This window comes from Rhopilema esculentum, chromosome 8, assembly GCF_057945365.1.
Source record: "Rhopilema esculentum isolate cy_ngs chromosome 8, ASM5794536v1, whole genome shotgun sequence".
Taxonomy (NCBI): Eukaryota; Metazoa; Cnidaria; class Scyphozoa; order Rhizostomeae; family Rhizostomatidae; genus Rhopilema; species Rhopilema esculentum.
The window spans coordinates 1,908,593-2,012,690 of NC_142822.1; the positions used below are offsets into that span (position 1 = coordinate 1,908,593).

Consider the following 104,098-nt stretch of genomic DNA (forward strand, 5'->3'; position numbering starts at 1 on the left):
TATCTTAATCTACTGAAATTGTTGTATTTTCTTTCGGATGTGTTAACTTATTTGAAACTCAATAGTTTAGCTTAATATAGAAATGTTTTCTTTTGTTGTAACTTTGCCCTAAAGAAGTTATCTTTACAATGATTAAATAAAAAACATACAGAACTTCTAATGTACAAAATAAATTCAAAGTATTGGGATGAGTAGCAAAGAACCTTTGTTATTGAGTTTCCTTACCAAAAAAATTACCGCACACAGAGAATAGATCATAACAATTTATTCAGGGCACTAAGCGGTGACAGCATTATCTAAACTAAGTGAGTTGTAAATTTTAGCAATAAAATATCAAATCACATAAACGATCACTAAGTTAGAAAATTCTTCAAGCAGGGTTTTCCTGTTGCGTGGATATAATTGGCAATGCAGAAACAAATGAATATTTTAAGGGTTCGACTTCTCCGTTGCACCTACACATGGGGCTATAGCAAGCGAAGTTGTATTGAAATATATGATCGTTGAGATCACTAAATCTAACCCAAAATTTAGAGTTTCAACTGTTTTTCATAATTTGCTGATAAAGGTAGTAAATTTGCAATAATCCTAAGTTTTTATGGTTTCAAGTTGAAATGTTTTTCAAAATTATAGTATGGGTTTTGCTCCATTGTTGTCCCATCCAAGGCTCTGCCACAGTTGTTTCATACCATTGATATCTAGATTATGAACCCTGCCTACTTTTTCAAGTTAGAGTGATTCAGCACAAACTCCTTTTGCAAATACATTTACTCACACTTAACTAATTTCTTTGTTAACGATTTATTACCTTTACCCATAAATTTACTAACTACTAACCAAATCTGTGCGAAATAATTGTTTTTTTAGATTTTTTTAGATTTTGTATAGATTTTTTAGATTTAATAGGTTTTGTAGAATATTGTTATAGACAGATAGATACCCAAGCATTTTTGTGGATACTTACAACCAAATTTCTGAAAAACGACTACGCATATCTGGACAACTTTCCATTGTGAAACCTATTCAAAGGCGATGCCGTATTTCTTCTATCAAAGTGTCCCAATACTTTTTCGAAACGTGACTGTATAGAAAATTTTACAGAGGGTTAGGGAATGGTCCAGAAACAGATGTACTTGCTTTAAGCAGGCAGTAGAATTGTGTAGGTTTGTTTATTAAGCATGTATGAATAGAAATTGATTTTTGGGATTCTTCAGCAAATAAACCAAAGAACCTGCCCTTGCTTCAAAATCTGTCCTTGCTTCAGCAACTTCTCTTTTGGATCAATTGCAGTGTTCCGTTATGGAAATTGCATTATGGGAGTTAGAATGTATCCCAAGATGCATTTCGGCCATCCGGTCAATAACCATTCCGTTGTTGCTTTGATTGAAGTTTCGTGCTTACTTCGAAAAAGTGGAGATTTTGAAGGATAGTTTATTGGTTGATTTTACAAATTAGAGTTATTAAACACGCTATGAATCATTGCTGACTTTTTATATTTTTCAAAGGTAATCAATTTACGTGTTGGAATTCGTGACCTGGTTTCTGGTGAAGGTTAGGAAGGGTTGCAGTCAACATGGCAGCGGTTGAAGGTCCAGAAGAAGGAGAGTTAGAAACACCTCAAGACGAACTTAACGAAAGTGAGTTGATTAAACCTGAGTTTTGGACTGATTCAGATTCAATTTACCTTTTCTACGAAAAAGGGTTTTCGGTAAGAATGAGTTATTCTGTTCGATGAAGAGGGTTTGAATTTGCGCTCGCCATTCGTGCCAGCTGCGTGGCCTCATCATGGAATCTGCATCCTTCCTTCGTCATGTTTGGAAGATAGATAATTGCAGATTCAAGCAGATTAAAGTGGATTGTATTTGGAATTCAGGGAAGGACACTTTATTTTGTTTTGAACTGACGGGAATACATTCCCAAACACGTGGTATTGACCGTCAAGCAACAAAGCAGACGGTGTTACAAGCAATGTTATTTCTGGCCTAAATTCTAGGTAGCTGCCGCGGATGGTGTTTCGTTGTCTTACTGGTTCCGTGAACTGTCATTCGTTATATTTTACAGCAAATATGAACTAATGAACAATAAATCCACATTGATGCACCGCCACATAATGTTTATTTTCAGAACCAAGAAGGGTGAAATTCCTAATGACAACGAACTTCAAAATGTCATTATTATGGTCAAATATTAACGTTAGTAATTTTAAGAGGTTCTAGCAGTAGCTGAAATGTTGATTTTAACTGTGTTTTTATTTCTATAATGCTATTTTCAGCAAAAGTTATATTTAATAAGAAATATATTTTTATACTTTATGTAAGGTAGGGTTTGTCAAAAGACAAAGAGATATAATTTGTAATTTAAGACAGTAAACTAAGACACCATGACTTCCATTTAAAAAATAAATTAATGAATATTCTTAAAATCTTCACAATACTTAAAATATGCTTGAAAAACATGGCCAAACTATTTTCATGGCACAAAGTATGGTAATGTGTAGCAAATTCCATTGAAATTTTGGTTTTTTGCTCTTATTGTTAGCCTTATTTTAGGTTTTTTCAAGTAGCATTTGGTTGATTATCAGCAAGGTGTTAATATTGCATTGCAAAACCTGTGAAAATCTCAGGGCACATCTTAAATTCTTGCAATGAATTTAAACATTGATAACACAGTTTATTCAAGACAAGTATTGTATGCACTATGATGAATGCTGTATATATTTAACTATGCAGCCAAGTCTAAACTACTGGTAAATAAGCTGGCAAAATACAGGGCTCAGTTTTTGATTTTATATAGTCAGGAGCCAAACAAAAGTGTCAAGCAGTAAGTTTTCAAAAAAATATTCTGGTAAAATAGTGCCAAGTGTTAAAAACCTAAAATATATATAGTATAAACATTCAAAATTTAACCACATTTTGTGGCATATCTCTCTAAAATAACTTTACATGAACACACACATTCGAGTTAGCAGCTCTTCTTCAGTTTTATGTTGTTGCAGTAGCCTAGCTTTTACAGGCAATTTTTTTGTCAACAAGATTGTTTGAACCAGATTGGGGCTACAGGTTCCACTCAAATAAGTCTCAAATATAAGAGCCTAAAGTTCACCAACGTCAACCTCTCTTTCATTGCCTGTTATAAACATCCACTTCCAGTAACAGCTACCAAAAACTTCAAGGATATCAATTAACCAGCACCATCAAACAATCAAGCCTTCAATTTTTTGTACTGTTCTATAGGCATGACAGCGAAACTTGTTCAGAGACTACAATCCACTGGTTTTTATTCCCCTTCTTGCAGTAGCCCTTCAGGTCCACTCTTGAATTTGATGGCATTGAGTAAGGGTTATTGTTCAGTAGTTAGATGCAATGTTGTTCATAAGCGCGGGAATCATTGGTTTTGTGAGTGGAGACATGAAACATCGGTCATGTATCAATGTTAAAGATGCCAACCATGTTTTGTTTTTTTGATTGCCTCCCCAATGGATAAGAGTTTTTTCTTAAGATTGAGCTGTTTGTTTGAAAATGCTGGCTGTCATGGACACTAAAGACCTATTTCCACTTCATTCGAAATTCGCTATTTGTATGCTATTTGTGAATTGCCAACACATGGGAATTCCATACACAGTCAAACCTTTTCCCAAGAATTCCTATTGTTAAGTCAGCCAATGAAATTCAGTTGTTAATACAGAGGAGAAAGTATAGAAGATAGATGGAGTATAGAAAAAAAACTGGTGTGACCTCTTAATAAAAAGGACAATAAGGAAAATCTGCAAACATAATCAGAAGAACCAGCTTGGGGTGATTTGTTTCCATGCTGACTCCTGTATATTGTTCAAACAAACATTCTCAAAAAGCTTTCATCACTTCAGGAGTTGATTCAACATTCATAGTCATTTTTGCTTGTCGCTGTGATTAAATATAAATCCTATGACAGCTCTTTGTTTTTTTGTTTGAATATGCTGGGTTCTAATTGGCTAATTTTTATCCACGACTTTGTTTGCATGGTAACATTGGGGAAAAATATAACATTGGAAACAGGTTAAAATTGAATCATATTGTGAATGTTTGCATGCGACTTGCAAATATCGCCTGCAAATTTGAAAAAAAGATTGCATGCGAATGGCAATTGATGTAGAAGTAAGCCTTAGTAACTTGCCTCAGTAATGGGCTGAACCTGCTTGATGTATACTTTATTTCAACTTTATTTACACCCTTGCTATTGCCAAATGAATAGAAAATGTTAATTCATGAAAAGACAACATATTTTCCTAACTATAAATACACACCTTTCATATACCATAATCCCACTATAATTTAGATATAAAAAACAATATTGTTTTACTTATGTTTTCTTGTTTTAAATTGAAAAAGAACATGACAAATTAACTGAATGATGCAAAGTAAAAGCCATTCTAGTGTTAAGATAATACAAAAATTTGATGGTGCTTTTAATTTTTTTAAATAGAAACTCTTACAATAACAGTTAGTGTTTTCATTATGTTTTACTGTGGTAAAATTGCCCTGATTATACACCTTTACTGGTCAACCAAAAGATGTTGAGAAATGATTTTGTATCGGTGTATCTAGGGCTGATCACATTAAGTAACCACATACTGATTTTAAAACAGGTTCCATCAACTATCAGTTCTTAACAATTGCTGACAAGAGCCCACCAAACCATGGTGTTCCATGGCTATATTTAGATGAAGGCCTATTCACCATTCAATGCCTGCACATTATGACCCATTGAAATCCTTTCATATGGTAAATCTGCTCACATATTTCGTGGTACAAACGTCTTGTAATGCAACTTTCTCTGCAACTCACTTCTGTCTCTTCTTTCCTCTGATTTGCCACCCCCTACCTTGTTCCTATTAACCTATTTACTTCTTCCTTTTTACCTTTCAAATCACTTCAACTTTGTTTTCTTTTCATGTCTATTCTTGCATTTTTCAAATTTTTCCATACTTCCTGTCTATTCCATAATTCATTTCAATTTGTACCCCCACCCCCCCCCCCCCACCTTACTATCACCCTTCCTATTCCCATCAAGACAAAGCTCGTAACCTCTTCCTATTAAAGACAACAGGGCAATCAATCATCATCCTTCTTTTAATCATTGAACATTCCAGCATGATATTTTTTTATAAAGTGTTCTCTCCAAGAAAATAATGCATTTGATTTCTCATCAAAATCTGTTTACAAACTTATTGTCTTTGAAACTGTTGCAAATAAATTTTATGAAGACAATAATATTGTATTTGCATATAACCGAAGAAATGATCAAGTCACTAGATTCTTCCTAAAATCTCATTCCCCTCTCCCAGCATTTCAAAACATAAGAATTATTTGCTAGAAATTATTTTATTTGCTAATGCATTAAGTGTATGATAATGTCTTTCAGTTGCGGTTTCCGAAGCTATAAGTCTATAAATATTTACCAACATGACACACAGTTATTGTTATGTTAGCTGAGGTCTAGGTGAAATGGCGCACTAGTCGAATTTTTCTTCACATGCCACAGTTATGTAAAGGTTGGGCACAGTTTAATGACCACCCATCTTTCCACCATATATTTTGACAATAACTATTTAAACTGTTGCTGCACAATGTACTCTTTTCAATTTCCAATTTATTTTATGGCTCTGGTTTGAGCTTGATAAGTGGGTACAGCTTAAGGCTCACCAACCATATACAGATAAGGCTCCAGGCGTCTATATCTAGAAGCAATGATAACAAATGAATGCGTGTTTGTCCTTTGCGAGCTTCATTATGGTTTATTGACTGGTCCTATTGAAGCCTCTAGGCATCCATAACTCTATGAATTCATGTGAATCGCATTGAGCACTGAGGAAGTTTGAAGCAGACAACAGAATAGTCAGGAGCTATGAATGCAGTGTGACCTAAGCTTTGCACGAGCAAATAGAATTTCCTTACAGAATTCTTTTAGTACCTGAAGCAAATAGAATTTCCTTACAGAATTCTTTTAGTACCTGAAGCAAATAGAATTTCCTTACAGAATTCTTTTAGTACCTGAAGCAAATAGAATTTCCTTACAGAATTCTTTTAGTACCTGAAGCAAATAGAATTTCCTTACAGAATTCTTTTAGTACCTGAAGCAAATAGAATTTCCTTACAGAATTCTTTTAGTACCTGAAGACAAGTATACAGCACGTCAAAATAGTTACAAACTTTTTGTGTTGTCAAAAATGGGTTTTACACCTGCCCACCATGTAAAACACAGAACACAAAGAGAACACAAAGCATCTTTTAATTTTCTGAAACATTTTTTCTCATATCCATACACAGAACATATTGAAGATTTTATTGCTCAAATAACTGCCTTAACATTATACAGGTTTTTTTCTGAATTATGAAGTGTGAGAAGAAAGAACCGCAGGATAGGCTGTCCGCCGGATTCTGTGAATCTTGCAATGAGATTTTAAAATGAAAGATATACAGGAACAAAGCAATACGACGACGAGAATCCAATGTCACAAAATAAATTTTCAAAATAAATTAAATTAAATTTATTTTGAAAATTTATTTCGTGACGTTGGATTCTCGTCGTCGTATCGCTTTGTTCCTGTATATCTTTCATTTTTTCTGAATTACCTTTTTCTGAATCCATAATTTTGTTGCATCGAAAGGAAGCTGTTTTCGTTCGAAAATAGTTTATGTCATCATAAAGAACTTATGCCTTTCTTGCCCTCAGCAAGTTTAACATCCTTTTCTGATTTGCCCACTTTTAGTTCAAACATATTGCCTCTGGACAGGATAGGGTAGAAAGCATGACAATTAATCTTTAATTATTTCGTTATTAGAGTTAGAAATTACTACAAGCAACAGCAAAATACAATATTCAGCGCCGCCCGTAGTAGAAATAGACATGACGTCATCGGGCTTTGGCTACGAACGGCACTTAACAAGTTTTTTCAACAATCTTGAATTACAGCCCCCCCCCCCATAATGGTCAAACGGTAGTATGTTTCCTTTATAACAGTGTACTGTATGAGAAGGAATACAATGGCGCCCCCCCTCCCCAATATGAATTTCGTTCCGACGCCACTGAATTATAATTGAAAGCACTGTATGTACCATGGCACCTTCCTGTTATGAGAGTGGTGTGTCTTGATTGTCCTTCTGACAAAGAAAATCATTATTATTTTTTCAGTTCTTAGCTTGTCTCTTGTCACGCTTTTCTTTCTCCGGTGTCTCTGTCACAACTCGATTCTTATATCTTTCTGTTTCGGTGTGTCTGTTCATTGAATAAACGAGGCAAGTTAGAAAGCAAATATGACACACGAGCGACAAACGTCCTAATTCGTAGCTTTTAGAAATGATATGATGGTAGAGGAGATGACGTCTTGTGGGCTCTCTTATTTGCTCTGTACTTTTTATCTCCCTTTAATGAGCTATTATTTTTACACTGATGTGTTAGGGTAAACATTATTGCTACAAAGTGTCTTTCAGTTAGTCTTTTCCGGTAGTGTGATGGTTGGTTTGTTGATGACCTGAAACAAATTGGCAGACCTTGAGAATTCGGGGTAATAAATCTAGCAATAAGATACAAATCGAATGTCTCGCTTTATTATGCGATAATGTGCATTTTGAAATGCAGGGCCAGGCTTAGCGTTTTACTAGCGCAAATCAATCGCTACGACTGGGCAAAAAGAGAAGTGAGTTAATAAAAATGGTGGGCATTTTGAAGCAGATATGGAATAGTTGTGACATAGTCATGGAACGGCATGTTAGTTTTTAAAACAAACTTATTGAATCTTAAATACACAACTTGCTTCACTCTTAATTTCATGTCAATGAATGATAAATTGCATTTGTCTTTGTTATGAAGCGAGTCTCGGATTTTCAAAGCCCCTGTCCCTTATTATTCCAATTCTCCAAGAAACGTCGAAATGTGTATATTCTTATGACCATTAACCAATGCACGACGGCTGTACTGCAGGTGACTTGATTGAATCTTGTTGAAGAATGATACTTGCTCCACCCTTTCAGTTAGCTTCAGTAACTGTCCCTTTCTTTTCAGTTTCCACTTTCTCTTTTGCTGTTCTTCAGAGCCTTTCTCGTCTTTCAAATTTGGAAAGTTATTACCAGGTCCTTTTTAGATAACAGGCAGTGGCAAAACGATGCTTTGGAAGGAGTAGGGTCACGTGATTATAAAATCCCATTTTTAAAAGCAACCAATATAATGCTATAAAACAACATACAGTGCCTTTCAGATTCATCACATTTTAGCGAGATTTTTCTATTACCCCCAACAGACTGATCTGTCATGGGTTTTCAAGTTATTTTTCAATATGAATAAGTCTTTTTGTGGTGAACTTAACCAACCAATTTGCTAATGAAAAGCCCATCGCGATCGGGTCGGTTTAAGGGTCGTGCAAAGATCAAATCATTAAAATTACGTTCAATTGTTACCAATAGTTTTCTCAGTGTGTTAACCATTTTATTGAGAATACTGTAGTGAAAAACCCGTCTCCGGTAACGGATTCCTAGAAATAACGAAACCTTTACTACAACGGAGAATATGTTGTAGTAGAGGTTTTATAAAATGTTGATTCAACGCTTCATAAAAAACTATAGAGAGTTTTTCAAGGATAGTCAGATGGCACCACATGACATCGAGTCAGACATCTGTTTTGTTTTGGATACTCTTATAAACAGTTGAAAAAGCCACCCGTAATATTACTTGGCACCCATTGGCACAGAAATGGGGCTATTAATGCAACAAATTGATGCTAACAGAACGGGTGGCCCGGATTAGTTAGAGAAATTTTAGTTACTGTGAAAGATGGTCGTGTCTAAACTCAAATAGATTGACTGATAAATAAGTCTATTATTGTCTGCCAGGTCGTTACTGAAACGTGATTCGTCAGTGATGTTTTCCTGGCGACTTTAAGCGACTAATGCTGAATATTTGAATAAACACTTTTATCACCTGACCTTAAAGTGTATCATCTCACATCTATATTTAAAATGTTTTTCAGAGTTTTGCTTGACAAGCCAATTGTCAGTCTGCATGTGTAAAGCTATTCTAAATTTTCTGATAAAACTTTCAGATTAGAATAGCTGAGGAAAGATTTATTTAGATATTTTAAACAAAAGTGTTTTGAAAATCTAAATATTTAACATATAAAGATCTATTTACTGAAAGAATTTTCTTTCTGTGAAGGGAATGCCAATCACTGACAGTAAGAAAGCTTTCTTGAAAGACATACTGTAAGTTTACCCCGTTGGACCAAAATTAGTGTCCGTAATCGGAAGATGTCTGTTTTCTACTGGTTTTTTATACAGGACTTTGGTAAAAAGAAACTTACTTTGGGAAAACTTATTTGTCCGTTAATTTGTAGGTTTCCCTTTTTGAGTAGTTTCAATGAAGTTTTGACAGTAAATAGCTACATCACAGCTCACAATCGTTTACTGCGAAAATAAGAATCATTCCATGAACACTCAAATCTAGTAAAAAAGCGCTTCCCACCCAGTTTCTTCAAACAGAGTCAAATACGCTTCAAAGCCGGCATCGAAAACACTATGCTAAAGACACTTTCTGTTTCGATTCTAGGAGTTTTAAATTGTCCTTTCATCAGTAATGACCGAAAGCTGATAAAGAATCTCAGCCGTAAATCTGATTAGCAACTATGCAATACAAGTTTTTTTTCAACTTCTAATAGCTGTACACTGCAAAAATCACGATTACTTTTTTACCAATAAACTTACCAATTACTAATTAGATATCCGTTTACTGCGGTCTCGCTGTATTTACCAACCTTCAGAATGAAGGTTAAATAGTATACGGATATTCTTTTGCTCGGAGATTTGCTATTAGGCCTGACAGTTTCCCTTCATGTTCGTTTGATTGCTACATTCATTCAAAAACGTACGCGTAAGATGTACACTAGCCATATTTAAATCAATGTCTTCAGGCTATGTTAAGCAGCTTCATTTATGATATGGCAATTCATTTATTCAAACCGACTCGATTCTAATGCACAGTACTCAACACACAGGTGCTGCCGAAGTCAATGTTCTCAACGACATCCTTGGCGATTCTATTGGGCATGACGAATTCCAAGAAGAGCTTGAAAACACGGAAGTTAAGGAGCCAGAAGGTATTCTACAAATATTGTTGACTTTAATGTGGTATTGCTTTATTTCGCTTAATAGCATTGTTTTTATCTATGATATTTAAACGATTGCATTACCATGTTCAATGTTTGGGTATGTTTGCTTTTGTTTTCATCATGTTTTGAGATTAAAGAAACTGTTTTGTTTGAGTAAATATCTATGATAGTTGTTGAAACTTACCTTTTTTGAAAGTGAGAGTATTGACGAAAAGTCTAGTGCTATAACAGTCTAATCTAGTCTGTTGAAAGAAGATGCCCAACTGACCAACTTGCGGGATGGAATAACTTAGGTTTATATGCTTAGCTTGTATACTGCTGGGTGCAATACCTTTAACGTTTTACTGCAACAAACTTCTTACTGCAAAGTAATGTGCTGCAATGATCATTCAGGTTAATTACTTCCACAGCTGCTCCTGTAGAGGAACCTAAGGCAAAACCAACACCTAGAACAACCAGAAGGAAAGGCAAAAAGCCGGCTTCTGGAAAGAAGAAAACCCCCACGAAGCAACCTAAGAAAACTGTGGCAGCAAAACCCACCGAGCAGAAGGAAACAGCATCTCCTGCTGTCAAGGCAAACGAAACCAAAGTTGCTGACCAGAGTAACGCTGCCACCAGTGCTAATGCAAAAGAAGTTAGTGAGGTCACAAAATCAGAGGTTTCTGCTGCAAGTGACCCCAAAGATGAAAAGGCTGGAGATGCTGCGCCAGTTAGTTCAGAATCGAAAACTGCTGTTAAGAGCTCTAAAACGACAGTCGTGAAAAAGAAACAGGAGAACAGCAAGAAGGAGGACAAAAATGCACCAAAAGCTATCGAAGAAAAGAAACCCAGCTCAACAACCAAAAAGGTTGTAAAAAAGCCAAGTTCCGGTGTACAGAAGGACGGAAAGGAAGCGAAAGCTGATGCGAAGAAAATCGAAAAAGTTGAATCAGAGGTGAAGAAGGATTTGAAAAAAGAAGCTGAAAAACCTGCTGAGAAACCAGCCGAAAAGCCCGTCGAAAAACCGAAGGATGAGAAACCTCAAAAGTCTGAAGGCCCGTCGAGCTCCTCTACGACGAAAGTCGCCCCAGCAGTGAAGAAAGTTCCAAAGGAAGTTAAAAGTGACAAAAATGAGAAGACGAAGGAATCAAGCGAACACGATGCTTCTAGCAGAAAGAGGAAGGAGATTAAAGAGAAAGTACCAAAGCAAGAAGGAGAGCCAAGCAGCAAAAGGCCAAAAGACAAGGACACCAAATCGAAGGATTCCAAACATAAGGAGAAAGTCGACGGAAAGGTTAGTTGGGGAAGACAAAATAATTTCGATCATTTTGCTTCGCGGATTATTGCGATGAAAACTAGATTTCGTTTCTTTGTTGTGCTCTCTTTTGTATTCAAAACTTTTGTTCCTTGATGGTTTGCTGTCCCTACGCTTGACTTGTGTTCCCATGTATACAAAATTTGACATGCACCTTAATATTCATCCACGAATGATTTTGTTATTAGAGCAATATCCTTTAAGAATGAATTAGTTTTTTTTAATGTTTAGTCTTGTGATATTACTTTTTGGGTTGTGCCCTTGTAGATGAAAATGGCTCATTTATTTTGTCCCTTTTCAGAGCATAGAGAAAAAAGAGAAACCAAGGGCCGAAAAATCAACAAAGAAAGATGAAAAGAAGGATAAAAGTCAAGTTAAAGAGAAATCAAAAGAAGGTATTTAATGCGAAGTTACTGCTACTGCAACATATCATAGGATGACGTTAATGTGTTTTGGTGACGTCACTATTAAGAAATTAATAAGCAGCGGATTGATTATTGCAACAAATCTATCTATTTTGTTCGGATTTTACGCATTTTATTGAAATAATAGTTTTATGTCGCCGACTTGCTCAGATTTGTTTAGCCGATGTTTTTCTCTGAAGTGGCTCTTCATATAGCTGCTCTGTGTACACTTAAGAAAGAACAAAAATCACAGCCTTCATTTGATTTCTACGTAAAAATGAATTGTTTTGCAAGGGTAAATGCATCCATTAGTGTGATAAAATGTCTAATGACAGGTGTATTTTTCTAGATGGAAAGGGAGAAGAGAAAGAGTACAATTTACAGGACAACAAGGATGACATGCAAGTGATCGATGACGTCGGGGCTAGTGATGGAAGCGTCCATCATGGTGACGATGACGTCATATCTCGACATTCGGGCTCAGACTTCGAAGACATGAGCTCATTTTCGGGATCATTTTCCAGATCGAGGTCCCCTCTATACCTTGGCTCAAGAAGCAGATCTGGTTCGGCAGGGTCATCTGGTAGGCCATTTCTTTTTGTTGTATTTATCCGGTCCATCATCAATATGTTACGAAATTTATTATTGCGGACTTTTTTATTTTATTTTGTGCAGACGGATATTTGTTTGTAGAACCCTTAACGGATTATCAAGGTGGAAAATTTTCATTATTTTAGCTTAAAGTCTTAAATTACATGTAATGAGCTATAGCACAATAAATGTATTTCGGGGTTTTTTCTGTGAAAATGTTTTGGGAATTTTCTTCTGCCAGCCTAAAATCAATTTTCTTTGATTTGACGTAGACTCGTTTGAAAGACTTGAAAAAGCGCAAAAAGAGAAGAGAAGAAAGCGAAAGCAATCGAGTGACCAGGAAGGTATGCATCCCTTCTGCAGCTTTTTAAACCCTTTTTTAAACCCTTTCCAAAATTGTGTTTCTAAATTGTGACGAAATTGCCATGGCAGCATACTGCGTTGATTATTGTAAAAGTCAGAAGTTCCTGTCTTCTTGATCTGAAATGTTACTGTAAAAAAATGTCAGTGATACTAAAAGGTCCAAGTCACAATGCAGTCTTTAATCAGCTGCCGGTTTATTGATCAAGTTAACAATACCTATCCATTGTTATACACGCTGTATAAAAACTCGCCGAGAAGGGGGGGGGGGGGTAAGGGGCAAATTACGCCAGAGCCTCGAAGTCTAGGGGGCTTTGTAAAGTAATGAATTCCGTTTTGAAATGAAATTTATTAAAAGTAGCAAAATTTATGAATGAAAACAGCTTGACGTTTTAATCCAATGAATGAATTTAAGCTAATGTGTAGGGGGTGTGGTCGCAAAAAATTTTCTGCTCACCTCGCTCGCAGGGTGTCTCGTTTTCATGTTATGCCCCAGGGCCACCCTTCCGGCGGCCCTGATTATAGAACTGCTTTCAGGCCTGCAATTGAAAATTGGTCATTTTTGTTTTTATTTCTGTTTCTTTCTACTTCATTTTACCAAAGCACTTCGAATTATGGGAGAAATATCTTTGGTATTATACGTGGCTTATGAGTGTGCACATTGAAAAACTATACCGGCTTGAAATGGCCTGTTACACGCAACTCTTCCTTCACTCTGTATAAACTCTGGTTAATCCTATACAATAAATATTGGCAAGGTTATTATTTACGTATCAAATCCTAAAATTTTTCTATTAATGGAGAAAAAAGATTTGTATTCTACAAAGCCTTTCTGTTCGGTTTAGGTTTCTAGAATATATTGATTATCTAGATTCTCATGTGGGTATTTTTTGTTTAGATGAAGTTGGAGGCGTCAAAAGCAAGATCTCGCGAACTTTATCAGAAAGCAACCAAAAGGCCTTGGAAGACTTTCTGAAAGGATCAAGATATTTCATCATCAAAAGTAATAACCATGAAAACGTCTCGCTTTCAAAGGCCAAGGTAAAATTTTATAGCAGCTAGCTTTTCTACTTCTTTAAATAACCTTTTTATTAAAATGATTAATAACACTTAATTAAGCAAGGGTCACATGGCCTGATAGTGCAGCTTTTTCCCGTTTGTCCCAAGCTTGTTTGATTTATTTTAATTAGCTTACTAACATGTATCTTGTAATTAAAAGCTTTTATGTCAACAAATTGAATTGAATTGATTAGAATTGAATTGAATTGCTCTGTTTGATCGAACAAATTACTGTGATCTGTTCCGTCATATCAATGCCTTAGATTGGATATCGTACGTGAAATTAAGCTATCTTTGTTCCCGACTATTTGCCATCAAAATTTACTTTATGCATAGTTCCTTTCTAATTAAAATATATTTCTCATTTTATGAGGTGCATAAGGAACTTTCCTTTAGAATTTCCACCTTATAAGGTCAAGATGTCTCACGTACTTTTCCAATTCTAATAAATTTACTATTTTGTTCACTATCAAATTAAACTGTAACCTGTTCCTTTGGTCATCACGCTTTTGTGTTGTGTTTTAGGGAGTGTGGTCAACTCCGCCAGCTAACGAACGAAAGCTGAATGATGCATATCGAGTAAGTTCGTTTGTGTGGGTCATTTATGCTTTTTTATTGTGTGTTTGTTTGTTTGTTTGTCTGGTTCTTGACTGTAAACCCAAACTCATACTCCATTGACTTCAAATCTCTCTTTTTACAATTCGAGTGTCAAATAACATGTGACTATGTTCCCTGTCTCATACATATTCAAACTGGCACTTCAAATTTCTCTCGAAAAGGAGTCAGCAGAATATTTATTGACAGAAATTTGTTTCATTAAAGAAAAACACACAAAAATGGTTTTATGCAAACTCTACTAACAGCAATAGAAGACTGATCATTCTTTTGAAAAATATCAAAACACAAATCAATGCTATAACGAAAATTTTTCTGATCGTGTATGTGTTTTTTTTAAATTATGGTTTATAAATGTCCTGAGTTACCTAAGTATAATTTGTCTTACAACCCACGGGATCTCTTAAAATCCTTGGCCCAAAAAGCCAGTGACCGAAAACATGAAGATTTTTCTGTTTAATGTTATACTTGTAGACCCAATCACAACAGCTTCCTAGCTGAAATCAGCATTCCCTCTTCATATCACTGCAAATACATTTTCGTTTCTTTCCTAGCATGCGACAAACGTAATTTTGATATTCTCAGTGAAAGAAAGCGGCAGATTTCAGGGATTTTGTAGATTAGCCTCTGACTCGCGAAGAGACGGCCCTCATGTGCCTTGGGTTTTGCCTCCTGGTTTTGACCGTAGAATCCTCACTGGAGTATTCAAAGTCGATTGGCTAAATAGGTAAGAGGGAAATTTCTTACTGTATGAGTAAGTTCACATTGAGGTTCACCGTTTAAAGACACTATGTCCCCATTTCAATGGGCATTTAAATTCTCATTGGTTGGATAACACAATAGACTATTGTACTTTTACCAATTGGCAGCGTAGGACTAATTCTCAACATCCTCTCAATAATAAACGTACGTATAGCCTATTGTGAACCCAGAACGGTTGACAGTCGGAACCTACTGCCTTCAAATTTACAGATAGTTTGCATTCGAGATGGAGTAATAATAGGCAAAATACAGTTTGTTGTTGAGGATGTGGATTGTTGGGAAAAGTTTTTGCAAGGCTTTTTGACAACGGTAATGCTACTCCAAGGGTTGTTCCTTGATCTTGAAAGATTTGGCATATTTCGCTATCTTATGTTGTTTTCTAGGCATGAGTGCCTCTTCGCTAACTGCACCCATTTGCGAAATCCTTGGAACGAGAACAAGGAAATCAAGATATGCAGAGATGGCCAGGTAACTGAATTTCCTATTCATGCACCATATTCTTTAGAATCCGCCTTTAGAATTATTGTCGCCTTTCGAATATCTATATCACTGATATTATAAAGAATTTGAAAGCTACAAGGTTAATACTGTGATCGCGTGCATCCTTTGGAGTTAAATAAACCGTCGAAGTTGACAGAAAATCGAGGAAAACGTCATTCTGCGAAACTATTTTGGAACACTTTTCCGGCAAGCAACCCCATTTTTCGTTTTTTATATGCTCATGCATGATAGGCTAAGATTCGTTCTGTTTGGTTATTGAATTTGCCATCTTCCTTTCTTATCATAACGATGAACCACATGGTGCACACCATGGACCACGGAGCATGTTACAGTTTGAGTGGGCTAAAACGTTTTTTTTAGAGGAGCTAAATAAGCTAAACACCCAGAGCAGGGCAATTTTTTCCGTTGCTTTAAGTACATTTTTGGAAATTATTAGGAGGGGGGCTTAAGCCCCCGTAGAACCCCCGCTTCCGCGGTCCGTGAATTTCTGTTTTCAGTTTTTGTTGTTATTCCTTGGGTTTGCCTTTTTGCAGGAAGTCGAACCAAGTGTCGGAGAAGCCCTTTGCCGTCTGTTCCCTCCAGATGTCAATGTGGACTTGGCAAGGATACATAAACGACGCAAAGAAGAGAAAAAAAGCAGCTCTTCAAGGTAAAGATGTCAGCTATAAATTTGGTCAGTTAGGTAGACGAATAAGCAAGCAAATATTTGTGTCAGTTACAGAGTTACACTAGGGCAGTTGATTGTCTTGCCTTTCAAATGTCCTTGTGGTTAGCGAGTATTACGTCAAAGCAGAAATCAGAATTCTTTGCAGCAAAGCAGACACAAGGGTTTTTAGTTTGATAGTATTGTTGAGCGAAAGTCATTTCTGGCCATACATTGTCAATCAGGACTGGTGCATTCGACACGGAAAACTTGACAACTGCATTAACAAATATCATATTTAAATAGTATAAATCTATATCCCCTACATGTTCAAAACTCAAGTCGTCTCCTATGCTTTGGAAATGGCAGATCGCTCCAAGGAGATCAGAGATACGAGCCCATCATGTCCCTTGTGGCATGAACGTAGTACCAGATGCTCTTTCAGTGATCACCCTTTTTAAATCTTTTTGTCAACTTTCGAACGCTCTACTCGCTTCCCGCTTTCCAGACTCTTACAACCTGTCTTATTTCAAGACTAAAATGAACAAACTTGATATCCCCCCCCCTCCCTTATTAACCCTTCCCTGTTTCCCTTGATAGGGCTTCGCTTTTTAGGGCTCCCGGGCATTTCTATAACATTATCGACTAAAAAAGAGGAGACATGAAACCCTGTTCGTTCTAATTCGTATAAGTTGTGGCCCAATAAGTATATATAAGTAGCAGGTGGTCGAATATATTTGCTTGAATAGCTTCCTCTTCAGTCTTGCGTTTGAGGCTTCCTCCTAACTAGAATGTATTGATTTGTTTTTAAGCTCGAATCAGGTACTTGCCAGGTCTATTGTTTATACAAAGATAGGTATGTCTCAAATTGATTCGGTAGTCTAGCCAAAAAGTTTCACTTGTTTGTAGCGTTGTCGAGTTGTGCTCCAGAGGCATTTTGTTTGCTTTTTCAAGGGGCCCAAGTATCCCTGGTTGCTACACGTATTCAGTTCTTTATTCGATTATTAGTGTTTAATGCGTCCCCTTCCTCCTCGTGAGCTGTAAGTGCTCTATTGTATACCGTCTGCTGTCAGTACTAATGGTCTGTACTGGATCAAGATTCTTCTTAAGTGTAAACAGGGTTGACGCTAGCTGTTGTGCTCAAAGGAGGGGGGGGGGGTGTCCGGGTCCAAGTTTATTCTTTCGAAGGGAGTTGTTCCAAGCATGGAGCCTTCCGGGAACCACGTCGGGCCCAGGAAAGGATTCATGCTTGGACCCCTTCCTTACCAACGCAGTAAACTGAAAAATGTTTTTATAATGGATCATGATGACAAAGAAGTTTCTTTATCTACTTTTGATTTATAAGTGTAATAAATGTATTGAGAAGAGATACTCACGGGCTTGCGGGCCCTGGGGCAATCGCCCCTTGCACCCCTTTCGGTGGGCCTGGTCAGACCCCCAGTAGCTACGCCCGTGAGTGTAGGTAGGTAGCTTGGTGACAGGACATTTTGTTTGTTTGTCCTGTGATGATTTCGTGAGTGTATTTGTTACTTCATTTCTGTTTCCGTTTTAGGACTTACAAGCAGCTCAGCGTACAATGTTTTATTGAACTTTTATATTACACAAATGAGAACTTTTATCGCAGTCATAAGTCTTTGATTACCCTATTCAATGCATTTAACAGATCAGCTTACAAGCAGTATAAAGAACTGAACATTTTCAGGGTTTCACTGTTTTCACAGTTAAAGCCTTTTCCAGGTTTTATCGAACTGTGATTCGCAGGATTTTTGCGGTCAATCAACACTGTTATGCGGGGTTTTCAACTGATTGTTGGTTTAAGCAGTGCTGCTTCAGTCCATGGGACGGGACTGCACTTACCAGACCATCTGACTTCGACTTTCCGAAATTTGCCTACGAACAACACGTGTATTAAACGAGAAACTGCTGTGATTCCTCTAAGGAGATTCGAATCAGTGAATTCCCTTCCAATCAGCCACATTTAGCCCTAGGGATCCATCCTGCTACGTTTACCAATCAGAGGCAAGCCCCAAATGAGTCATTTAGCGAAGGTAAACAAGAAAGCAAATACATAAAGTATTGTACCAAGGAAAGGCTGTAACATATGAAAGGGAGGCTTGAAAATGCGTCTTCGTAGTAGTCACAAGCTTGGCATTCACCTGAAAAAAACATTTCCCACACGGTTAAGTTTACAAAAATCACTCTACATGCATGGGGTTCACCACATCTTTCAAGTACACAGTGTGACCAGACAAGCAATGTCTTTCGATTTCAAGTTGGAGCAGAAAGTGTCGAAGATTGATGTTCTTAAAGTATCAAAATTTGTCAGTAAATTGAAATCGTCACAAGGAGATAGACTGGCCATATTTGTATCACCACCTTACTTTATCAGGTTGCTGCAACAAATATTGTCATCGACAGGGCTGCCTTTATTCTGGTGATATTCCTTTTCAATATTTCTTGCCATTTTCATTACAACTACGAGGCAGTGCGTTGTTCGATTTACTTTATTTCCAATCATCTTTGGGTTGAGTGTATGATCGTGAGGTAACAGGCACTTAACCTTTCTTTCTACAGCAACGTTCATTTCCCTGTCCTCGTCTTAATTTATTTTGTATTCATCTTGATAACCGTTTGTATTCATATTTTTAGTATCTGTTTACTAAAGATATTTTTTTCGGTGCACAAGCAACTCAAAAGGGTTCCAAACCTTTTTAAGACAAAAGCTTCATCAGTCATTGGTTGCAGTTAGCGAACGTTATCATCTGCTTGAAATAGCACGTGTTTTAGTGCAGCCTCTGCACAGAAGTAGAAATTTCAAGAACGTTAGCGTTATCTCTAAACAGTAACTGGTAACGAGGCAAATACCCTTATATGCAGCTATTAATGATGCTTTCCCCGTTGTTGCTTTCCCATTTTTGCCTCCCGTTAATATTTAGTTTCTAGTCATAGAAATACTTGTTGTATCCTCGGTGTAAATCGCTAATTTTTCTTATGCAAGCCGCAACCCTGCTGCATCCATGTTGTTTTTAATAGAGAAAATATCATATTATATAGAATATTCGTATATAGTTTACGGATCCTACCTCTCCCCATTAGGTAGTTGTTTAGCAGGACTGCATTACCTAAGGGTAGTTTTGTCTTCATTATATAAGTTATCTATATTGAAAATGGCTTTGAAAAAAGCAAACATTATACAATATACTAAAAGCTTTTTCGTCTGACACTCCTCAGAGCATAAAACGTCTGACACGCCTATCTTGTTTTATGCTCTGAGGAGTGTCAGACGAAAAAGCTTTTAGTATATTGTATAATGTTTGCTTTTTTCAAAGCCATTTTCAAATTCTGTACCGCAAAAAATTGTTCACATTATCCATGTTGGTGATATATCTCATTGCAAAGAGTCCATTCGTGATATCATTGAAGAGTTGAAGCTGGTAAAGTTCCGCGTAAAGATATTTTAACCTATACCCATATTAATTCAATGTTTTTATGTATGTTATAATGGCTGATAGCATTGCATGCACCTATCAAGACTGAGCTAAGGAGCTTTTTCAATCAAGCTTCAGCTGAAACGCTCACTGAACCCCTCCCCCCAATGTACCCCTCCCCCAATGTACCCCTCCCCCAATGTACCCCTCCCCCAATGTACCCCTCCCCCAATGTACCCCCTCTCCCCATGTACCCCTGCCCCCAATGTACCCCCCCCCAATGTACAGAAATACTTATTCATTTGATTGTCATATCTCAAGTTATCTATAGAGTAATAAGCTTGCTAGGGATATGACTTTTTATAGGACACCTTCTTCGTACCTCATATATCTGTTGTTGTGGAAGTCTTCAGTTTTCATTTTAAGGCAGAAATGATACTTGTTAACTGATCTATGGCTTTTCATATTGTATGAATGCCCCACCCACTTGCAGACGCTTTACCCAAATTCTTTTCCACCAGAGCCGTACTAACTGCCTTACCTTGGAAGCACAACAATTCATGGACGCCATGCATCTGGGCTGTTCTTAATAACCATTTCTTTGCAGGTCACGATCACGCAATGAAGACACAAGACACCGCGAGCGGCCTGGCCCGTCATACCATAGAAGACGTCGGGATTCTTCTGGTAAGAGCTCAATATAGGAATCAATTATGCTATCAGTTTTATGTTGCTTCTTCTATGCAAAGACGTTCAGGAATGTTCAGTATTGACAAGGATTTTAGGTGGTGTTACTTGATTGAACGAGTAACTGCTTCGAATTGGAGATTTGCATGCCTTATTGTTGTTATCAGAAGGATTTACTGTAGATTTTTGTTCATACATAAATTCTAATCTGAAGATAGCACAAAAGGCCGAAACATAAAATACTACACGTACTTTTTGTACATAACACACTAAGTACTCTCCACCCGACACTCCTCAGTTTATGTCCAGATGCGGATCGAATATAATGCGAGGTAAGGCATGTGATTGGTTTCTTGTTTTTGACCAATCGCCTACCTCTCCCCTATCTGTCGCCTACCTCGCGCCTACCTCGCGCCTACCTCTCGCCTAACTCGCGTCTACCTCGCGCCTACCTTGCGCTTGAAGTTGAAGAGTCAAGGAGAGAAAACGACTATTTTGTTTAAAATAAATAGCAAAGCAACGCCCAAGAACAAACGACAACAAACATTTCCACTGGAGTCCGTCGAACAGTTTGGTACTGTTGCCTTTCATTATTTACAAACTTAATGTTTATCCTATGAAATTTTTTATTGTTGAATTGATTTGTTGTATTATTTTATTTGGTTTAGGACATCGCCATAGAAGACACTACGGAGACGATTTCGAAAGAGAAGGGTACGTTGCAGCTATTTACCAACTTATTAAACGGTTTCTTTGAATTTTGAATTTTTTCTTTTTCTTTTATTATTATTGTTAGTTTCAAATCATACGTTTTTGTATCACAATTGATGGGCTCATCACAACTCTGATTGTCATTTAACTTTCTAATTTCCAGTCGCTCAAAGTATGGGGTTAAAAAGGAGACATTACTTCACGGCAGTTATGCTGATTATATAAGAGAATTCGAAAAATCAAGGCAAATGAGGGTAAGTAAAATTTTTAGTGGATAAATGGCATCTATTTTGAAAATATCGCATAATACATCGACTCACTACGAAATAATCTCATTTGTCCAAAGTTTCTAGATTCGACCAGTTTACCGTTGTAATGTTTTGTCTTGTTTAGTGGCCTTTGGTCAGCCATAAGTGATATCTACTCTCTGGTAGTTTTGCGTATTTTCTAGTTGAGTCTACGGGGATAATTTTTGAAATCACAGTCAGCGTAAACATTTGTTTATTTGTCCGTGCTGCTTCTAATACTCAGCAAGATTTTTATATAAACATGCTAGTCCCCTACTTAATACTCCATTGACCTTTATATTCAACCTAAGCAAGCTTGGTTGAAGTCTGCAATCCTTCAATAGACGCCTTGCTTTGCCTGTTTCCACCCTGTTGGATGCATGTACAATTATTCCTTTCCCTCTTCTCCCCCAAATATAAGTGGAGCATTTTTCTAAGAATTTTTCTAAATGTTCTTGATATTATCTAGCAAATATCATCTTGGTCTTCCGCTTCTCTACTTTCTTTCGTTCAGGCAAAATATCTTATACGTAGGCCCGAATAACGCCTGTTATGAAACACTGAAAATAATGATTGTCAAGGCAGACTTAAAAGTTCAAGAGATCTGCTCTTCCCTATTATTCTTTGCTACGCAGTGCTGCGTTTTTTCCCGTAACAGTAAATATTGAATGCAAGACTGAATGTACTTTATTCATCACATTTCCTATTAACACACTAATCGCGAAATCTTGTTTCTATCTCTAGCCATTTGGTGCCTCTGCTGCCATGGCACCGTATGCGCAACAACCACATCGCTATCATCGATCGGTAAGTATTATGACGTCATTCATCCCCAGTGCCCTACAACCCCTCCTGTCATCGGCTTGCGATGTCACTGATCAGTTCGTGAGTAGAATAAACTTGTCTTTTGAATACCACCTGGTGTTAATAGGTTTGTTAAGAAGATCATTTGATATGCAGCTGACAGTGAAACAGTAAACAGGGCTGCCCGGAGCTACGTTAAGCCGAAAAACCAGCTTTAGTTTTGATGTATCATTTTTAGTCATGTCATCTACAGTGGTTTTCAAAAGTCAAGCTTGATAATTAGATCGTCAGGAAAAGGCGCCCATTTTCATTTCAAATTATTTGATTTCACAGTATATCAAACCCCTTCTTGTCATAATGAGGAAAATTTGTCGTGATTTTGGGATCTGGTTATCCATTATTCATTATTCGAGCTCCGATAATTTGCCAATTTCTTGAGTTATTAGGGATAGACATCGACATCGAATTTGTGTTCCAAGCTTCCTTGGAAAAGGGATTATCTGTCTTCCTATTTTTATTACGGTTGCCAACTTTGACAGGCAACCCTATGTGCATAAAATATGACTCTTTGTTAGTCTTTGATTACCCTATTCAATTCTGGGAATATTTTTACAAATATTCTATACTTAAGAGGAAAAAGAAAAGGAAATTGCTATTTTTTTAAAGTTTATTTACAAATAATGTTGGAATCTACGAAAATAAGATTGTCGTACTGTTAAATGTTACGTGTCACACTTTTAACATATAATTTGGTTTGATGCCCTTCGCAATAGTAATCCAACTTTTATATTTTAAGGTTGACCCAACCACTGCCGCTGCGGAGGCATTTTTACAGAGAGGATACACAGGCAGATCTTCATACAGATCGCGAAAATGACTTTGGATATCGTGAAAATAACTTAAGTTGTATAAATAACCAAAAAGACATTTCATACATTCTTTTAGTTGACGAAGTAAGATTTTGTTATTTTTAGTCAGCAATTTTTATTGCCCTGATGACCTATGTATATCTATAGAAATTGTTCTCAGTAAGATGTGATTTTTGGAAGCGTTTTTCTTTGTCTCTGCATATGTTGATAAGCTACATGCTCGTGTTTGAGTGAAAATTAGTCAACGACATTAAAGGGTTTGCGGTCACTGATTGATTAAAACAGGGAACCTATCTTCATCCCAAGTCACTTTCGATTCTTCACCCTAATAAAAGTTTTCGCCTACCCTTGTTTAATTTTTGTACCCGATGTTTTTAATTTTGGAGAGTGCCGGGCTAAAAGTCCTTTATTATTCATTATTATTCGTCGCTTCCATTTTTCCGCGCTTTTTTTAAGTTTGGCAATGCCAGACACATATTTTAAAAGATGTCGGTCTGAACCCATTATCTTTTTGCATTCCTGTTAGGCCTATTTACAAAAATAGCCGTTGCATATATAATAACTTGTAAGAGCAATTATTTCCGAGTTGTTTATTGATATTCGATGCTTTCCATATCACCAATACAAAATACCTCCTTAGATATTTTCAATTTTTAAATTTGTTCTGTCGATAGCTGTATGATTTTAAGTTCTTCGTAAGTTCAAACTGAACTCTTGGGTTTGTAACTTGATTAAATATTCTACTCATTGGTTTGATGAAAATATTATCATTTTCGGCATTTTTAATGTGGAGTTTCTTAAAATTAGCCCAGAAGCTATTATTTCAAAGGAAAGCATAATGAATTGGCGTCAAATTGTCTAAAGGATTTTTCTGTCCCAATAAATCACTGTGAAAGGACATAGACAGTCTTTTCCCGCCCTTTACAAACCTGATGACGTGAGCAGGCTTAGTTAAGTGGAAATCTGGCATTAAAAAGAATTTGTGAATAGACGATAGCAACGACTCGTAGGCTATTTGCTTACATTTCTGCAACTTTTGACATTTTTAAAAATGTAGCGACTCCGTTACATTTGACATCTTACTGTAAGTGAAATAACTCGGTATTGAACTTTGACGTAAACAGTCCTAGGCTGTTCATCACACTTTGTTCCTTGCTTAGACATCAACGTCACTGTGTTACGTTGATATCGACAGAAGACACTCAAAGTATTTTCAATTCTACAACTACCTTTCCACATTAATCCTTAAACATAAAGTTTAGCGCAGCTCAATGGATTTGCCTTTTAAAAAAGCCCCAAGTTATCCAAGCGTATTAATCTCAGGAATAAATGGCTGGTAGGTTTGACACCTTGCTGCTCTCAGGTCGTTCGTGCGCGGAAAAGGTTACTTGCATTTGACAGGAAAACATATTTTGTTAAAATGAAGTGGAAGGCCTTCAGAAAATTATGTTGCTGGATTTCTTGAAATCATATAGGTTTTTTATATTTGCTAAGCTCGTAAACAGATAGCTGGTTTGTCAAAGCATTTCTGTCGAATATATAAGTGTCAAAGCAATGTTCGGATAATATATTTAATGTGGTATCCTACGTCATGGTCTTAGAGCAGATTCAAGGTACATTTTACTGAATAATTTATCGGATGAAAAGCTAGTTTGTGAGCCAATTTAGAACATTCTGTCAGGAATTTATAACGATTTCAAATAATATTTGCTCAGTCACGCAGGATAGGTCTGCGCTTTATGTCGCAACACACCAAGTACTGAATTTACGAAAGTAGAAATCACCGTGGATTAATCTGCTATTCCCGAAGGCAGCTGAGATCTTCTGAAAAGAACAATGGCGGTCGACACATAACGCTCTGCGACAGTGAAAAGGTGTCATTAAAGACAGCAAAACGTGAGACCGGATGATATCAACTAAAGATATAAGATATAATCAAGTGGAGGGGAGAGCTCAAATTAGAGGAAAATGTAGATAAAATGTTGGAATGAAACGTTCCCGTAAACGCAAGATGGACCACCTTGATGATGCTCTATTGCGAATTCGTGCTTCGAATGCGTGCTTTGCGTGTTCGGTCGCACAAAGACTGCAGGTATTTGCGTGTTCTTTTTTGTAAACTTTATAACCTAATTCAATCTTGTTTCAAAACAAAAATATATTTCGGTGACCATAATTCTAAACTTTGTTGCGATTAGATTTAAATCGATCCTCATTTATGTAATCTACTGGTCAATAACCCACAAGTTGAGAAAGTATTTTCAATCTTTGCTAAAGGCGATTTTTGTCGTCATTTGAAGCGTTTGTTAGGTAGCAGTGCACTTTTGAACACTACAACGCTTTATAAATGTCTTGGTTTTGGCTTGCCACATCGTTGCCATTTGAATATAGAGATCGAGCAATTTAATTTTTCTTCATGAAACTATACTCGAGTGGACCAGCGTCATGTATGATTTTATGCGTTTTCTTCGCAATTTTATGCGAAACAAATTGTTAACAAGATCATTCAGGCCACACATCAATTAGTTTCTTGAAACATCTGGCTCAAAAATGGAGACAGCTAGACATTCTGAAAACTTTTTAAGGTATATAGGTCAAGCTTCATTCTTGCTTGCACGCAGACAATCGGGGAATTTCCAATGCAGGCCTTGTGTCTGCTTCATTTGCGAACCAATGAACGCTCTTATGCTCACATTGTATCAGCATGTGGGGATTCGGGACTGGAAAAGTTGCTTTACATTTTCCATATACATGAGCACAATGTAATTTTAAAGAGCAGTCAACTGTCTTTCGTGCTTGAAACATTCTCAGTTTGAGGCCCCCAAGGTATAACCATTAACAAGCAAAGAGGGTATTCCACAAACCTCGCATTCATTTGGGCTGACATATCATTGAGGCCCCTTGAACTCGTAATTCACATTACTGATGCAAGCTTCCAAGTAACATAACATACACAATTTTTTTGCCGGGGGCCTCTTATAGATTATAGGCTTTTTGTTTTTGAACTTATTGTAACTTTAGTCCGTTACGCCACTTTGCGGAAAGGTATCTACCAATAAGATGATTAGTTCAAGGCCTAAACTGGAATACATTTCTGCCTGATATATTATCATTCCAAACATGCAACACAGAGTAGGCAAAACTTTCAAGAAGGGAACGAGAAAGGGGAACATTTTGCTCCATAGGGGCTAAATTACTTGAGCTTGAGGTTGAGAGGACAGTACGGATGGACTTTCGGTGGGGTCAAGGGATAAAGCCCCCAAGCTATCATGATTTTGAGCAATCTGCGTGCAAGATATGCCCAAGTAAAAGGGGCACCTTTAGTTGAAAGCTGTTTATTTTGCATCCAAAGATCCCCAAACGTATGCCACTGTGTTCCTTTTGATCATCAATCTAGTCTATAACAGTATTAAGTTCATCTACTTGCAAACAGCCACCACAACTACCTGCATGATCATCATCATAATAAGCACCCTTGCTTTCGTGCGTTCTAAAAAGTCAAAGTTGATTCTAATTTTATGTATTTGTAAGATTTGTTTTATAGATATTCAACTTTGTATAATTAAAAGGATATCTTGTGACGTTTAAATGAATTGTCAAGTTGGTTCACTTGGCCGCACTAAAATACTAGATTTGTTGTGTTGCTAAAATACAGTTCATTTGCCGATATTGTTTGGACTGATATAATGACGTCATCTCATTCGAAGGTGGCAAACAAGCCAAGTTCAAAATGGCTACTGTTAGCGCCCGTAGATTGTCTTTGTTGTATTGACGCAAAAGATGAAATACAACAATTAACATATTACTAATTACTGAGAACAACGTCTTTGTGTCAATTAAAGGCAAGATTACTCGAGAAGTCAATGTGGTTATTATGGGCTAGAATTCTGTGGCGTGGGTAAAGCATGTTCACGTGGAAAGCACATTTACCACGTTGCATTTTCACTGCCAGGTTTTCCACTGCCAGGTTGTCATAATATTTATCAATTTACAAAGAAAGCTGTAGGGCTTCGTCCCACCTTACGGATACTATTTGATTTACTATTCTGGGGTTTCTGAAGGGAAGCGCACCAAAATGGAAACTCGCGGCCCACCTCTTTAGGACATTTGTTATGTTCTGATTGAAAAGAATCCCAATACATTTTTTATAAGAACCAGTAAATTGAAATTCAGGCTGGCTGTTCTAAATGTTTTCAAAATTCCGAGGCTAGATTGTTCTTAATTTGTTCTTAGATTGTTAAGACGCAAGTAGCGCAATTATTATTAGCTATTGCTCACTATGGCCGGACTGGAAAATTTATCGCGCGCCCACAATATATTGCCCACGCACTCAAATTTTCCATCCGCGCACTTTTGCATTTGGCCGCGCAAAGTCCCTATTTGAAAACATTTCACAATTAATAACAGCACAAATTTCTTAAAAGTGCGTGATTTCAGGTCCGTGAACTTGCCCGCGCAAGAAACAAAGTTTTCAGTCGGGCCTATGGAAGTGTTCAGGCCACGAAGTGTATGGAAGTGAGTGAGATATTTTCTCATTGCCGAAAAGTTTTAAAACGTTTTTGAGATAAAAGCAAGATTAAATTTTACAGTAGCTCAGTCTCAGCCTGTTCTTATTTTGTTCCCAACATTTTACTAATTTTGACCAAGAGTGGATGTGTTCTCATAATAGCTAAGAACAACTCAAGAGCATGCCTATTCCTAGATGGAAAATTAAAAGAAAGTGCGATTTATTTTTGGAATTTTTTTCTCCTTTTATAAGGGAGAGATTTTGTCAGCTAATCGACCGAGCTACTTGAAATGGTATTGAAATCTTTGTTTTGCCTAAGAAAAATTATAGTTTGTAAATGTGGAAGTATCAGTGTTGAAAAATGAACAACATGAAAAACACAAAATTGTGCAAAAAATGAGAACATCGAACCTCTATTGGTTCGGAAAAAAATGAGTATCAAGTAGGCCAAAAACTTCTTTTCAATAACGATCTAATTTACACTTTAGGTCGATCTCAAATTAACGGGAGCACTGTCTTAATTTTCGAAGAAACTTGCAAATAGCTTCTAACATTTGTTTCGTATAACAAACACGTATTTCTAAAGTTTTATCTTGACAAGTACGAAGTCAATGATTTGTCTTGCTTATCTGCAAAGCAAAACAAGCTTTTTGTAAGCATAACAAAATGCTTAATATTGACATATCTCTGCTGCAACTAAGATGTTTATTCTAACAGATGCACTTTAAATAGAATTATTAATCTGTTGATGCGCTTCAAATGAATTATTAAACTATTGTGAATAGACCCAACAAGCAGGCACGCCGCTCTAGGGGGTGTGTGGAGTGTGACATCCCCCTTTAAAAAATTCCCATGCAAAAACGAGAAATTTTTTTGCCATCTAGGGGTGCTTAGTGGACAAATTTCCAAACTTGTCGACAAATAAAGGATGGCTCACCCACTTTGTCGGTATTTGGGACTTGGACCCCCTGCTCACAATAGCTAGTCTTTTTGCGCAACTGGCAAGCATTACGGTAGCTTTTTTCACAGGGGGACGGTATTGAAAATGCCTGTTGCGCAAAAGCCAGCAGTGGAATAAAAAGTTTCCAGCCTCTTCCTGATAAACCATTTTGTCGATATTTAAAAGAATTTCAGGCTCCAAATGCAAAGAAGTGGTGTAGGTTCAAACAAGTTTTCGAGAAAAAAAGATATCAAAGGAGAAGATGAAGAGCAAAACAAACTAGTTTCTAGATACTGAAAAAATTTCAGAGAGATTCCCTAGATTAATATCATTTTTACTGTTATGTTCTTGTTTTTAACATTGTAATGCTTTTTTGGATAAACTTTTTGTGTTCACTGGTAGTTGCTCCAATTTTACTTTATCACTACAAAATATCTTGTCTTAGTTTCATCGCTGCACAAAATTTGAGTTTATTACTGCACATTTACGATTTATCACTGCACAAATTGGCTGTCACTGCACGTCAAAATAAACCCTGTTCCAGGACCCCCTAAAACCGCCACTGTCTACAATCAGTAATGTTTTGGGGGAGGGGTTGCGGTGTTGGTCGGTTTTACAGGAAGAACTATTTTTCATCAAAATCACTTAACATGAAACCTTGCGTTGCAAGAAATTTTGGGAGGGGTAGTAGAAGCACCCGGTTGATCATTTTAACGATTATCCTGCTCCTTTGTTTCTAAAGCTGCTTCTAAAGCAACCTGCCACAGAGTCTATTTTTGCAACCGTATTTGAAAGCAGCTGCTTGTCCGATTAACTTATCTCATGAGTGCAATGTCATCTGTCCGATAAGCTGGTTGGATGCATTCATTCAAAATCCTACAAGTTGAAGCAAACAGATATATGTATGGAAGTAGGATCAGTTGTGGCGTACACAGTTTAGCACACCCTGGTGGTTCCATAACCAAGGATCCGCGATCAAAAATGACCCTTAGATGAGCTCTTTAACTGAAGCAGGAAGCATTACTCCCTCTAGTCAACCTGAAAATCAACCATTCTTGCATTTTGCTATTCAGTTTAGTACGCTTTACGTCACTGGATTGACCCGTAGATAAAGGTCCCTTTTCAGTTTTATTCGTTCAGGGCCTCGAGTGCCTTTGTCACACCTATAGGGAACTAAGATGGTTTATTTAACGGCCGTTCTCTTCTTTTATAAATTTCCAACACTGCTGCTTCTTCCTTCATCGTACTTCTAATTGGCTTCTTCCAAATGTTTTCTTGTTTTCAACGTTGCATGAATTTTTCTCGTGTTTATTTATTTCCCCATTTCAAACCTGTTTATGCTGTTTCTACAATAAGCTTAGCAAAAGAAAGATTCGTTTCATACCAGATAGGCCTTCTGTTTACACGATGAGGACCCGCTCCGATTTTGCGAAGTGAAGTCACTTCGCTACGAAAGTGGTATGAAACCAATCTGATATGTATAAGATTGGGTAGAGTGCTCGTGTAAACGCTCGAATCCTGTATCAACTTGCTCCGCAACCTCAGTTACAATCCCTGTGGCCTCAACCCCACGTTTGGCGCGTTTTTTCAACAAATTGTGGTTTCATTATTAAGAAAATAAGATGGATGCTGATAAAGAGAAATTTTTCTTTACCACAGTGATTGGTCTTGCACACATTTTTCAGATAAGTAGCCACCTCGTGGATCTTTTTTCAAGATATTCCTTATCTTTAAGAAGACTTCACACTCCCCCATTCTTTCCCCTCGAATTGAGAAGTCGCTGCATGCGATCTCACGGTCTCTAGCAACAGCTAAATTTCTTGCTCAGTCCAGGAAAAATTTCTTTCTTGACTTTCTTCCCTGCTCCCGCCATTTTTCTGCTTCAGTGACTCACATAAATGCTCACGTGGAAGGTAAATTTTTGGCGCGACTCAAATACCAACGCAGTGGCCCCGAAACAAAAGACTGCACCCCGCAGTGCAGAGTAACAACTGTCGTATCTGGTATAAAACCAAACCCATACGGTGCAGCGAATCCGATATGAAATGAATCCGGTATCGTGTAAACGGGGTATGACTAGTCTCATTCCACCTATGTATATAAGAAGTAGTCTTAATCTTCAACTGATAATCAACCATGTTCCCCTTCGATATCTTGCAGCAGTGAGCTGCGTCGCAGCTGATTGCCAACCAGTTGTTACGACGCAGCTCATTGTATAGGCCTGTATAATGGTATTCAAAAACGAAAAGTGGGCTTTTCGGAATTAAAATGGGCACATAATTTGATCAGAAAGTCCTGAAGAATTATTTTTTGCGGGGGTGGGGCAACATGTTTCATCTGCAGCTCCAACTCTTCAACATTTTTTTACATCAATTCTTGTTGTTATAATGTCAAATGTGTGCTTGCTTCTCACATACTTGACTTGCTATAAGTCTAGTTTTTAACACTCTTTGCGAGCACCACCCTTACTTATTTCGTGGCACTACTACACCTTTTTATTCGTCCTCAAACGCGGTTATTTTACAATTATTATGATATTTGTGTACATTTTGGTGGCTACAGCAGAAAAATGTTTTTCCCTAAATTCAGCTGTCGCGACCACTAATCTAGTAACCAGGCATCAAGACCCCTGGGAGACGTGCGCGAGTCAAGTTTGTTGCTTCAATTCAACTCAATGGAGAACGTCATGAAAACAAATCCGATTTGAAGACTGAAACAAGTCCTTGGTTATTCGAAGGATATGGCTCGGGATTGAAATAAAGACCTTAGTTAACATCAATTTTATGGATCTTCGAAGAAAAGATGATTGGTAAAAGCAAGCAGATAGTATGCTTCAAATCAAGACAAATATCGGCGGTCCGCTGGCTGCTGTTCACCGTTTAAAGTCAATAGAGGAATCCACGGGCCTCTCTCAGCAGCTTTAATTAATATTTGAAGGTAAAGGACAGATTGATGCGAAGGCAGCTGTTTGGCAGGCCTTTACTGTTTTCATACCTAAGATATACACACCAGTAATCGAAGCACAACTGGTAATTTCACAGCTTCATTTTGTTATGTTGTTTCTTTAAAAGACATCGAAATTGTAAAATTCGTTTTCCTGCTGTGCTGGCTATCCTGTCTGCTGAGACAAGTAGAATCAAACGAGTTGTATTCACTTGAAGAATTTGTTTTCAACATTCGAATCAAATAGATAACGTCCATACTTTCCTCTTGTGGCCATAAAAGATTTTAAGCCCATGTTGTCATACAGAATGGAATCAATTCTACGACTGGATAGACTTTAGGCCATCCTGCATAGAGTGAAATTGCGGAAAATATTCGTGAAAAATGGCATCCCCATCTTTTCCATTTAAACTGGAAAAACCAAAAATCGATCCAAATGCAATACCAGGTAGAAAAGACTTGCTTGAATTCTTTCACCGCAAAAGTTTATCAAAGTTTATTGAAGTTTTTCCGAAGACCGTCAACTTCGACTATTTCAAAACAATGGGAGAAGAAGACTTTGTTGAGTATGGAATAACTAAGGAAGAGGACATACAAATATTGCTTGATGCTGTTAAGCAGGCGCAAGACGAGGAAGATAATGAGCAAGAAGCGGTGAGTTCAGAAATGATTTGCAAATTTTGGTACAAAATTTTATACAAAGAAGTTTTTGTTACCTAGATGTATTAGGTGTAAGAGTTTGAGAGGCTTTGTATGTTTTTAAAGACAAAGTGTGTTTTATATAAGAAAGTTGATCATAAATTCATTGTTTTGGAAGAACAAATTAGTTTTATGCACATAGATGAGCCATTTAGTCATGGGGCTTGGCAGAAAACTTCGAAAAACAACTGAAAGTAACAAATTTCTGCCACCGATTGTACCATTATAGGTCTTTTAAGCTTTGAATATGAAGCTTTAAAACTCATTTTGATGGAAACAAAAAGTTAGCATATTATATTTTCCTTCTTCTTAATCATGCTCAATGTTTTATTTTTCAATATTGTTATAGGCAATTAGGGTAGCAAGACATCCTCTATAGATATTTTCTTATCTTTTCTTTATCTTATCCTTTCCTTATCTTCTTTTATTGGTGGGAATTTTCATGTCATGTTGGCCAGCTGTTTCAGCTTAATAATTCCAGCCCTAGGCTGGGTGATGGTTAGCTATCTCAGGCTCTTTAGCTACTGCCTATAATATAGCTCCTGACCCATGTGTAATTGTTTATTCGCCATTTTCAAACTGCATACCATGCTTGCTGGTAGTTAAATGGAAAGCTAAGCAGCTCAACCTCATTGCTACCATTATTTGGAGCCAATTTGGATCAACTGGCCACCTCACACCTTAGATACCCAGACAAAAACGTGGTTTCTTGCATAAAAAAGTTCATTTTGAAAATTTGTGGTATGAAAATCAAGCACATTTAGAAATTTGTTAATAATGTAAAATGTTATTAACCTTTTTTTATTATTATTATTAAATGCATGGCCAAAATGCAAAATTGCATGGATGGAAGATTTGAGTACAGAGGCAATTCGTTGCAGGCACATGACAAAATTTCCAATCTGCACAGATAATGAAAGCACATGCTGTATGTGGTCCAAAATCATATAATATTTTCCAACCTGGGCTGGATACAACTTCTAGCCATCTAGAAATTTTGCAATAGAGTCTCTTCAAAGGGACCTGGAATGTGGCACATACTATCAACTTTATCACCATGTTCAAATCTATAGGTGTCATCAAGTATTGGTTACAGTCAAATTTGTTGTATTTTATGACATTTTGACATTTGGGTATTGTTTAATGTTCATGTATTTTGTGCAACATCCAAAAGCTGGTTTTCATCACAATTTAGCCATGTCATTAAAAATGATCAATAAGGAATGTTCAATTTTTTGAATCCACGGGTGATGTATGAGAAGTTCTAGTTTTTGACCCAATTTTTACCCTTTTGTCAAGTGAAAGGACTAACATCTATGAAGATGGTTAGGAAGGAACAGTTATTTATGGAGGTCTTCTGCATTCTGCATGAAGTTATCATGTTGGAAGCTGATGGTTCATACATGATTACACGTAAAGTTATTTCATACACAAAGTTTTAGGAGAATCAAAGAATAGGTAGACAAAGTTTTTATGTTCTAGCAATGGCAGACAAAAAAGTGCAGGTATTAGTAGTAGCCGAAGATCTTGTTGGCAAAACCACAAGAAAATTGTTTTCTAATGAAATTAAACTCTTATCTTAGAAAAACGGCAAAGATTTATGGAAATTCTGCCATTTTTTCCATTGAGAATGGCTTTCTGTGTTCATTATCATAATCCATGTCATTTCTTGGATTGTACCACATGCTTCCCAGATACTTTTTCTCATAAATGCAAAAAGTCTATTGTTGAATTGTTCCTGTTTTATGTAAATAATTCAATTTTTTAAGTAATTCATTGTAAATAGTCTTTAGCGCTTTTTAATCACAATAAAGGCTCTCACCTGTCTGGATTTTAAACCACTCAAGAGTGGTATAAACGTGGAAAAACCAGCCATTTCCCCTGTCAATTTACTAGTACTAAGTTGTGAACAATGCAAAAACTGTACTTTTCAAGTTTTGAAATAAGAGTGGCTGATGTTATATTGACTTGTCAAGTCTAGATGTAAAGGGGAAAAGTTGTCAATCAATTGGTTATAAACGTTTTACTCAAATAACTCAAGACGTCAAAACAGTCTTTTGAGCTGGTTTTCTGTACTCCTTGGTTTGTGAGAAGAAGTAAATGTAAGTTTATTTCATTTTGGTTATACAATTCTGAATTTTGATAAATTGGATCCAGTTGTTCTGTAAAGGCTCATACAATTCAGAAATTATCAGAGGCACTGTATGTCCCATCTGTAGCTTCGTGTTAGAAATTGATAAAGTTATCTCATAATAGTTTTTTTGAGGCAGTGGTGCTAACTTTTTGGGACTTGATGTCTTGTCCTTTTTACAATATTATTGTTAGAAATCAGCTTTGGTGATAATGTCTTTTAGGGGAATAGGTATCGACATGGTTTCAAATATTATGAAACAACTATTGATGGTAATTTTGAGCGAATGTGCTTTTTGTGCCACAAATTGAACATTTCACTGAGTAGCATTCAGTATGTTTAGCCTTTTTGCTCAGTTCTGCTTTGCGTTGCTTAGTGGCAAGTGTCTGAACAGATAGAAAAATTTGACTGAGCAAATCTTTATTTAACCCAGAACAAGATAATTTTTTCAGAGATCTATGGAGCACTAAGCATCATTCAGCAAGCGCTGAACAGCACTCAGCAGAATGGAGCAAAGTTTTTGTGGTTTGGTAAATTAATCCAGGATGTTGGGTGCTGTCCAATGCAAAGTTTTTTGCCAAGGCTTTGTTGTTGCTGCCAAGCTATTTGATTGCTAGACACTTTTAACTTTCATTTCATTGATTCAACTTCTGTCAGCTTCAGCTTAATTACCAAAATGTGTCACTGTTACACCAAATACCTTTTTTAACATGTGCCATCTTAAAAAACAAAAGTTTTTTTAAGGTTTGTGTGTGTACTGTTATTTGCTTTTGCAAAAATTAGACTTTTAAGTTTAACAGCTTTCGCCGTTGCTTAATCTGCTAAAAAGTATGTAGGCAATGTTTACAGGTTGATCGCCCCTGTTTCCATTGCAATTACATGCAGGTACAATGAACTCAAGGCAAGGCAATGCTGTTGCTTTTGTTCTGTCCCAAGTATGATGTCAGTGGTTTTTATATTGAAAAGCAAGAGGAAAGTCATAATGTATTCAATGCCAATTCTTCATTTTTTCATCAATAAATCATCTTTTTAATCAATTGTTCAACAGCCATTTCTTTGCACCAAAGCCTTCTCGATTGACCTTTGCTAATTAAGTCTGTCAAACATCTAGTCTCTTAAGAAGTCATCATTCGGCTGTTGGGAGGGTTTTTTGGCTCTTCCTTTAAAGCCAATACCATCCACATCATAGCTTGTTCATTCATTAATCAATTCTTAACTCCTTGCATATATTTATACCAATAAAGTGTGCAGTACTTCAAAAGTAATTCAAGAGAGGATGTTTTCAACCACTGCTACAGACTTGCCTTTTACACGTTCAATCTTAATCACAACGGGCTTGCTATTGAATCGACATTTTTAACCTATCGGCCAAGAGATAATGATGTGCTAGGATGCTTTTCTCAAACAAGTGGTTATCGCTTGAGTTTATTTGTATAGTTGAGATTCCTTTAAATATTGGCATTTGTTATTCATTCATTTATTTATTTATTTATTTATTTATTTATATATTTATTTATTTATTTATTTATTTATTTATTTATTTATTTATTTATTTATTTATTTATTTATTTATTTATTTATTTATTTATTTATTTAGTATACCATCCAGACATTATTATTTATTAAGTACGAGGATGGCTCTTTGGGTAGAGTCGCGGACTGTAGATCTTAGAGTCTGGGGTTCAAGTTTCTGACATGACGAAAATTTTACTTAAGGCGGGTTTCCACTTTATTCGCTCTGGTCGCGCGACAGAGCGAATGCACATCGGGGCATGCGCAAATTTAACTTCCTCATTCGCTGCGAATGCGTGACCATTCGCTGAGTAGTTCAACTCAGTTCGCCGATTCGCTGACTTGTTGATTCGATTTCGCCAAGTCGCGCGACCAGAGCGAATCAAGTGGAAACCGGCCTTTAGATTGAGGAATGTCGATCTGATTGAATTTTACATCAAGAGGAAGGACAAGGGCGCTGCTCTTTAGACATTGTTTCCTGGTTGCCCCAAAACTATCTTCGGAAGCTAGGTAGTAGTTTTAAGGTAGTAACAGCTAGAAAAATCTAGAGCTTGAAATTGGACGAGAAAGACCACTTGTCAATAAATCACATTTCGCTTATGCGAATTAAGCGATGTTGGTTGGCTAAAATATACTAAAATGCGTGCGGTACAATATAATGCTATAATAACGATCAATGTAAGTAAATTGTACCAGGAAAATTTTTTTTAAATAAATAACGACGTTCCGAGCGTAACGGGCTAACACTTGATAACGGTCTATTCTCGAAACATCGTTATTTATTTAAAAAAAACTTTTCCTGGTACAATTTACTTCCATCTTTTAACTGTTTGTCCAGAGCTGTTTCCGAGGTCAATTTTCAAAAGAATTGAGATCTGAAAATGATTAATCAATTAACAGGAAGTCTAATTAAGATCTATGCAGGTAGAAGTTGCTTACAGTGATAATAGTGTGGCTTGAAGTGAGAAGACGGGTTCCATTCGCAAGAGTTTGGTTGCATTTTAAGCCTTGTTATTGTTGCAATACTTGCAATGCAGGTGGTTTTGTCATATTTATTGCGGCAAAATCCAGTATAACACTTGACCGGATTGCATATTAAAGCAATAAATGTGCCAAATATTTATTACGGCGTGGAAAATCAATGCAAGAGGAGAGACTGGAGATTGTGTTTTTCTACTCTTGCGGCCAACCATAGTTCTTCTTCTTTGAGTAATAGCCTTGATGAATATTGCGAAAAGGAAGCGGCTCTGCCAGGCGAAGTTTCATTGCTACTGCACTTCCTTCCCAGTATGTATTCGTCTGCAGATTTCGTGAGTATATATCTTTCCATAGTAAGTTGATTGGCTTTCCGATTAGGTAAACGAAGCGCACATGAGTAAACACGTCTTGGCTTTTAGGCCCAATTTACTTGATTACTGTTACCGTGCAGATAATCGCACGCCTATTTCATTGTATAGGGCCCATGAATAATTCTCGATAGTTTCATCACGCAAAGGTTATTTGAAAAAGAATTCTAGCTTGCTATCATTGAAGTAGTTTGTCATTTATTAGGTGCTACAGGGCTCACTGTGAAAATCTTTGAATCTCCTTCATGTGTCGGCTTTTGAAGTAACGTTGCTTCCGCTTCGGTTGATATTACGCAATTGTTTATTCGATAACATCCACGTCATCTCATTTCATAATCCAAAGATGCTTATTTCAAGCCAAGCTACGTAATGTATGGTATCTACTTTTATATGCTTTTAAAGCGCCTTCTTGGCTTAATATAAGCTCTGTATTTCTATCAAGCAGAATATTTTGTTTCTTGTAATCTCTTGATAGGAATGCGATCGGTTTATACCTGTATATCCAATGCGCTAAAAAGTGATAAGGCTTATCAAAGTGATCAGTCTCTCTCCTGCCTGTTTGCTATAAATGTCAGAAAATGTTTAAAATTTCTTGCTAGATTTCAGACTTAAATGAGAAGCATTGTGATTTAGAAAATATGTCTGTTGTCACTTTATTTTTAGCGGTGATAAGCGTAATGCATAACTAGCAGTGTAATCGATATCGCTTGTTTCCTAGCAACCTACTTACAGAAAATTTACTTCTTTGATATAGGTTTTTTCGAACAACTTTTCAAATCAGAAAACCCAGTCTGCGAAATTTGATCAGCTTGAAAATAGCTATTGTACATGAAAGCAAACAGGTTGTGTTAAAGGTTTTTATGTTTTGCAAATTTACTTTGTTGGCAGGCTTTTGAGTTACCGTACTCATCCATTATTAAAAGAAGACTGTAACGGGTTTCCATTGATTAAAAAACTTTAATATAGTGTTAGCTACGTTAACATTTACTTATTTCGTGAAGATTTCTTCGATTCTTCCTCCAGCAACAAACTTTCCCTAACGTTGATATCATGTCTTCAGCAAGAGAACACATTTTGATCTGTTGATGGGTAGGTAGACCTGACTGGCAAGTTCTGAAATAGACCTTGGCTGGACAAATTTTTGTTCAAGTGGAGCGTTTAAAAAACCGTGACCAATGTACAGAAATATATAGAATGACGATTACTGTTTATCGGTCTGTCTAAGTGAAAGATGCTGTACAGTCCTAAGTTCTAAGTTGCTATTGCGTGGTTCATTCTTAACACGATTATAGCGATCGTCAGGCAATGAAATATTTCTTTCTCTCTCCTTCAACTCAACCCTCCAAAGGAAAGATCACCAACTGATTAAAGAGCACAATTAACAAAGCTTGAAACAGGCTCATTCACGGTCTATTTCTGCGAGGAATTTTAATGCAAAAGCGCTAAAACACTTTTGGAAGTGTCAAGACTTAAACGAACTCGTAAGCCATCATCAAAAATATTTTCTCAGTATTTGTAAATATAACCTGATAATAGGATCTTGTTATCGTTCACTGCTCGTATACTGCAACCAGATCTTGCTTTTAATTATAGTCCACACCCTTACATCTATCGTACCTTCGCTGCCTGGACAGGGTGCATGAAATCCTCGCTCCGACAGTGATAATTTTTTAACACTTGAAAGCAGACTGCAACCAATAGCAAATGAAAAGCGGATAAATAGAGCCTCTTAATAGAAAATACGGATTTTTTTATTATGATCATTATTGGTTTTTTGAGATAAAAATATGCAAAGAAGATCGAGCGAATTCTACCCAAGCTTAATTTGGTAATTGAAAGTGATAAAATTTCAGCTTTGACTTTGAGCTTTGAATCAAAATTTCTCTATTACATAATCCTGAAATTTAAACCTTCATAATATTGAAGTAGAGGAAATATTGACGGCACCTGTCCAATTTGTTTTCAACAGCCTGCTTGCTTAAATATTTGAAGATTCGTCAAGAGTAGGTCATTTATCTATCTGCTACATCAGAAAATCAATTGAATCGGTTTTCATGTTTCACTTTAGACAAACGTGATTCTTGACTTTATTTCTTGAATCAGGTGAATTTCTTAAATGTTATAAAAATTATGCTTTCTATTTTACTTTCTTACTACTCCGTGCTACTGTATAATCATACATTGATACTGCTTCAACTTTCATGCTGCCATAAGTCTGCTAGACACAGTAAGAGTAAATGTCTGCCAAAAGCACTTGGAACACCAAACAATTTGCTTTTTATTTCCATCCTTTTCATTTTTATCCCAGAAACTACTACTTCCGTTCCTTTCCTCCAAGAGCAACGTTTAAAGTCTAGACAAATATCATACTTGTCACAAGAAAAATCGTACCCCCTTCGTTTTATAGTATTCCAACGCTGATCCGGGGGAATGGCTGAATTTGTCCTTGAAAATGGACTTAACTATTTCAAGAGTATAGACAGTAAATTTTAGTAAATGAAATGTAAAACACTTGCAAGCTTGACAATACTGCTTTTAAATTGCTCTAAGCTACGATTCTTGTCGTGTATCGTTAAAACAAAGTCTTCAGTTTATAATTTTTTTTCTATATCTTCTACACACTGAAGTAGAAATATTCGTGTAACTTTGTAATTTTGTTTTAAAGGCAATCTGTCACGACGTTGAATGATTATAAGAACAAAGGGATTTTTTATTGTTTCCAGTCCCCCTTTAATTTATCGCATTGTAAAAAATGTGGCGGAGCGCTGGAATTGTGTTTAGGCTATTGTTCCAGCTATTGTTCTCGTTAACCAATCCACAACGAGACAGATTGCCTTTAAACATGCGTTTATTAAGACAGTGCACTCACTGATCTGTGGTTTTGTCAGTATGGTCGCATCAGAGTTTGCTTTTGTATTGTCGCTGAGAATCTAGGCAGAACGATTATCTCTCATCTGTTTTTTTCAAAATTGAAATATTGACCTGGAAAAAAGGAAGTTTTTCTCTTTTGCGATTTACTGTAAAATGAATTCACCGATAATCAGCTTATCAATTCTTTTTTACTTCTTGTTTTAAGGATTTTCGGTTTTCGTTACGTTCTCTCGTCTTAAGCTTTTTTTGTTATTAATTACGTCTGAACTTTATTCCTTTTTGTTGCTTCTATCGCGATGCCTTGATTATTGACATCAATTTGCAAGAGAAAAGCAAAAGGTAGAAACTGTAAGTGACGATAAACGATTTCTGCTTACAAAATAAAGATCAGCATTTGATAACTGAAATTTCAAGTCAATCTTTGCTCGAATGCTGGATTTAAAATTAAAATCCAAAGCCCAACATGTTAAAAATTGGCCCTAGCAAGAGATCATGTTTGCGCTTCGTAAAATTGGAATTGCCTGGCAATCGAATTGGACTATTTTCACTTTCTTACTTTTTCTAAACCTAATATGTAGCTCTTTGTAGTGGTTTCTTCAACCTGTTTGCTTGACGTGTTTTCATGGAAAGATGAACGCTTCTTGGAACTAACTCATCAATTAATGTGTTAGGGTTGTTCGGTTCTAGAAGAGGATGTTGTTTCAGTTGGCGGTCATCTGTTATATTGTACCAAAAGTTAGGACCGAAAATATGTTTTTAACAGCAATAATCCTCTTATCGATAAAGGAAGAGACAAGAGCTTTGTCATGTTGTCTAGGGCATCGAGCGTTTCAACGCCTGTATCTTTGACTTTTTCGTCCTGTGCGTTGTCCTCGTTTATTCTACTCGTCGCCAGCTTTGCAAAATAACAACTTCGCATTACCCTGGTCAATGTTATTACACCCATGACTTCTGCAAAATATCACCTGTTAGGTTTAATGGCCTGATAAAAAGATTGTTTCATCGAAAGATCTTCCTTTCTAAGGACATGTTTTCGTTTTCTTGACGAAAGATTTTCAGCTGCATTCGAAATATTTTGATTATTGAAACAGCAATTGGAAGCAATTTATTGCATTGTCATTAAGACTGGGAAATTGACAGAAGCAAGTTCATCTACATCGAAAATAGATGAGATCGCTTAGCTTGCGTAACTTCTACGCCAATGTTCTCTATATGTAGATGATATAATAACCCGCGCATAAAATACTCATATATAAATTTTCTCAGGCAAAAACCGGCGATCGCCTGCCCTAAATATGAAGTTTTCTAACGTTTTTGGGTTTTAACGCAAGCTATGTCATTATGCAACAAAATTTCGGCTGCGATAAAGGATTACTGTCGCATGAATTCTCAATTAGATCAAGCATATGCAAATTCGTTCTTCCCGCGTGGCATTGTCAAAATACAGGATTCAGATTTGTGTGTCGACACAGGATGTTATCATGCAGGTCTATGTTCAGCCTTGACTTGCAGCTCATTTAGCTGAAGGAGACTCGCGTAAGTTTTTGTCGCTGCATTCGTTACAATACGATACTGAAGCTCGAATTGAATCAGTTGGTCATGTCTGGTGAAGGGCGTCTTTGCTATCCGATTCAATCCTAAAGACTGGTCACGAATCCGTGAAAGGTCCATTTGAACAGGTCTGTTTTCTCGCTAATCTAGATGTCTGTTTTCTAACTGGAAGCCAATTCGCTACAGAAACGCTAGGAGGAAACGTTGAAAGCTGTCTTCCTCGTTGATTGCATCCACCACTACTTTTCATAACAGGATATCGCAGGAAATTAAGCCTTGATAAAATATAAAATTCATTTATTGATTAAGAGTTTATACCCTGTTTTTGTTATGCTATAAATATGACTCGCATATATGCTATAAATTAAGCAAATTTCATATATTTTTTCCAGGAATGGAATGATATCTCTTAAACAACTGTTTATACCTTTTGTTTTTCCAGCCAGTACAAACGCTATTTCGTCTTCCTTGTTGTCAAAAAGTCTATGATTGTTTTTAAGTAACCTTAAATCTTGACGATTACCTAATCAATTATTTTTTAAATCTGGTTTTTATTTACAGAATATCATTAAACATGTCAGTTAGTAATGGTAGCGAGTATGCTTTTTTGAAGTACTCCTATTCTTCGTCGTGTCAGATAATTATTTATTTAAACTTTCTCCAGGTCCATTACGGTCATCTAGTTCCTGCTGCCTTGTTTTCTTAGAGCTTCCTATGCAGCTCTGCGCTTATGCCCTTTTTGTGCCCTTCTAGAGCAGCGTCTGTATTGTTTTAATGGCGTTGCCAAACTTCATAATAATTTCGTTAGCACGTTCAATATATATGTCATTAGTCGATATCAACAGACATGTGTTTGACATTGGTTTATATTTTAGTATCAAACAGTTTTCTATAAAAGCTTTATCGTGTATCAGCAGTCTCCTTGACTGCTTTTCGCGCCTCGTGTTTAGTATGTGATACTTTTCAAGGCTAGTTTGTTTTTTTACTCGTTTATTTGCTATGCCGTTTTAGCTTCAGTGTTTAATATGCGCTGTTTCTCCTGCAGTTTGACTTTGAAGAAACGAAAACGACGTTCACCCCTACGAGCGTCAAGGGCAAGTTGGAGAAGATCGAACAACCTGAATGCTCATTCACCCCAATTAAGGCTGAAGAGTCGACAACAAACCTGGTTCGAATGCGGAATCATCCATCGCTCGGCAACTCAGACCCTTCGATTTCGTCCTCGTGTGTAAGTCTGTTTTCTTCAACCTTCAAATGTACAGCTGATGAGTATTCACTTCTCAATAGCTGCCGCATATATTTGATTTAAGTAACCCGTTTTTCGCGTGTTCTTAGCTTACAAATTTTGTTCTAGTCCATCAAAAGCAGGGATGTCAAACATACGGGTCGCAGGCCCCTCCTACCAAAATTATTGCAATTTTTTATTTGTCATACTCTATCATTATTAGGCAAGGTGATTTAATCTAAAAGCAGACATTTTCTATTATGACGCTGAACAAGTCAAAGCTTACAGACCAACATTTACATAACATTGTTCGCATGTAAACTACCTGTTTAATGTGTCATGAAACATTTCTTATTGATAATTTTTTTCTTACAACAGTCTGAGTAACTTTTCTGATAATTTTTCATATCATTCATTTACTGTTCACTACAAAATTTGCCGATAAGTTACGTACTTATCCAACTTGCCAGCCTGTCGTCCAGCCCAGAAATTTTATTCGAAGACAACCCTGCTTAAAAGCAATGGCTAAGATTTTTCGAATTGCCATATGGGAATGTACTTTAGGCATATACAGAGCATAAAGAATAAGTTCAAATCGAGCTGTTTTGGATAAAAGGCGACGCTAAAACAGAACAAGCGTATAGATAGATTTCATGACGCGAACATGTTGGTTCTGTCTTTTGACGCCCACATGCACTACGTAAGTGTTGTTCCATTTTTAGAGCAACTCAGCCAACTTACGCACAACTTACGGTAGTTTTGTGGGAAAAGTTGTTATTTTGCTGCTGTATTGAGCAAGAGAAGCAGTTAATTTAGTGTTATTAATAAGAGCGCACTTATAAGAATACCGGCTAAGTATAAATAGAACGAGAAGTACGGGTAACGAACAAGCCGCGATTATAGTCCATGCTTTTAGCAAATTTCAATAAACACCAACCTACAATTGTACTGATAATAGCTTTTTTTGATACTTTCACTGTAAGAACAATTTACCGTATCATTTAAAGCCCAGTTTCCACGATTCACTTTTTCCATGCCTCTGTCACATAAGTCATGGCTCGGGGAACATGTTCTATCCTCATGCGTTATCGCAAAGATGACCCCCGTATTTATCCAATTAAATCGTCGTTACGCGTCACGTGTTTCGGCCTTGGAAGAAGCATGCGCAACATGCTTTTGGTGGCGATGGAATAGGGAACTTTCTACCTTAATTAAATTAGACGCGAGGAAGCAGTGCTTTGATGGTATACAATCATGTCAGTATCATTAAAAGGACTAAACACAAAGAAAAAACTCACATCGATAATATTCGTTTGTTCAACTTTGTTGTTATTCTTTTAATTTGGAACACTACTTTTTATATAAGGAAGCAATCTTTTTCTTTCTTTATTTCTGAATCCTTCATATCACACATATCCATCGTTCCTCATTCTTCATACCAAACTTCTTATCCTTTCTTCCACCTTTTCTCTTCCTTCATTCCACCTTTCGTTATCCTTCTTTCTACTTTTCTCATCCTTTCTTCCTCGTTTTCTCAGCCGCTCGTAATTTTCATTCTTCTCCCTTCACCCATTTTTCATTCTTTATCCATCGATAACATCCAACAATTAATAATAGTTGCGTTAGGAGCGCAATTTTCTCTTTTTGTTACAGCCTTATATTCCGTGTGAATTTAAGAACTTGAGTTGCTGCATTCTCAGTTGCTTGGGAAAAAGGCCAAATGTTCACGCTGCTATTGCTGGTAGCAAACAATTACAGAAAAACAAAGCATGTCAGTTAATCACCAAAGCCATTAAACTCAGCATTTCACCTGGCTTTCTAATGTTTTTAAAGTTTTTGTACTTTAAGTTCAAAGGCTTAATAGATTGTCAATCTTTGTCTCTGCTGATTCAAATTGAACTAGCAAATATCTGTGTATGAAACGCTGCACAACTAGCCTCCTGAAATTCACATTATAATTTTATTGTATTTTGTTGCTATCTGTAATTTCATTAATCTTTCCAACCGCTTTTGACCAGTTATTTTATTTTTGCCATTGGATACTTCCTGGGCAGTATTGTATTGCATCTACATTGGAAAATATCTTCCAGGAAACCGTGTTGCTCTCATAGTTTTCCTAGAAGAATTTGTTTTGCCTTGGAAATCTACTGTCTCTTGTCCCCTGTCTGACTCAAGACCTAATAGGTCTTTGTTGATCAGGATCCCTGCAAGCTTTCAGTTACTTGCTGAATATATACTTCCAACTTTTCTATACTCCCTGTCATGTCAACATTTGAGGTTTGAGATTTTAGAAAAAAATATATTTGGGGTCTGTGAATTACAGGTTAAGAGAAATTCATTATTTGGGGTCTGAGAAGTGAAAAGGAAGTTGTGAAAGGAAACCAAATTTTAGGGAGAATCCTTAAACAAAAGGAATCCTTTAATTTAAATCTTCTCTCTTGGTTATTTATTGTTAAGGGTATTGAAATGAGATTGAAAATCTTGTGATAATCAAGAAAATTTTACAAAAATGGTAGTCCAAAATATGTAGCATTGTTCAGGGTCTCAAAATTTTGAGACTCAATATTTGGGGTTCTTCAAAATTTTAACTCAATATTTGGGGGTCAACAAAAAATTGCTGACATAGACCCCCCCGTATAGAAAAGTAGTGAGCACCCACCTGGGCCTCTGTCGTTAATCTTTGTTGAGCTTAAACGCCTCTAAAGCTTGTAAGAATTGCCATTCTCCACGCTCAATCAGATCTTTATCATCTGCTCTAGTTTGAAGGCTCGTTGTGTGAGAAAGAGCTGCCAGTTTTCATGGGAGACATCCTTTGAGTTAAAGTTGGTCAAATGAACTCACCTTTCTCATTAAGATGAATTATATTTCCAAATGGACCTATGTTCCTTATTCATTTAAAAAACTGAGCTAGACGTATAAAGAATGACTTCTAGTATTGTGCATTTCAATTTGCTCTTTTCCAAGTCTGACACCCGAATACAAAACATTTAAGTAGATTTTGAGTTCACTCTTGATACACCTTGACCATGAATTGAAAAAAAGGGGGTTTGGGTATGTGCTAAAAGTAAAATATACCCCCCCCCCGAAGACATTTATATAGCCCACATTTTCCCTGTTATACCTATTTTCCAGTTGTAATGCCGACCAACTAGTGATTTTTTCGACGAAGTAACCAAACAGTGGTAAGGTTGAGCTGCTTACCCCCTGTATTCCTTGGCGCTATTTGTTTTGACACCCTGGATACCTTTGGATATTTGCAGTACTTTTGAGGACTCTACACATTTTCAAGAACTTTTTACTCATATTGTTGACAGTCAGTCAGTACAGTGCCAAAACTTCCCTTAAACATATACGCTAATTTTCAAACGTGAATGTGCTCGAATATTGCTTTGCTCTGAAAGAGGACCGACTCTCTCACGTCCCAGGTTGACGTGAAACGTCGTTGTATTCAGCGCCGAATGCGGTAGTGCTCGTACCACCATTAAGGGAATGCAAAACAGTACAAATGAAGCCGTAAGTAGTTTGGAATAAAAAAGTCTACCATATCAGGGCAAGTTTGTCCTTCTTGCTTTTATATCAGTTGACACCTGCCGTGCATCTCGCAAGCACCTAGTTGTGACGTTATCCCATGAATAACCCCCCCCCCCTACTTAATTAGACGGATGTTAAAAACTTTCCGCCATTTCCAATATAACAATGACATTTACTTCTATCAGCTTTGTTTGCTACCAATTATTGATGTCCTTTTACATTTATAATCCTTGTTAGAACATTAATTTGATGTTTTACTTTTTACAGGGAGATGTCGCTAGAAAGTTCAGGTGAACATCTTTTAAAACTTTTGTAATTTTAACAGACAATCCTTTCTCATCTTCTCTAAGTTGTCTGCTTCTTCTTCGCCAAGTCAAGTAAACTTGGCTTGTCCGGTTTTGAAGCTGTTGAAATTTTCACCCTCAACATTATCTTTTTAGGAAATATTACCCTAAAACATTTATTAGAGTAATCTGACATTCTTTCTTCAACTACACGTGTCTTATCAAAGTTGGTGATTTCATTAATATATTTATGCATTTATTAAATATTTAACGGAATTGGGTAAATCCCTGCATATTTTACAAACTATAGTTTACAAATCGTATAAGATATTTCCGAACGATAGGATCTTTGCCTTGCTGAGCAAATTTTTACGAGATATGTTTGAGAGTGTTTTGTACAATTGATGTAATGAGAGGTTGTGTGTTGATATAGGTCCATACATTAGCCATAATCTGCTCTTTCTATGGATCATAGCACGTGCGGAATAACGTCCAGAAGGCCTCGCAGCTTGGCACCGCATTCACCATCGCCTCCAAGACCTTCGTCGCCAGGATTGAATATCGGTGAGTCATTTTGTTGTGTAGTCGTTTCATTCAAAGGCTTCTCGGGAATCACGACTTTGATTAAATACTATGCCTTGTAACATGCTTCTGTCTTATATAGAGTTCATGTTATAAGGCTAAAAATTCCTTTGATTCGTCTGGTTTTCTGGGGCTAACTCAAGAACCTGCAGCTGATGAACGACCAAGAGTCGGGATCATTTTCTGTTTTGTTAATAATGCTGTTAACGTTGCATATTCGCGTTGCAATTTAACTGCGGTTTTTGCAGCCTGCCTAACGTTTTCTTTGTAAAGACAAAACTTTTTAATGTTGCCTCTCTATAGGCTGTATTCTATAGATAGACCGGTTTTAGCAAAAACCAATTCGGCTAAAAATCAGCTTTGCTAAGGGCCATTTAAGGGAGCGGCCAGTTTAGGGAGCGGCCCGTTTAGGGAGCGGCCAGTTTAGGGAGCGGCCAGTTTTGCTAAGGGTAGGCCAGTTTGGGTGAAGGCCAGTTCTGGTATAGGCCACTTTTGGGGAAGGCCAGTTTGGGTAATGACCAGTTTGAGTAAAGGCAAGTTTGGGTAATAGCCAGTTTGGGTAAAGGCCAGTTTGGGTAAAGGCCAGTTTGGTTAAAGGCCAGTTTGGGTAAAGGTCAATTTGGGTAAGGGCCAATTTGAGTAAAGGCCAGTTTGGGTAAAGGCAAGTTTGGGTGATAGCCAGTTTGGTTAAAGGCCAGTTTGAGTAAAGGCCAGTTTGGGTAAGGGCCAGTTTGAGTAAAGGCCAGTTTGAGTGAAGGCCAATTCTGGTATAGGCCAGTTTTTGGGAAGGCCAGTTTGGGTAAAGGTCAATTTGGGTAAAGGCAAGTTTGGGTAAAGGCCAGTTTGGGTAAAGGCCAATTTGGGTAAGGGCCAGTTTGGGTAAAGGCCAGTTTGAGTAAGGGCCAATTTGGGTAAGGGCCAGTTTGGGTAAAGGCCAATTCGGGTAAAGGTCAATTTGGGTAAAGGCCAGTTTGGGTAAAGGTCAGTTTGGGTAAAGGTCAATTTGGGTAAAGGCAAGTTTGGGTAAAGGCCAGTTTGGGTAAAGGTCAATTTGGGTAAAGGCCAGTTTGGGTAAAGGCCAGTTTGAGTAAGGGCCAATTTGGGTAAGGGCCAGTTTGGGTAAAGGCCAATTTGGGCAAAGGCCAGTTTGGGTAAGGCCAGTTTGAGTAAAGGCCAGTTTGAGTAAGGGCCAGTTTGGGTAAAGGCCAGTTTGGGTAAAGGCCAGTTTGGGTAAAGGCCAGTTTGGGTAAGGGCCAGTTTGAGTAAAGTCCAGTTTGGGTAAAGGCCAATTTGAGTGAAGGCCAGTTTGGGTAAGGGCCAGTTTGGGTAAAGGCCAGTTTGGGTAAAGGCCAATTTGGGTAAAGGCCAGTTTGGGTAAAGGTCAGTTTGGGTAAAGGCCAGTTTGAGTAAAGGCCAGTTTGGGTAAGGGCCAGTTTGGGTAAAGGCCAGTTTGGGTAAAGGCCAGTTTGGGTAAGGCCAATTTGAGTAAAGGCCAGTTTGGGTAAGGGCCAGTTTGGGTAAAGGCCAGTTTGGGTAAGGGCCAGTTTGAGTAAAGGCCAGTTTGGGTAAAGGCCAATTTGAGTAAAGGCCAGTTTGGGTAAGGGCCAGTTTGGGTAAAGGCCAGTTTGGGTAAAGGCCAATTTTGGTAAAGGCCAGTTTGGGTAAAGGTAAGTTTGGGTAAGGGCCAGTTTGAGTAAAGGCCAGTTTGGGTAAGGGCCAGTTTGGGTAAAGCCCAGTTTGGGTAAAGGCCAATTTGGGTAAAGGCCAATTTGGGTAAAGGCAAGTTTGGGTAAAGGCCAGTTTGGGTAAGGGCCAATTTGGGTAAGGGCCAGTTTGGGTAAAGGCCAATTTGGGTAAAGGCCAATTTTTGTAAAGGCCAGTTTGGGTAAGGGCCAATTTGAGGAAAGGTCAGTTTGGGTAAGGGCCAGTTTGGGTAAAGGCAAGTTTGGGTAAAGGCCAGTTTGGGTAAGGGCCAATTTGGGTAAGGGCCAGTTTGAGTAAAGGCCAGTTTGGGTAAATGCCAGTTTGGGTAAAGGCCAGTTTGGGTAAGGGCCTATTTGAGTCAAGGCCAGTTTGCGTAAGGGCCAGTTTGGGTAAAGGCCAGTTTGGGTAAGGGCCAGTTTGGGTAAGGATCAGTTTGGGTAAAGGTCAGTTTGTGGTGAGGCCAGTTTGGGTTATGCATATCTTTGTTGTTAAAAACCACTTGTGCTAAAGAACAGTTTCAAGCTGAATGCTATCAACAGGCAACTGCTCTTTGACGTTACTTGATGACCGCATTGAAAATTAAACTCGGATTTGCAACTAGGATCCGTCCTGTTCTATACACCAGAAGCGTATACAGCTCTGTCTATACAGAATCGTGCACTTTGACAGACCGGTGAATAATAATTTTCAAAAGCTAGTATAATTAGAACACTAGTTTGGCTGATAATATTTTTAAAGAATGTTGTTTTCAGTTTGAAATGAAATGACTGATTCTTTTGGTCGTTGACGACAAAGGGCCATTCGTGCTATGTGCGGCAAACTATGTTCAAAATCTTTAAGGTATTTTCACACTGGCTGTCAGCGGCCGGCTAAAATCTCCCCGCTTACGCTCCACAAGCTTGCGCATTGTCCACTGTCATTGCACAATTGTATTCACACAGACACATTATCGACTAGCGACGGATTAACCGAACATTTTCTCAAAAAACATCATTGCTTGTATTGTCGATAAAAGTGGTGATGAAGATAGTTTTTCAGGGCTGGTCAATATCGAATTAGAGTTATCTGAAGTTAAAATTTGGCCACAGCTGTTAACACAGGCCCTTAAATGTCTGTCAGATATCACACAGTATAGTTCAAAATCTACCCATCTCCCTTTTATTTGAAATTTCTGCGCATGTGGCTCTTGTCACAATCTCGGAATCATATTTTAAAAGTTGTTTCGTTGTAAAAACACATTTCTTAGTTGTTTTTGAGAAAAACGACTGCATTTAGACCTTAATTGAACGAGATTTTCACCTTGATAAAAAATTAATCGAAGCTGCATGCAAGGAAAAATTCAAACCATCTCGTGTATGGCTTTTGTTGTTCAAAAAGTTGAAATAATGTAAATATTATATGAGTAAAAGAAAGCATACCCGGCCAAAATGCTTGTTTTGCGCAGTTTAAGCAGTGAACGGTTAGCAGCTGCTCGTAGCAACGATGTTTTTGTAGCATTTTTTTCCAAAACATTTCAGCACTTCGAAAATAGCAGATAGGAGAGTTCGACTTTTTGAAACGAATTAGATTTTCATATCAACGATTACATGAATACTTTACTGCAAACATACGTGTTGTGGTTTCGGAAAGATAAAACCCAATAGTTTCCAAATGTCTTTACCATAATTCTTTGTCCAGATTTATCCCAAACAACAATCATCTGAAATCAGACCAAGAATTCCCCCCCCCTGGAATGTTGCTAAAAAGCCTGCCAAATGTACTTGGAACACCCATCAATTTACGTTTTGTTAAACATCCAGCAATTTGGGTAGTTTGTTTTTCTATTTATACTACTTCTGTCCCCTCCCCCCTGAATAATGTTGATAGTTAAGAAAAATGTCATGCGAATGCTGGAAAAAACGTGCTCCCTGCTCTTATTTGGTTTTTTAGCAAACCAACATTGTTCCAAAGGGAGGGGGCGGCTTAAGTCGTTTTTGAAAACTGACGTATAACGCACTGCTTTTTGGCTCCATTAATAGTTAATTTTGTCGAGATTACTCTGAAGTCCTTTCTTCTATATCGCCTAAAGCACTGTATGTTTTGCAAAACGTTTCGTTATTCATATGATATTCAGCGTTCTTGCTTTAATTCTAAATCACGAAGCTATCATTTAAGACATAATCCTCACCTGTTTTTTTGTTTTTACCGCATGCTATCAAGAAAACAACCAGATTTTCCATTTTTTTCTGTCTCGTGTTGTTTTAAATCCTTTCCTCGTGTTTACTTTCCGTAGATTATCTCAATGATAAAACATTTAAATGGGTGTTGGCCTCTAGCTATGTTGCATACTCACAAATCAAAACTGCAAGTCATAACATTTCGTTTGCACCTGCTTTGCAGATAGTTCTGACGACTTCCCATCCCAGCTTTCACCATGTAGCACTTTCCAGAACCCGATGCTGTTTCCATTTGGAAGAAGGTAATCGATGTAATATCTTTATTAGCACAATCTTAATAAAGACTAGAACCGCTGCCTTGTGTATAAGTAAGGAAAACTGCTAACCAATGAGAAGTATTAAGTCTTGAAAATAGGTTTTTTTGGAATTCTTAAACATTGTAGAATACTTCTAGGCGTGCAAAATCAGTAACTCTGTTCCAGATTGGCTGAGGTATGGCCATCTGTGTTATGGCCATTGAAAAACCGTAAGTTTGCCATGACATTGTTACTGAATTTTGGCCCGTAGATTTTAAAGGCAAGACCAAATGAAAGTGTTTTGAAATGATTCCATTTCACCTGTTTTTTCATACATAGGATTGTTTTTCATTGTCCTTCAGATTGAGTGACCAAATGAAGATTTCTAATTATAGATTATTACGTCATCTCTATCTAATACTATTGCGAAATTTTCATTGTTTTTAGAATGTTGAAAAAAATGAGCAAATTTCTCCCCTTGAACAAACTTATAGGTTTAAGCTAAGTCCATTGTAGGTGGTTTTTCTTGGTGAGCCACCTTAAATTGCATTATTATTCTGGCAGCGGCTCAGAGTAACTCTGTCCTAGACGCATCATCATCTAAAACAACAAATAACAGTCCTAACCAACGTAAATATTGAGCCACGCTTCGATGTGCGACCGTTGAGACGAAGATATGCTTAAATCTGCAAAGGCAGAACAGTTTAATTGAAAGTCAACTTGACTAAATTGCCGCTAACTTACTATCTTTATCAGCAAAATGGCCACTAGGTTACGGCTTTGGCTATTCTTTATTGGAAAATGCTTGATCACCTCTTTCTTGTTGGTTGCCCAGTTTGTAACTAATGCCCTTCGACTCCTGGGAGCATCAAAAACATCGAATCCCGCGTTCTTTCTACACAGGTAGCTAGTTCGCAAGTCACCTTCCTCTGTCACAAACGGTGCCAATATTGAGAGGTACCAAAAACTGGCCAACCAGAGATAGAGATTTAATTCATGCATTGCTCTTCTCAAACCTTTAGGTTTTCTGTATCGGATATCCTATGCAGTGCTGGCAAGAAAAATTCAACCTGTCGATCTTCTTAATCAATCGATTTTCAATTATACTGATTTATCTTTGCAGTCTGCAAGCTGGAAGGAGATGGTCTGTTGCATCCCTGAACTCATCAGGGTACAGCACAAATACTCCAGGCTCGTCTGGCATGTCGGTAGGTGCTAACTTTAGTTAAAAAGCTTGTTATTTCTAAATATGTATAATCTTTTGCTCGGTATGCTGCTTGTGGAGCCACCAAGCATTCCAATGTTACTGGAAATGCTGAAGTACTTGTAGTGAATGTTCTTTTAAAGGTAATGGAAGCTCTGGTCAAAGGATACAACTCTGTAGCCGGCAAATTTCTTTTGATTGCTAAGAAGTATACGGGGTTATTTTTTATGCGGTTTAACGACTAAATTTTAGACAAGTGTCAATTTGCTTGCACAATCGACTTTCACTAAGTCGGAATGATTTGCAATTCCCGTTAGATTTCCTTATCTTATTCAAGTCAAAAGTCGTACCCAGGATTGGTCAAATATTGCCAAGTCGGATCAGTTCCTTAACCTCTTGAACGCCCAACTTAACAGGATTTAACTGTACAACCAAATATTGATCCATTACTAATCATATCACACCAGTTGTTATTTGAAGCTTTCGACTGCTAGACCAAGTCTGTTTTTAGACTATCCCACTCATCATCTGATAGAACCATCTAACGTTATGTTCATTAATTTCTTTCTAATTGCCTTGTTTCGATAAAACTTTCACGGCTGGTCAGATAGATTCTTAAATGTTTGTAAAGTCTTACTAAAACTTGTTTACATCTTTCCACCTTTTATATTTTCATCTTTTTTATAGTCAAGGACATCGTCGCAAGAAAAAATTGTAAGTTTATTTTAACCAATGTTATCTTGGCAATGAAAACTTCCCTAGTGTTCTAATTTTTTGGTGTTTGAAATATTACAGTGCAAAGTGGAAAGCTGGTAAAATAGTATTTCAAATCTGATTTTAAGGTTGGGTTGTTGGATCATAAATGAATAAATGAATTAATAAGTTAATCAATTAATCATTTTAAGAAAAAAAGGAAAAACTTATTAAAAACAGATTTATGACTGAGTAAAAAGTGATGATTACCTAAGAATGTGAATTACCAAGAAATTAATTTCTATTTTCCTTTTACAGTTACATGAATTGCTTACCTTGAATTAGGAAATCAAATATATTTTAAAATAAAATCAATCGCATCCAAGCTATCAATGACACTTTAAGAAAATTTTATCAAAATAGCTATTTAGTTCTTCAGAATACGATCGAAATGTTCAGGATAATTTTGATGTTTTAAAATTAAAAGATTCAGGCACTGTAGCGAAAAGACCTCAAATATTTCAATGTGTTAATAAATATGTTTCCATTCCATTCAATACTTTGGTGATGATTCTTGCAGGACGTTTATATGACTGTAATTAGGATGTTTTACAACTTATTATTCTTCATTCACTTCTCTTAATTTTTCGTTATTCTTTTTAAGGGGGCACACGAAGATATTTGGTTTTCTCATCAGTTTAGGTTCGTTTTCTTTCTTTCTTTTCAATTTTCTATTTGTGAAGCCAGCTTTAATAGATCGAATATCAGCATTTCTAAAACGTTATTTTAGTTTATGTATAGAATTGCAGGAATAGTTTTTAAGCACTTTAAATTTACATAGCATTTTCAAGCACAAATGCTGTAAACATCTTATGTTTATTGAACGTTCTTTTTTTCATTTACAAAGCAGCCTATAGCAAAGGTTTAAGTAATAATTGAAGTATATGGCAGTTTATGTTTTTTATCATTGTTGTCTGTTTAACGCGGCTGCTATACGAATTAAATCAGACCTACTATCTTTGCCAAAAGTCTTGGTACACCAAGCTCAAAATTTTGCATAACTTCAGTAGCATCCCCCTCTCCCCCTTGAAGCAATGTTGAATAACAACAGTTTCAAACATTGAAATTCGTCCAATGTCACTTTATCAGCTAGGGTAAGTAATAGGATTTTCAACCAACGTTGTTTTTGCGGGGATATTTCTGTATCTTACGGGTGGAAACCTTTATTTCTTCTAAATCTTTCATTGGTCGCAGGGTGTTCCAAGAACTTTTGTCAAGGATTGTAGCTCACGTAGAAAGTCTGCGACGGAGAAAAATTGTAATTTCAGAGACGAGCGGTGCACGAATCTTTGTTTTCCTCGTTATAAACTTTTTCCAATTTTCAAAGTTTGAAATAAAACCTAGATCGTCTATTGTCAGGTGATTACAGCAGGCATCCCCTTAATGGATTAGAGCCTTAAAGTGGCCGGTTTTGGATGCAGTTGATCTGGGAATCTGCAAAAGTTGTGATTTAGATATATATACTTACTGTAATTATATCTTTTATTACGCGATAACCTTTCTATTTTTGTTAATAGCCACGACAGCACACTTAGTGATATAGACGACGAGTTTCATCATGGCAGACCGCGGTCGCCAAGACCTGCTGGTTTTAAACTCAGATCACGGAGTTTGAGGTAAATGCACAGCAATACACTATATTCAGAAATTAAATACGCTATGATTTCGTCTGATACTATATATATTGTTGCCAACATTATTCATAGGGGCTTTGATGGTGTAGAGTGCGAAGTTGTTATTGGGGTTCTATTGACGCAATAATGTCTTTGTCATTGTTGGCAGGTTATTATAAATTGCGGTTTATGTTTCTCATATGGAGCTTTCATTGTTGAGATAAACCCCTATGCACGTTTCCGATCATATGCATGTTAAGTCGAAGCTCTACCCCCTTCTTGCCTTATAAAAGTTGGAGCGGTTGCTTTTTTGTATCAGAGATGCCAAGGTTGAGCAGGGGGTAGGGGGTATAAAATCTCAACACTGTCTTTTTTGGGTGGTAGCTTTATTACTTAGTTTAGTACAGAGCAATGTTTCTAGTTCTGTACTGTTTTGGGATACCTTGAAGATTTATAGTTTCCCTAAGTTTAACGATGAATGATTTACTTTTACCAATAGCCCGACCAGAGGGGAAGATGATATTTCTGCACTAACAAATCTTTACAACGAAAGATTTCCAAAAGCAAAACTACAGATGGAAGAAAGGCTTCAAGTACGTTAATTTTGTCCTTATTTTTTCATTCGCTTTTATCACTAATTTCAGCAATTTTCTTCAAGATCATTTTTCAACTTCTGTTGGAATTTTGACTTTATAAATCGGCAGAGTATCGCTGACTGACCAAGGATTACCATTAGATTATGAGACAGGGGGAAACTACTTTCTTTTTGAACACCCAGCCTTTCTACCGAACTTTTGCTTTTACGCCATTTCCGTTTTCAATTTTTTCCTCCCCCCTTTCAAGAGCTCACGTTTGTATCTTGTGGCAAGAGCAATGGAGCATTTTCTATGGAGCAGCAATGGAGCAATGGAGCTAAGCCCTGGGGAAACCCCTGATTATCATTTTTTTGTAGGGAAGGGCGGATTGCCACTTATGTGATAGTCTAGTGTAAGGCAGATAATAAATTCGACAAGCACTTTTTCAAAGTCTTAGATAAATTTTTTTCTTTCTCCTTCAGAAAATTAATGGCCCAAAACCAATTACAACGGGTTCAGGTCACTGGAATACGTTTTGCCTAACATTTTACCTTGAAGGAGAGAACGTGCCACACACTAAACAGAAAATGGCATTCTAAATTCAGTTGGTGAAAACTTATTGAACAAGAGTTCCAATAAAAACTACGATTCTTTGTGATAAAGTTATGGTGGATGAACTTTGTGTTTTTTTGTGGCAACAAAAACAGTTGTTTAGCAGAAGCAACAGAGTTCCAATCACTGCCAAAAACTTAAACAGTAGCATCACTTTGCAAGGTCGATTTTAGCAATGCCCCCTTCATTTGGTGCATTGAATATAAGCCCTAGGGAATAATTACAAAGTTGGAGTGGCATAGATAGGAAGGAGAAGAGCGTGTTCCAAAAAATGTGGGACACATTCCACTGCTGCTTGATTCGACAACCCTGCTTCTCCCTTTTCCTATTTTATTAGCTTTCTGCATGACAAAGTATTTAGGTAATATAATTTGGATAATATAAAGTAATACATGTTTTACAGGACTTCATCGACAGCTACTCTACAGAGGAGATCAACATCAACTACCCTGACCCTGCTTTGAATTTTGTTGGACATCAGGTAATTAAGTTGAAGCTATGGTGCTATGAAAAACGAGATGATATTTCATGCAAATTAAAGAGAATGTTTAGTCGTGGGTGCTGTAAATTATCTCTAAGTTCTATCGCTGAATCTATTGCGAGAATGAATCTGAAAACTTATCCTTTGATAATTAGCCAGTTTAAGTAAAACCCTTGTTTCTTGTTTAACCGCATTTATCTTATTTTATTGCACTTCTTCTTGAAATGAAAGTCTGCTTCCCAGATTGAATCTTGACTATTCCCTCAATTTTTCCCGAAAGATAACAGAGTTCCTTTTTTGTTAGATTGTTGGAATTGCGAAAGAAATTCTGCGGAAATCACAAGATCCAGAAGCAAACTTTACAAGCGATTACTTTTATGGCGTTTCTGATGCAATGGAAAGACTTATTCACGAGGTTACTGATCTTACAGAATTTGCCTTTTTACCTATGATGCTTTCTGTCCTGAATGAAAGAACAATGTTGAAATACAATTTCATGATCCATCGAAGGACATAAACAGAAAGTTACCAAACTAAGTCATACACATTAGATCTTTTTGCACAAATGCCTTTTTTGTCAAAATATTTCATGCAAATGAAAATATGATATGCATTCGCCACAAATATAGTCAAATCTTAATGCTTTCAACAACAGTTTTTTTACCATACTTTTTGCCAAAAATGCAAAAAATTTACGAATGAATCACCAGTTATTCGGTTTAAGCCCTCACTTTTTTAGATCCCCACTTTTCACAACGCTCCGCGGAGCCTTTTTATAGCCTTTCATAAAAATCAGAACTTTGTTACATATTTTTCATCTTTTTTGCTCCGTTTTAAGCATCATTTTAGGCAGCACTTTCGGCATCATTGTAGCATCATTGGCATCATTTCTGACAACATTTATGAATCCTTTCTTCACCATTTTAGGCATCACTTTTGGTATCATTTTTGGCATCATTTTTGGCATCATTATATGCATCATTTTAGGCATCATTTTTGGCATTGTTCCTCAGCATCATTGTATTTGCCTTTCAGGCCACAAGCAAAACCAGCCACACTTTAGACCCAGTTCAAATGATGGTGCAAAAACTAGAATGGATAATTTCCAGACCTGCGAGGCTCTTGGAGTGTCTGGTAAGCAGTTACTTCCAAAATATTCTCTTTAATCAATATTCCTGTCAGTGGCGGCCTGGCCCTTTTCGCCTAGGGGGGCCAGCATCAAAATGGCGCCCTCCATGATTAACACTATTGTCTTTTTCCTGAAAATATTGGCAGTCAAGGGGCGGTGCCAAGAAATTCAAAGTGGGGGAGGGGGCTCGAGTTAATAGCTTTATTTGACTAAAAGACCAACATTGGGAAGGGTCGGCGAGAGGTTGTCGGAGGCCCTTGGTATAACTCTGGATAGAGGCTTCCTTGCGAGCGCAGCGAGCTGAAAATATTTGTCATCACACCCTTTAGATAAGCTTAAAATACATTTCAAAATATTTCTTGCAGTCATTTCCTTGAAATCTTTTTAAAATTCTGCTATTTTTAAGACATGCTTTTATTGCGTTTGATTAATTCCAGTCTTAAAATGGATTTCATTACTTTGTAATAGGGAAAAGAATCTATCCTATCTTTGTATCGTCGAGACAATTCGGTCCTTCCATGAGAAATGAAGCAAAGAGACAAAATCTACTGACCCCCACATGAGCACAGGGACGCAAATAAAATAATTTTTCATGGGGGTATCAGGACAAGTTGGACCGACTCACGTACAAAATTGACTGTCTCTTAGAAGCTAATCCAAGCAGATAAATTAAATAAACATGTGTCAAGAACATGCTTGGGGAACTTTCAAAAGACCCTACGATGTGGTAGAATGGGGGTTTTGTTCTCTTTGGTTGTGTTCATTTGGCACCTTGGAGGAGAATCCAAAGCGCCAGATAAAACATTTAACTTTTGTTTTGCTAAACTTGTAATTTGGGGCAGCTAAACAAGTGTAGGGGTAACAAATTAGGGGAGTGTAGGGGTAACAAATAATGGAAAGAGTCAGCCCTAGCCAATAAGTGGAGGATTCCAGTTACTAAAAAGGCTAGAAAATGCGTTTCTAACATATCTTTGTCATTTGATACAAAATGAAGTAAATATTCCATCGAACTTTAAAGAAATATTATTAAAGGCCAAACAAAACGCAACCGTTAAGAAAATTAGGCCCGACCCAACTTTCTTGTCAAATCAATGTATGCCTCTTGAAAAAGAAGCCTGAAGTATCTACGTGTTAGAAACATGAAGTCAATGTTTTGAGTTAAAAGTCATCTGTTTAATTTATCCTTTATGAAAAAACCTAATAAGAGCTCGTTTCATTATGTTTTAGCTTTGAATGCACTTTTTAGCGTTATTTCTTATTATCTTGTGCACTTGAAACGGTACGTTCGTGGAAGTGACTTGAGATATATAACATGTGGACCAATCTAGGATGAAGCAATTAAACAACCAAATTGTCTGTTAATAAGGTCTCTGAAGGCCAGCAGAGCCAAAGAGACTCATCGAAAATCAAAATTTTCCCTGGAAGGGGGACATGAGTGCGGACACCCTGAACACAGACTGTCCCCCGACACTCTAAACACAGTCTGTGTGTACTATAAGTGCTCTGTTCTCCACACAAAAGAATTTAACTGTTAGTTTCCTGACAATCCTCTAAAAAATTGATTTATTTTTTCGCCCCTGCGAACATTACAAATGTTTTGTCTGGATAATACAGTACTGAAGGGGCACAAAGACGTGCCCTTGAAGTGAGACTGTTCTAGGGGGTATGGCGGCGTGCGCCCCAAAAAAGTTTTGAATTTTATGGCGTCTTCTTTGTCTCTGCTGACCTCCTAGAGACCTAATAATCAGACAAGTCGGTCGTATCAAACTTTTTTCGAGTTTTCGGCGCCCTATACAAGCTTTGGCGCCCCTATAAAAAAGTCAGCTGGGAGGGCCCTGGCCCCCCGCCCCCCCCTGCCAGGCCGCCACTGATTCCTATCTTTGTGATGGCTTTAATTATAGATTTCAAAAATCGATTGTGTACGTCTTATGCTAAGACCTAGATTACAGTATTAAAGAACCTTTTTTGTACAAAAAGTCTGAGAATTGACATGTGTTTACCTCAAACAGGGATTTAATCCTGGCGAATTCATGAACAGCTTAGAAATGGAGGAGCAGGTTATCACGGAAAAGCATTTACCCATTGACATGGAAGCGTACATAAAGTTCAAACTAGGGGTTCAGCAGCCGATTGAATCAGTACCAGAAGAAGGAATCGATGGTATAGGCGGCTCTGCAGAGCAGGTATTAGAACTAATCTTTGTCAATAAATAATATTTTACCAGCTCAATTTCTCTATGCTTAAGGCAGTAATTAATTTCATCTTGGCATTGTGTTCATCTGGATTGTTTTTGAAGTCATTGTATGCCCCTAGAGTATTTCATCTTCTATGATTCCTTATTATTTCCCACTTGTAGCTTTCCATTTCTCTCTTTAAAAAGTAGTTTTCCGATTGCCGAGTAGAGCAGTTGCAGGTCTTGACACTGATTTGCGAGCGATAATGCTGGCACCGAGTTTTAAAACTCTGAATCCGATATCACATTTGGTACAAGGCATATAGATCGGGATTTGCCATTTTTTTATATTTAGAAAATTTTGCAAATCTGCATAAGAATTATGAATATTGGTTGCAGGCTCCAGCTGCTCCAAAGGAAGCTGAAGCTAAACCAACGGAGAATGATTTTGAGTATTGCAAGCTGATTAGCAATGGTGCTTATGGGTGAGTCATATTGCTGTCAATCATTAACCTGTCAATCATTGTGTAGTCATATTGCTGTCAATCATTAACCTGTCAATCATTGTGTAGTCATATTGCTGTCAATCATTAACCTGTCAATCATTGTGTAGTTTTTGTCAAGAACGAGTCAAGTCTTTTACTTGATGGCCAAAAAAGTCAAGTCAACGAAAGGTTTATCGACCAAACTGATTCATAATCGCAATAATCTTATTATTTTCATGATCTGTCAAGCTCGTCCCTGCTCAATGGCCTGTCTATTTTGGAAATACATGCTGTATATACTAGATCTACAAATAGATCTTAGAACGTCGATTTTAGTCATCATTTAATGTAGACCATTGCTGTTTGTTTAATGAAATCTAAGGCTTTTATTATAATCATCAAGATAATGTTGTCAAGGGTGCATAAGAATAAATGGAAACACAGATTCATGATTGTGTGTTTACCTTCCTTGTTGTATTTTTACGAATTTATCGAAGTAACATATTGAATTTATCTATTGAAACAGAACAGTTTGTGACTTCCTGTAGAAGGGTGAATTTTTTATACCTCTGTTTTGATATGAGTTGCAGGTACAAGCTTAATATTGATTTAATTGCCAATGAGGTGTTTATTTTGAATTTTCCAGGTCCGTTTTCCTGGTACGACACAAAACCAACAGGGAAAGGTTCGCTTTAAAGAAGATGAACAAACATCATTTAATGCATAAAAATCAGGTAACTTGTTTGCATCTCAAATATTGTTTTTGAACATGACTTAAAATAGTCTTAGATTTTTATTTCTATGCTGTTTTTTTTTCTTAAAAATTGGTTTTGAATAGTTTGTGTTTACCTTTTAGAAAATTTTTTGTTTTGATTCTTAATAAACAAAAATATAAAAATACAAATTAAGTCATTAATTTCGAAAAAGACGTGGCGATGGTCTTGTTTTAGTGTTAAGAATCGAAGTTTAAATTTCAACCGTGTAATTGCTAATCATTTTTCTTCGATATTTTCATTTGCTAAAGGTACAACAAGTTTTCAATGAAAGGGACATTATGACCTTTGCTGAGAACCCATTTGTAGTTACACTCGTCTGCACATTTGAAACAAGGGTGAGTAAAACTATAAGAAATGCTTTTGTTTCAAATATTCATTTATGTGCCATGGTTTACAATTTCTTTCCGCCCTTATAAATTTGCGTTTGGAGGAGAATGCTGATGATCCTCAAAAAATGTTAGACGAAAATTTAGTGCGTTGATTTCTTAAAGGATATGAAAAGAATTATCTTTGCTAACGATATTTGTGTCAAAATTGGAATATTTTGCTATTATTGCTAATCAAGATTCTAGGATCGATTGAAGTATGCAAGGAAGTGCTTAAACTTCTTTCAAAAGGACTCTCTCTATCCATATTTCTCTCTATTCACACCTTTTTTGTTTGAACAGAAACACCTTTGTTTTCTCATGGAGTATGTCGAAGGGGGTGATTGTGCTTCGCTGCTCAAAAACATGGGTCCTCTTCCACTGGATATGGCCAGGTAACTCAATTTCCTACGTAACTCTTTTGTATATCTTATGTGCGTTTACTTACTCAACTTCCATTCTTCATTATAATGTTTACAGATTGTAGCCTAGTTACAATTTTTTGATAGATTTTCATTTTGCATATTGAGTCAAAGGGGGGTGATGAATGGGTCCTTAACCATTGCTCTATACTCCTATGTCTAATAACAAAGTAGTTCCTAAGGATTTATTTTGATATGACAAGATCACAGCATTGTTGTAATTTTAGTTTGACTGTGATTGCCTGAGCCCAAAATTTTTGGCGTTCCCGATCGCCAATAGGTGCTTCGTTACATCAGAGTTTTGTTCCGGTTTATTTAGCGCAGTCCTCTATAAATGTCAAAAGAGGTCGGCTGTAATTTCTTATCTTTCTTCATATTGGACAATACAGCTCCAAAGTGTGACGTCACCAAAAACCTATTTTTTGAATTTTTGAATTTTAACCACATAACCTAAAAGATCACCATGAAATACTTCGAAATATGCAAAATTAGTCAAATATGTCCAAAATCAGTTGAGATGTTGCCAATGAAAGATTTGAAGTTTGCTAACGAATCCCTGTCATCTTCGCTCTGTTCATAAAGTTATGAACATAGACCAAAATACAAAGGTTTGACGAGGAAAGAACCGATGCACTTATGGCCACATCTCAGCCAATTCGTAGCACATTTGACTGATGTTGCGTAGTTAGAGGTATCTCATGATGCTCTTTCAGGTTACCAAATTAAAAAATTCTAAAAATAGATTTTGTAACGTCATCTTTTTAGAACTCTATTATTTTTTCTTACTGACCTGCTCATCTTACTAGGCTATATTTTGCTGAGACAGTTTTAGCTGTAGAGTACATACACAATTATGGAATTATCCACAGAGACCTGAAACCCGACAAGTGAGTCCTTGTCCTTCATCTATCTCATATTTTGACGTGTACAATGGTATCATAATCGTGTGATCTTTAGATGTTCTTTATGGGTAAAGGCAAACTTTCGCTACGTAATAGCGTGGACTTAAAAACCAGGAAAATGAGCAAGGTGAAAAAAGTATTGTTGAAATATTTTTTAAAGAAACCTTTTAGCTCTTCCTTTAAGGACTGCAGATGGTCGATGACTGATAAACCATACCCGGTCCTAGCTTTTGATATAGGACTCCCGAATAGATTCTATCTAAAACAAGAGATCAATCCAACTATTTTTCTTTGGCAGGACAAACTTTTGTTAGATGTTAAATTCCTTATCTGCAAAGCCTTTCTACAAAGCCCAAAGCCACGTGCACACCTTTTATTTCCAATTGGCCAGGCCCCCTTGTCCCCCTTACCCCTCTTTACTACCTCTTTTTTATTGACTTGCTGTTTACAATACTGTTTACTCCTTCGATCTCTTTGTTCAAGGCCAGCTGAGCATGCAGAAAATCTGTGATCTCCAAGGATATGTCAAAGCATTTATTGTTTGTGTTGTTTGGGACTAGTGAATATCAAATTAGTTGCTTCTTTAAACTTTCAGCTTGCTTATAACTGCGATTGGTCATATTAAGCTCACGGACTTTGGCCTGTCAAAAATTGGATTAATGAAACGTAAGTTTGTTTTCGTTATTCCCTAAAAGATAGTCGTCACCAAGTCCCATTATCAGTATCTCTCTTCTTATCGACTCTGTTTGCGAAAAAATGACAGAGGCTTCAAAATTATTTATTTTTTTTTCATTTTTTTCCATTGCAAAATCATTGACAATCAAGAAAAAGTGAGACTGCATCTGCTATAGGTGATCATGTTCACGCCATTAGTTTCCCAGTATGCTTAAAAATCTTAAGAATCTTAAAAGTTCTCTCGGGTATTTCAAATTTAGAAAATCAGCGCTGAAGAAGATGGTTGTAGAATTTGCATTTTGTGAATCGTATGAGACCAGAACTGTAAAAAAATTGAAACTATGGCGGTGCAACCTGTCAGTTTGGGAACAAACGGGTGCGCAGTAGGTACTGCCATTGTTATAACAAATATAGAGGTGTTTCCCAAGGTGCAAAAATATTTTTAAGGCTACTGCTGTTTGTAAGAATTTCACTGGATGGGATGACTTTGACAAAATGAAAAGTTGCTTATATATGTAAATCATGAACTGCCAAATCCTACACTTACAAACCTGGACTGAATTTGTCCCAAAGTTGACGACAGTCTACTGTTTAGGGAGTGAACCCCACTTGTTCGGCGGTCCTAATGGTCTTATTTTTTGAACATTTTAATCTGTAAAGATTTTATCTAATCGCGCGTATCAGTATTGTAGCGAACATGGTCTATTGTTTGTTATAGTCTTACTTCATCACGTTTGTTATCAGTACTACAAGACTTTCAATTTTAATTGTTCCAAATTACTTCATTTATATTTACAAGTGCTTTCATTCTGTAAATATCCATCACCATTACTGTAAACATATGAGAAAAAAATTGATTCAGTTTTCAAGGCCTGAAATACGAATGATTAGAGTTTTAATTTGCCGGCCATCTATATTTCAGTGACTACGAATATTTATGAACAAAGCGCACAAGAGTTTGACGATGTGCAACTTTTTGGGACCCCAGATTATATCGCTCCAGAGGTCATCCTACGGAAAGGCTACGGTAAGCAATCATTTGTGCAGTGTAAAGATATCCCTTCATTTTGCGTTATTGCTTGTTATAATAGATCTGTGCTTAGCACAATTCGAAACAGGTCTGTCGAGAGCCTTCTAAATCTTTTGGTCAAATCTTGAGATGGTTTCTTCAATAGTTTTACGTATTAGCCTTGACAGATGAAAAATGTTCCTCCTGTTCATGAATTCTGAACGTTTTACCCCATGCTGCCCCCCGTATCCCCTCACTCGGTCCAAGTTGTCCGCATCTGCTCCTATCTGCTCAAACCTGTCCCTATATGCCCCTTACTGCTCCCATAGGCTCACATATGCCCTCACCTGCCTTCTTGACAAATACCCTTATCTGTTTTTCGTCTCTCTCTTGCCCTTAACCTTTCCCGTGAGATGCAAGCATTGTTCAGCCTTCATCTGGATGTGATGAAGTGTGACGAATTTTCGACGTGAAACTTTTGCTTTGGTTGAAATGGGAATCTATTTTCATGTGACCATATTTACTTCATACTTAATCAAACGCTCTAAGAATGATAGCTGTTGTGATTAGCCGCTCAAAGGTAGGCCAACAGACACTTCTCTTTGGTTAATAATTGTTAAGCAAATATGACTCTATGAAACTTCGTGACTCTTTGGAAATGAAAGAAGTGTTTTTGAGCTGGTCTCGCAAAGCCGTTTTCTCATATGCTCTTAAGGACATTTTGACAAGGGGGCTTGACTTACTCTTTAAGTTCTGAAATATTCGATATAAATATGAAATATGAAGTATGAAATAAGAAAAAAATGACGGATGTTCCATAATGACCGATGAAAAGGAGAGAATGTTCTGTTGTTTTTTATGAAAGATACTTGGGGTTTTTTTTCACGAAAGTATCTAAGGATTATTGAATTAATCTCTTCTTTGTAAGCGTTGGTGCGAGTATAACCCAGTGTCTAGAGGCGCGGACTACGGATCCAAATGTCGGTCTAGGGCTCGATTCCCTGGCTTTACAAAGCTTTCACCGAGATTGAGGAGAGTCGCCAGCTCTCTATTATTCCAGGTGTAGGAATCACAATGTATGGCCAAATCGAAAGGAAGGACCAGGACACCGCTCGGATGATAAGCACAGCTTCTCAGTGCCCTAGAATCTGCCATCGGATGCTAGGTAGCAAATTTAGATAAGAAATACTTTATAGGGTAACATCTTATAGAATAACGGTATATGGAATATAAATAAAGTTTAAATATATTGTTGGATGTGAAAAAGTTCTTTGAAGTGTACGCTGAAATCACAAAGAGGTTCAACAGATAGACATGTTCTTATCGAGTCTGGGAATAGTGTTTCTTATAGGAAAAGCAATCTAATTTATAACAGGAACCGTGTAATTCTAAAGAAATTCGTCAACTTCCATAACTTTTGTGCGGTTTTAGAATAACTGCCTTTATTCTGATAACATTTTTTTCGTACATCCTTTAAGTATTTCCGTAATGCATAAATTTAGCACGGGAAAGACCCTTGGCGTTCCTGGAAAAGACGAGCTGCTAAGAATCATGAATCGCCGTCTTCTGCTTATATTTCAACGTAATTCCTATTTCAGGTGATAAAGCTACGTAACTGAATTATTAAGAACAGTACAAATCTGCTCATTTTAAAGAAATGTTACCATTACAAAAAACGACCTGCTGTTTTTGCTATCAGAGCGAGCTTGACGTCGCCTGAAACAGGTTCATTGCTTCAATCATACTTTTAGCGAAAATCACGACCTCTTCCAACAGGGCATAGTTTCGTATTGCCTTGGCATGTTCAACACTTTTATTGTCTAGGAGCTTTTGAACTCTTGAAGTCATCTCGGTAAAAAGCTCAGGGGAGTATTTTGAGACTGGAATCGATATCTCCTGGAGTTTGACTGAAATCTTTTCACTGATTGCGTGTAACACTTCAAGTATATGAATAAGGCCAATAAGATGCTTGGCAACGCTTTCCGACTCATTTACACTGTCATCCGCAGCGGCGGACAGAAAATCAAAGAACGAGCGTGCTCCGTCGTTCACAGTTGCTGCAAGAAATGCTAACTTTTGCTTTGCTGATATACCGGAAACCAGCATTCTACGAAGCAATGTCGTGTCTATTCGTATGTTGTCAAAAACAACTGCCGTAGAAATAACTTTTTTGCCAACTGAATCATGTGCAACAGCCATTTCTGCGTGGATGGCCCTCAAGGCAAGATTGCAAACCTGCTCTCGCAGTGGTTTCAAAAGCTCCATATTCAATCTAACGCTGTTTTCAGTGCTCGTAAAACGTACTGTAAGGTTTTTTCCAATTTAATTGTTAAACTTAACTTCAGCCGTGGGTTTTCCCCGTGAATAGAAATAGAAACTGATGTAATCGATTAGGTCACGAGCAGTGGCGTAACGTGACTTTCTCGTCTTGGTATTCGCTTTTACCGAAAATGATTGGACTAGTTGGAACGGGGCTTGGTTGAGTTGGGTTAGGCTTGATGGGGATAGGCAAGGCCTTGTTGGCTGGGTGGGGCTTGATGGGGTTTGGCTAGATTATGCTTAGCTGAACAGAACTTTGTTGGGAAGGTGGGGCTTGGTTGGGCTGGGTGGAGGTTGGTTGGACTGGGTGGGGTTTAGTTGGACTGGGTGGAGCTTGGTTGGGCTGGATGTGGCTTGGTTGGGCTGGGTGGGGGTTGGTTGGACTGGGTGGGGATTAGTTGGACTGGGTGGAGCTTGGTTGGGCTGGATGTGGCTTGGTTGGGCTGGGTGGGGGTGTGTTGGGCTGGGTGGGGGTTGGTTGGGCCAGATGTGGCTTGGTTGGGCTGGATGTGGCTTGGTTGGGCTGGGTGGGGGTTGGTTGGGCTGGGTGGGGGTTGGTTGGGCTGGGTGGGGGTTGGTTGGACTGGGTGGAGCTTGGTTGGGCTGGGTGGGGGTTGGTTGGGCCGGATGTGGCTTGGTTGGGCTGGATGTGGCTTGGTTGGGCTGGGTGGGGGTTGGTTGGGCTGGATGTGGCTTGGTTAATTATCATCATTATTTCGATAATCATCATAGTCTTCGAAGTGGACTCAAAATGGCTCAAAATGCCTAAATATTCTCATTTGTCTGGTGTAAAAATATTTTCAAATAGAAGTTATCACATAACCAATAGCTTAAAAGGGTGGAACATTTAATTTGAAATTTTATAAATCATATTGAACTGTAAGTGAAATTGTTAAGATTGCAAACTATTTCGTAGGGAAGCCAGTGGATTGGTGGTCCATGGGTGTGATACTCTATGAATTCTTGGTTGGTGCAACGCCATTTTATGGAAGTACACCTCAGGAAGTCTTTGATATGGCTGTACATGGTAGGAATCGGTTTTAATTCGTTTCCTATTATCAGAGATCATCATGTCCATTTGAGATATTCCATGCAATTTTTGAATACTTAAAACGATTTTCGCTGGCGACATAGTAGCTGCCTTACTAATAAGTCGTTTTTTAATGAACTTAAACCCGTGTTTTTTTCAGCTGATGTTGAATTCCCAACCGAAGATGATGCCCTAGACGAAGAGGCGGAAAATATGATAAAGGCTCTTCTTCGCAAAGACCCAAATACGAGGCTGGGGGCCGGTGGTGAGTTCTCAATGTGGTTGCCTGTTTTAAAGGCACTATGTTGCGACGCCTTTCGATGGCCGTTCAAATTCCCATTGGCCTAACTATACAATGGACCTATTCTCACATATCCATTCAACTACTTAAGACTGATTCTCAAGATTTTTTCAATCATATAGGGGGCCATAGAGCGTAGAGCCTGTTGTTAACTGGTCGGTTGACTGTCGGGTCATGATGTCTTAAATGTCACGTGCAGCTGTTCGGCTCAAGTATTATATGGGCTGACCATTTTACATTCCATATCAGTGTATAATAAATTTCTCAATAGATTCCCCTTTGTTGATTGAGAATTAATTTTTTTGGCTCGTATCTACTAACTGAAGAGAACCAAATGCAATAGATATCGAATGGCAAATGATTTAAAGTCATGTTTTCCGTATCATTTTTCCAGGAACACACCACGTCAAAAGCCATATTTTTTTCAACCACGTCAACTGGGACTCATTGTTACGTCAGAAAGCGGAATTCGTACCACAGCTTGATGATGATGAGGACACGAGCTACTTCGATTGTAAGCAGATATTACCCGTTCCTTCCATTAAACTTTGTTATGAGAAAGCTACTGTGTGAAGTACTAAATTAGAGATTTGCACTCAGTGGACTGGGCTTTATGCTCTTTTATGTTCTGCATAGCATCCAGAGAGATCTGCAGAGTATTGTAGCCCCTCCAAATAAGTTTGTTCCATCTGCAGGGAATGGAGACTTGTAGATAGATATGGATACAAATGCACCACAAATCGTTTTGGGTCTAAAATCTGGGAATGCATCTTCTACGCATTTTATGGTTTCAATTGATTTTTTTAAAAACGTTTGTTTGAATATGGGCATTTGCAGGAATGTTTCTTTTTTGTGTAAAATAAATGTTTTGATAGTCATCGATGTTCGCTATTCTTGAAAATATATCGATCCGTTACTTTTTTGTCGTGCCTGAGTTGTGACAGTGCTTCATTGCATTTTTCAATATGGTTGTAACCAGTACTTTATTATTTCATCAGAAAACATTACACTCCTGCTGTCATTATTAAGGTTTCTTGCTACTTATTTTTTCCAATGTTGATGGTATGTATAGGAATGACTCTAAACTGTTCTAACCTTTTTACAGCAAGAGAAGATCGTTATCGCCACGAGCTCAGCGACGAGGATGAAGACGAAGAAGAATTACCTGAGCTAGGGAACTTCTCCAGCTGCTCGCCAAGGTATTCCCGTATCCTTAGTTCTTCAGACGTCTCCAAAGAGGAGGAGCATGACCAAGATCTTCTAGAGTCAGGCAGTTTTGATGATCGAGTAGAGAGGCAAGACTCTGACAGCTCATACGGGAGTATGCGGAGAACAGATTCAGACACGGAGTAAGTGATTCACAAGATATAGCTAATAGCTGTTGGTAATAATGGCCTTTTGTGACTGTGCATGACTTTCATCAGTTCAGTTCATCAGTTCAGTTTCTTTAATTTTAAAATTCCACAAAAATGCAATTTCACAAATAATATTTTAGATTAAACAACAAAAGCTTTACCAAATTTATGAAATACAATTCTACAAAACAAAGTACAATACAAAAAAGGAGGGATTTGCATGTAGGGAATTTCTTACAGAAGAAGCTCTCTCACTAGATAAACTAATCGAGGAGGGAGCACCCCCTTAGTTAAAAAAAATTCGTTTATGTTCGGAAAAAAAGTGTGCATCGAATCAATTTGGAGAAAGTCATCACTTGAAAATGTTAAGATCTTACGACTGATAGTTGATGGAAAACAAATGCAGTTGCCGACGGAAGGTAAATACAGAATTGGCTTCCGTCAAAGATAACAAATGTTTGCTGGCCTTTTATGTGATTTATGCACCAATTATTATATGCACAGACATTTGTGTATTGGCTCTTCCCCAGGCCGGTTTAATCTCTAAGGAATTATCTCTAAAATTAGAAATTACTTTTTGTATCGTCCATCAAAACTCAGCCACTCGTGCTATATTTGCATTGATACTTCATGTAACACAATTTTTCTTGTGGGATAACTCTTTGATGACAAGAGTGGGCACCAATTATTACCCCCGACATAGCTGAACATGAATTCGATTCAATTTGTGTTAAATGGTTTTTAGTCAGTGATCGTATTCTGTCGAATTATTTTTTTTACATCATTGTTCTCTGAGACAAAGGCACTGACTCTGGTTTTTGTGTCAATTGCATTAAGTATAGTAACATCTGACCTCAGTTTCGTAATTATAGGTATGCAGAAACATTCTCTTTGTATGCAAGTATCTTCCGGTGTTATAAAAAAACTGACGCCTTTTCATAGTTTGGTTTTCCATAGTTTTAGTGGCAGCGAGTCATCACCTAGAAGGCTTTCTTCCATCACCTCTTTCGGGCTTCAGCGAATCCCAAGTCCTCGTCATCCATCGCCACTGGTAATTGACTCATCAAGGAAAGCCGACGAAACCGGAAAGAGGCACCACAACATGTCTGAACCTGCTAGTCCTCTGGTGAAATCGCCCTCTGCATCCCACTTGTCGCCTAGAAAACTGCATAGAACTGTCTCAATGCCTCCGAGAATCGAGCCAACAGACGATACAATGGAGCAGCAGAAGACTACCCCAATCAAGCTTGATTTTTCTCGTAAGTTTTGACAGGAAACTTGATGCATTTTCTCTTGATAACTACATTGGTGCCCATTTGTGAGGAGCGTTAGAAAAGTTGATGCTTCTTGTCCTGTGCGTCAATTGATAATCCCTATGTATAATCAATCAGTCGAGTTGGATTGAATGGGTGGTAGATCGTAAATATCAATCAACTTCAGTATTGCAATTGTACATGGCATTTTTCATGGCACTTTCCCCCCAAAGCAATGTTGGATTGGTAGTTCTATCATTCTTGCTTCAAAATCATGCATTCAACATTGAATCGGAGGAGGGGGAAGCTATTCTTTTAAGGAAAGAGAAAACATGAAGTTTTCTTGAAAAGTCGCAACTATTTTTGTCCGGGATTGTAGGTTAATCGGAGGGAGAGTATCTCTGAACCTTTTTAACCGCTCCATATTTTAATGTATTGGTCATATTTTAACGATACATCAAGGAAGATGTATTATGAATCTTTGGTTATCGTGATTAGAAAAATATGCAGGATATGTTTGAGGAATGTTTGTTTAACCTCAGCGCCTTTAGTTTTTCTTCTTTCTGGCTACAAAGTCAAACAAAGTTGAAAAAAGTGATGAAAATCGTCTATTTTGCAGCGACAAGTGATGACCAAAAATCTCCAACTGAGGATACTACTAAGATGAAGACGAGGCGAGCAAACGTTCCATTATCCCCGGTGAGACCGAATCATATCGCTTCGTTGTCCTTGAAGCCTCCAATAGTCTTGTCAAAGGGAGCTAAAGGTTTTGGCTTCACATTAAAAGCTATACGTGTCTACCTGGGTAGCACAAACAACTACACAGTCCACCATCTTGTTGAGGTTAGTTTGTTTCCTTTAATTGGCAGCTTGGCAGCATAATGAAATGTCAGTTGCTAGTACCCAATCACAAGTGGGTATTCCACACATTATTGTTCTAGCTATGACCCTTTCACTATGGAGGTTACTGTCAGAGCAAGGCAGACTATAGCCAAAAGGACGATTAGGCAAGGCAGCCGATCCATCGTCTTTGGCATCTCCATTGTTACCACCCACTTTTGGTACGAATCTGGGTATGAGCCAACGACCTGGTGCTTAGCAGTTTTTGACGGTCTTGCTTGATAATCATACGATAATCTTAATGACATATAGTGCAAGTATAGAAAGTTACAATTTTTAGGAAAACCCTTAATTAACTTGGAACCCTTAAAACCCTTTAGGAAAACCCGAAAATGCTAGTTTAGGATCCAATTCTCTTTGTTTTGGTCTAACGTAGCTTCAGGATTCGGCAATCATAGCTCTGAGAAAAAAGGAATGGTATATTAAAAATCCATGAGTACTTAATTTATAACGAAAGCTTAAATTGCCGATGCCCGATGTAAATAGCCTCTCGGATGTTACTTCCAGCTTACATCTGCTAACATTCAATTGATGGATCATTCTAAAATTTGAATTTGCGGCCTAGTTTGTTGCGATTGTGATCCATAAGGACATGATTTTTGGATGAAGTTCTCATTAAACCCAAAGTTAATAAGAGAAAATATGAATTTATGATTGCATTTAAGTCAAATTCAGTTGTGAGGCTAAACTTGAAAGTTGTTAGACATTTTCAATCAAAAAACCCTTTAATAGATGGTAATTTGCTTTATCGTAGGATGTGGACAGAAATGGGCCAGCATTCGACGCGGGTCTGAAGCCAGGTGACCTAATTACGCATGTTAATGGAGAGGTACGTATCTCATCGAGGCACCAATTAGCAGCTGCAAAAATGTTTTTGATAAGTAGAATATAGGTTTCGATCAAATGTTCTCTCTGTGGGTGATGACCTCATAAGATCCAATATTCCTTCAACATACACTTAAGGCCCAATAGAAACTGAAAGACTTTTAGTCGTGTTAATTGTTCTGTTTGGAAAAAAATGAAAGTGCATCACTGTAATTGTACTTGTAATGCTGTACGGCTGGTCACCAATTTACTAATAGTGTATTTTGTTATCTGATCGGCTGTATTGGTGCATAGGCACTTTTCTAGGCACTTGCATTTCTGAAGGCAATCTTATGCATTATTGCATAAGACTCGCAGAGATCAAACGATTTTATTGAATGAATGGTATTGGTGCAGGGTGATAATCTTTTTAACTATTATCATTACAATAAGGCGTCTTACTGTACGTTTTAGCCTGTGCAAGGTCTTCAGCATGTAGAAGTCTTATCCCTGATCCTCACCGGTGGCCGTCAAGTCAAGCTGGACGCCACTGATTTATCGAATACATCAATCAAACGAGATCGCAAGAAGAGAGCGCTTGGCACGCGAATCGGTTCAAAAAAGACAAAGCTGAAAATCCGCAGCAGCCTCAGTCCACAAGACAGTCGGCGTGGCGAAAATGAGAAGTCCCGTAAGAAGTCATTCTCCTGGAGGCGAATTGGCCGATCGTCGTCGATGAGACGAAGTTCAATTAAACGCTCGAAAAGCTCGGCAGCAACGCTTGTCTCGAAATCTGGTGACATGGCTAGGCCGCAGCTTGTTTTGGATGAATCAGGCAGTGGTGCAGCAAATCCAGGGGTTTCCGGTGGTCATGCTTCAAGACCATGTAAGTGAGATTTTGCAATGATTTACTCAATTTCATAGTGTTTATCGTTTAGTGCCTTTGGTAGAAACTTTTTATAATAAGAGTCATTAACTTTATGTTTATTGCTGGAAAGGCCAAGATTTCTAGGGAGTCATTCATTGTTGTCTCTTCACTTCTTTATCGCCGCTTCTCCGCATCGAGGCTCGCTGTGCAGAAGACAGTTTATTACGGCCCGATAAGAATAATATCCCAATAGGACCTCGATATCACGAGGAGGCTGGAATCAGAGTTCACCGAGTTTCCTCTAGTTGGGATGTACGCGTAATTTCTTGATGAAACCTTTATATTATGTTTTAAGAAGAAATTTGTTGGGGAAGAGGGGCTTGTGAATGATACCGCACTGCATATGGGAATCTGTCTACATCAAAACTAAAATTTACTTGGATGCGAGAGTTTAGCAGCCGCAGGTTTGTCAAAAACCAGTCAAACTCATTGTTCTTCCCTTCGATCCTCATCTGGATATTAATCTCTGTTTAAACGGGAAGTTTCAACTTTTCCATTTAACATAATCGATTATGATTGTAGAAAAGAATTTTTTCAAGTTGACATGACAAGTTGACAAGCTTATCAAAGCAATCCATTTACAAAAATGAAAATAAAGTCAACTAAAACAATCCTATTTACATTTCTCTATCCACGATACAGTTAAATAAATTTTTATAAAACCCTAAATTATTTATAAATCTTTGACACAATCTAAAGTTCCAGTTCCTAAACTGATGCTATCTTCAGGTTGGATTATTTAAACAAATGCAAAAATCATATCCTGACTTTTCGAGGCCATCACAGGGCGTGTAGGCCAAAACTTTCTTCAGTTCGGTGAGATGATCGTTCCAGTATATAATGCTTAACATACACCTTGTTTCTTCCCATTTTTGTACTGATCCAAACTGTCCTTTCGTTTATTCCAGCCAACTTGCATGGTATAAACCCAAAGTTGTCTCACGTTGTCCATTCACCGCGTAGAAAATCTGTTTCAACCATTCCTTTGTCACCACTGGCACGACCATCTTCAAATTCTGTGACAAGTGGTAGCTCAACATTATCAGGTCGAAGTACGTCCCCACTAACAATTAAAGGTAATCAGGTGTTGCTATCGCCAAGCAACGCGTCGCCATCGAAATCGCGACTGGGATCGCCCCTGTTGCGAAGGGCTTTGTCCCCAGATCGCTCATCGCGAGGGCCAAAGGCTTCAGAGGACAGAGTCAAATTGCACCCGACGGATTTAAGAGACAGCTCGCCACATCGAGTGCTAAGAAGTAGGTCCCTGAAAGAAACGAGAAGCAAAGACTTTGGTTTCAAGTAGCTGTTTCTGAGTAAGTGTGACCATGGCAGAATGAGACGCTGTCGTAGTTACAGAGATGGTAGCCAAGGCTAAGAGAGTTTAAAGGCATGGAGATAAGATCGAATTGTACAAATGTCTTCACATTTTGCAGCCAGGATTACGAAATTGGCTTTGAACTCTCTGGTTTAGCAGTTTTAGCTAATAGTGGTTCCATGGACAGCATTTCAAGCTCTGTTTAGAGGAGAGATGTGTCGCTTTGTACGACACCCAAGCTTATCAGAAAGCTTGTTTTATCACACCTTAGTAACTATTTATTAGAAATATGCCTCTACCAAACAGACAACACTTTGACGAGAAGTTGCAGCTGACAGCAGATGACGTCATATGCTGCAGACAACCAAGACCACAAACAAGCGCTGCGCAGTTGCTTGGATTCTTGGAATGAATTTGTAGAAAATTTCCGATGACCTACGCACTAAGTGATACACGCACAAACTCACTGTAGTAGAACCAAAGTAACACATATAATTGTTGATACGGTTGTATCAACCTCTAATTGTATTGTAACGATTTAGAAACATTTACTTTGTCCCTTCAGACCTATTCAAACCTATGCACATTAGCCCCTATCTAAAAATGCATCCAGTTCATCACGCACAGGATATTCAGTTAGTTCAGTTCAACTGGAAATAGAAAAGAGGTACCCGTGGGGCCCGAGTATAGTTAGACACGTGATTGTGTCTTTGACCACTGACCAACGTACAAGTACACTAGCTCGCAAAGAAAATTGTGCATAGCCTATCTGCTGCTTGAAATATCCATCAAACAGCCGTAGAGCTTATTCAAATTATTAAACTTGTTTGGCAATATTGCATAAAATGTTTAGTTCTATCGTTGGCTGAAATAGTCAATGAAGGGAAACCTACTTATGCAGAAAGGCTTTTAAAGTCGCAGAAGAGTGCTCTCAGCACTCAAGATTCAGTGAATGATTTTAGTATGGTCTTTACCAATTGCCAGAAATATCAGTTGTGTAGTGAGACGAACATATTCCTTAACAAATCGTACATAATGCATGAACTGAGACAGACCTATGAATCCCACGGATTTAGCAAGGCCTAAATGGGTTTAACTGAGATGTATCTGAGATGTAATTAGCATCAACCTCAAAATTTGCGTCCTTATGACCAGTGATTCAGTAAATTGTATTAAAGGGGCGGTATGCAAAGAGGTTTCCGAAGATCGTTAGGGAAATCTAAAACAGAATACGTCTACAAGCTGTCAATATCATTTATATCCCATCATTAATGCATATTAAAAAGAGAATTTTTAGGTAGGAGGCCGGTTTCTATCTTCCCCGGTTCCATTATCAAACTTAGCAGGTTTCCATTGTCAAACCAATTAAAAATCGGAATGAGATTACTTTCTGTAGGAGCTCAAATTGATATTCAACTGGTCTTGATCTTATGTTTGCATTATTCAGCATGTTCTTTAAGGGTTTGCTAATGAAGCTCATGTGTTGAGAACGAATTCAATATTGATCGCCCTACCCTGCTTTCAGGATATATGTTTAAAGAAATGATACCTCGTATTTTGAATAGCCTAACTTCACCTTATTTCAAATTGAACTTCTTATTTGGCAAAAGCATTGCTTTTGGCCATTTGCAGAGTCAACCTAGTCAAGGCTGATTGCTTTTTGGTAGCCATGTTTAGAAGTAAACAAATCTACAATGCCTGCCAAAAGTACTTGGAACACCCACCAATTTACGCTGCATTTGATATCTGTCATTACTTTCATGAAAAAAATTGCTACTCCCGCCCCCTTTCCCCTCAAACAATGTTGATGATTTAGAGAAATATCATAAAAGAAGCGTAAAAGAAAGTGCTTCCTAAAATCCTAACCCGTTTGATAGTAAACCAAAATTGTTCCGTGGGGGAGAGGGGGATGATTGGTTTTGACCTTGAAAATTGATGCCAGTGTTCCAAGACTTTTGGCAGGCATTGTAGTTTCACTAACGCTGGTCGTTTTAATATTCTGTATTTCAACTAGATCTCCCGAACCCGGTAGACTGTCCCAGTAATAACGTTATGCAGAATGTAGCGTTATTCATTTTAAATTTGTAAATATTGTTAGTAAAGTAACTGTAACGCCGATAAGTCGATGAAATTGTACTTCTCGACTATCATTGTTCTGCCAGGGTCGACGATATCCTACCTCGACAACCTGTTCTTCTAAATGAAACAGGAATTTTTTTCTTTGTTAGGGGTTCTCTTTTTTCCTTTTTTTCTGTAACTTGTTTATCTTGTTTGTCTTAAATGTATTGTCTAATTAATTTCATTATTTCCTTTTTTCCAATTTAGAATTTTTTCTTTATCTTTGAATTGTTATTTTCATTGACATGACCTGCTTTTTAGACTGTATTTTTTGCGAGAGTGTCTTTGGTTACTTACTGCTTCTTAAAGATGTTGCAGGGGATTTTTATTTAACCTTGACGCATCTTGCGAAATAAACCCTTCATCAGTGATCAGCTGATGTAGCCTAGCTTCCATTCAGTTCGAAACTGGTACTCGATGCTGGAATTTGTCGAATGCAACACTAAAGGACAAGTTATTTCTCTGCGTCAATGCATCTGCCTACCAGGGATGCGCTTGTATTAGACTCTTGTATCAGTTAGTTTTAGACGAGAGGATTTAACAATATTACTTCAAAAAATTTTCACTTATTTTGAAGTGCGTATGCCATCTTTACAAATCCATATCAATGCTAGAATTACAACAGAAATGTCGTTAGTATTCACTGATTTGAGCTCTCGGCGAACGAGAATACATCAAAGACGATGGATGTCTCTTCAAATCGTTGCTTGCACATCCACTGGACAACTCGTGTCGAAAATGAACAGTAAGCTGATGTTTTCTTGCCCTCTCACAAAGCCTTGCAACCATAGTTAAAGGGAGTCGACAGATACTAAAGGGGTTTAAGGCAACTTTCAATCAAAATCGACCAATCAGTGAGCGTAATTCCACACTCATTGATTGGCTTATGTTGATGGACAGATGGCCTAAGCCACTTTAATTTTTGTCGATTGCCTTTGTCTCTCGAGCAATTTCTATCGGACCTTGCCGACCATTGCTGAAAATTATCAACAGAAAACGTCATCTGCATGCAAATAAGGGACTGTGAAAAGACAGTTCCACCTGCTATTTGATTGCAGCAGAATGCAAAGAGCCTGGAGTGCAAAACACACCTTTTCGCCATTTCACATCTTCGCAAAACACGTTCTGAATAACGTGAATTTATTTTGATGTGTTTTCAGCCATATTGCTGTCTATACAGGTGACATAGTAAGAAGTTTTGCGGTGGTGGGTTCTCTTTGCAATGGAAATTTTTTTCCTCTGCTTAAATTTAACTCCTGTTTTGCTCGGGGTCCAAGTAAAATATTAAAAAGGGCATTTGATCTAATACGATTTCTGATAAAAACCCGAAACTTTTCTGGAGATACGCTTGTCTGGTAACACATTAATGGAGGGAAAGCTTACAACCAAATATTTTCATATGTTGGCTCAAAAGAACTAACATTAAAAAAATTGTAAGTGTAAAGTGCAGTCTACTTCAATCATGGACTAAATAAACATCAGCACGATTTGCCTGACATCGGCGATTGATATGAAACAACAGACCGCGATTTGTAATAAGAAAATTGGCTAGAAAAAGATTATCACACGAACATCACCTTGTAAAAAGAATGTTTGCCCCACATGCTGGCCCCACACAATATATTAGCTCCAGTAATTGTAAGAATTGTCATTAAAGTTAATTTGAATTTTTTAAAACTGTGACTTTTGTTATCATACTCTTATGGTCTTTATGTACGTTTGTTTAAGAAATGTTATTATTAATTCTAGTATATCAAATAAGCAAATCGTATTAGTGACAAATCTTTGGCAAAACAACAAAAAATCAAATAATTGCAGCCAAAACTTAAAAGCAATCGGTCTCTAATTGCACATGCGTGTTATACTTTGTGATAATATCCATTTGGTTTCTGTTTATGATAATTAACCTTGCGTTATTACTTGAAAATATGAATCAACACCACATTTTCATCAATAGAATATTGATTAATCAATGCTATTGATACTAGATAATACTCTATTCAGACCCTGCATACCACATCTAATTATTTTCCTCAAGGAATGTTATTGCAAATTTCTGTTTACTTCTTAGATAACCAAATAAGTGAGTCCAAATTTTTGCTTCTTCGCCATGAAATTAGGTTGACTAGAAAAACAAATGTATTTTTTTATATAAATTTAGCATGCCCTAAAAGTCAGGAAAGAAGAAGTTAAATAAATGCCTTTGTAGAAATCGTGTGAGATGGTAGGGCTGTATAAGCCTAGTCTACAAATTGGCTTTTAGTTAATACCCTCTGTTTTGGAAATGCATGAAAAATTGATTTCATCGACTTTTGGTCAATGAGAGAAGCTATTTGAATTTTTATGTTCCTTTTGGTGTAGGATGGCATATATTTTACCGTTCAATTCGCGAGAACAAGAACACGAGTTGCTTATTGAATCTGCTTTTGAATAGATGGCTTAATATTGTTCGTGTTCTATGTGAATTCCTTTCGTACAAACTCAATTTAACATAAATTGATGGCAGGTGAATCGTACTGCTTTTGCAGGTACGTTTTTCGTTTGTAATAGCAGAAAATGCGGACTCGGAATGGTGAAGGATCAATGTGAGATAACTGGTTGCAAGTGTTGGGATGGCAATGGTGATAAAAAAAGTAAAATGGAGAGATTTAACAATTGCCAAACATAATAAAATGTCAAAAGGGAGATGATAAAATACCAAATATCTACAAATGTATACTTTCAAAGTCATTGTTTAAAATTAATTTGATATGATGACTTTAGATCTATTCCAATTTTATTTATCAAGGATTTTTTAATCATGATGCTAAGAAATATAATGATTTAAGGAAAAGTGAATAAAAATTATTCGTGCATCCTTAAGTGGATCCATAGTGAAGCATTTAATAGTCAACTTACCTAGGCAGTTAGAATGCATCAAAAATATGTGTTAAACTTTATCTGCAAAGAGCGTTGTGAACATTTTTGGAGCCAATTGAAGTTTCCTTTCTAAGCATAATCGGGTATTTTTCTCAGTTTTAAAATGGGTTTCCATGAAAAGAAGTCCGATATTTTGGCGGTTGGTGATCATTTGTCGATCCGTGATAGATGACTGTATATATTAACATATATTAACATATTGATATCTACGTGTAATAAGGCTAGAAATATGATAATCAACCATTTCTGTTGACAACAATCGTCTTAAAATGTTATATATTTCTTTGGCTTTTTTGTTACACTTTTCCATGTTCAATACAACATACTTTAACCGAGTTCTGATTTCCTCTGATCATTCCCTTCCAAGGTCTGAAGGTCTGGGTTTTTGACTAGTTAAGAACAGATAACTTGTTGACAAGAAAAAGCGAAACACATTCTTATCAAAGCCTATTTTGCGGCAGATGTTAGGATTTTTGAAGAACAGACTTGTGTTTATGGCACGATTTGGTGCTATTTTGCCAAAACGACTTAGAGACCGGAGAGAGTATTGATTCAAACTCTTGTTCTGATTTGAATAGCTGAGATAATCTTTGCAGGTTCGCCGTGATGTCATAAACAATCGCCTAAATGTAGTTATTCAACGTATGGTCAAGCTTTACTAATGGCAACAAGAAACAACACATATAGATGGTTCATAGCCGTTTAACTCAAAAACAACGAATTGCCAAGTCAATATGATTAATCTTTAGTCAACAATGAGGACGCATCATACAGAAAACCAGAATTATCATATATTGGCTCCGTGGGATAGCAAAGAACTGTTTCCGAAACGATCTATGGTTAGGACATACCAGAAGCAGGAGTTTATAGTGCGAAATCAAGATCTGACTGCAAGAGAAGTCAGGCCAGTGCTCCCACCATTGCGTCAGGGTGAAAGGTTGAGCATGGAGCAGAGACGCCTGTTGAAAGAGCGGGTTGGTCAGTTGCTCTATGTCGCAAGGCCGGATGTGATCAACAAGTTACGAAAGAGTATGCGTGCCACTGACCAGTTGAAACATGGTACCATTATTAGTTCAAATTTGGACCGAATACTTAGAGATCACAACGTGAATATTGACGAAGGGACACTCAAAAGTCTCCTGGCCCAATGTGACGAAGGTGGAACTGGAAAAGTTAGATACGACCATCTGCTAGAATTCTTCACTGATGCTTTGGATGAATATAAAGTGCAGCGAGACAAGAGTGAATTTCACAATCTGCCAAGACATCCCCAACGCAGCAGAGTGCGCCATCCGTCCATGAACAGCACTGATTTTAGCCTGGCACCTTTGCACAAACGTGGGCTTATGGAAGATGAGTACACAGAGATACCAGGTGCGTATTCCAGAGTGAAACTCAATAACGCCTTCAACGAGAAGAGAGATGCTGGTATAAAGCTTGAGATCGAAAGATGCTGTCAGGAGTACCAAGGAGACATATTTTTTGTCTTCTACAACTTGAAGAAGAAGTTACTCGGGCAAAGTGAAGATTTGATTGATTCTTACAAGGTAACTTGACTTCAATCGATAATCAATTAAATTTTGGTTCACCTAGGAAAGTTTTGCATTTTGTTATTATGGTTACCAAAAAATTAAACATTTCTCGATTAATCCTCATCCAGTCTCCTTGCAATGACAATTTTCCTGTTCCTTTCTTTCTTTAGTTTTGAGACACTCACATATTCAATTAACTTATATGTCGATGATCTCATAAGTGGCCTCATAAAATCTGCATCCAAGTTTAGATAATGCTTATCTCATGTAAAAAAAATCCAGAAATCCTGGTTTCATTTTAAAATTACTGCTTTCATTCTATTTATTCTGGTTTTGACATAATTATTAAAAATCTCCTTTAATGTCTTTTTCTTAATGATTTCTTTAGCAATTGTGAAGGCGGGTTGGACGACATGATGCTACCATACTAAAATTAGCAAATTGCTATAATGATCAGAACTTTCGGTGCTAGAACTCTGCTTCACTGCTTCCTTAGAATTGGGTTTTGAGAGGAATGACAACAGAAGTATTAAGAAAGCCATTAACATAAAATTCAAGAATTCTATTCAAAACCTTCTTCGATGTCCGTTAAGATTTGTCTACGGTTCGAAGACATAATGCTAACTAAAAATAAAGCTGGAAAATCGCTGATAGTGAAATTTGTTCTAAGATTTACTTTTTCCTCTTATTGTTTGTTTTTACCAGCCGTTTAACCATGTGGTATGACTGTGACAATATATACAAATGTATTTAGCTTGTTACCGCAATTTGCTTTCATTCTTGTTGCTGTTTGGCACCCTGATACTACGTCAATTCCATTGTGACTACGTCAATTCAATTGTGACAGAGTTGAATTGATTCAGCTTTTGGTTTGCCGCAAATCTAGGGCCAATACCGCATTTATATAATGATTGATTTAGCAAAATTAAGCTTATTTAAGTTAAAATGGCTGTAATGAGTTGGTTTCAAGAGTAAAACCATCCATCTTTTTTGCAAACACGCTGCTAAAAATATTTTTAAAAAAATTATAGAAAACGGGATCTTGCCTTTTTTTCCTTTTAGCTGGCTTTCATGCATCATCTAAATTTTCTACTCAACTGGAAACTGTTTCGGAAAAAAGAATGATCGATTATTTTAAAGATAGACTTTTTAAAGATTAAAACTATTTCCGTATAGACATTACTTTGTTCGCATATCCCTAAATGTCATTGATGTTAAGTTATCTTGAGTAAACTAGCATTTAGTATTCATGCAGACTGGATGTCACCTTGGGTTTACCATATATTTTGACAATAAACTATTTTTCGGCATTTTGCAGTATGCTCTAGCAAACTCAGATGAGATAACATGCACATTTTTAGAAGGAGCGTTGAAGTTTTTAGCAGTATCTGTAAAAATTTGTTTTTGCAAATCTCGAGAGTATTGTTGAAAAAGTTAACGATTTATGGGTTGTCTGAAATATTGTTAAAAAACATGTGACGGTTTGGAACTACGTAAAGAGGCAATACCCTGAATGGCCATTGATTCATCTGGATACCTGCTATGGAAAAAAACATAGTTTGTACGATATATCTCTGTTTACAAAGACATTTTTAATACAATTAAAGATTGAGACCAGCTCAATAAAGTTTTAGGAATTTCTGCCATTATATATTGACGATTAAGCTTTGAAAATTTACTGATTTCCTTGCAGCCAGTGGTTGTTGTTCATCTTTAATTTTTTTACATTTTTAGCTTAAAGGCATCGTATCTCGTCATCAGCTTCCAATCAACAACGCACTTATTGACAGAATGATCGAAAGGCTAGACCCTTTTGGATCTGGTAATGTAAGGTAGGCTATCCTTGTTTCAATATTACAAATCATCCTGAACTCTTCTGTAACATGAGGCAACTTTCACACATCCCTTATCTACGTAGCCAAAGTGAGCTGTCTTAAAAGCCTTTTGGCAAAAAACGTATTCAAATTAAATGTTTATATGCCAACTTTAACCCAGGACTAAAGTTAAATCCGACTGAGGTTCTTAGCTGCAGAGGAATCATGGCTGGTATCTAAAATTGCTCCACACGAAACTCCACACGAAAATGTCTTAGCCAATACTTATTTTCAAATGACACACAAATATTAATATCATTTAGGCCATCGCTTCCAATCAGTGGCTTGTCAGGGTAAAATGTATGTTAAGGATACTACCCATGCTAATCACATACTATTCTTCGAAGAATTAACAGTCTATAAGAAGCTCAATACTAGTCAAGCTAAAACACTTTCTGCATTGGCTCATAAATGTTAAGAAACTATTCAAATTATTTTCAAATTTAAGTGTGAAATTTTAACTATTCGCTTTGTTGCTATTTTATTACTGATTAATGTTAGATTTGTTACCAAATATTGTAGAGGCATGACTTTATTCAACATTGGAGCAAATTTGATGCATTTTCAAAAAATGCAACAATTTAAAATTTAAGAAACTTTGAAGTGTGATTTTTAACAGCTAAATATTAGTATAGCTGGTGAACTTTATTTTAGCTGCAAAAGCTTCATAGATTTCTTGGAAAAGTCTCTACCTTTGCCCAATGGTTATTCCGGATCTCTAAGCCAAGTGAAAGTGAGCGAACCAAAGCAAAGAGTCCCTGAAAGACCCAAATGGGAAGTAAGCCAGCCGCTTAAAGCAATTCCTACAAAAAACGGCAATGCAGGTACATAGCATATGATCTATTGAAAAGACACCACCTGCACATATATATCAGATATCTGTTAAAAGTAATTGATTCAAGGCATACGAAAATTTCTTTTAACTTTGACATTGCCATTGGACTCTTTTGTTGATATCTGTTTTCACATATCTAAGAAAAGAAACGATCTCCTACAGCAGAAAACCTTACATAAACCTACGAATCGAAGAGCAGCTGACAGTTAATTAATAATAATATTTGGTGTATGTTTTTATTTCGTGCAATATATTTTGAAAATACCTTTGTCACCGAATGAACAATTATTCTACAATTCGGTTTGCGCCTGCTATAGTTTCAATTTTTTTATGGAACTTTTAACCTGGTCTGAATAATAATTTTTAATGATGATCATGATTAATTAATTAGAGGACAGGTTGAGGAATTCAATCTGCTATTAATTTTTTTCAAATCAATTCTTGTTGCTAGCAAAACATAATTTAATGCCTATGCATTTTAAATACGAGGGATGAATAAAATTTTATTAAGACAAGTTGATTTGAAACTTACCGTTTGTAAGCTTATGTACAAGGGATTGAAGTTTATTTAAAAATTAATTTTTCATAGCAAAAAATATATTTCACCCATCGTTACGAAATGGTAAAACATGCAAAATATGAGAGTATTAAAAGAGCGTTAGAGAAGAATAAGAAATGTTTAAAGAATTAAAAGATTTAAAGAAGGAAAGAGCTTTTATTCCTGAATAAAATTTTCAAATTTTAACTTAAAGAATGATAAGGTTAATATTTAATATCGTTGAAATGAATCCTTCAAGTGCAACGTTTACTATACCCCTGTTGTGCAACCCTTGTCGTCCATTTTGATACAGACAGCCATGACTACCGTAAACTCGTTCTAGTCCGGTGAACAATAGCATTTCCAGTTGTAGACCAAAGCTTTGTCTCTTGATGAACATCGATAAAAAAAGCTTTATTTCAGGGATGCAAAATGGTGAAATCCATCAAAATGGAGATGTTAATGGTCAGTCTAAAGAATTCGAGAGATTCATGAAGCTTGTTACAGCTCTACGACGTCGAGCCAAGGCTTCTGGTCAGTATTGCAGCGACAGATGTATTCCATTAATGCAATCCATCATTAAAGCCCTTGTCTGATTTTTCCCTTTGATAACTTTCCTTGGAGACATTACCTAAACATAAACATCCATTAACTCAACAAGGAAATAACTTTCCATTATTCTTAGAAGTACGTGTAAATTGTTTTGTAAATATGAAACAACATCAAAAACTTCGAAAAATATGAAAGGCCAGAAACTGTTAAAGAATACTGCTACATTTGGCCTTGTGCATCACGCCTTAGAAGGGCCTAACTACATATTTGTAGCTCTCCGACGCATTTTGTATCCAGTTCATTATTTTCTTGAGTTATATTTCTTTGAGTCACCCGAAATTTGCCTTCCTCTTACCTTTGTTCAGTTAACTATCTAATTGTTAGAGGATTTTGCTACCTACACCAAATGTGGATGCACAATCTCTTGATGACAAAGGCCTATATAGAGATATCAAGAAGAAGAGACCTCCATTTTCATAGAAGCAAAATTTGACACATTTAGGGCTGAAGCGAAAAAGGCATTCGAGATAAAGTTCTATCTATCAAGAAGCTAAACTAGTTAAATCTAGTATTTCTTATTGACAGTAGTTTAAAACCTTATCATTCCACACTTCTTTTCTGCAGATCAACTAGCCACAGAAGCTGCGAAAGAGACGATAATGAAGTACAATGCTTTGTTTTCACTTGGCTTTTCAGAATCCGAAGTGAACTCGGTATTGCAGCGTTATGAAAGAAATGGCTTCGTCGAAGTAGATGGTATCATTGATGAGCTGGGCTCTTTAGGATAATGAAACACAGTCATCAGTCATTGTCTTATAGTTATCCTTACTTGTACATATCCACTATTAGAACATACTCATTTATAAAGCTGTGTAACGAAAGAAGCTTACGCAGTAGACCAAGACTTAAGGTTAATTTTACAGCAAATACAACGTTCTATCCTATTTGCTTATTCGGGTTTTCAAAGTACTTAGGTACAAGGACTGAGATACAGCTTTTCCTATAGGCGTGGGGGGATTGTCACAGCCCTCGTAAAGGAGTGCAACAATGGCCTTTTATTTTTCGGGGGGTAGGGGGGGGGGGGGTTTCTTTGAGGAAAGGATGATTTCAAAGATGGATCAAAATATTGGGTTGAGCGGAAAAAATATAGAGTACATGTTTTTGAAAGCGTTTCGGAATATTAGAGAATTCATAATCATATGTTCTTTGAAGCCTGCTGGATGGAGAAAGAAAAGGGGACAGTGACAAAGGTCCTGAAATCCCAATGAGTTCCTTCTTCAAATGTTACCACATGGCCCAACTGAATGCCTGCCCCCTTTTAGTGAATGTTGCTCCTTGAATATTGTTTCCTCAAAATTAAGCAATCAAAAAGGGCATTCTATTGATCAATTAAATCCCGAAACTTCAAATCTAAAGTTCTATAGCTGATTTTTTCCTAGCTCTGCGTACTAATATACTAAATCCACCACTGGCCAGATTTAAAAAAGTTAAAGGGCTTCATCAGATAAGTGTTAGAAATTAGATTGAACCTTGATTAGGAAATACGCATGATAGAGGTTTGGCATAGCTAAAAGCTGCATAATTGAATGACGACGCAGTCAAAGCATTTACCTGAACTGAGTCTGTTACCAATAAAGACTTTTTCATAAAGATTGCTTTTCATAGAGATTCATGTCCTGAACGTTTTTACTGCTCTAGAAGACATGAGCTAGAAAATGCACCCAAATCTTCGGCCCACCTGACACAAGGTGACGTAGTGAATATATTGTAAATATGAATGTATTTAGTTGATTAACTAATCAAAAGTAAATTGCTTGTTATCGTTTTAATTTAAGCGCTTATTTGTAATTACTTTATATAGTACGACTGAACTGTTAACCTTAAATATGCTTTGAAGATTTGCTTTAATATCTGAAGTCTATGTCTTACGTCAACTTTCATGAAAACTTTCAATTTATTTGCGGTGAGACAATTTTTTGGACTTCTTAAGCATGGCTGTAAAGAAACAGAAAATTGTATGTTTTTGCCCATTTTCTTAGAAAAAAGGTGGGGGGGGGGGGGGATTGTAAGAGATATGGCTCCTCCCGATTACGAAACCACTGTAGCATTATTGGTACACAATATGTGAACCAGCTTAGTTTTTCCAACGATATGTTCCTTTATGCAATGGGATTTTCTAGGGAAGGGATAAATTCGGTTTTCTGCGAAGTACCGAAAAGGATCTCTTTAGTTGGAAAACTGATTTGAAGAGTTCCTCGCATCTCAGGCTAGATATATCCAGTATAAAGATTTTCCAATAATTTGAAAATAAAATACATCTCTCGAAGATGGAGGCAAGTTCTTGTATTGCCCATCTCAGTAATTTTTTGGCTGCGAAGGAGGTCATGTGACTTTTCGCGCCTAATTTGACATCAAAGCAAGTGGCGTGTACAAAGCAAAAGATTTATTGCGTTCAGGAGTCAAGTTCGTTTCTATGAAAACAAAAGTATTGTTACACAGTATTGAATATGATCCAAGTCTAACAATGAAAGGTAAGTCGTTTACTTATTCACAATTTTTTTATTTCTGTAAAACCAGAATTGCTATTCTCGATGGTCTATTTCGGGTCAGCTGATACGATGTAAATAATATGTGAATAATATTTCTAGGATTGTCTAGCCGTAGATAAATATATAGACGCCTGAAGTTCAAGGATAACCTGTTCTGAAATTGTGCAAATATTGTTTAAAACCAGTAAGTTAGAGTACCATGTATTTGCTCTTTATCAAATCCACTCTTTATCCTGAATAAGAATGCTTTGCCGCAGCCTAGAGCCTTTTGGGCTTTGGCCTAAATTCTGGCATTTTCATCTCCTCGAAAAATGTGATTACTATTTTCTTGGCAATCAGTGAACATTGACTTGTTTTCTACCATGGTTTGTTGGAAATCCTCTTCGATACATAGGATCCTAATAAAATGACAAAATTTTCTGGTTCTCCAGAACATAATCTATGCGTCATTTTTACGGAAAAATTGGTCCAAAGCCTCCACCCCTAACGACCTGTGGAATAATAGTGTAATCAAAAATGGCTTTGTTTGTTAAAAAAGCTCCCACTAGCTTTCAATTTCAATTTTCTGTTATATTTTACTTTGTTTGTTGCTTCGTCATTTGCAATTTTGCTAAAGTTGTCGTTTTCTTTTTTTTGTGGCTTCCAACATGCAGCCAAAATTCGGCCAATTTTCGCTTTTTTGGCCAAATTAATTTTCGACGGGCAACAGCTTTGAAAAACGGTCAGAATGGAAGAATTTGGACGTCAAAACGGCCTAATGGCAACCCTGCTCATCTCTACACTTTTAGTCTATATTGTTTTAGTTATCACTATCGATTTGCAGAATCTTTTGTTTCTCGATGTGAAATGGAAACTGCTCCCTGAAGTTTGTAATTGTGGAATGGCTCAAAAGCAGTCACAAGTTATTGAGCTGGTTTAGTTTTTAAATAACAAGGGAGAAAGATTAACCTTTTAGAAAGAATCAACTTTGAGTTGACTGGTGGGAGAAGTTGTTCAAGTTAAATTACGTCAAAAACAAAAATATCTACACCGTTTGCTATTTATATTTAAACAGTTGTCATAATCTGTTGCCATTACTCTTAACAAAACCCATGGCAGCAGTTGGATTTTTTTCCCATGAACCTGGTTGTAAAGACGATCAAAGACAATAATTGTATGCATTAATTATCATAAATTAGCTTGCCAACGTACAAAAATAACTTCTCTTAGGGGCATGCATTCTTGCTAGCAGTTTAAAAGCTCTTCTTATTTCAACCTCTTGGAGAGATTCTTTGTTAAAGGCGAATGTCAAAGAAAGAGTAAACAAATCACAAATTAAAATAATGTGCCCTTCGACGTGCAGGGCTCCTTCTTCGCGAATAGTACCTCCTTCGAGCATAATACCTTCTTCTAGAGGTATGCCTCTCCCACCGTGCACCTGCAGAAGGATGTTTACAAGGCCTATGTCTGTCTGCTCGTCTTCTGCATATTCTTCGCCTTGTTACTGGCCCTGGAGAATCATAAGCGTATGATTCTTCCCGTTTTTCCTCTAAAAAAGTTACAGTTACTTCTGTTTTAAAGGGCAATAGATTATTATCAAGAAACTTTCAAAGAATAATAAGAAAAGAAAATGAATACAAGGGGGAGGTTTCCATTCCCTTTATCATTACTCTCTTTATCTAAAATTTTGGGCAACAAAGTAGGCTATGGCCTAATACACAATTACTCTTCAGGCTCGTCGGGACCGGCGGGCTGGGGGGAGGGGGCTAGAGCCCCAAATAATTGTCAAACTGTAGTATGTTTCCTTTATAACTGTGTACTGAATGAGGAGGAATACAATGGGCAGCCCCCCCCCCCAATATAAATTTTGTTACGACAGCACTGCTCTTGAATACTTGCTTCCGTTGAAAAAGATTTCGTTTCACGAAAGATTAAGCTATTCAATTTTCAAGGTGTTTATACATCTTATGACACAAATATCTTTGAATATCAAGTTATGTTTTTATATGAAACGGAATAATAAAAGTTAAAAGTTTGAGTGATTTAGGAATTTGAGTGGTATATTGATATTAAAGACAGTTATTTCCTGGATCTATTTAGGCCTTATTGTGACAGCAAGTAATATACTGAAAGAATGATTTTAATTTTTCTTATAAAATTTTTTGTCAAAATTGTCGATCTGCATCAATATTATCGATTATAATTTATATCTTTTATTAAGGGTAAGTGGATTCCGACCAAAGACTTACCATAGCCGCCTACTTACTATTGTAACAAATCATAAATTTAGCGCATGTAGAGCATAGATCTCTTTAAACAATAGACGTGATGTAAAAATAATGGATAAAGAATAAAAATCACCATGAACATATACTGTGTCTTGGTTGAAAGACCGAGGGTCCGAGTCTGTGGATCCTGAGCCACAACTACACTTCCGTGAATAGTAAAATACCGCCCAATTGCTTCCATGTTTTCGCGATACCTCCTTTTTGCAGTTTTCTTGGCATCTTCGGATAGCATCTTCTCTTGCATCGTGAATCATTTCCATTCCAAAATCATCATCTTCAGGCCATGGATCTTTGAAGAGAAAGAGAACGATTACTAAACAAAGCCTCTTGTGGCTCTCTTTTATATAAGGTAATATCTTTTTAACGTATCTTCATTATGGCAGTTTATAATCGACAATGGAGGAAAAAATGTAGCTTTATTATGAATAAAACATTTTTCAATTTAAACAACTACCAGCACTGCAAATGCATCTCAAACGCTCTGCGAATAGAACAAATGTTGCAGCAAAGGAACATGAAAGTAACAAATAAAAACCTTTGGAATCTGTCAATAGTTTCTAGAGATCTTGTTCTTTCAAATTACTTCCTCTAGCTGGAATGGGAGGCCAGGTTTGAAAGAACGATTGTCGTATTTAGACAGTTTTTCGGCTTCAAAAGGAGGGCCTATAACTCAAGGGCTTTGGAGTAATAACGGATTAAGGGAGTTGAAAAGGCCAAACCTGTTAAAAACAAAGAGCAAGGCGAAATTGTGTATGGTGCATTCAGAAACTGTTGGGAGGATAAACCTCTTGGTCCTTAACCCCTTTTCTGCATTACTTGTAAACTAATATGAAGTATTCTGCATTAAAATTCTAATTTCTTAATTTTTTGAATTACAAATAATGTCTTAGAGATCATAAGCTTTTGAAACTTTAGCAGCTGTTTTATCTGCCTTTACTGATGATTATGACATTATGCTGGAAAATGCATAGAAGTGGTGGCACGGGGTAGGGGGCACAGAAAGCGCGTGTCCCCTTTTTCGGAAAAGGCTGAAGAGCCTATTTACATTTAACGGAGGTGCCACTTATATTCCACCCCATCCCTCCTATTTTAAATTGCCTCTCACGAGCATCTGTTGAGACGAACCAAACACTAGAATAGCCCAAGACCACTGTTTCTGTAGGAACTACCGAGACTAGTACTGGGGCCACCGAGGATGAAGATGAGAATGTAGTTACACTCTTCTTTAAATAACATTTCTATAAAAATATGAGCTCAGAATTTGTCAAAAGTTAAGAACAAGCTGGACTGAGCATCTGTAAGATTTGTTTTGGAACAATGCTGTGAAACCCGCTTACAAATTTGTCATCTCAAAAATCAAGAGTTTTTTGCCATACAAGGATGCTTTATTGGTGAATTTGAAACTTTTCTGGAAAAATAGGATGTCTCACTCACCTTGTTGGCAAGTAAAGCCTAAACATACCCCCCCCCCCTTAGATCACACCTGTTGGCAATTGCATTGTTTACACCCTAATAGTTAAAGAACAAACTAACATCAATCCAGCCTCAAATTTTCGATAAAATTAAGAACAGACAGCCAGAAATAAGTCAATATTCGAAATTTTTCTATCTACGCCACTGTTTCTCAGGCTACGTTCGCTACAGACATATTTAAAATATCAAAAATGCCGTATTCACGGCATTGCATGTGTTCCTGTCGACAAATGTTAGATCCAAAGTGGCCGAACTGCTTACCTTTCACACCACGCCAAGCAGAAGCAATGCTTATACATGCTACCAATAAAAAAATCCATTTGCCATCTGTCTTGAACATGCTAGAAACAACCAGTTTGTAAGTTAAATTGATGTTTCATAGTTATGTCGCTACACATGCTTTCTGGTAACATGCTTTTCGCCTAAATTACACGACTTTCAACTAGTATTGTGATTTCTACTTTGTCTGACAGTTCTTGCATGCAACCGCAATAACACGAAACTATGTCCTGTATTCTTCTCGTTTTATAAGCCATTCTCTGAAAATTATTGTAGCATCTGTTATTCTACTGTTCTAGAAAGGGCAGAGACTGTTGGGCAAGGCACGCAAGCAGGGGCGAAAATACCGGGGGCGGGTGTGACACCCCCCCCCCAATCTTAAAAATAGCCGATTTCGCAGGGCGCCAAAAAGAGCTTTATTGCCACGCAGAAACGTCACCTCTGAAGTTCGAAAAGGGCCGTTTACAAATTTTGAAATGGAAATATTATATTTGTTATAAACCCCCCTTCCTGACATTGCATTTTAGAGAACGGAACAGGTATGTCAGGAAGAGCTCCGTTATTAGCAGAGCGAAAGCATTTCTTACCGAAAGTCATAGCCAATGGATGCAATGATTGATGCATAAGTTTATGAGGGCAAGGTTGAGTCCAAACAAATTAATTTATGTTGTAAATTATTTTCATGACAGGTACGGCGCCATTTGGGAGAGTATGGTCAAGTTTGGTCAAGATAAGATTTTTTTATCATTTTTTCTATAACTTTTTAACAGTGCATGAAATAAAAAGTGAATAAACTGTTAAGATGCCGATTTTGTTTGATCCAATTGCTAACTTATTCACGTATATTTGTATTATTTTTCTTTTATTTGCATTAATTCAGTAAATTACTTTCTGTATCATGGCAATGTTTTCATTTTGGAAGTGTAAACATGGCCTTCTCAAGATAAAAAACTGCACATTTCTGTCCAGGAAATAAAATTCTCCCAATCAAAATAACATTGCTCTGTCATTCACAACTATGTGCAATCTTAAATGAAAGGTTACCGTTTATTTCCTTCCACAACGTCTATCACTAGAGTTTTAGCATACCATCCCCCCTCTCTAATTTTCCAATAAACAATAATCAGTTTTTTAGCAGTATAGTATTTTGCTAAACTTTAGTCTGGGAGATGCTTTTTAGCCCTTTTACAAGGTATAATTTCAAAAATTTTCTTCGCGTCGGACCCAACAGGTGGGTCCTCCTACCTCACTAAACTTGATATATCATGAAATATAAGCTTTATTACAAAGGAAAATTAAATTTGACATTTAATTTACGCTCACTTAAAAAAAAGATATTTCATAGGCAATGAAGTTTCAAGTTTGTATTTATTGCTTAGAAGTTTGTTCTTGGTAAAGACAAATTTACACTGGTAAAGATTTCACTAGTTACCTATAGACAAACCTTTGCTACGAGGTCTGCAGGGCTCCACTCATTTTGCAGGGCAGAAACCCTTTTCACCCCCTCAAACCTATTGGCCAAGTTACGCCTCTGCACGCAAGAATCTTTTTGAAATTATACCTTCTAGAATGGCTAAAAAAGCATCTTCCAGACCAAATTTTAATAAAATATTTAACTGCTCAAGATAGACAATTCAACTGTTCTCTTTTTTTCATACTCTGTTTTCAAAAGTAATAGAAGGACGGTAAAACATTTTTCGTCTTGAAAAAGAGTGAAGAGGGGGGCTTCAACTCCCAAAGCCCCCAGCGGCGCCATGCCTGGAGGTCTTAACCCTCAAACCTTTTGAACTCAATCCTTGTGTGAATCAATGAAAGAAGAAGATTGAATAGTGGGGTCCACTGAGGCTCTGATACCCTGGGTATGCAATTAGTTGCCTTCACTTCTACAAACCTTGCCTTTCTGAGCATTCCCGAATCTACTCGATCAAGCAAAACTTCTTATAGACAGGGAAATTGTTGTGACAAACTAAGCAAGTGCCTAATTTAAGTGATGTGACGTCATGTCACATTTGAAAAATTGTACCATTTGATTTCTAAAATTGTCCCGTTTGTTTCATTTAAGGTACCCTCTGTTTTATAAAATGGTACCATTAGTTTTGTAAAATGGTACCTTCTGCTGCGTTAAATGATACCCCTCTGTTTTGTAAAGTGATATTTTTCTGGAGTCTTGGAAACAGCAGAGCAGCACAGAGCAGTAGCGTGGTGTCTCGGTGTGTGCCCAGCCACAGTAATGGTGGATAAAGAACTTGCAGATGCTGCTCGACTTTTTTCAAGGGTTGTATCACAGCTTTCTTCAACTCCAACGACAACAGTTTCAAATACCCCGGCAAGTGATGCCACTGCTTCTTTTCAGTCGGAGCATTTACACCAATAGGATCGACTCTTCGTAAACACTGTCGAATCCTTTCCCTCGAAATCTTTATACCAAGGTAATCTGCAAGGACCTTTAAACCACAGTTTGGAAATCTGGAATTTGGCTGTGCCCCCTTGCCGTCAAGCCGTAAAATGAAATTCGTCTTTCAACTGTCCTCGTAGAAACATGCAACAGGCTGCTGATTTGCGGGACAGAGAACCCCAAATCCAGTAGAGACAAAATCTGCAGCTCCGAAATGTCAAAACATGGTCTACCCTAGTGTCCATTGTAGGTTAATGGTTCCCTAGCTAGAGCGTCTGAATCGATGTTATCAGGCAAGCGTACTACTGAGGCAATGAATCTGATGGCATCCTCAACAAAATCAACAGTTATTAAAACATCACCAAAATCAATATTGTTATTAGCATTTAAACCAAAACACGCCTTCTCGATACTTTGGCGTACAGTTTCTATGAGCGCTTCCATTGTGCTTTCAAAAGAAATCATTTAAGGTCCTCGGGCCTATTGTGTCTTAGTACTCTTGATACTCTATGTTTGGTAGTTCAAGGCTCCAAATAATAAAAGGATATCAGGTTAAGACAAAATCTACCATGCTATGAAACAGGAAGTACAATTTTATAAATCAGAGACTAACATTTTACAAAGAAGAAAGTGCTATTTTATAGCATAGGAGTACCATTTCACAAAACAACTAGTATCATTTTAAAAAACAGCGGGTACCATTTTTTCAAACGAGGTACAATTTAATGAAGCAAAAGGTATTATTTTAGAAAGTAGAGGGTACTATTATTCGAAACTAGGTACCATTTGGTGAAACAGAAGGTACAATTTCAGAAAAAAGATGATACCATTTTATAAATGCAAGGTACAATTTTGCAAAAAAGCATTTGTACAATTTTGGCGGTAACGGCACCCCATAAATACAAACCTTTCATTTGGTACATTATTTTTCCGATTTTGCTGATGTTAGCATTTTTTGATGATTTCAGTATTTTTCCATTTGCTGGTTTGATTTGCAAAAGGGGTGAAAACAAAAGTTAAAGGCTATTCCACGCATTGAGTTTTTGCTAAATAATTTTTTGCTAAATTTGCGTCATTCAGCCTCATTAACTTTTTCTTCTTCAATTCCTTCCTTCCCCGTTACATACTTAGCGATAAAAAAAGGATCTAAATCATAATAATGTAAAAAACAATGTTTTTCTATTTGAAATGATAAAAAAACCATGATGATACTATGTAATACCATCCTCAGCCTGTTGCATTGGGCGCTGTCAAAAATTGAAGTTTTTTGATGTAATATTTTTTCTTTATAATTTTAGTTTTTTCTTTAAAGGAGAGCAGTCCTTGAGTCCTTGAGTTATTATTATATTTCTTTTATCAAAGGACGAGGGGCCCTTCAATAAAACTTGATTGCATTCTAGAATTTAAGCATCATTAGTATTTAAAAGAAGCATAATATAATAGATTTAGCTTTCAATAGTTTTTTGAAACTATCTAGAGTGCAATCAGATTCAGCTATTCCATAGTTCTGCCCCCCCCCCCATCCCCCGGAAGAAAAAGCGTTTTTGCGTTACATGAATGTATGTAAATGGATGATTTTGGAATACCTAATCCACCAGGTGGAGCATCTCGGAGCTTATGATTAGTATGCCCCTTTACACCTGGGTAACCTGATCCATACGTCTACGGATGATGCCAGCAGAGGTGTATCAAAGTTTTGTAGCAATGTATGTATGTTAAAGAAGAAATTAATTCTATATGCATGTGTACGATTTTGTTGATATAGTGTACCTGTGTAGGCAATGCATAAAGAATAATTTATTCATATAGCTATACCGCACATGGAAAAGATAACATTTGGGTTTGATATAATGTGATATATGCAGTAGGGGGCATGGCAGTGCGACATCTTGAAATACAATGTATGTATTAAACCTTAGAGTGTGGAAACCAGCCTTTAAAATTACTATAGGGTCAAAATAGGGTTTGCAACTATACATTTTTGTAATTATTGTCGTATGAGACCATACATAAAAAACAAGCACAGCTTGTCAGAGAACATTAATATCGATCTCAACCTGATTGTACTCGACTCTGTCACGCAATCATGTTCCGTAGGGAGATCTGGGATCTAGTTTGTTGTTACAGCAAACGGGGCAGGTTTCCATATAGATATACTATACTGTTTTAAATGTAAAGATTTACTGCGTATTCATAAGTAAATATACTTAGACATGTATGTATGTCATGTTTTGCAATTTTGCGCTTTTCCTGACTTATGATCAGTATTGGCACACCATCTATTCTTTGGCCCACCAACACCATCTTTCCACGAATACCCAGCATAAAATTTATATAAGTCCTACAATCTATAACACATAGCATTATCTACATAGGAAGATTTCAAAAGTATTTAGTCACAAGTAAAACGAAAACCCCAACAAGTATATATTTTAATGTTTGATTTCATTAAATAGTGGTGCATGCCTTACCTCCAAAATTTGTACTGTTATACGAAACAGTCACTTTTGGTCGCCATTTTGACATACACACATATATCCAAATTCACATAACTTTTATCCTTTTTTGCTTGAATAATCTGATACGATAGCGAACACACTACCATGTATCCTCCAAGTGGATATATTTAGAATTTACAGGTCTTTGACACACCATACAGTTGTCTGACTACATGGAATGGCTCCTTTTGGCCCTTAATACTGCCATAAGATAACTTACATCTAGTCACATCCGTCAAGTCCTTAAAAACACTGGAAAATTGTTATAAAGTTCAAAGAATATACAAAGTATATGGTCAGAAACTCTTTTTAGCCCCGCAATGACAAAATTATCTTTGAGAATTGTTAATTTACTCTATGTGCTGAGATAGTATGGTGTGGTACTATTCTATCATCGCTTTTCAATTTTAGTTGATAACAGCTATGCTCGAAACGTCGTCATTCATTTAATCAATTTTTCATTCCTGGTACAATTTCAGAGTCCAGAAAAGTTGTTAACCTTCCACCAGACAAAAACATCCCAGAAAGCAAACTTTCCCCACAAAACAATAGAAAGTGGGCGTGGCTTGGGTTTGTCATAGGAGCTTCTATTGTTTTTCGTGGACCTTTCCCCGGTCAGTGACCGTGCGGCCGTAATGTTTTCCTGACTCTGTACAATTTATTTACATTCATCATTATTATAGTATGGTATGGTATGATATGGCATGGTATGTTATCGAATGGTATGGTAAGGTATGGTATGGTATGGTATGGTTTAGTATGGTATGGTATGGTATGTTATTGAATGGTATGATATGGTATGGTATGGTATGGTATGTTATCGAATGGTATGGTATGGTATGGTATGGTATGGTATGGTATGGTATAGTATAGTATTGTATAGTATAGTATAGTATAGTATAGTATAGTATAGTATATTATAGTATAGTATAGTATAGTATAGTATAGTATAGTATAGTATAGTATAGTATAGTATGGTATGGTATGGTATGGTATGGTATGGTATGGTATGGTATGGTATGGTATGGTATGGTATGGTATGGTATGGTATGGTATGGTATGGTATGGTATGGTATGGTATGGTATGGTATGGTATGGTATGGTATGGTATGGTATGGTATGGTATGGTATGGTATGGTATGGTATGGTATGGTAAAGTATGCCTTCACAAGCAACTATAGAAAAACATAAGTTCATTATCGATCACGTGACTTCCAAAAAATATCTTTTTGGGGCCATCTCGGAAAATAAATCGGTTACCGGTATACAACTATATTCTGCAGTCAGATTTGGTATCAGGCACTTGCTAAGTTTGTCACAACAATTTTCTTGTCAATTATGGTCAGACCTGCAATCCAAACTGTAATCTTTCGAATAACCAAGTGTACTTGAATAGAAAGTTATTCTTATTGGGTACTTAAAAACTTGAATAACTGAATTTTCTTTATTAGCAATCACATTTTCCTTTCAAAGTAAAAGTGTAAAATATATTTATTTTATGTTCGTCTGGCTTCGTTCAGCAACCTTCTTAATAGGTATGCTCTAAAGCCTGATTTACACGAAATGAATTTTTCGCTCGAAGCGATTCTTTTGCCACGAATTTTTTAGCTGCGAATTTTTCTTTCGAATTCGAAGTTCAATTTACACTGGCAGAAATTTTTATGCGAATTCGCTGCGAATATTGCAAAAGAATATGGCGACTGTCCGAAGAGTGCTCTTATCAGAAAGCTTTAAATTTTAAATTTATCAAAAAAGCGAGCAAAACAGCAAAAAGCGATACTGGATTAGAAAAATTTATTCAGGATGTCTTCAGAAGGGTGAATTCCATCTTTCGGTAAGAGATGTTTTCGTTTACATTTTTAAAACCAGGATAACTTCTTCAAATACTTTGGCAAAGGTCGCCATCGAAGCTCGCACAAGCATGCGAGATCCTGTTAGTGCATCTGCTTAAAACTTTTGCTGTTGAGCAGGCCAATAAGCAGCCGACAATCCAGCAATTCGAAGAAATTATTGCCTAATTTTTTTATTTCCGGCATATTGGTAGAACGATGAAACTTTCAAGCCAGTTTTCGCCAATTTGAAATTCAAATGTTTGCATACTAATCTGTTATGAATCCACTTACATGGATTGTGTACATAATTTTCTAATCTCTACTTCTGCGCTTATTTTTTCGCGGCGAAAAATTCGCTTCGCACGAAAACATTTGTCTCGTGTAAATCAGGCTTAACAGCAAAATCTTTTTTAAATAATCATGAGAACTCCAAGTCTGGACAGCATTTTGCACTAAACAATTATCCTACAAAATTCCGCTAAAAAGTAATTATGATAACTCTGCACCCTTTTCCCTGTTGATAATTAAATGTCGCTCAATCAGAATGCTGTTACGATCTGTTTTATCATTATAATTCCATTCACATGTTAGTTTGGCAGGTGCGTTCGGTCTTTCTTATGTTCTGCCATCGTTGTCAATTTCCTAGATTTATTCACATGCCAAAACAAACATCAGTTATGCATATAAAGATAGAAAATCTAGTCTGCTTGCTTACATTAGATTTATTCATGTCTACAATCCCTGCCAAAAGTCTTGGAATAATGATGTCCGTTTTCAAGGTCAAATTAAGCGACCCCCCTCTCCCCTAGGGAACAATATTAGTTTACTTTAAAACGGCATAGGGTATTTCTCTTTTTGGAAAAGAAATGAGAGATATAAGATTAAATGCAAATTGTTGGGTGCTGCAAGTGTTTTGGCAGGCATTGTGCGTGTTTTACAGCTTCATGTTTAAATTTGTTGAATTAGATGAATTTCAAAGAATTGCTTGTCATTTCCAATAGTAAAGCTTTGTAAACATTTGAGCATTGTTACGTCAAATTTCAGATCATAACACGAAATAATTCCATTGAAAAAAATTGATTATGACGTCAAATCAGGAGTTACTATAAAGTAGAAAGCAACGCCAGACCACTTGCAAATATTAAGAGCAAGATGGCAGTCAGTGTCTTTGGTTATTGAAGGCAATTTTTACGGTAAGTATTATATTTAGATGAAATTGGCAGGTAATGAAGCTCGCTATGTCAAAGAAAATAAAAGGTATGTAGGGTTGCAATGCAATGGCAATTATTTTGAATCAGGATATTTTGAGACTAACGTCAAACGATATTTAACCATTGAAGCTCGTGAAGCTGCAAATTGTGGCTGACAAATGATTTTAAGCAAAAAGGAAAGCGTTACTTTCATCCAAAAAGTTTGAAGTATTCTCATTAAGCTTTTGTTTGATTTTTAATTTTGTGTGTTTGATAGTTCATGTATTTGCTAAAGCTTTTTCATTATTTTCTCGCTTTATTATTTTCGTTATTTTCTCGCGACATTTTTCACTTTTGTCGCTTAAGAGTGAGCTAAGCAAGAAATAAGGTGTTCTTATAGAACGAGCAGTATGCCAATGGTTATGAAATTTATTTCTAAAAGATTTGTGAAAATTTTCCTAAGACATAAAATACGTCCTCTATAACTTTTTTAGCTTAAAACAATTTTGACAAACTCAGTGTTAAAATGTCTTGATATCCCGAGAAGACAATTACTATTCTGACGACTTCATGATATTCTGGTACTTCTTGCCATAGTAACACGGAGGCTTCTGATATCATATGATCTATTTATCTATCGATATGAGAGCATTCTCAATGACCAGCGAACCTTAAAACCTGTTAAAATCATTTTGAGCAACACACTTTGCTATAAAAAAGCAAAAATACGACGGTTTGGACATTAAATGATTAATTGAAGAAGAAAAGAAGATGAAGATTGACCAGCTGCTTGCTTCTTTTGAAATTGATATAACAGATCACTTGAAATTCTTAGAGATTTGGCATTCCTAGATATAGTGTTTTCATTCAAACCACTCCAGAATCAAATCAAAACAAGAAGGTATTTTTGTATGGATGTCGTCCTTGCCTTTGGCAGAAATTTTACATATGAAAGTTTTGATCTTCATCATTGGACCTGAAGGTTCGCAGATGCTGAAAGGAAAAGTCGATAGCTGGCAAAAAATTTCACAGTATTCCAATATTTATGGAGGTCGGAAGATGAAGTCTAAAATCTCTCTACCTGTTTTTTTCAATCTGACTGACTCGCCATAATTACATATCACCATCAACATTATGAACTAATGCCAAGACAGTTTAGAAGAGCTGTCATTCTTGTTGCGTCTCCTTTTTAGTTTTATTACACTTATACCATTCTATCTTCATAGCAATCGTACACCTTGCAGAATCCTTTGACATCCTTTATTTATATTTTCTAGCTCTCCGGTGCAGTTAAAAGTGTTTTTCTTAGAATAAAATTCATTGTGCACTCTCATCTGTAAACTGAAATTGCTAGTGAGAAATATTCTTACCTGTTGGCTTTCGTCGGCAGTGTTGTTCAGAAATCTCACCACGACTGCTTCACAGTCATTGTAATTCTCCTTATAACCTTCTTTTCCTGTTCCAATTTAGGCTGCTACCTACTTAGATAATAATATGTGCATGTAGATTGCCCATTTGGAAACAGTAAATGACCTTAGTGATAAGCTGGTTTGTTTGACTTTCTTCTTTCACGTGACATGCCGACTTCATAGATCAAGGGGATAACAGTGGGTCAGCTCATCAAATTTTCAAAAGATCCCTTAAGACCGTCCCGAAAAGCGATTTTTGCTCAAATTCTTTTTGCGTTTAGCATCAAGACCTGGAAGTTGCTTGTACGGAAATATAGACAACGCTAAGCTGGTGATTCCTACATTAAAAAGTCCAAGCTATTGTTTTATGATCAATTGTTTCATAAACTAGAAAATTACGATTCTACTCCCAAAGACGGACCATTCAGGAAAGCAAGCATTCACGACAAAGAGACTAACGATATTTATAGCCGAGCCAACATGATTATGTTTGGGCATATGTGACCCAGGACATCCAAATAATGACGTCATACTTGTTATGAGTGGCCTTAAGGAATCAACAGAGGTTACTGAATAATTTAATGGCCGCTAAATTTTTAAAAGATAAACGCTGCCTTTCTAATGATCTTGCTTTAAAGGATCCCGAGCCAATTACCGTATGACATCTCCTCCTACATAAATGAAATGTAATTTCGTTTATTATGCTTTATAAAAAGCGCATAAAGTATAGCAATGAAGAGGTCAATGTCATATTACCTCGCCTTAGGAACTACATATACTTAATTTCATTTATCTAGACAATGAAGTTGTCTATGATCTAGATTTCTAACTGATTACAGAAAGGATCACTTGAAAAAAAGAAGCCAAGAACTGAGGCCTTGCGCAACGATAAATACCATACTATTAAATGATATACCAGCAAATAGTCTTCCATTCACAAGCTTGGATATTAATCAAAATCATAAAGGCTCCTTGTTTATTCATTGAACACAGTTCTTGTTTGCGCTTTTCTGGCTTTGAAATGTGATAATCTGTTTTTAAGAGGTTCAGTTTTGAAAAAGCCCGTTCGTTCTTTTAAAAAAGCCTCCGTTTACTTGGAAAAATTACTGCAACCTTTGTTTTTACTAAATACTACAAAATTGCTTTTGCTTGCTTTAGCTCTTGACATACACACAAATAAAATCTCATAAAAAGCTGTTTTTGCGATAAAGTGGTTAGGATGCAAATCTGACCCAATAGCTACATCAGATTAATATATTCACTTACCATCGCAGAGGTAAAGGATTTGTTAAAATTAATCAAAATCTATAAGCCATCTTCAAGCTTTCCAAACTTACAAAAAATGTCAAAAAGCAGTATCCTTAAAAGGTCTGTCACGCAATTGCAACTTAATGTTTTGAAAGCATATATGCAATTGTCTCGTTTGAGGCAAAATATTCTTCTTTTTCCTCGACGGTCTCTGTCCAAGATAGCCTCTTAATGAATTCGATTACTTTTTTCATCTTTCCAGCACTAACACTCTTCAGACTTGATCGTAGTAAAAATTTAAGAAGATTTTTCCCCATGGTGTTATCTTCCAAAAAAATTTCTGTAACCTTCACCTTGGAATCAACAACCACGTTTTTCAACTGTAATGAAAACTGAACCGAAATTCTTTTCATTGCTTCTTCTATGAATATTGTTTCAGTTGATCCTCTAAATTCTTTCAAAACTCGCTGAGAAATGCTTTCTTTACTTCCTGCCACAATAAAAACTGAACCATTTTTTGCCAACAAACTTTTGCATGTGGCTTTCAAAGCTTTTTCAGCTTCCATGAAATACAAACAATGCGCAAACAAAACCAGATTGTACTCCTTTTTGTCTGCATCTAAAGATTTCACATAATCCTCAAACTTTTGGTCAACCCATGCAAAATCAACGCCTGGTATCTCGAAGTCATATGCTCTCAAAGTCTTCTTGAACTCGTTAATTGCTGGTTTGTTTGGATCAACAACTGTCCATTTTACCTGGCAGTCTTTTGCCAAGGTATACGGGGTCAGCTCTTCAACAAACATTGTATCAAATCTGCCGCATCCAGCACCCACGGATAAGACTTGGTAAACACTTCCTGTCGTTCCAAAAGCACTAGTGTTTGCAAGAGCTTTCGTCAATCGTTTAATCAACGAACGCTCCTGCTCAAAGCGGCCACGACAAAATGCCTTGTAACTCTCATTAAAACTTACATAGTCCTCAACAAATGGAACACGTTTCTTTGATACGGACATGTCTTGCTCTTTTTTCAGTTGTTATTCTCTACCTTCCAAGTAGCAACAAAGTTGAGGCAGTTAATATTTCAATTTATCAATTATATCTGACATTTATGTCTTCTTTTGTTAACCAAGCTATGCTTAGAAACAATGCATCTACCAGAAGCAGTTATTGTTCACTTCTCAGAAGAACCATCACACTATCCCGATAGGCTATTGTCTGTGCAAATGACATGTCAGTGACTCAGTCCAATTTGTGTTCTGTTCAATCACCTTGAAAAGCCAGGTTCCCAAAGGATGCATAAAGCTGTCTGAACGCTAATGGTAACAGTCGAAAACAAGATAGAAATACAACCAGGCAACAAACTGCGTCACTTTAACCATCTCACAAACATTACATCATAATGCTGTTCTTGCAAAGAGATTTACAAAGACCTTGTTTGATTGCATTATACCCTGACGATACAAAGCTGTTTTCAAACATCAGTAGATACTAAATTTAACTTAATGGTCCCTAGACTAGAATTACCAATGTCACTCTCCAACTCAATTTCACCCAAAAGAGGTATGCAGAGGTGCTAATTGATATTTGACAGTTTTAGCTTCTGATCTTTTATGCTAATTGCAAAGTTCAGAAAACGTAATTTAAAAACTAACGAACTCGGTAGTTAGGTTCTCGGTAGTTACTTTTGCCGTAAAAGAAATGTAAATCCAAATGTAGACTGGAAGTAACGTGAGAGGTAAACCTCTAACCTTTAAATAAAGAAAAATATTTTTCTACCTTCACG

The 104,098-nt window shown here is 37.0% G+C and overlaps 5 protein-coding genes across 9 annotated transcripts; 3 read left to right on the forward strand and 2 right to left on the reverse strand.

Moving 5' to 3' along the window:
- The first annotated feature begins 1,348 nt into the window (after positions 1-1,348).
- On the forward strand, positions 1,349-23,321 carry LOC135694970 (uncharacterized). Of its 3 annotated transcripts, XM_065213878.2 has the most exons (16): positions 1,349-1,637; positions 10,022-10,123; positions 10,546-11,408; positions 11,731-11,824; positions 12,183-12,416; positions 12,697-12,768; positions 13,683-13,825; positions 14,369-14,422; positions 15,013-15,185; positions 15,604-15,688; positions 16,255-16,370; positions 20,400-20,479; positions 21,148-21,193; positions 21,354-21,444; positions 22,222-22,284; positions 23,078-23,321. In XM_065213878.2, the coding sequence occupies exons 1-16, from the start codon at positions 1,574-1,576 to the stop codon at positions 23,156-23,158; spliced, it is 2,361 nt and encodes a 786-aa protein (XP_065069950.2). In that variant the 5' UTR covers positions 1,349-1,573; the 3' UTR covers positions 23,159-23,321. The 3 variants fall into 3 exon arrangements, with proteins under 3 accessions (XP_065069950.2, XP_065069952.2, XP_088965860.1); XM_065213880.2 differs by lacking the exon at positions 12,697-12,768; XM_089109734.1 differs by lacking the exons at positions 20,400-20,479; positions 21,148-21,193; positions 21,354-21,444; positions 22,222-22,284; positions 23,078-23,321 and adding an exon at positions 17,917-18,771.
- Positions 23,322-24,596: 1,275 nt separating this feature from the next.
- Positions 24,597-77,180, forward strand: LOC135694969 (microtubule-associated serine/threonine-protein kinase 2). 3 transcript variants are annotated; one of them, XM_065213876.2, is made up of 30 exons: positions 24,597-25,242; positions 42,693-42,875; positions 46,671-46,693; positions 47,163-47,251; positions 51,353-51,431; positions 52,549-52,633; positions 53,317-53,343; positions 53,987-54,024; positions 54,900-54,998; positions 55,495-55,588; positions 56,586-56,663; positions 56,968-57,078; positions 57,699-57,797; positions 59,802-59,975; positions 60,365-60,450; positions 61,097-61,184; positions 61,475-61,561; positions 61,895-61,986; positions 62,820-62,900; positions 63,511-63,581; positions 64,513-64,617; positions 67,835-67,945; positions 68,109-68,213; positions 68,644-68,763; positions 69,355-69,598; positions 70,562-70,863; positions 71,477-71,700; positions 72,512-72,586; positions 73,036-73,447; positions 74,398-77,180. In XM_065213876.2, exons 1-30 carry the CDS (start codon positions 25,138-25,140, stop codon positions 74,790-74,792), a joined length of 3,882 nt encoding a protein of 1,293 aa, XP_065069948.2. In that variant the 5' UTR covers positions 24,597-25,137; the 3' UTR covers positions 74,793-77,180. The 3 variants fall into 3 exon arrangements, with proteins under 3 accessions (XP_065069948.2, XP_065069947.2, XP_065069949.2); XM_065213875.2 differs by lacking the exon at positions 24,597-25,242 and adding an exon at positions 30,886-32,191; XM_065213877.2 differs by lacking the exon at positions 24,597-25,242 and adding an exon at positions 36,109-41,775.
- Positions 77,181-80,243: 3,063 nt separating this feature from the next.
- LOC135694971 (uncharacterized protein C1orf87) lies at positions 80,244-87,080 on the forward strand. Its single transcript, XM_065213881.2, has 5 exons — positions 80,244-81,388; positions 83,108-83,205; positions 83,902-84,071; positions 85,044-85,154; positions 85,797-87,080. Exons 1-5 carry the CDS (start codon positions 80,597-80,599, stop codon positions 85,958-85,960), a joined length of 1,335 nt encoding a protein of 444 aa, XP_065069953.2. The 5' UTR covers positions 80,244-80,596; the 3' UTR covers positions 85,961-87,080.
- Positions 87,081-88,687: 1,607 nt separating this feature from the next.
- LOC135694972 (uncharacterized) lies at positions 88,688-91,912 on the reverse strand. Its single transcript, XM_065213882.2, has 3 exons — positions 91,723-91,912; positions 90,062-90,277; positions 88,688-89,249 (listed from the first exon to the last, which is right to left on the reverse strand). The coding sequence occupies exons 1-3, from the start codon at positions 91,799-91,801 to the stop codon at positions 89,029-89,031; spliced, it is 516 nt and encodes a 171-aa protein (XP_065069954.2). The 5' UTR covers positions 91,802-91,912; the 3' UTR covers positions 88,688-89,028.
- A 10,540-nt stretch (positions 91,913-102,452) lies between these two features.
- On the reverse strand, positions 102,453-103,328 carry LOC148959785 (histamine N-methyltransferase-like). The gene has a single exon (XM_089109790.1). It carries the CDS (start codon positions 103,326-103,328, stop codon positions 102,453-102,455), a length of 876 nt encoding a protein of 291 aa, XP_088965916.1.
- Between the last annotated feature and the right edge of the window lie 770 nt (positions 103,329-104,098).

Excerpts from the sequence above, each read along its gene's own strand:
- LOC135694969 (XM_065213875.2), top strand. The coding sequence starts at position 31,922 with ATGGCATCCCCATCTTTTCCATTTAAACTGGAAAAACCAAAAATCGAT. Across the intron at positions 54,025-54,899 it reads TGGTTTTCTCATCAGTTTAG|CCACGACAGCACACTTAGTG; the intron begins GTTCGTTTTCTT and ends TTTTGTTAATAG. Across the intron at positions 68,214-68,643 it reads TACGAGGCTGGGGGCCGGTG|GAACACACCACGTCAAAAGC; the intron begins GTGAGTTCTCAA and ends TCATTTTTCCAG.
- LOC135694972 (XM_065213882.2), bottom strand. The coding sequence starts at position 91,801 with ATGTTCAAGACAGATGGCAAATGGATTTTTTTATTGGTAGCATGTATA. Across the intron at positions 90,278-91,722 it reads TGCTTGGCGTGGTGTGAAAG|ATCCATGGCCTGAAGATGAT; the intron begins GTAAGCAGTTCG and ends TTCTCTTCAAAG. Across the intron at positions 89,250-90,061 it reads AGACACAGTATATGTTCATG|AGGAAAAACGGGAAGAATCA; the intron begins GTGATTTTTATT and ends TAACTTTTTTAG.
- LOC135694971 (XM_065213881.2), top strand. The coding sequence starts at position 80,597 with ATGAGGACGCATCATACAGAAAACCAGAATTATCATATATTGGCTCCG. Across the intron at positions 84,072-85,043 it reads TACAAAAAACGGCAATGCAG|GGATGCAAAATGGTGAAATC; the intron begins GTACATAGCATA and ends GCTTTATTTCAG. Across the intron at positions 85,155-85,796 it reads ACGTCGAGCCAAGGCTTCTG|ATCAACTAGCCACAGAAGCT; the intron begins GTCAGTATTGCA and ends TCTTTTCTGCAG.
- LOC135694970 (XM_065213878.2), top strand. The coding sequence starts at position 1,574 with ATGGCAGCGGTTGAAGGTCCAGAAGAAGGAGAGTTAGAAACACCTCAA. Across the intron at positions 1,638-10,021 it reads TCAAGACGAACTTAACGAAA|GTGCTGCCGAAGTCAATGTT; the intron begins GTGAGTTGATTA and ends CTCAACACACAG. Across the intron at positions 14,423-15,012 it reads AGCTGAATGATGCATATCGA|CATGCGACAAACGTAATTTT; the intron begins GTAAGTTCGTTT and ends TTTCTTTCCTAG.
- LOC148959785 (XM_089109790.1), bottom strand. The coding sequence starts at position 103,328 with ATGTCCGTATCAAAGAAACGTGTTCCATTTGTTGAGGACTATGTAAGT.